Consider the following 144179-nt stretch of genomic DNA (forward strand, 5'->3'; position numbering starts at 1 on the left):
TATGTTCTGGTCATACACAATTTACACAAAATATCAAACAAGATGCTCAGGAAATTCTAATGTATATGCTTACTGTATTGGGAAATGAAGGTGTAGACATAGAGAATATTTTTTGCCTTTGTTATGAATAGGAACATCAATGTGAAAATTGTATGTATACATGTAGCACTAATGTAGATACTGAAAGATTTCTATATTTGACATTACCAGACTGCAAATCAATGTCTTTCAGTAAATTAGTTAAAGCTGCAAATCAAAACATCAGAAATGTTATTAACATTTTTTATACAAAGATATGGAAAATATATAATTTTAATGATGCAACGTTGTACAGCTGATGGAAGAAAATTGGAAACTTTAATAAAACATTTTGTAGCAGGTCAACTATCAATATCAGGAAGGACTTTTGTAGCAGTAGCAATAATTTTCCACGATGGTCCTTCAACAACATCTGGACATTACACTGCCTATCTAAAAAATAAGAAAGGCTGGAGTCTTTGTAATGATGCTGAGTTGGTTTCCAAACAACGTTTGCCTTTCGAATTACCAAATTTCTACCTAATATTTTTAAAACCAAAGTTTTAGGAAGATAACTTAGCCTCTGAGGAAATTAATATTATCATAGGACTATCATTGGACAATTTACATAAAAATGACTGCAAAAACTACAATTTGGCCTCGAGGAAAGGTATTTCTTTGAATTATGGACTTTTTGTTGCACATTGTCTCGGTGTATAATTTTAACTGGCATCCTTTATAGTGTTTATAAATTTAAGTTACAACATTTTCTTAGCAGTAATCATTTTATATATGTATGATTTGTATTATCTAGTATTTTACTATTTACTTGGACTATTGTTTTTTTTAACAATCTAATTATTTATTTATTTTTGCCCGCTGTTATGTGATGAGTATGATTGAAATTACTATTTCTAGTGAAATTCAATATATTCTGAGAACAGCAAAAAATGCAAAGAAATTACTTTGTAAAATGTTAAAAGAATGCTGTGCTATTAAAAATGTATCATCACATGTATTATTACATGTTATAACTATTTTTTCTTTTCCTTTACAGATCTTAATTTTAAGATATGGAATTTACCACAATTTAGATTTTAAAAAACAAGTGAATAAAATGTGTAGCATTTTTTAGGTGTATTACTGTTGAGGTAAGTTTTAGTAAGTCTTAAAATGCACAATGGACTGTGTTTCCACACAGTTGAAGAAAAGGAGGATGGATGAACTAGATTTGTGCCAGAAAAAAATTCCAATGCAGACAGGTATGAAATAGGGGATAGTTTCAGAACATCTGTCTGCAAGATACATGGTATAGTACAGAATAGACTGATATGGTTGTTTTGCAGGTCTTGGTGATTTCAGAATTAAATACATGAAACTCTTTAACTTAAACTACATCACTGAGTGTTTTTGCACATGTCATATTAGACCGCATCCCTTCCCTTCAGTAATATATAAACATGTCCTATCAGTGCCCTAAAACGTAAGTAGTTGTAAATGTATCTTGTTCTCTGTTATCAGTACAGAAAGGTACCCCTATAATAACAATTAGTCTAGCCATTAACTCTCTTTCTTATTTACAAGGTGAGGAAAAGGCATTTTGTATAACTTTTCTTTTCCATGTAAATATAATCTCATCATACACAGCACTTTGCGTTGAAAAGGCATTCTATAGGTTTTGCTGTGCGTGTTTGCACAGAACACTCATAGAACAAGACACATCTCCAGATTTATCAGAAATCATAAATCTGGACATGTTTGTGAATGCTGCACCATCCTCCTATTGGTGTAGCAAAGCACAACAAGGAAAAGAGTTTTCACTTCTCCTCATTTTTTCACTTTCAATATATGCTACAATGCACAGCATATATTGAGATAAATGCCTTTACTGATTATGTTTGTGCAGGAAGTTGTCCCTTCTTGCACAAAAACAATCTTCACATGACACGGATATCCTTGCACCATGGTGAAAGGGTGCCTGTGTCACCACATGGCTGCAGTTTAAGCAGCTGTGCAGAGTGAAGCACAGGCCTGCAACATATTTATATACATATGTTGCATCCCTGTGCTTCGGAAGTATCACAGCATTCTGTAGTTAAACAGTTTACAGTGTCATGTTGCATCACTTCCTTATAATTCTGCACTTATGCATTCACCACACATCACAAATGTATTTTTACAGTCAAATATGCACTACACATACATTCATCTAAACTTTCACACACAAGCATACTAGTTTAGCTCTTTCGTTAACCAGAGTAGTTAGTTCTGAAAAGAACTTTTTTTTCTTTTTGTTGGTTTGTATTTTTTTTAATTTTTTGAACGATTTTGTATTTTTTTTTTATAGAGAGAAAAAAACGTGAACCGGGAAAACAGAATTAAAAACTGAGAGGAGAGGAAAAAAGAAAACTAACAATGGTGGTTATCAATGGCTCAATACACCAGATCCATTGACTGCTCCCCATATGCAATGAGCCGTCCACATTTTATGCTTGTCATTCGGACTTTCCCTAATTGGGGACGGGTGTCTGGAGCCGATGATGAGCTTGATGGTGTTGCTCCACTAGTGCTAGGCACTGCCGATGGATCTGAAGGAGACTCCCTTAGTCTTCTTAATTCTTCCCTGGCAAAGTTCACAGGGTGCTTTGTTTGCAAGTGCTTCTGCATACTTGCAGTACCGCATGAGTATTTTTTTGTGGGGTCTCCCCTTGAAAGCACTGCCTTGCAAATGCGGCAAGTCACTTTGGTCGCATTGACCTTCTTCAACCCTGGAGAAAAAGTGAACAATTTCCAGACAATGCTTGTATATCTTTCCTTAGGGGGAGGTTCTGGAACAAATTCCTGTTCTGATGAATTCTCTGACTCAGAGGAAGGTGGTGGATGTGCAGCCATAGTTCAAGCAGGTCAATTTGTTCTCCAATAATGAAGGAACAGCAGATCTTCTCAGCAGCTCTTTCCCTAAGAAAAGTTCTAAGAAGAGTGATTTAAATTGGCGGGGTCCTTCAATAGTTTCAATAGGAAGTCTACTGAACCAATCAAACCTCTTTTCTTGAGGTCACAAGGGGTGTGCGTAGGATGCGTGCACTCAGCACGCACCCTGCTCGCACCCACCGCAACTTTGCGAAATTACATTAAAAAGTGATGTTCTTTTTAAGAAAGTTAAATAATATTATTTTTATAATAACCTCATATAATGTCTTGTCTTAATATTTATATTAAATATATATATATATATAACTTTTTGAACATTAAAAAAATTCCGCAGGAGTCGCGCACTGATATGCATATGATATGCATATGATGTCACGCGCTACCGCACGTCCGTCAAGTCGCGTAATACGTATATCTCGCGTACGCTCCAGAAGTCATGCACAAGTAGCATAGCAAATGTGTTGGAAAAGTTGTACCTGTCGCACACCCTACGTGGATCCTGGACAGCAACCCTAAAATGGCGGACATGTTTTTATGTGGCGGAAACGAGCAGTGTGCGCTTTGGGTGCACGACTCCAAGAAAAAGGAAAAAAATAATAATAATAATTTAAGTATATTATAAACAATATAAAATTATAAAAAATATATATTTTTATTTTTTTTAAATTATTTAAAAAATGTGTAATGTAATTTCAAAAATAGCATACCTAAACAAATTTACAAAAATGTAGTTAAAAAATATTTAATAAAAAACAATAAATATATTTTAAAAATTATCATTTCATAAACTAAAAAAACCATAGGTTTTGCATATGTTATAGGTAGGGATTAGCATTTAAAAAACCTTTGAAATTCACTGAAAAAACCAAAGGTTTCAGACATGTTATAGTTAGGAATTAACATTTAAAAAACCTTTGAAATTCACTGAAAAAACCATAGGTTTTAGGGGTGTTATAGTTAGCTTGACATTTCACTCGTATAAAACCTATGAAATTCTCCTGTTATAGTTAGTTGTACTAACTATAATTCACGCGCCCGCAATCCACTGCTGATGAAGTCACATATTACATCATTCATGACATGGTCAGTGACATCACCGATGACATCACTGATGACATCTCAAATGAGGTGCAGAAAGCGGCACGAGTGGTGCAGAAACAGACAATAGGAGTGCATAAAGAAGCTACAGATGTGCAGAAAGAGGCAAGAAGTACAGACAAAAGCAACAGAGGTACAGAAAGAGGCAAGAGGGGTGCAGAAAAAAGCAAGAGAAGTGGAGAAAGAAGAAACAGAGGTGCGGAAAGAGGCAGGAAGAGTGCAGAAAGAGGCAAGAGAAGTGCTTAAAGAAACAACATAGTTGCAGAAAGAAGCTAGAGAAGTGCAGAAAGAAGGAACTTAAATGCAGAAAAGGGCAAGAGAAGTGCAGAAAAAAGTAACAGAAATGCTTACAGAGGCAAGAGAAGTGTAGAATAAAGCAACAGGGGTACAGAAAGAGGCAAGAGGGGTGCAGAAATATGCAAGAGAAGTGCAGAAAGAAGCAACAGAGGTGCATAAGGAGGCCAGAGAACTGCAGAGAGAAGCAAGAGGGTTGCATAAACATGCACAAGAGGTGTAGAAAGAGGGAACAGGAGTGCAGGCAGAGGCATGAGAGGTGTAGAAAGAGGGAAACAGGGTGCAGAAAGAGGCAAGAGCAGTGCATAAAGAACCAACAGAGGTACAGAAAGAGGTAAGAGAAGTGGCGAAAGAGGCAAAAGAGTTGCAGAAACAGGCAATAGAAGAGCAGAAAGATGGAACAGGGGTGCAGACAGAGGCAAGAGAGGTGTAGAAAGAGGGAAGAGGGATGCAGAAAGAGACAAGAGGGGTCCAGAAATTTGCAAGAGAGGTACAGAAAGAAGCGAGTGCAGTACAGAGGTAACCAACAGAGGTTTAGAAAGAGGTAAGAGGGGTGCAGAAAGATGCAAGAGAAGTGCATCAAGAACCAACAGAGGTGCAGAAAGAGGTAAGAGATGTGCCGAAAGAGGCAAAAGAGTTGCAGAAACAGGCAATAGAGGCGCAGAAAGGTGGAACAGGGATGCTGACAGAGGCAAGAGAGGTGTAGAAAGAGGGAAGAGGGATGCAGAAAGAGGCAAGAGGGATGCAGAAATTTGCAAGAGAGGTGCAGAAAGAAGCGAGTGCAGTACTGAGATAACCAACAGACGTTTAGAAAGAGGTAAGAGGGGTGCAGAAAGATGCAAGAGAAGTGCATAAAGAAGCAAGGGAGGTGCAGAAAGAAGCAAGAGGGGTACAGAAAAGGTAAGAGAGGTACAGAAAGAGGTAAGAGATGTACACAAAGGGGGAAGAAGGGTGCAGAAAGAGCCAAGAGGGGTGCAGAAAGAAGCAAGAGAGGTATAGAAAATAGCAAGAGAAGTGCAAGAAAAAGCAACAGAGTTGCAGAGAGAGGCAAGAGGGGTGCAGAAAGAGGCAATAGAAGTGCAGTAAGATACAAGATAGGTACAGAAACAGGCAAGAGATAGAGGCAGAAACTGGCAGGAGGGATGCATAAAGAAGCAACGGATGCACAGAAAGAGGCAAGAGGGGGGCAGAAAAAAGCAAGTGAGATACATAAAGATGCAATAGAGGTGCAGAAAGAGGCAAGGGAGGTGCGGAAAGAGGCAAGCGAAATGCTCATAGAAGCAACAGAGGTATAGAAAGACGCAAGAGAAGTGATTAAAGAGACAGAGAGTTGCACAAAGAAACAAGAAAGGTGCAGACAAAAGCAAGAGAAGTTCAGAAAGAGGCAAGTGAGGTACAGTAAGAAGCAAGAGAGTTAAAGAAAGAGGCAAGATAGGTGCAGAAACAAGCAAGTGAGGTACAGAAACCAGCAAGAAAGATGCAGAAAGAAGCAACAGAAATGCAGAAAGAGGCAAGAGAAGTGCAGAAAGAGACAAGTGGGATGCAGAAAGAAGCAACAGATGAGCAGAAAGAGGCTAGAGAGGTGCAGAAAAAGGCTAAAGTAGTGCAGAAAGAGGCTAGAGAAGTGCTGAAAGAAGCAACAGAGGTACATAAAGAAGCAAGAGAAGTGATAAAAGGGACAAGAGAATTGGAGAAACGAAGAAGAGAGGTGCATAAAAAAGCAAGAGAAGTACAGAAAGAGGCAAGTTAGATGCAGCAAAAGGAAAGAGATGAGCAGAAAGAGGTAGGAGAGGTGCAAGGAAAAGCATCAGGTGTGCAGAAAGAGCAAGAGAGATACAGAAATAGGCAAGAGTAGAGCAGAAAGAGGCAAGAGACGTGCTGAAACAAGCAACAGAGGTGCCAAAAGAAGCGAGAGAAGTAATAAAAGAGACAAGAGAGGTGCCGAAAAAAGCAAGAGATGTGCAGAAAGAGTCAGGTGAGGTGCAGAAAGAGGCAAGAAACTTGCAGAAACAGGCAAGAGATGTGCAGAAAAAGGGACCAGGGGTGCAGAAACAGGCAAGAGAGGTACAGAAAGAGGGAAGAGGGGTTCAGAAAGTAGCAATAGGGATGCTGAAAGAAGCAAGAGAGGTCGTACACAAAGAAGGAACAGAGGTGCGGAAGGAGGCAAGAAGGGTGCAGAAAGTAGTAAGAGAAGTGAAGAGAGAAGCAACAGAGGTGTAGAAAGAGTCAAAAGGGGTGCAGAAAGAGGCAAGGGAAGCACAGAAAGAAGTAACAGAGGTGCAGATGGAGGTAAGAGAACTGCAGAAATAGGCAACAAAGTTGCATAAACAGGCACAAGAGGTGAAGAAAGAGAGGTGCAGATAGAGGCAAGAGGGGTGTAGACATTTGGAAGAGAGGTACAGAAAGAAGCAAGAGCAGTGCAGAAAGAGCTAACAGGGGTGCAGAAAGAGGCTAGAGGGGTGCAGAAGGAGGCATGAGAACTGCAGAAAGGGGCAAGAGAGTTGTAGAAACAGGCACAAGAGGTACAGAAAGGGGGAACAGGGGTAGAGACAGAGGCAAGAAAGGTACAGAAAGAGGCAAGAGGAGTATAGAAATTTGCAAGAGAGGTACAGAAAGAAGCAAGAGTAGTGCAGAAAGAACCAACAGAGGTGCAGGAGAGTTGTAGAAACAGGTACAAGAGGTACAGAAAGGGGGAACAGGGGTAGAGACAGAGGCAAGAAAGGTACAGAAAGAGGCAAGAGGAGTATAGAAATGTGCAAGAGAGGTACAGAAAGAAGCAAGAGTAGTGCAGAAAGAACCAACAGAGGTGCAGGAGAGTTGTAGAAACAGGTACAAGAGGTACAGAAAGGGGGAACAGGGGTAGAGACAGAGGCAAGAAAGGTACAGAAAGAGGCAAGAGGAGTATGGAAATTTGCAAGAGAGGTACAGAAAGAAGCAAGAGTAGTGCAGAAAGAACCAATAGAGGCGCTGGAGAGTTGTACAAACAGGCACAAGAGGTGCAGAAAGAGGGAACAGGGGTATAGACAGAGGCAAGAGAGGTACAGAAAGAAGCTAAAGGGGTGCAGAATGAGGCAAGAGAAGTGTAGAAAGAAGCAAATGAGGTACAGAAAGAGGCAAGAGTGTGCAGAAAGAGATAAGAGGAGTGCAGAAGAAGGCAGGAGAGGTGCAGATATAGAGAAGAAGGGTGTAGAAAGAGGCAAAGGAGGTACAGAAAGAGGCAAGAGTATGCAGAAAGAGGCAAGAGGGGTGCAGAAAGAAACGTGAAAGGTGCAGAAAGAAGCAAGAGAGGTGCAGAAAGAGGCATGAGAAGTACAGAAAGAAGTATGAGAGGTGCGGTAACAGGCAAGAGAGGTACAGAAAGAGGGAACAGGGGTGCAGAAAGAGGCAAGAGAAAAGCAGGAAGAAGCAACAGAGGTGTGGAAAGAGGCAAGAGAAGTGCAGAAAGAGGCAGGGGAGGTGTGGAAACAGGCAAGAGAGGTGCAGAAAGAGGAAACAGGGGTGCAGAAAGAGGGAAGAGGGGTTCACCAGAGGCAAGAGGGATGCTGAAAGATGCAAGAGAGGTACAGAAAGAAGCAAGAGAAGTTACAAAGAAGGAACAGAGGTGTAGAAAGAGGCAAAGGGGTGCAGAAAGAGGCAAGGGAAGCACAGAAAGAAGCAACAGAGGTGCAGGAGAGTTGTAGAAACAGGCACAAGAGGTACAGAAAGAGGGAACAGGGGTACAGACAGAGGCAAGAGAGGTACAGAAAGAGGCTAAAGGGGTGCAGAATGAGGCAAGAGAAGTACAGAAAGAAGCAAACGAGGTACAGAAAGAGGCAAGAGTGTGCAGAAAGAGATAAGAGGAGTGCAGAAAAAGGCAGGAGAGGTGCAGATATAGAGAAGAAGGGTGTAGAAAGAGGCAAAGGAGGTAAAGAAAGAGGCAAGAGTATGCAGAAAGAGGCAAGAGGGGTGCAGAAAGAAACGTGAAAGGTGCAGAAAGAAACAAGAGAGGTGCAGAAAGAGGCATGAGAAGTGCAGAAAGAAGTATGAGAGGTGCGGTAACAGGCAAGAGAGGTACAGAAAGAGGGAACAGGGGTGCAGAAAGAGGCAAGAGAAAAGAAGGAAGAAGCAACAGAGGTGTGGAAAGAGGCAAGAGAAGTGCAGAAAGAGGCAGGGGAGGTGTGGAAACAGGCAAAAGAGGTGCAGAAAGAGGAAACCGGGGTGCAGAAAGAGGGAAGAGGGGTTCACCAGAGGCAAGAGGGATGCTGAAAGATGCAAGAGAGGTACAGAAAGAAGCAAGAGAAGTTACAAAGAAGGAACAGAGGTGTAGAAAGAGGCAAAAGGGGTGCAGAAAGAGGCAAGGGAAGCACAGAAAGGAGCAACAGAGGTGCAGATGCAGGCAAGAGAACTGCAGAAATAGGCAAAAAAGTTGCATAAACAGGCACAAGCTGTGCAGAAAGAGGGAAGGGGGTGCAGGAAGAGGCAAGAGGGGTGTGTACATTTTGGAAGAGAGGTACAGAAAGAAGCGAGTGCAGTACTGAGATAACCAACAGAGGTTTAGAAAGAGGTAAGAGGGGTGCAGAAAGATGCAAGAGAAGTGCATAAAGAAGCAAGGGAGGTGCAGAAAGAAGCAAGAGGGGTACAGAAAAGGTAAGAGAGGTACAGAAAGGGGGAAGAAGGGTGCAGAAAGAGCCAAGAGGGGTGCAGAAAGAAGCAAGAGAGGTATAGAACATAGCAAGAGAAGTGCAAGAAGAAGCAACAGAGTTGCAGAGAGAGGCAAGAGGGGTGCAGAAAGAAGCAATAGAGGTATAGAAAATAGCAAGAGAAGTGCAAGAAGAAGCAACAGAGTTGCAGAGAGAGGCAAGAGGGGTGCAGAAAGAGGCAATAGAAGTGCAGTAAGAGATAAGAGGAGCGCAGAAAAAGGCAGGAGAGGTGCAGATATAGAGAAGAAGGGTATAGAAAGAGGCAAAGGAGGTACAGAATGAGGCAAGAGAAGTACAGAAAGAAGCAAAGGAGGTACAGAAAGAGGCAAGAGTGTGCAGAAAGAGATAAGAGGAGTGCAGAAAAAGGCAGGAGAGGTGCAGATATAGAGAAGAAGGGTGTAGAAAGAGGCAAAGGAGGTACAGAAAGAGGCAAGAGTATGCAGAAAGAGGCAAGAGGGGTGCAGAAAGAAACGTGAAAGGTGCAGAAAGAAGCAAGAGAGGTGCAGAAAGAGGCATGAGAAGTGCAGAAAGAAGTATGAGAGGTGCGGTAACAGGCAAGAAAGGTACAGAAAGAGGGAACAGGGGTGCAGAAAGAGGCAAGAGAAAAGCAGGAAGAAGCAACAGAGGTGTGGAAAGAGGCAAGAGAAGTGCAGAAAGAGGCTGGGGAGGTGTGGAAACAGGCCAGAGTGGTACAGAAAGAGGAAACAGGGGTGCAGAAAGAGGGAAGAGGGGTTCACCAGAGGCAAGAGGGATGCTGAAAGATGCAAGAGAGGTACAGAAAGAAGCAAGAGAAGTTACAAAGAAGGAACAGAGGTGTAGAAAGAGAGGTGCATAAAAAAGCAAGAGAAGTACAGAAAGAGGCAAGTTAGATGCAGCAAAAGGAAAGAGATGAGCAGAAAGAGGTAGGAGAGGTGCAAGGAAAAGCATCAGGTGTGCAGAAAGAGCAAGAGAGATACAGAAATAGGCAAGAGTAGAGCAGAAAGAGGCAAGAGACGTGCTGAAACAAGCAACAGAGGTGCCAAAAGAAGCGAGAGAAGTAATAAAAGAGACAAGAGAGGTGCCGAAAAAAGCAAGAGATGTGCAGAAAGAGTCAGGTGAGGTGCAGAAAGAGGCAAGAAACTTGCAGAAACAGGCAAGAGATGTGCAGAAAAAGGGACCAGGGGTGCAGAAACAGGCAAGAGAGGTACAGAAAGAGGGAAGAGGGGTTCAGAAAGTAGCAAGAGGGATGCTGAAAGAAGCAAGAGAGGTCGTACACAAAGAAGGAACAGAGGTGCGGAAGGAGGCAAGAAGGGTGCAGAAAGTAGTAAGAGAAGTGAAGAGAGAAGCAACAGAGGTGTAGAAAGAGTCAAAAGGGGTGCAGAAAGAGGCAAGGGAAGCACAGAAAGAAGTAACAGAGGTGCAGATGGAGGTAAGAGAACTGCAGAAATAGGCAACAAAGTTGCATAAACAGGCACAAGAGGTGAAGAAAGAGAGGTGCAGATAGAGGCAAGAGGGGTGTAGACATTTGGAAGAGAGGTACAGAAAGAAGCAAGAGCAGTGCAGAAAGAGCTAACAGGGGTGCAGAAAGAGGCTAGAGGGGTGCAGAAGGAGGCATGAGAACTGCAGAAAGGGGCAAGAGAGTTGTAGAAACAGGCACAAGAGGTACAGAAAGGGGGAACAGGGGTAGAGACAGAGGCAAGAAAGGTACAGAAAGAGGCAAGAGGAGTATAGAAATTTGCAAGAGAGGTACAGAAAGAAGCAAGAGTAGTGCAGAAAGAACCAACAGAGGTGCAGGAGAGTTGTAGAAACAGGTACAAGAGGTACAGAAAGGGGGAACAGGGGTAGAGACAGAGGCAAGAAAGGTACAGAAAGAGGCAAGAGGAGTATGGAAATTTGCAAGAGAGGTACAGAAAGAAGCAAGAGTAGTGCAGAAAGAACCAATAGAGGCGCTGGAGAGTTGTACAAACAGGCACAAGAGGTGCAGAAAGAGGGAACAGGGGTATAGACAGAGGCAAGAGAGGTACAGAAAGAAGCTAAAGGGGTGCAGAATGAGGCACGAGAAGTGCAGAAAGAAGCAAATGAGGTACAGAAAGAGGCAAGAGTGTGCAGAAAGAGATAAGAGGGGTGCAGAAAGAAACGTGAAAGGTGCAGAAAGAAGCAAGAGAGGTGCAGAAAGAGGCATGAGAAGTGCAGAAAGAAGTATGAGAGGTGCGGTAACAGGCAAGAAAGGTACAGAAAGAGGGAACAGGGGTATAGACAGAGGCAAGAGAGGTACAGAAAGAAGCTAAAGGGGTGCAGAATGAGGCAAGAGAAGTGCAGAAAGAAGCAAATGAGGTACAGAAAGAGGCAAGAGTGTGCAGAAAGAGATAAGAGGAGTGCAGAAGAAGGCAGGAGAGGTGCAGATATAGAGAAGAAGGGTGTAGAAAGAGGCAAAGGAGGTACAGAAAGAGGCAAGAGTATGCAGAAAGAGGCAAGAGGGGTGCAGAAAGAAACGTGAAAGGTGCAGAAAGAAGCAAGAGAGGTGCAGAAAGAGGCATGAGAAGTACAGAAAGAAGTATGAGAGGTGCGGTAACAGGCAAGAGAGGTACAGAAAGAGGGAACAGGGGTGCAGAAAGAGGCAAGAGAAAAGCAGGAAGAAGCAACAGAGGTGTGGAAAGAGGCAAGAGAAGTGCAGAAAGAGGCAGGGGAGGTGTGGAAACAGGCAAGAGAGGTGCAGAAAGAGGAAACAGGGGTGCAGAAAGAGGTAAGAGGGGTTCACCAGAGGCAAGAGGGATGCTGAAAGATGCAAGAGAGGTACAGAAAGAAGCAAGAGAAGTTACAAAGAAGGAACAGAGGTGTAGAAAGAGGCAAAAGGGTGCAGAAAGAGGCAAGGGAAGCACAGAAAGAAGCAACAGAGGTGCAGGAGAGTTGTAGAAACAGGCACAAGAGGTGCAGAAAGAGGGAACAGGGGTACAGACAGAGGCAAGAGAGGTACAGAAAGAGGCTAAAGGGGTGCAGAATGAGGCAAGAGAAGTACAGAAAGAAGCAAACGAGGTACAGAAAGAGGCAAGAGTGTGCAGAAAGAGATAAGAGGAGTGCAGAAAAAGGCAGGAGAGGTGCAGATATAGAGAATAAGGGTGTAGAAAGAGGCAAAGGAGGTAAAGAAAGAGGCAAGAGTATGCAGAAAGAGGCAAGAGGGGTGCAGAAAGAAACGTGAAAGGTGCAGAAAGAAACAAGAGAGGTGCAGAAAGAGGCATGAGAAGTGCAGAAAGAAGTATGAGAGGTGCGGTAACAGGCAAGAGAGGTACAGAAAGAGGGAACAGGGGTGCAGAAAGAGGCAAGAGAAAAGAAGGAAGAAGCAACAGAGGTGTGGAAAGAGGCAAGAGAAGTGCAGAAAGAGGCAGGGGAGGTGTGGAAACAGGCAAAAGAGGTGCAGAAAGAGGAAACCGGGGTGCAGAAAGAGGGAAGAGGGGTTCACCAGAGGCAAGAGGGATGCTGAAAGATGCAAGAGAGGTACAGAAAGAAGCAAGAGAAGTTACAAAGAAGGAACAGAGGTGTAGAAAGAGGCAAAAGGGGTGCAGAAAGAGGCAAGGGAAGAACAGAAAGGAGCAACAGAGGTGCAGATGCAGGCAAGAGAACTGCAGAAATAGGCAAAAAAGTTGCATAAACAGGCACAAGCTGTGCAGAAAGAGGGAAGGGGGTGCAGGAAGAGGCAAGAGGGGTGTGTACATTTTGGAAGAGAGGTACAGAAAGAAGCGAGTGCAGTACTGAGATAACCAACAGAGGTTTAGAAAGAGGTAAGAGGGGTGCAGAAAGATGCAAGAGAAGTGCATAAAGAAGCAAGGGAGGTGCAGAAAGAAGCAAGAGGGGTACAGAAAAGGTAAGAGAGGTACAGAAAGGGGGAAGAAGGGTGCAGAAAGAGCCAAGAGGGGTGCAGAAAGAAGCAAGAGAGGTATAGAACATAGCAAGAGAAGTGCAAGAAGAAGCAACAGAGTTGCAGAGAGAGGCAAGAGGGGTGCAGAAAGAAGCAATAGAGGTATAGAAAATAGCAAGAGAAGTGCAAGAAGAAGCAACAGAGTTGCAGAGAGAGGCAAGAGGGGTGCAGAAAGAGGCAATAGAAGTGCAGTAAGAGATAAGAGGAGCGCAGAAAAAGGCAGGAGAGGTGCAGATATAGAGAAGAAGGGTATAGAAAGAGGCAAAGGAGGTACAGAATGAGGCAAGAGAAGTACAGAAAGAAGCAAAGGAGGTACAGAAAGTGGCAAGAGTGTGCAGAAAGAGATAAGAGGAGTGCAGAAAAAGGCAGGAGAGGTGCAGATATAGAGAAGAAGGGTGTAGAAAGAGGCAAAGGAGGTACAGAAAGAGGCAAGAGTATGCAGAAAGAGGCAAGAGGGGTGCAGAAAGAAACGTGAAAGGTGCAGAAAGAAGCAAGAGAGGTGCAGAAAGAGGCATGAGAAGTGCAGAAAGAAGTATGAGAGGTGCGGTAACAGGCAAGAAAGGTACAGAAAGAGGGAATAGGGGTGCAGAAAGAGGCAAGAGAAAAGCAGGAAGAAGCAACAGAGGTGTGGAAAGAGGCAAGAGAAGTGCAGAAAGAGGCTGGGGAGGTGTGGAAACAGGCCAGAGTGGTACAGAAAGAGGAAACAGGGGTGCAGAAAGAGGGAAGAGGGGTTCACCAGAGGCAAGAGGGATGCTGAAAGATGCAAGAGAGGTACAGAAAGAAGCAAGAGAAGTTACAAAGAAGGAACAGAGGTGTAGAAAGAGAGGTGCATAAAAAAGCAAGAGAAGTACAGAAAGAGGCAAGTTAGATGCAGCAAAAGGAAAGAGATGAGCAGAAAGAGGTAGGAGAGGTGCAAGGAAAAGCATCAGGTGTGCAGAAAGAGCAAGAGAGATACAGAAATAGGCAAGAGTAGTGCAGAAAGAGGCAAGAGACGTGCTGAAACAAGCAACAGAGGTGCCAAAAGAAGCGAGAGAAGTAATAAAAGAGACAAGAGAGGTGCAGAAAAAAGCAAGAGATGTGCAGAAAGAGTCAGGTGTGGTGCAGAAAGAGGCAAGAAACTTGCAGAAACAGGCAAGAGATGTGCAGAAAAAGGGACCAGGGGTGCAGAAACAGGCAATAGAGGTACAGAAAGAGGGAAGAGGGGTTCAGAAAGTAGCAAGAGGGATGCTGAAAGAAGCAAGAGAGGTCGTACACAAAGAAGGAACAGAGGTGCGGAAAGGCAAGAAGGGTGCAGAAAGTAGTAAGAGAAGTGAAGAGAGAAGCAACAGAGGTGTAGAAAGAGTCAAAAGGGGTGCAGAAAGAGGCAAGGGAAGCACAGAAAGAAGTAACAGAGGTGCAGATGGAGGTAAGAGAACTGCAGAAATAGGCAACAAAGTTGCATAAATAGGCACAAGAGGTGAAGAAAGAGGGGTGCAGATAGAGGCAAGAGGGGTGTAGACATTTGGAAGAGGGGTACAGAAAGAAGCAAGAGCAGTGCAGAAAGAGCTAACAGGGGTGCAGAAAAAGGCTAGAGGGGTGCAGAAGGAGGCATGAGAACTGCAGAAAGGGGCAAGAGAGTTGTAGAAACAGGCACAAGAGGTACAGAAAGGGGGAACAGGGATAGAGACAGAGGCAAGAAAGGTACAAAAAGAGGCAAGAGGAGTTTAGAAATTTGCAAGAGAGGTACAGAAAGAAGCAAGAGTAGTGCAGAAAGAACCAACAGAGGTGCAGGAGAGTTGTAGAAACAGGTACAAGAGGTACAGAAAGGGGGAACAGGGGTAGAGACAGAGGCAGGAAAGGTACAGAAAGAGGCAAGAGGAGTATGGAAATTTGCAAGAGAGGTACAGAAAGAAGCAAGAGTAGTGCAGAAAGAACCAACAGAGGCGCAGGAGAGTTGTAGAAACAGGCACAAGAGGTGCAGAAAAAGGGAACAGGGGTACAGACAGAGGCAAGAGAGGTACAGAAAGAGGCTAAAGGGGTGCAGAATGAGGCAAGAGAAGTACAGAAAGAAGCAAACAAGGTACAGAAAGAGGCAAGAGTGTGCAGAAAGAGATAAGAGGAGTGCAGAAAAAGGCAGGAGAGGTGCAGATATAGAGAAGAAGGGTGTAGAAAGAGGCAAAGGAGGTACAGAAAGAGGCAAGAGTATGCAGAAAGAGGCAAGAGGGGTGCAGAAAGAAACGTGAAAGGTGCAGAAAGAAGCAAGAGAGGTGCAGAAAGAGGCATGAGAAGTGCAGAAAGAAGTATGAGAGGTGCGGTAACAGGTAAGAAAGGTACAGAAAGAGGGAACAGGGGTGCAGAAAGAGGCAAGAGAAAAGCAGGAAGAAGCAACAGAGGTGTGGAAAGAGGCAAGAGAAGTGCAGAAAGAGGCAGGGGAGGTGTGGAAACAGGCAAGAGAGGTACAGAAAGAGGAAACAGGGGTGCAGAAATAGGGAAGAGGGGTTCACCAGAGGCAAGAGGGATGCTGAAAGATGCAAGAGAGGTACAGAAAGAAGCAAGAGAAGTTACAAAGAAGGAACAGAGGTGTAGAAAGAGGCAAAAGGGGTGCAGAAAGAGGCAAGGGAAGCACAGAAAGAAGCAACACAGGTGCAGATGGAGGCAAGAGAACTGCAGAAATAGGCAAAAAAGTTGCATAAACAGGCACAAGCTGTGCAGAAAGACGGAAGGGGGTGCAGGAAGAGGCAAGAGGGGTGTGGACATTTGGAAGAGAGGTACAGAAAGAAGCAAGAGCAGTGCTGAAAGAACTAACAGAGATGCAGAAAGAGGCTAGAGGGGTGCAAAAGGAGGCATGAGAACTTCAGTAAGGGGCACGAGAATTGTAGAAACAGGCACAAGAGGTACAGAAAGGGGGAACAGGGGTAGAGACAGAGGCAAGAAAGGTACAGAAAGAGGCAAGGGGAGTATAGAAATTTGCAAGAGAGGTACAGAAAGAAGCAAAAGTAGTGCAGAAAGAACCAATAGAGGCGCTGGAGAGTTGTACAAACAGGCACAAGAGGTGCAAAAAGAGGGAACAGGGGTATAGACAGAGGCAAGAGAGGTACAGAAAAAAGCTAAAGGGGTGCAGAATGAGGAAAGAGAAGTGCAGAAAGAAGCAAATGAGGTACAGAAAGAGGCAAGAGTGTGCAGAAAGAGATAAGAGGGGTGCAGAAAAAGGCAAGAGAGGTGCAGATATAGAGAAGAAGGGTGTAGAAAGAGGCAAAGGAGGTACAGAAAGAGGCAAGAGTATGCATAAAGAGGCAAGAGGGGTGCAGAAAGAAACAAGAAAGGTGCAGAAAGAAGCAAGAGAGGTACAGAAAGAGGCAAGAGAAGTACAGAAAGAAGTATGTGAGGTGCGGTAACAGGCAAGAGAGGTACAGAAAGTGGGAACAGGGGTGCAGAAAGAGGCAAGAGAAAAGCAGAAAGAAGCAACAGAGGTGTGGAAAGAGGCAAGAGAAATGCAGAAAGAGGCAGGGAGGGTGTGGAAACAGGCAAGAGAGGTACAGAAAGAGGAAATAGGGGTGCAGAAAGAGGGAAGAGGGTTCAGCAAGAGGCAAGAGGGATGCTGAAAGACGTAAGAGAGGTGCAGAAAGAAGCAAGAGAAGTTACAAAGAAGGAACAGAGGTGTAGAAAGAGGCAAAGGGGTGCAGAAAGAGGCAAGGGGAGCACAGAAAGAAGCAACAGAGGTGCAGATGGAGGCAAGAGAACTGCAGAAATAGGCAAATAAGTGGCATAAACAGGCACAAGCTGTGCAGAAAGAGGGAAGGGGATGCAGGAAGAGGCAAGAGGGGTGTGGACATTTGGAAGAGAGGTACAGAAAAAAGCAGGAGCAGTGCTGAAAGAACTAACAGAGGTGCAGAAAGAGGCTAGAGGGGTGCAAAAGGAGGCATGAGAACTTCAGTAAGGGGCACGAGAGTTGTAGAAACAAGCACAAGAGGTACAGAAAGGGGGAACAGGGGTAGAGACAGAGGCAAGGAAGGTACAGAAAGAGGCAAGAGGAGTATAGAAATTTGCAAGAGAGGTACAGAAAGAAGCTAGAGTAGTGCAGAAAGAACCAACAGAGGCGCAAGAGAGTTGTAGAAACAGGCACAAGAGGTGTAGAAAGAGGGAACAGGGATACAGACAGAGGCAAGAGAGGTACAGAAAGAGGCTAAAGAGGTGCAGAATGAGGCAAGAGAAGTGCAGAAAGAAGCAAAGCAGGTACAGAAAGAGGCAAGAGTGTGCAGAAAGAGGAAAGAGGGATGCAGAAAGAAACAAGAAAGGTGCAGAAAGAAGCAACAGAGGTGCAGAAAGAGGCAAGAGAAGTGCAGAAAGAAGCAAGAGAGTTGCGGTAACAAAAAGGAGAGGTACAGAAAGAGGGAACAGGGGTGCAGAAAGAGGCAAGAGAAATGCAGAATGAAGCAACAGAGGTGTGGAAAGAGGCAAGAGAAGTGCAGAAAGATGCAGGAGAGGTGTGGAAACAGGCAAGAGAGGTACAGAAAGAGGAAACAGGGGTGCAGAAAGAGGCAAAAAAGATGCAGAAAGAGGGAAGAAGGGTGCAGAAAGAGGCAAGGGGTACAGAAAGAAGCAAGTGAGATGCAGAAAGAGGCAACAAATATACAGAAAGAGGCAAGAGATGTCTTGAAATAGGCAAGAGATGTGCAGAAAGAGGCAAGAGGAGTTCTGAAAGAAGCAACAGAGGTATAGAATGAAGCAAGAGAAGTGATGAAACAAACAAGAGAATTTCAGAAAAAAAGGAGATGTGCAGAAAGATGCAAGAGAGGTACATAAAGAGGCAAGAGAGGTGCAGAAAAAAGCAAGTGAGGTACAGAAAAAGGCAAAAGAAGTACAGAAAGAAGCAACAGAAATGCAGAAATAGGCAAGTGGGTGGAGTAAGAGGCAAGAGAGGTGCAGAAAGAGGCAAGAGCAGTGCAGAAAGAGGCAGGAGAGGTGCAGAAACAGGCCGAGGGAAGAGGGGTGCAGAAAGAAGCAAGAGAGGTGTAGAAAGAAGCAAGAGAAGTGCAGAAAGAAGCAAGCAATGTACAGAAAGAGACAAGTGAAGTGCAGAAGAAAGAAGCAAGAGAGGGACAGAAAGAAGCAACAGGTGCAGAAAGACGAGAGGTGCAGAAAACAGAAGAGATATGGAGAAAGAGGCAATAGAAGTGCATAAAAAAAGAAGAAAGGTGCAGAAAGAAGCAAGAGAAATGCAGAAAGAGGCAAGAGAGGCGCAGAAAGAAGAAAGAATGGTTTGCACACCATGAGTACCAATTTCACACCCACAGTTAGCAATAAATAAGATCTGACCATTCTAGCTTTGCAAAGGGCCATCCACCATGTTTTAACTCTTGTTGCTGCACTTTTGGTACCTTTTGAGCCATTTGATCTAGACACAAGTTTTTTTTATCAAATCTGGAGATTATGCAGCAGATGATGGATTATGTTGCAAATGCAGAAAATGTATAATTGTGCCAAACAGTCGCATAATTCCAGTGGCTTTGCTCGTACCTCTGACTACGTCCAGAACTGCTCTTCAGTGGTTTCTTCTTTTTTGTGTCTCATTGAGTTAATAGTTTAACTTCTATGGAAACGAGGAAGACTAAACCTGAGGTTACCACTCCACAACACAGACTACCATACCACATAATTACTCTCCATAACACATAATCCCTCTTTACATAATTCCTACGCATTAAATACTACATACTTTCTATCCACATAATTTCACTGCACAATATACCACATAATATTACTACACACAATGTACATCCACTCTACTCCCCAATTTTTTTTTTAACTTTTCAATTTACAACGTCAATAGCTCTAACTGTAGCAAATGCGACACCTATTATATTGCAAATGGTTCTTTAACTAGTAGTCACATTTGCAGATTGGTGGAGAAAGGGAGCTCAGCCTTCGACCAGCGCTCAGGAATTCCACTGTGTATGACTTACAAGAGGTACCAGGAGGGCTTCTTGGCCCCCAAAGTCCCTTAGGAGTAAGGTGGACTTCATCCCCCAACCAGTAGTGTGCCAGGAGGTGCATTTGCATAGTGGTGGAGAAAGGGGGCATGGACTCCGAATACCTCTTAGCAATTCCACTGTATGTGACTTACTGGAGGTAACAGGAGGGTTAGTTAGCCCCCAAGAACATCCTTGGAGGCCAACTTCCCCTCCTATTACCTGCAGTAAGTCCCACACAACAGGATGGCTATGTTCTCATAGAAGGCCACACCCCCTTTGCCCACCACTCTGTAAACGCACTACCTGGCCTGCTCTTAGATGGGAATTGAAGTCCCCTTCACGGCTGGGGGTCATTTGGAGCCAACTAGCCTGCCTGTTATCTCCAGTAAGCCCCACACAGTGGGATTGCTGAGAGGTGGAACAGGCCATGCCCCCTTTCTCCCATCACACTGCAAATGCACCTCCTGGCAGCGCGCTTGGTTGGGGGATGAAATCCCCTTGTTTCCTCACGGTCCCTGGGGGCCAACTAGCCCTCCTTTTACCTCTCATGAGCCCTACACAGCTGGATTGCTGAGAGTGGTCAGAGGCCACGATCCCTTTTTACACCACTTTGCAAACATACCTCATGGTGCACTGCCGCTTGGGGGATGAAGTCCACTTTAGTCATGAAGTCCTCAGGATAGAAGGGGTCCTCATCGCCCCATCGCCTAGCGCTAATCCCACTGACCTAAAAAAAATCTTTTTTTTGGCCTTCGGGGTCCCTTTGGGACCCTTGAGCAAGCCTAGGGGGTAAGGGTGTTTCTCCCCCGAAACCTTTTCCTATTTTTTTACTATTGTTCTTGTGACTCGGTTCATCCAAGGCACTAGATGGCTGCCAACACTTCCTGGTTTCAATTGTTGGCAGCCAATCAAAGGCAAGCTCGAGATCGGGAGGGTTTATAGATCCACCACAGTCAACAGATACTAATATTTCTAAATATATGAATTTCTCAGGAACTACTAAATGGATTTACACCCTTTAGCAACAAGAGTGCACTCTGGACCAAGAGCTACCTTTCTGGCAAATTTGGTGTAATTCTATTCAGCAGTTCGGGCGGTAGCTGCGACAAAAGTAACGTGGAGAATATGTTTTTTGGGACCCCCCTTTTTTCTCGGCTCCCACTTGACGAATCACCCCGGAACTTTCAAGACAGAAGCTGACCTGAGCGGAGCATCCGTTTTTAAAATGTCACGAAGATTTGTCAAACGGCGCTAGAGATATAGGCAAAAGAAAAATGCTTTTTGAATAAAACCTAGGTCCCAGCTATAACTAGTAGGTATTATATATATGTGATGTCATTTGAGATGTCCTCAGTGATGTCTTCAGTGATGTAACTGACCATGTCATGAATGATGTAATATGTGATGTCATCAGCAGTGCATTGCGGGGGAGCGAACTATAGTTAGCTCCACTAACTATAACAGCTGAATTCCGCTGACTTTGTACGAGTGAAAGGTCCAACTAACTAGAACGTCCCTGAAACCTGTGCTTTTTTCAGTGAATTTCTAAGGTTTTTTAAATGCTAATTTTCAACTATCACTACCCAGAAACCTATGTTTTTTTCAGTGAATTTCAAAGGTATTTTAAATGCAATTTTTTAAGTATAACTCTGGCTTCTTCTTTCCTGACAGGTAAGTAGGTAGTGAGGCTGTGCACTCCATGGGATGCCACTAAGAGAACTGGGGTAGCTACAGCACTATCATGTTAACATTTGGAACAATAATACATGTTCAGGCTTTACAGAGCATTTAAGCGCACAGCAAATCAAAGAATAATAATGCTATAACCAATCTTATTGGTGCATAGTTTAATGACATCATAAGGATGAAAGGCTTGGCTGGGTAGAACGGAACATTTGCCACTCAGATTACGCAAATCTCCACACATTGTGTATTTAGTCAATTGAGATATTCTGCAGGCTATGATACACATCATTGTTCTGACTCATAAGCGCACACTAACATTTTTTGTTCTGTTATATATATTAATCAAGATTGTGGGCCAGATGTAGGTCACCCAATACCGGTCAGTAACGGCCGAAATTACCGAATTTCGTCCGTTACCGACCGGTATTAGGCTTTTTAGACATAGGTGCCATTTTTTTAGGATTTGGTATTTTACCGAATCGGTAATTTAAGGATTTGGTAAAATACCGAATTCTTAACATACCGATTCGGTAAATTACCGAATCCAGGATGTAGGGAGCACTCAAGTTAGGGCATTCCTCAGTTAAGGATTTGTTATTTACCACCAACTACAAGTTGGTGGTAAATAATGAAAATCTTTGAAAAAGCATTTTCTTTGCTTTTCCAACAGTGTCATGTTGCAGACCTACATGCCCCTAGGGCATGTAGGTCTGCAACATGTGCACCCATACACAATTGAGGGGTACAACAGGGTGTCAAAGTGACACCATGCCACCCTTCAATGTTTTCCCCAGGCCCATAGGAATGAATGGCAATTACGGTATCGGTAAATACCGATTCAGTAAATACCGACTTTTACAGATTCTGTAACATTTACCAAAAAATTACCTACATACTATTTACCTATTCTTAAATACCGAATCGGTATGGTTTGGTATTTAAGAATAGGTAAATAGTATTTACCTACATCTGGCCCTGTGTATCTACATTGTGGTAAATAGTACCTATAGTGTGATACATCTATCATGAAATGGATTATAAGTCTATGTACTTCTATAGGTTATAATATGAAAATGATATGCACTGTTATATTTTATAATGTGAAACGGCAACATAACCATATACCAGAACTCACCTTGAGTCCGCCCTGCAAATGACATTTGATAGCAAGCAGGAGGGTTTGCTTTAGAAGCAGTGCCTGCATGTTGTCGACTACAGGGCCAGAGGCACACTGGTGTCCGGAGCTCAGCCCTGACTTGCATCTGGTGCTGCGGGCAGAAGAGGACCTTCATTAAGCATTGGGTTTCAGTTAGATCCCTCTGTGAGATAAGGTAGTGGACCCCGGTCAGGACTGTCACCCCCATACCCCAGGTGAGGGGTACTCGCGGATCAGCAGTTAGGTGAGATAAGACAGGGTACCCCCAGATCAGCAGTGAGGTGCACCCGGTGTGCTGTGTGTGTGTGGGAGGGTCTCACGCATGAACAGTGAGGCGCGGGTGCAGAAGCTGCTGGACGGAGGGCCCCCTCTTTCCTGTACACTCTCGTCCACAGTTGTAGCATCTCTTCCACAGGAGCACAGCACAGAGAACAGTGATGAATGAGGCAGATCAGACCCCAGCAGCACTCGCCTGGAACCACTGCTACTGAAACGCCTGGCGAGAAACAGGCAGATTTGCGAACATCTCCACGGGCTCTGCTGCAGAGACTGATGGAGCCTGTCTCTCTAAAGGTCCTGCAGTGATGTCTCCTCATCTGTGTACTTCCCGCAGAGGAGAGATGTTGGCACATCCCCCCTGTCTACACAGAGGTCACAAAATACCAACCCATATGAGAGTGAGGGAACATATCTGTGAAATCCCTGGAGAGACCGTCGGATCTATATATAATAAGTGGGCTGTTATTTTTATACTCTACAGGTCCAGACTTAACAATATTTGGAGATTCTGCAGACAGAGGCTAAGAGATCACCATTAAAGGCTCTAATAAAAGAAGATCTGTAGAATCGACAGGAAAGAAGTTCAGAGGTGACTCCTCATGCAAGAGTTTTGTGGGTTCTACAGAGGGGGTATTACGGTGGTTCTAGGTTCACACCAAATTTGGTTCAGAGGTGGCTTTTCATGCAGATTAAGGTCCGGGGAAGGCTGTTCGTGAACATAGAGGTGCAAAGGTCTGGGGTACTACAGATAGTGGTCGGAGGTGACTATAATAGGTTTACGCATACTAAGACTGTTTGTGCACATAGAGGTTCACAGATGTGTGGATTCTGTAGAGAGTTGTAGGAAGTGGCTATAGTTTTTGCAGAATGAGGCTGTTTGTGCACATAGAGGTGCAGAGGTCTGTGGGTTCTACAGTAAGTGGTTCGGAGGTGGCTACAGGTTCCTGCAGACCGAGGCTCTGAGGTGGCAGTTCACGTAGGCTAAGGTTTGGAGGGTGTTCGCAAAGCGGCACGCATTCTGAGGAGGGGTGCGGGAAATGTTGCTGAGGTTGTGATGAGAGTCAAGCTGTCCACGAGTTCTGACAAGAGAAGTTTCTACAAGGAGGCGTCGTTCAGACATTGGTCATTTCAGCAAACAGAGTGGCCACATGATTTGCCTTAATTCTGCAGAGAGAGGTTATGTAATCTATAAATTAGGCAGTGGTCTCGGAAAAATACGAATGAAAAGAGAGGTACGACAGCCTCCGTGAATTCTGAAGAGAGAAGTGCGGACATATTTCAGTTTGGCAGAGTGAGCTCGAAAGATATGTAGACATGCTGATGAGACAGGTCCTGGGGCTTGCTGAGATCTGAGGAGAGAGGTGCAGAGGTAACTCAGCGGAGAGCTGGCCTGTTATTCTAACTGTACTGGGCTGCATTGCTTCAGGCAAGTAGCCCGTGTCCAATGAGCTTCCAAATACACCCTTTCATTCAAGCACTCAGAGATTAAGTTATACCTGGAGCCAGAAGGCAAATTGTCACAAATTCTAAGCCTAACAGGCTGCGCATTCCATCATTATGGAGTCGGTAAATTCAGTGCCATTAAATTGGGGAATGATAACATCTATTTACAGCGCCTAAAAACAGCAGAATTGAGCTATTAAGCATTAAACACAAAAGGTTTTTATGATCAATAAACGTGTCTGTAAGAAGATGTGTTGCTCATTACATACAGACGAAGTGCGACAAACCCCATCACACAAGGAGAGAGACCAACAGACCGCTACGGTCTTTTCTCGCTTTTGTACAACCGTGAGATATTTCACTCATGTTTCACTACACCGAGTACTCTGCGGACTCTCTTCACATTAAACCTACCACATAGGTCACCATATACCAATGCTTGAACTGAACTCCACACAGCATGTCCAACAATGCTCTTTAATATGTAACGATCTATTGATGAAAGGCATAATACCTGCTAACGCATACCATACAGCATAAATAAACTGGGGGCGCAATTAAACAAAGCGCGGGAGCTGGCGCTTAGTTTTCTTTAAATGTTTCGGCAGGATTCGTGCACCCGTTTGTGAATTCTGCTGATTTATGTATTTTTATATGCTTTTTTGGGAGCAGTGGGTGTTTCTACCCTGCCCCCTTTTCTTGGTTTCAATCTTTTTTTAACTGTTTTCTTGTGACTCGTATACTGAATCACAAGATGGCAGCCAATCAGAATGAAGCTTGTGCTCGGAGGATTCACAGCTCCTCCTCGGTGCTCAGATATGTACATTTTTTTCTTTTAATTTCTTAGCAACTACTGAACGGATTGACACCATTTTAAAAAAAGGTCGCTTTTTGCCAAATTTGGTGTAATTCTGTTCATCAGTTCGGGCTGTAGCCTGTTCCAAAAGTTTCTCTGGAAATTAACATGGGGAAAAAGCGTTATGGGACTCCCCTTTTTTCTTGGACCCCCCACGATGAATCACCCCGAAACATTCAAGACAGGAGCTTACCTGAGTGAACCATTCGTTTTGAGAATGTTGCGAAGATTCGTCAAACAGCGCCAATGATATTGGCAAAAGAAGATAAGGTTTTTGAATAGAAACAAGTTACTATAAGTTTTTTATTTTAAAGCACAGCTACTTAACAGAATAACACAGATAAGACATCTGTGATATATACATGTTCACAGTACACTAGAAAAAACGGTAAAGAGAGACATAAATCAAAGGAGCAGAAAAAAAGCAAGCCAAAACAACACTAATAAACAAATAGCATTTACAACAGTGCACATTGATATTAGAAACTGTATCCTCCTTATTCAGATACCCCTTCAGACAGACCAAATATGAGGAGGGAGTGGGGAGCCGGCCTGATTAGCCACTACCTCATTAATTACTACTGAATTTCCTTCCATCTATAGAGGGGTCCTCAAATACGTTTACCAAGCAGCCTCCCCCTGTCCCCCTTTCTTTTATAAATCCCCTTCTCGAGATTGAAGGTAGACAGCAACCTGGCAAGCCATTGTTGGAACGTTGGAGCTGTTTTATCCAACCACGCTGTGGCAATACAGATATGCAGTATGGACATAGCCATAAAGAGAAAACATTGTGATGGGTCTTTGCCTGTCCTCACTATTTATCCCAATTATGATCTATGCCAAGTTTATCTGCCCATTTCTTCTCGCATTTTTCGTGATCATCATTTTTAAGTAGAGAGAGCTCAGCCTAAATACTCCTAATAGTACATTCTTCCCCACCTCTAATAACATCCATAATTCCATTTTCATCAAATGCACAGGGCCCTCCTTTTTCCCACCTAGAAAGCTCTGAATTTGAAGATACTTAAAAAAATGTCTTTTATTGATACCATAACTATTCTGCATATCTATAAACTGCCGAATTCTGTGTGGTACCATTAGATCACCCATTTTCTGAATTCCACACATTTCCCATTACGCCATCGTAGCGTCTGCAAAGATTTCCCCAGGAAGAGTGGGATTCCTGAATAACTGAATGTAACAATCTAGTCTATCCAGCCGAGTTTGTTCACAAAACGCAGTCAAGATCTTATATGCAGCCATTAGGGTTTTGAACCTAGTTCTTTTTAAAATAGCTAGGCTTGGTAAACTTCAAGAGACAGTTCTCCGCATCTCCTTCAACCAAGATTGAGTACATATTAATTAAGCCAGTCTTGAACTGCGGATCAGATGCGTCCCCCCCAATTAGCCCGCTCATATACTGAAAAGCTGTTGCCCAATAATACATTCTAAAATCGGGAACAGCCCATCTTCCCTTTGCCCTTGGCAAAGACATAACACGTAGTGCCCTGCTGGTTTTGCCATGTGCCCAAACAAACCTATTAATGTTGTGCTCCAGTGCTACAAACCATGTTTTCTCAAATTCAAGTGAAATTGCCCTAAAGAGATACAACATTTTTGGTAAAAAAAAATGTCACCACATTGCAACGCCCAACTAATGATAAGTGTAGATTGTGCATTCGATCAAAATCCTTTTTAGCTTTGGACATTATTGGCTCAATGTTTCTGTCTACAGTCTTTGCCAGATCTGCAGATATATTGATCCCTAAATAAACAGCTGAGTCAGTAACACATTTATCATCACACACAGCCTCTAAATCTTAACTATTTGAGTCTTAGACCTATTTAAGGCATACCCTGATATGTAGCCAAATGTTTGAGCTAGGGTGCTTTCTGGGTATGGAGTCACCAGTGCGATGTCGTCTGCATATGCCAGAGCTTTGTTTTCTATTATTAAAGGTGGAGTATATCCTCCATTAACTCAAAGTTGGGCTGTAGGATCTTTATATAAAGCCTGAACTGCTTTAACAAATCCCCCCAATTCCTGCCCACTTCATAGCTGCCCAGGCACAGTCCCAGGAGACCCAGTCAAATGCCTTTTCTGCGTCCATTAGCATGAACGCCATAGGCTCTCCTGAGACTTCAGCAGGATCAAAAAGGGTTACAACCCTACGAACATGCTGCATTGTTCCTCTCCCTGGGATAAAACAATGCTGACTGAAATTAACCATCTTGCCTATAATGTTACAATTATATTTGCTATAGTTTTAGAAACAATCTTTGTGTCACAGTTCATTAACGTTATTGGCCTGTATGACCCTGGTTCTCTCGGTGGTTTCCCTTTTTTCAAAAATATCACTATATCAGCCCCTGCCCAAGAGCCTGGAACGGAGGTACCAAACTGGGCCTGATGTATTATTTCAACTAGGCCGGGTCCGATTACCTCTGCAAACACTTTATAAAATTCTAGAGGAATCTTATCAGGGTCAAGTGCTTTGCCTGACAGAAGGCTACCCAAGGAGGCATAGATCTCTTCACCCGTCTCTGGGGTTTCCAGCGCCTCCCTATCTTCATCAGTAATTGGTTGTGGGAGAATTTCACTAAGATACCTTTGGATTTCAAAGGGGTCTTTCGCCTGTTCTTCATTATATAATTTGCCATAGAATTGTCTAAATATCTCTCGGACCCCTCTGGTTCGTTAACTATATTCCCATTTTCGTTCGATATCTCCTTAATCTACCCGATTGCTGTTTTCTCTCTCAGGCGCACCGCTAGTGTGTGCCCGACTCATTAACTGAGCTCATAACATTGCTCCTTCCTTGCCTGGAAAGTCGCAGCTGCCTTAGTGGCTATAGCCTCCTGGTCTTCAGATTTAACCAACACCAGTTTAAGCACAATATCATCCCGTCATATGCCCGTACGATTGCAGCATTCAACTCCTCCTCTGTGTCAGTTACTACCTGGCATAGCTTTTTTGCTACCAGCGCGTTTCTGTCTACGCAGGCTGTAGCTCAGCGTCTCCCGGCTTTAAATGCTTCCCATGCAACCCCAGAGCTAGTACTTTCCCTATTAATGTCCCAGAAACAGACTATCCATTCTTTCATATGTTGTACATATCCCATATCTTTCACCAGCCCTCCCTCAAACATCCATACCCACTCAGGTCTACCCCCCTAGCCATATCTACTGTTAGTACTATAGAGTTATGGTCAGAGATGATCTGGGATAGCTTCTCAATCCGACACCTCGATACCAATGAAGTAGATGCAAAAAAATAGTCAAGTCTAGCAACAACTCTGTGAGGAGCAGAAAAATATGTGCTACCTGGGTCGTCGGGCTTCAATCGTGCCCACACATCTGCCAACAAGTTGTTCCGAGTTAAATTAGAGATTGCTTGAAAAGTCTTTTTCTTCCGGCCCTCATACCGATCCCCAGCTACAGTCCGGAGCCCTCCCATCCTATTTATATTAAAACCTCCACTCATAATGACTGATATAGGGCAGGAGGCAAATTCCAAATCTAAAAATTCAAAGATCTCAGGGTCGTCCTCAGTCGAACGATACACGGGCAGATAGTAAATGTCTCACCCCTTATCATGCATTCCACCAAACCCATCTACCCCACTGATCTTCCAGCTTCCCTTTGACTGTTATATCACCCTGTCGTGAGAGTATGGTAACCCCTCTAGTTTTGGCCCCCTGTTTAGTATCTGCGATTAGATGAAAACCTAGCCGTGCCAATATACTACCTCTTGTACCCTCTATATGCGTCTCTTGCAGGCATAAGAGATCCAAGTGCATTGTTCTCAAAATTGCTAAAACCCTTGTTTTTTAACCTGATCATTCAATCCACACTGAGGCAGTTCGTATATTCATTAGTGAGCATCAAGCATCTGTCTGTGCTATTTATCCTTTAAATTAATTTTCAATTTTTTATCTTTATTTTTAAGTTTTCTCTTTCTTTATTTTCTTGTGTCCTCCCATGTGTCTCAGATGTCATGCTGTGTTGTACCCTCTGCCTGCCCTCCCTCCCCCCCTCAGGCCCTCCCCCGACCTCCCCTCTTCCCCTTACAGGCAAATAGGTCAGACATGACTTATGTGAGGTGGCTGAAGCCCATAGCTAAGTCACAACCGCCCCTGTGCTCCCCTCACCACCCTTGAAACCACTCCATTCAAGCTATTCATCAGTACTATTCACCCAGCCCTCAAGCAGTTATGTAAAACATTAAATCACAAGTATATATATAAGTGATAGATCAAACTAAAGCAGCAACACACCTGACAGAGATCAAAAATACATTAAGACTATCAAGACTATCAAGCCCCTCCACCTTTCCCCTTCTTCTCTTGCAGTTCAGTTACGTATGCTCGTGCCTTGATCTCTGAAAAGAACATTCGGAGTTGGCCCTTGAAGATTATTTTAAGCCAGGCAGGATACAGTATATAGGCCTCACACCCCAGTCCCTGAAAAGGTGCTATCAGCTGTCTGAGTCTCCACCTTTTTTCAACCGTGGCATAGCAGAACTCTGGGCAGGTAGCAAAAAATGTATTGCCCGCAAATGTTTGCCTAGCATCTGATCTTGCTTTATCGATGATTGTCTGCCTGAAAAGGAAGTTGTCCACATACACTTAGATAGCCCTGGGCCTGTCACCTTGACTCGCCGTGTGCCCTCTCCTTTGAGTCAATGGGAACCAATGCGCCCTCTGTACCTCAGTCTCCCAGTTCCATGAGGCCAAGTCAGGAAATGCCCCCTTCAGTAGGTTTCGTACAAAGTCCATCACATCTTCTCCCTCTATGCCTTTTGCCAGTCCCAAGAGTCTGATGTTGTTCCTTCTCTGCCGATTCTCGAAATCTTTGAGCTTCCACTGAAAGTCCTCTGCCAGCTTCTACTGCGTCTCCTTAAAAGCCTGCCATTTATTGACCTCCTACTCAAGTCTGCCAGATCTATCCTCTACGTGGGTAACCCTGTCTGCCATGTAGTCATATAATTTATTTACCTTCCTTTGTGAGCTCTGAAGTTTCTTGGTTGCTTGTTTTGCCCTTCAGCTCTCCAGCCTGGCCTCCCCCTGCATCTGCTTTAGCGTGGTGTATACTAAATCTATTGAGGGGGTCAGAGCTGTGCTGAACTGGCTGGTGTGCCCTCCATCCTCAAGTATTGTCCCATCATCCTGATAAAGCTGATTGATAGCTGAGTAATCCCACGCAAGCCTTCGCACGTAGCTGTATCAGTTCTGGAAGGGCTCGCTGTAGATTTAGATTTTGACCTTCTTTTATGGAAAGTGGCCCTTGGAGCAGCTGGTGCTCTTTGCACTGAAGAGCACTCTACTGAATCTAAGCCATCGGAAAAATTGCCAACACTAGTAAGTGAAGAGTCTGAGTCATCATTGAGGGGAAAAAAAGCAATCCCCTTCTAGTGAACCAGCAATTGTTTTAGGGTGACTGGGTCCCTGTCTTTGCTCCCCTATGTTCCCTGAGGATGCTTTCTATAAGAGGGACACTGTGAGGGGGATCGGTGCCTGATCGCCACATTTATCTTTGCTCCCCCGAGTCACTTCCATATTGAGGAATACATCGCTCCTTATTCATCAGCTCTTTATTCGTAATGCTGTCTGATTCCTGTTCCCCTAGCAGGTTCTGCTCACTCAGCTCATCCATGCTTTTATTAATCCTCTCCGCTTGTCTGTCTGGTGGCCCAGTATGAGGCGGCAACATTGTATCTTCATCTGGGAGAGTTTCACCGATCTCCAGCTGTTCCCCTAGTCTAGCTCTTGCTGAATCTGCCGGTATCGCTGCCAAGAAAGACTCTATCAAGGTAGGCTGCCGTAGGCTGCATTCCCAAACCTTGGTCCCCCCTTCATTACGAGCCTTCTGACTCAGGCTGTTACTGCCATTGCCACTATTGCCGCCTTTTCCGCAACCGGTTTCTCCCGTCTTCTTCAGTAGCGCTCTGTGGGACTGCACTGGGGCTGGCACAGTCGTGGCCAGAGCTGCTGCCGGATCACTCTGCACGTTCTTGAAGTCTATCTGGTGCTTATTCGTTCTTGGCACCATCCTGTTACTGGCAATCACACACCGATAGAGGAGGTGGACTACGTGGCCAATCTCTTGTGCCACTAACCTCATGGACATAGTCAGTTCCTGGCTCCAGCACTGCAGTGACTTGCGGTTAATCACCTGGCCGGGAGGTAAGGGTGATATATCATTTCATCTTCGCATTTTCAACTTTACCTACATCAGAGGGGGAGATGATTTTGCTGTGACAATTCACTACTGCCGGTCATAATATATTTATAAAATATATATTATCTACTGGCAGTCGCCAGCCTGTAGTTTTAGTTAGGACCTTGTTTCCATAGGAGAAGCATTTTTTTATTTGCTTATAAGTGGCACGGTTTGACAAATCTTCACAAACTTTTACACAAAAAGTGTCTTCCTGATTCTAGTTGTGCATGGAAAATTTTGGGTTGAGCCATCAAGTCTTGGTCAATAATAAGGGGGGGGCTCAAAGTACTTACTTACTTTATTATACAGTTAATAAAAACCGTAATGTACAAACATAACAATGCATGATAGAATAAAATTTTAAAATGTATAAAATCATGATCAGATTCTTGGTGCTAAGCGTTATGCAATGCGGTTAAAATAATATTAACAAACTTCCCAGCTCTTGCTAGGGCCTGGGCTGAATTGTTGCTAAAACACAAAGTCGATGCTTCTCTACAGTGTCTCAGTGATTGTTCCCGGAAGACAGGAATCAGTAAGCGGCATTGGTCGGTAGCAAAGAATGGGCAGCAGCAAAACAGGTGGAGCCAGGACTCGTGTTTGTAATTGCAAAGCCTGCAAATGGGCTGCTCATTCCACCAGGCCCACTGCGGGTTAAAGTCAAAGATTGGTAGAGCTAGCAGCCTCATGTATAGTATTTTGTTGCGAGTCTGGGGATTGAGGGAATAGGTAATATATAGTTGTGGTTTTCCCTGGATATGTGATTCATTCAAAGCGGTGAAAAGTACATTTTTAGATAGCCCGTCAACGTCTGTCCTAAAGGAAACTGAGATGATTTGTTTTTTTATTGTTTTTTCCATATTGACAGGGGGATAGTTGGGTTAGTGAGAGAGGTTGGTTTAATATTTAGTGTGGAAATGGCGAGGTGCAACTGTTTATGCCAAGGGGAGTGTTCGTCCTTGAACGCAGCTTGTAGTTGCTCTTTCAAAGATTGTCCTGGTGCTCGTTGGGTGTGTATGTAGAATTTCATTAGGTCTCCCAGGCAGTAGAGGTTTGCACATGTCAGTCCCAGCTCGAGTCTCATCCTCGACCTTCTTGCGTGTTGCGGGACGGAGAAGATTTTCTTATAAGCTTTTATTTGTAAATTTCCCAGAAATACATCCATTTTCCCGGGAAAGACCAAGTGGCCGTAGGTCACTGCAGGTAGTAGTTTGGCCCATAGCACCCTTAGGATTGGTTCGGCTGAAGGGCTGTGCAAGTGATGGTTCAAGCACCTCAGGCTGTAAATGATCCCCATACCCTTGGACCTTAAATGTCTAAGGTGTACTGCTTGGTTTGCCCGAACGCTAAACCAGACTCGTAGGTAATTGTAGCTGGCGCAGGTCGCTATTTGTGACCCCCCTGCTCTCCAAGTAAGATTTTCCTTTTTTTGTAGTTCCCAAAGATCAAAATTTTGGTTTTGGATTCGTTCATCAGGAGATGGTTCTTTGTATTGAACTTATTGAGAGCGGTGAGCGATCTTTGCAGTCCGATTTTCGTGTGGTCCATGATGATGATATCGTCGGCATATTGCATTGTCTGTAGACGCAGCACGCCCAGTTTTGGGGTGGCCAGGGCTGCGCCTGCCAGTTCCTTTGGTAAGTCAGCGGTGTAGAGATTGAATAGTAACGGGGCAAGTACACAGCCTTGTTTTAGGCCATTTTCAGTTTCAATTTTTAGGGATAATGTTTGTGCACTTGTTTTAATCCTAACCTAAGTTTTATGGTGCAAGGATATCAAGGCTGAGAGAAGAGGAGGTGGTATTCCCCAGGAATTTAATTTGTTCCACAGCGTCCCTCGATTGACTCTGTCGAAGGCTGCGCTGTAGTCCACAAAGCAACAGAATAAAGGTAGCTGGTTAGCCAGGGTAGCTTTCCGCGACAGGTAGGACAGTGCTATTATGTTGTCCATCGTGGAGCAGCCCGCTCTAAAGCCTGACTGGGAATGAGGCAGGATGTTATTTTCGCTGGCCCAATTTTCTAGTTCCGTCAGTAAAACACGGGCGTAGGCTTTGACTTCAATGTCCAACAAGGCTATTAGTCTGTAATTGGCCGGATTTGAGTGATTGCCCTTTTTGTGGATTGGGTGTAGAATTGAGCCCTGCCAGGAAGGTGGAATTTTAGCTGTGAGGAAAGCATGTGCAAAAAGGGGTGTAAGGAGTTCTGCCCAAAACTGCCGAAATTTTTTGAAGACTTCTGCAGGTATTCCATTTGGCCCTGGTGCCCCATCGTTCTTCATGCGGCTGATGATCTTATTTACTGCGTTTTCAGGTAAGGCCAGACCCGCGGTATTTCCGTTGAGTGGAGCTGGAGGCATGGGGGTGGGTGAGAGCTCCCTTACCCCGCCATTATAAAGTTGATTAATATGCTCCACTTATACGTTTTCAGGAACTCCATTTTCTCCAGTGTGGCCGTTGTTACTGAGCTGGTTGATGTACCTCCAGAATTGGGCCGGATTTCTTTCCTTTAAGAGGAAGAATATTTTTTGCCAGGCTTCCTCTATCCGTTTGTTCCGTTGGCCCCATGCACGTTTCTTGCGGGCTGCTCGGTATGGCCCTTTTGTGGTTTGCTGGGCAGCTCTTTCTACTTTTTTCCTTCTGTTTAGGCCAATTTGCCTTTTTCGTCTGTTTTCAGGTGTTTCCTCATTAGAGGGTTGGTTGAGAGCCTTTGACGTCCGTTTTTTTTGATCAGCAGATGAGCCCCCCAAAGCCTGATGCAAATCGCTCAAGAGAATGGGCCAGTGATTTAAGATGGCTTCTGGGCCAATGACGCTTTTTGCTTGAGCGTTTTTCGTTACCCAATCGGCCAGTTTTGAGTCTAAGTTGATGGACCATTTAATCCTGCGTGAAAATTGCTCTTTTTCCTCGCCTGTGGGTTCGCCAGTTGGTGTGAATCTGCAGGATGCAGTGAGGGAAAGACTGAAGGAAGCTCTTAAAGGCCTATGATCGCTCTCTGTTCGATGATCGATGTTAAAATCAGTTAGGTGGAGGGCAAGCGTATTTCCGATGAACAAATAGTCAATAGTGGAGATGTTTCTATAGGTTGGAGGTGGTGCCCAGGTGTAGTTTTTTGCTTTTCTTAAATTGAAAGCAGATGATATAGAGCTGGCTTTAAATAGAGCTTGTAGAAGTGCAACCTCTTTGGCGGGATTATTTTCATTTTCTAATTTATCAAGCGATCTATTGTTGAAGTTCCCAGCTATGAGGGGGTTGTGGTTGGGGTATTTGATAAGAAAGTCTCCAATTGTGGCGGCCAGGTCGTCCAGTGCTTGGTTTCTCGGGTGCAAGGCAGGATTGACGTAGCAGTTGAAAAGTAGAAAACGGAGCGAGTTGTTGTGGTTTTTTAGTCCGTTAATGCATACTACTTGAGTTCCGGATGAATCAGATCCTATCATAGTTGCTTCCAGTCTGCAAGAATGCTTGATCTAAACCAAGAGCCCGCCCATTGGCTGCCCGAAGATGTTCCGTCCCGTAGCTGGGACATGGATTTCATAGTATCCGGGAAAGGCAGTAGTGGTGGTTGCTGGTGTTTCCTGGAGACAGATTAGGTCGCCGCTTTGAAGATACTTTACAGCCGGGGTGTTCTTAATCATTTTCTGGAGCCCGGCCACGTTCCAGGATATGATTGTAAGGCCGTTAATTTGATTGTTCCAAATGTAATCTGTTTTGCCTTTGAGGCAGTCAAAGATGCCGTCGAGCTGACTGTCGACCGTTTTCGACCTGGTGTCCTGGTTGGTAGTTGATGACCTGAGAGCTGGAAAGCACCCTTCTCTGGTTACTGGAGCAAGTAATCCTCAGATGATCTTGCTGATGAGGAATATTGGCCAGATGGTGTCCGGGGCCCGGGTCTTCTCCGCACTTTAGGATGGAATAACTGTTTTGGGACACTTCAGCTAGGACATGAGGGTATCTGTCTTGAGGTTGGGGCCTGATCTCTATGCCCCAATCTGCAAGTTGATTTGCTTCGCGTAGCATTGCTGTCAGGTGTATCTGTTGATTTAGCCCCACCACTGTTGACTCGTCGTGGGAATCGCCTGGCAGACTTAGAAATTTACCCAGGCGATATCTGCAGATCGTATATGATCCAGGGATGGGATGTGGTTAAACAGACGCAAAATGTTACCTCTGTTCAAGACGTCGTGGTTGCCTTTAGCGTGGTATCTTGGAGTAAGTACAGCAGTCGCCTCTTCTGGTTTTGGGCGGCTGCTGGTCCTTGGGGTGCCCGATGTAACTTGGCTGTCAGACACAGGTGTTGGTCTCTCTATTGAGAGGGTACTGATAGCCGTGGGTCCGAGAGGGGATGTTGCCGTCTGTTGGTACTCCATATTTGTATTATATGTAATAGTGGAGGGTGGTTGCACAGTGACCTCCGGATATGGCCTTAGGAGGGTAGTTGATATTGGTGGTCCGGGAACAGGGATTTTCTTTGCTCCTAAAACTACTGCGGGTTCAAGGCCAGTTGGCGTTGAGCAGACCTCACCTTTTGGTTTGTTGTGGGGGCGGATAAGGGAGGCGGTAAGGGGGGGGCGCCTCCCTGGTTGGGTCTTCAGCAGGACTCTTGATCTTTAATGAATTTGGTTGTAAGTTAATTGGTGCCACTTCTTCGTCTTTCTTACTTAATGTTTTTTTCATGAAGATTGGATACAGCTTGGCTGAGCTAGTGGCTGGGTTGGTTATGTGTGTACGGGTGGTAAAAGATGCTACTCGGTTTTTGGATTTTTCCCTCTTTTGTGCTTTCTTTAGCTTTTTCTTTGCTTTCCTAGAAAGTGGTGCTGCCTTTTCGTGCCTTTTGGCACTAAGGCTTCTTCAGGTTCTTCTGTTATTTGACAGCTGGTTGAGGGATGTGATACAGTAGGTGTAGTCTGCAATGAGAGTGTTGTGCTAGGAGCAGCAAGTAGGATCAGCTGCGGATTTTTTGTTGGACTGACGGTGAGGTCTGCTGGTCGGTTGACTAAGTTGTTAGTTAATTCCGTGTGTGAGTTAGTTGAAGCCGATAGCCAGGAAGGTCCAGGGGAGGATCTTAAAGAGCGAACTGAGTCAACTAAGGTGGTCAGAACGGCAGGTAGATTTGCCCATTGGTGCACAATAGCCGTGCATGAGCATGAGCAAGTAGTTTGAGAGTTGGAAATCTGGTTTGCGATGTAGTCCATTTTTCCTTTCAGCTCAGATAGGCGTGTTGCTAATGTCTGTAGCAGGTCCATTTGTAGCTCCATCTTAGAGGATTGCCAGAGTAAGGCTTTAGCCGTTAAATGTTGTGAATTAGTGAATTTTGGTGATTCTGGGGCACCCATGAAACTGGAGTTCTCTGTGTTTTCAGGGGTGTGGTGTTGATAATTTGTCCCACTGGATAGTCTGTACAACTGTGGGGTAGACTCCAAGGTTTGCTCGATTTTGATTTCGAGTTGCTGTAAAAAGGATGCTGAAAGTTCTCCCGGGTCTTGTTTTTTTTAAGCGACGGGAGGACATGTAACTACATTCGATGAAGAGGCTTGCCTAATAGGTGAATGAGGTTGATGTATTAATGCCTCAGTTGTTGTAGTTCTGGTGTCCCCGCTTGAAGCTGGTTTGGAGTTGTCAGTGTCAAGTAGTTGATGGGGGCCTCCTGGGCAGATCCTGTGTTGGTGTTAAAAGCCAAGTCGGGGCCCAACCACGGTGTAGTGGGACTGTTGGTAATAGCCATGTTATGGTGAGAGAGCGATTGGTTATTGCTCTCCATTTGGCAAGGGCCCTGAGTGATTGTTGGAGAAGGAGAATAATCGTCCCAGACACTTTGGCTGTTTCCTAAGTGGTCTGTCCTGTCGTTAACTGATAGGTTGTTTAGAGACCTTGGAAGCAGGTAATTGGTTATGAGGCCTGTGTTGGTGGATTTTTGATTATTCGGTAACTTAGAGGCCCCGGGGAGGTTGCCTGGATTCGGGGCATTTGTGCAATGTGTGCTTGAACCGTTCGTTGTACGTCCTGCTGAAGCTTCACCGCTGTTGGCGTCTGCGGCTGATTTTGACCTGGTGACTGGGATCCGTGTTGACATCTTGGTTTGGTGGTTGATTAAGCCTACGATGGTGAGGGAGGCTTTTAGGTGACCTTGAGTCGTGGGCTCACAAGGAGTAGGGATCCAGTTCGGGTTCGCTTGTTGTGCCCCGGTGCGCTCCTGCTGCTGCTCGCACTCACGCTCCTATTGCTCCTCCGCTCACTCCTCCCGCAGCGCTGGAAGTGAAATTGCGCCTCCTGCCGCGCCGGAATGCACTGGAAGGCAGTTCGTGGCTCCCGCTGCACTGTGGGTCGGCACACAGCTCTCCTCTGTGCTGTGGGTCAGCTCGTGGCTCTCCGCTGCACTCAGGCGTGCCAGGTGTACTGTGGTGCGGGTTTCCGCCGCTCTGAGAGGCAAGTTGCGGCTCTCCACCGCGCAGTAGGGTGAGTCGTAGCTCTCTGTGGCTCTCCGCCGCACTCAGGCGTGCCCGGGGGTTTTGCCGCATTAAAGGAAGTTTGCGGCTCCTTTGAGGGGATTGTGAGGCCCAGCCGCGGGGCACACGGAGCTCACGGGGGAGCGCTCCGCCACCAGCTGCAGCGGCGCTAGCTTCTGGCATTTTGGCATATCAGAGAGGCCGGTAGAGGTGGGTTCATTGGGGGTAGGGGTGAATATACAGGCCGCTGATACTGGCACTCGCGGCTCAGGCTACCGCCTCACCTCTCACCACTCCTGCGGCATAACTGCTCCCTCCTCATGGCTCCTTGCAGGTAGCATCTTGCTCGCTCCGCTGACTCCCCACTGGTCGCGGCTCATCCCGCTGCCCCTGCTGCCACCGCCGCTTGCCGTTTGCAGCTGACAGGCTGAGTCTCACAAGGGAGGGAGGAGAGGGGGAATAATTGCCGGCTGTGACCACCGAGACCCCCGCGCTATGAAGTACCTCGGTGGCGGTGTACACTTCTCACTCCGCTCCTCTCAGCTCTCTCCTCGCTTCAATCTGAGTCGTCTCAACAGCGTCTCAACAGCGCCACCATGCGTCTTGACAGGAACCAGCCAGAAGCCACTGTGTGAGCCTCTGCAATGAAACAGTGACTCAAAGTATTTTGTGCTTCCCATATTAATTCCCATAGGGATTTTAAACACGACTACAGCACAAACTGCTGAATGGAATTAACACACATTTGGCAGAAAGGTAGCTCTTGATCCAGAAAGAGAACCTTTTTCTGATATGGTGCAAATGCATTCTATAGTTTTTAAGATATTAAAGGAAAAAGAAATATGTATATCTGGGCAGAGTCTAAGCACAGATCTCTTGATGAGATCTGAGTGGCTGTCAGCACTTCAACCAGAAAGCGTTGTCAGCCACCTTGGCACCAATATACATAATAGCACCCCATTGAAATGGATGGTAAAGAATCACAGGTTTTAAGGGTCAGAAAAAGGAGAACGCATAAAAGGCGATAATAGCTTTTAGTTACAACATAAATCATTTGTTGATGGTACTATACTAATTTTAGGAATTGTGGTGTGTTCTAAGTAACCATGGGCACAAGCTCCGCTTTGCTGGTGGAGTTTGCGGATGGTTGCATGCTCGTCGTTCTGTGGAGAGCACGAAGTTTCTGCAAAACGTCCGACTACAGAGCGGAGCGGAGTTCAGCCCTGGACCCTCCCGCCTCCACCCCTCTCAATAAATATTTATCAAATAAAAATGACAATTAAGGTAAATAAAAGCACACACACCTTTATCATGGCATCTCCGGGCTGCCCTCCTCCTCCTCGCTGTGGTCCCCTACGTCAGACGTATGTCATGGTAGGACTGTGCACGAGTTGGGCACCTTGGCAGGTAGCAGGAGTTAGCCCTGGGGGATGGCGGTCACCACGGCTATCCATGTATCCAGGAGGGGACATGTGGTTACCCTTCAATGTTTATTTAAGCCTCTAGATGTGGTGGTCCCAGAGGCCTGCGATGGAACACCCTTCATTATATTGTTTTTAGCCCTGGGGAGGTGGTGGTCCCCAGAGTTACGGGGGCCATACAGGCCCCTTGCATTTATTTCATATTGTTTGCCCATAGGAAGTAGTGGGTCCCAGGGCTCTGCCAGGCCCGGCGGGCCCACCTGCATACATATTATACAGTGCCTTGGGGAGGTGGTGGTACTAGAGCTGTGGGGGGAGCGTGCAACCCTCCTCATTTATTTTACTTTGTTTGCTCCAGCGAAATGGCAGTCCCCGGGATAAGGTTGGACGCAGTGGACCAGCCTGTATGCATATTATACAGTACCCTGGGGAGGTATCGGAATTCTGGAGCTCTGTGCTACATGTGGAGAGTGGAGCGCCCACAAAATGCTGCCATCTGGCACATGGCAGAACTTTTTTCCTTTGGCGGCAGGGCTTGTTTAGGAACATGATGGCGAGCGCGACAAAACTTGCTGGCTGCAGCTGAGCATGTGTGAAATGTATTGCCTTTTCAGTAGGGTCATAATTCTTTTTTTTAATTTAATTTTCTTCTTTTGTAAAGGAAAAATGTTGCACCAGTCAGTACATTTTCTCCATGTTTATTGAATTTGGAATATTCATTTATTTTACTAGTTTGCCTAGCATGCCAATTCTCCATCCAGCCATTGGGCCAGTACTAATCATGGTTGCATGAAACTGTTTCAGTTGTATCTGTTGTTTTAAAACCTAATTTATGGCAGGGATGGCATTGGATTAAATTAAAAATGTGTTTTTTGTTGTATTTCACAATTTGTTTATGAAAAAAGTGTATAGTTGGAGCAGTACTTGATGCCTTGGGAGGAAGCGTTTTGTTGAAAATATTTTGTAGCTTTGTTAACTTTCGTCTTTGACATTGCTGGCTTAATGGTAGTGTTTTTTTCAGTTACCAAGCTTCTTTGTCTGGCCAGTGTGTGTGTTTACCATAGCCTTCCATTTGTCTTTTTGTCTTGCCACGTCGCCAGGGGGCATTTTGTGTAGTCAGTGTCCATAGGTCTGCATGCGTTCTTTGTTTTCCATATCTCCTTGCTTGTTGTTTGACCATGTGGCGGGTGACCATTTTGGATAGCCAGCCTGTGAGCATTTACCATAGGCCTGCATGTGTTCTTTGTTGTGGCCAGCCTCTTTGCTTGCTGTTGTTGGTTGACCATGTGGACAGCAGGCAATTTGTGTAGCCATCCAGTGTGCTTTTACCATAAGCTTGAATATGCTCTTTGTTGTGGCCATGCCTCCTTATTTGCTGTTGTTGGTTGACCATGTAGCCGGCAGCCATTTTGTGTAGCTAGCCAATGTGCTGTTGCTAGTGGCCTCTATGTGTTTTTTGTTGTGACCATACCTCCTTGCTTGATGTTGTTGGCTGACCATGTGGACGGCTACACTTTTGTGTAGCCAGCCAGTGAGCTTGTGCCATAGGATGCATGTATTCTATGTTGTGGCCCTGCCTCATTGCTTGCTGTTGTTGGTTGGCCATGTGACCAGCAGCCATAGTGTGTAACCAGCCAGTGTGCTTTTGCCATAGGCCTGCTTGTGTTCTTTGTTGTGCCCATGCCTCCTTGCTTGCTGTTGTTGGTTAACCATGTGGCTAGTGGCCATTTTGTGCAGCCACCCATTTTTCCAGTTTTCAAAGGCATATTCAAGGGAGATTAATAGGAGAGACCTATGCATTTTATCTGATATCAGTTTAATAATATGCTTGAGGATCATTGTAGTTTATGTATATTATAATTATGACATGAACAGCGTTTCATATTATATCCATTCATTTCCACATTTCACTGGCTCTACCTTGCCTCCCTATGGATTTTCATATTGCCCTACTACACCAGCACTTATTTTATTTATATTTTATTTATATATTTTCCTTTTTTATTTAAATTTAAATTTTAAATACATGTCTAATTAAAAACAAATTCTTGTAATTCTCTTAAAAAACTAAAATGTTTTTTTTATTTTTAAGTTAATTTAACATTATCTTCATGTTTTTGTTTAAATGTGCCCATCATCCCCCCCTACCTACTTACCGATAGGCGCACAGCAACGCAACAGCACCATGTTATTAGGTATTATTCCAGCGACCAGCACACACACAAGCATTGCTTTTTAAATGATTATTCCATTTACCTCTGAGTTCCCGCGTGCCATAGGCAGACACACACCAGCATTTTTAAGGCTTCATCTATATCCCCCTAAATCCTTTTGCTTGCCATAGGCGCACACCATCATTTTTAGTTTGTGGCTTATTCCATTTTATCCCTGACCCCTGTGTTTGCCATAGGTGCACACCAGCATTCATTTTTTAAGGACTATTCCATTTCCCCCTACACCCCCTTGCCTGCCATAGTACCTGGATCAGCAACCTTGAAATGGCACAAGAGTCTGATGGAGACACCACAGCAACAGCATACCGTGACTTCCCCAAGATACACAATGAGTCTACCTGTTGGTTCTTTTCTCCGGAAGTCGCCTGCGTCAGTGGTACCAGGAAAAAAAGTCCAGGCTATTATAACTGGCTTGTTCAGGAAGGAGGGGGTGTACAAACGCAACCACCCAATGGCACATTTGTTCAATGGGAAGCTGGCTAAAATGTTTGTGCTGGAACTCCTCCCTTTTTCTTTTGTGGAAAGAGTCTTTTTTTTTCAAATTTGTGGTGACCATCTGCCTGAAACTGAAGGTTCCCAGCCAGACCTATTTTGCCAGTCTTGCTGTTCCAGAGCTCCATCATGATGCAAAAGAATTGGTTGAACAGCAGAGAGCTATTCACACTAGCCACCTGACGACAGACATGTGTACAGTTGTCAAGCCACTGATTACATGTGTATCACTGCACACTGGATCTCTTTTGTGGGGTAAGGTATCATCTATATATAGGTTTCAGCACTGAAGAAACCTTTAAGGGAATTTAGGGGCATGCAACAGTAGTCATGTTCACCATGGAGAAATATCATACATTTGCAATCAATTTTGAAGACTTTAACAACAAGGTGTTTGAACAACTGTGATCCAGAGGTCTCAGAAATGGATTTGTTGCCACAGACAATGGCAGCAATATAGTTAAGGCCATAGAAGAGGGTAAATATTTTATGGTTCTGTATTTAGCGCATTGCATCAACCCCATTGTGCAAGACTTTCTCAAAAAAGAAGCCCTAGTCGGCAACTTACCGATCACCTGCAGAAGAATCTGCACTCATTTCAGCCATTCTTTTAAAGCCCGGAAGCAGTAGAGGATTATTCAGTGTGCTAACAAAGTACCAGTTAAAGCCCTTGTACAGGAGGTGCCAACAAATTGGAACTTGGCTTATTACATGTTGCAAACTCTGTGTGAGCAGTACAGACCGATCAATGAGTATGTCATGCAAAGAGGGGATGCAACTAGGAAAAGCATGATCATTGAGATGGACAAATGGGGCCTAGTCAAATGCCTGACAGAGATGCTGCTTCCTTTTGAGGTTTTTGCACAGGAAATCAGCAATGATGACAGTATGATGGTCCGAGCTATCTCATTGCATCTGTTACAGGGCCAGTTAAAAAAAGTGTCTGAAAGGTTCACACTTACTGGTGTGAACAAAAACGAAGATGCATATGAGTTGCTTGAGGGCTCAATCTTTTGCTTAGCTGACTATATACAAGGCTGCAAAAAGACATCATGTTGTCCGAAGACTACATCTGTACCACAATACTTGATCCACAGTATAAGAAAATTCCTTTTTCAGAAGGTGATGTTTCACAACACAAGGAGTGGATTTTTGAGCGAGCCAGAGACCTGGAAGAAGAATTGCTGGAAATTAGAGTCCCACTCTCGGGCAGAGGTACTAGGGTTCCACCTTCAACTTCCAGAGAGGGCAGTCCTGTTGTCTCACAGCAGGCAATACCAGCAACAAGAACATCAGTGACAAAAACAACAACGACAACAACAGGAATAATAGAATCAGCCCCAATATCTGCATTACCTTGGTTTCAAGTGGCAGGTCTTAAATTCAGTACAGAGGAAAAGGCTAAAGAGGTCAAGCAAGTGGCAGCAGTAATGACCATTCAGAGAATGTTCCAGGACTATCTGGATGACCCAAGAGAGGTCTATGTGGATCAAAACCCATTGGTGTATTGGTGCAGAATCCAGTGTGGCTGCTGGGCTTGTGTCCAGTGAAGCTGGTGCAGTTGTTACAGTGGGAAGGACTAGACTCTCACCGAATCATGGAGAGATTGACCATGATCAAAATGTACCAGCACTTCATACCACAAAATTACACTGTTCCTAAAATATCACAGGGGGAGGATGAGGGTGATTAATCAGGCTCAAGTGTGTTAGCTGACCAACTTCTAGGCAAACCACATGAGTCTGAGGATGAACTCCACTTCTTTGACTGAGAGTAGGTCAGTCTCAATCTACAGATACCAGACCAGTCAGTTTAGTTAACAAACACAAATCTATACACAAAATACTCAAAAAAAACGTATCTTCTTTTTTATCAACAGCAGGTCGATCTCTCTCATCTAGGTCAGGACGGAGTTGGACTGATTCGTTACTTGGAGTCAGGATGATGTAAGGACTCAAAGCAGAACAACCTCACAGTAGAAGAAAGTTATTGTCTTCAGGGAAACCAATATAATAATGACTATGAGGTTTAATTATCTCTTTGGACTGGAGAGAGAAGTGCATTGATTTAGAAAATGCTGCTGCTGAGTGTTTGCGCTGGCTTATATGTTAAACTCCTCTATGTGTGGTTGCCGACGTGGGGAGCACTCTTGTTCTAACTGGAGGCAGATATGTGATGTTCCATCATCACATAAAGCACGGACTCAGCTAAATATTATGATGACAGTTGTAAGACTAAGCAGCCTGGTGCATGCAGCTAGTACTTGTCCATGATTTGTTGTAAAATTGCTCTCACTTTTCAGTAAATGAATTGCTCATGAGACATAACTTGAAAGATTGCAGCAGCCTCTACTCTTTCTCTGCGTCTTAGAGTTCTTGGCACATTCCTCATGAAGCTTACCTTTTGTCCTTCAACTTGACTCTTCTACTCTCCAAGAAGGATGCAAATTAACTGCCCAATTTGGCAAAAAAGTATTGTTTTTCTTTTAGGAATCATGATTTTGAGAAGTGTGTAGTTTCTCTTTACTCCTCCATAATTTGTATTTACTATTTTTCAAATGTAGATGACATAACATTTCGATAGATATAACTCGGGCCACTGGGGCTGAAGGACTGTTTGCAGTGCATTTAACTGAATTGTGTCATGCTCATTTCATTATTTCCTTCCACAACAGATCAAAGATGATGTGCTGCTCATGGCCCTGATGAGTTTTTGTGTAGTGTTTGTCTTTGTCACAACCTTCCCAACTCTTCTTTCCCATCCATTTATCAAACCCTTAACCCTCTTACCCAGGGCTGTGTGAATTATTGAGGTGTGACTTAATTTATGCCATAAATTGATCGCACACTTGGCAGGGTGGATGTGGTTAAAGCAACACTATACCTATTTACAGCTGGATCTTCTATAAGCCGAGCAATAGCCCACAGCAGCTCCACTTACCAACCCATTATAAAAGGAATCCCTATTTTAGATATAAAAGAACATCATTCATCAACCTCATCCTTCGGGCCTTGTATTACGTAAACGCTTAACCATGTCCACTCCTGACTCTGAGTCCACTTCTCCATACTTGAGGATTTCCTATGTTTAGTTTGAATTAAACACTACTTCCCTATTGCTCAGAAGACATTACTATTGCTAGCTTTTTTATAATATCAGGTGTTCTTTATTGTGTCATGGTGGTAGTCTGGCTTCAGTCTTTCAAACGTTATGTCATAAATATAATATAACCCATTAACTCTGTGTTTCTTTCAATCTAGTTGCCTGCAATTGATAATCCTTTGGTTATTCCTATAGTTGGATTACACATAGGTGGGATCAGTACTTTCCTTGTGATGCCTTCCCTGTTAGTGCGCCAGCCTGCTAATACTACCACCACCATTAAGAAGGTACCTTGGGAAAACCTTAAGTAAGGAGATTGTGACAAAGAAGTAGCCATCGCCTCATCGAATCAGGTAAAAGAACTATGGAGTGAAGGTAACACATTTAGTTAGTAACTAACTTCTACTGAAGGTGTTGTTCCTCTAAGTTGTTGTAGGCATAGGTAATATAGGCAATGGCAATCCCTCCAATGGTCCATATAGTTATAGAGGGTAGTAGGAGATAGTATAACTAACCTGTATGGTTCCATGATGAAATATCGATTACTAAAACATCGACCTACAAAAATATCGCCACAAATACATCGTCTACAAAAATATCGTAACCCTATACTTAAATAAAGATTTACACAAATATCGATATTTTTTTATCGACTACTCTAATATCGTTAACAATTATATCGACTACATAAATATCGACTACTACATTATCGACAATATTTAAAATAACATTACCTTCTACACTAATATCGACAACACTAATATCGACTACCTTTCTACTCATATTAATATAAATAAAATATCGTCATTTTCTTTATAACCTTATATACACATTACCTTTCTGTTATTCACTTTTTCATAGTTATTTAAATTCCAAAAAAGCTTTTCTAACATATATGTATATACAATATGTATTATTTATTTATATATAATAAGAAAAAATACATTAGTAATATAAAGTATGTATAACGTTACAACACCTACTTTTACAACGCATACCTTTACAACGAAATTTTTACAACGCAAAAACCATTACAACGCATGTATTTACAACGCATATTTTTACAACACAGGTACCTTTACAACGCATACCATTACAACGTAAGTATTAGTAAATATATAATAATATTTTTAATATAAATTAATTAAAATGAATAGATTTTAATTTAATTTAATTTCATTTAATTTCATTTAATTTCATTTAATTTCATTTAATTTATTTAATTAATATATTAATTTTTTTTTTACCCTGTACCCCTGTACCCCAAAAACACAAAACTGATCCTGAACAATAAAAATACCCCTTTACCCAAAAACTAAAAACTGACCCTGACCCCTTAAAATACCCCTTTACCCAAAAATTAAAACTGACCCTGAACCCTAAAAATACCCCTTTACCCAAAAACTGACCCTGAACCCTAAAAATTCCCCTTTACCCAAAAACTGAAAACGGACCCTGAACCCTAACAATACCCCTTTTCCCAAAAACACAAAACTGACCCTGAACCCTAAAAATACCCCTCTACCCAAAAACTGAAAACTGACCCTGAACCCTAAAAATACCCCTTTACCCAAAAACTGAAAACTGACCCTGAACCCTAAAAATACCCCTTTACCCAAAAACTGAAAACTGACCCTGAACCCTAAAAATACCCCTTTACCCAAAAACTGAAAACTGACCCTGAACTCTAAAAATTCCTTTACCCAAAAACTGAAAACTGACCTTGAACTCTAAAAATACCCCTTTACCCAAAAACTGAAAACTGATCCTGAACCCTAAAAATACCCCTTTACCCAAAAATGTAAAACTCACCCTGAACCCTAAAAATACTCCTTTACCCAAAAACTGAAAACTGACCCTGAACCCTAAAAATACACCTTTACCCAAAAACTGAAAACTGACCCTGAACCCTAAAAATACTCCTTTACCCAAAAACTGAAAACTGACCCTGAACCCTAAAAATACACCTTTACCCAAAAACTGAAAACTGACCCTGAACCCTAAAAATACCCATTTACCCAAAAACTGAAAACTGACCCTGAACCCTAAAAATACCCCTTGACCCAAAAACTGAAAACTGACCCTCAACTCTAAAAATTCCCCTTTACCCAAAAACTGAAAAATGCCCCTGAACCCTAAAAATACCCATTTACCCAAAAACTGAAAACTGATCCTGAACCCTAAAAATACCCCTTTACCCAAAAACGTAAAACTCACCCTGAACCCTAAAAATACCCCTTTACCCTAAAACTGAAAACTAACCCTGAACCCTAAAAATACCCCTTTACCCAAAAACTGAAAACGGACCCTGAACCCTAAAAATACCCCTTTTCCCAAAAACACAAAACTGACCCTGAACCCTAAAAATACCCCTTTACCCTAAAAGCCAAAACTGACCCTGAACCCTAAAAATATCCCTTAAAAAACCCCAAACATATTAAATTTTAAATATAATTATATACTTACCAATACTTACGTTGTAATGATATGCGTTGTAAAGGTACCTACGTTTTAAAAACATGCCTTGTAAATACATGCATTGTAATGGTTTTTGCATTGTAAAAGTTTGGTTGTAATGGTAGTAAGTTGTAAAAGTTGCGTTGTAAAGGTTGTATACCAATATAAACATTACCAAACACTATCATACACTCTTATCCGATTACTTTAAATCACATTTCACTAATTTTAACATTGTAATAAATATTTACCATTAAAATAAAACACATATAATACATTTGGTTATAAAAATCGAAAACTATTATTGATGCTACTAACTCTTTAAAAAATAACGGCTTTCAAATTCAAACTAATGTTGTCAGCCAATGAATTTAAATTATATTTAATTGAACCAATCAAATATAACCATTAATTAACTCACTACTATAAATACAATTACAAACGTATCTTAAATTACCTTTTTTTGGCCAAACTTGGAGGGAAACGGTTACCTTGCTGAAAAGAAGAGAATACACACCTACTACAACGACTACAACACAGCATACTACAACTCAAGTAAGTCAAGTCCCATTTCATTTATCATACAAACCTGTCGAAAAGTAGCTAAACTCCCTAAACTAAAAACATGGTCTTTATATTTGTTTAAATATAACTACAACATCCTATCAACAACCACCACAAGATAATAATTAAATGAAATTATGAACTGCCTTATCCATGTCTACTTAGAAAGCTTTTAAATAATTTTAAAAAGTTGCAAAGTAAAGTTGCAAAAGACTTGATATGTTATTACCTACTAATATATCCTAATACAATAAATAACACAAATTAACTTTCTTTTACAGAATATACAAACTTCATCTACCAATCTACAACTAAACTAACAACATCTTCTACTACATTAAGTAAGTATACCCACTGTGTCTATTAATAATCAGAAAGACAAAATAAACAACTATAAAACTAAATCATTTGTTTGTACTATTCTTTACCACAACTACAGAACATTAAAGAGTGAAAATCTACATATAAGAACAGAAAACATAAAATTAGCAGGAAAACAACATTGTAAGTATGTTTTTGCACTTTTTCCTTTTAACGTACACATCTCAAGAAATGTTTTTCACTTTTACTAAAAAAACATATATATGTCTTCACAGATCTACCTTAGACATGGCAACAGGAGCTACTTTTATTACTTCTCAAAAAGGGAAAATAATGCTGAGCTACATGGGTTACACCTACACCCAAGAAAGAATAAAAGGGAATAAAACTTACTGGAAATGTAGTAAATATTACTCAACTGCATGCTATGGTAGAGCACAGACTGTTGATAACAATGTTGTAAATGTACATGAGCATAACCACCCACCCAATGTAACAGAAGTCGAAGTAAGAGAAGCACTAGAGACATTGAGAGAAGCTAGTACAGGCTCACAAGAAACAAGCACCACTATTTTGAAAAATGTTTTAAGCAAGGTGCCAGAACATGTCACAGGACAGTTACCTTCAATACCCAACTTGAAAAGAATAATTGCTAAAACAAAACGAGATTCTGATCCAACTCCACCAGCACCTGAAACTTTTCAAGACATTAAAATATATCCTGAATATACTATTACACACAATGAAGATACATTCTTAATGTATGATAACCACAGTCAAGATAAAAGAATTTAACTTTTTGCAACAAATAGCAATTTGCAAAAACTAAAATCGTGTGAAACCTGGATGATGGACGGAACTTTTAAAGTATGTCCCAAACCTTTCTATCAACTTTACACCATCCATGGTGAATATCAAGAAACAAATATCCCTTTAATTTATACACTGCTGCCAAATAAAACAAATGCTACCTACGTAGAAATTTTAACAACTATCAAAGATTTTACTGATAATTACTATCCACAAAGAATAATAATAGACTTTGAAATAGCCATGATTCAACCTATACTTAAAATATATCCTCACACATCTATACACGGGTGTTATTATCACTACAACCAAAGTATATGGAGGCACTTACAAAAATCTACTTTAAGCATTGAATATTCAACAAACAGTAACTTTGCTTATCAGATTAAAAAGTTAATAGCATTGGCATTTGTACCAACAACAGAAGTTGCAAACTATTACAATTTACTACTTGACAGCCCTTTCTACCGCACCAATGAGAAAAAATTAACTCCCTTCTTAGACTATTTTGAAGATACCTGGGTGGGAAGATTACATCGTTCTGGCCACCGCAGACAACCTAAATTCCAAATTCCATGGTGGAATGTGTATGCTAGTACTATGGCACAGAAAGCCAAAACTAACAACGCGGTCGAAGGATGGCATAATGCCTTCCAAGCCACAATAGGAATAACACAACCCACACTTCATAAACTAATCCAAAGCATCAAAAAAGAGCAAAGCTACCAAGAACTAAGAATAGAGCAATCTCTATCTAAAATCGGCCCTAAACTAAGTAAACAAACATTAAATATGTACGAATACCTACAGCAAAAAATAAGAATGTACCCAAGTATCGAAGGTCTTGAATACTTAGAACTAATAGCCAAATCTATCCTTTAACAAGCAACACATAAAAACATTTCAAACAATAAATACAATTTTTTTTTTTTATGTAGTTAAATTATGTCATGTAAAAATAAATGTAATCTTTTATTACAAGACATAATAAAACGACATTTAAAAAAATTGCACAATATAGCACAATCCACCCCAAACAAAACTATAATAATAACTTAACTGTTCTGCAGCTGTAGAATGTGTTCCAAGAACATGGTTTCAAGACGATTAGAACCAAAATCAATCCACATGTTTAAAAAAAATCCCCACAAAATGCCAAATATACAACTGTTTTATAAGGGTCCCAGTAGCAATACTCAGGAGAACGGAACCATAAAAAACCCGAAAAATAATCACGATAAAAACTCTCCAAAATCCCGAAAAATCAAGAAATGTAGTGAAACATTTACCTGTATTTTACAAAAAATACGAGATAAAATCCATCTGCTCACCAAAACGAACACCTGTAAATAAATACTAACAAAACCCACCCACAATAAATACGAAAGCCAGAAAGCCTAAACATAACATATAAAACATAGGAAAACACCTGAACTAATTCATTTACACAATACATAAACCTTAATTTCATAAGAAATATCTAAGAAAGTACGTTATCAATAACGACCTTAAATAACACGTATTTTTCACATAAACTGTAAAGTACAACACATAGCAACACGTACACACTACAACTAGCTCTATAATGTATTAAAATGTAGTTAAAATTAATGTAAAATAAACTTACATTCACCAACACGAAGCAGCTCCCAACCGCGAGGTTCCGTTTTCTGAAATGACCCAAACAACGATGTAGATAGACTAAAAAGTGAAGTTCAAAAAACAAAATGGCAGCACAATAAAAATAAAAATAGGACTAAATCCCCATTATAAAAAATAAACAATAGAGATGAATAGCAATTTATTTTCCATGTTTTGTAATAATGTACTTATTGTTTGTAAATAAACATATGATTAATGTAAAATATACAATAATAAATATAATATATTTATATATTAATTAATTATTGTATATTAAAAATATGTATTTGATTGTTAAAAAATATTTTTGATATGTATAAAACTGAGCACTATTTTATGTACATACTTTAGAAAAATACAATTACATGTCAATTAATTAACATATTAAATTTTAAAAAAGAAAAATTAAAATGTAATATACTAATTAATGTAATATAACAATGTATATATGACTAAAACTGCAATGTAAAATGTAAACAAATAATTGAAAAAGGTGTATTAAAATTATGTAAATGTTTGCATCAACAAATGAAAGTATGAATAAAAAAAAGTGTACAAAACTATATTACTATTGTACTTAATAAATGTTGATACTTGTGATATGTATGTAAAAATGTAGAAAATATTCATATTTGTTTATTTATAAAAATAATATTACAACATTATATATAATAATAATTCTAAAAATAAAAAAATAAAATTAATTTTTTTTTTATAAATAAAAAAATATAAAACATAACTCATAGAAAATACTTAACAGTAAGCAACAATAAATAACTATTTTAACTCCAATCATACATAAGTCAGATAAAGTGCTGGACAGTAAACCATAATAAATAACTATTCTAACTCCAATCCTATATAAGTCAGGGAAACTGCTGGACAGTAAACCATAATATTTGTGATATTATAACACATAAACATCACTTTATATATATTAATAACAACTCTTATCTATTATACTACAAAATAGACTATTAAATTACAATCACAAAATATGTTATTTTGAACATAACAATAACAAATTCTTTTAACCAAAATTTAAATTTCAAATTTCGAATTTTTTATAATTTTTTTTATAATTTTCACAATTTTATAATTTTTAACCCAAACTTTGTTTTTTAGTTTTTCGAATCATTCTTAGCATATATTATAAGAAATACACAAACATAAAATATTACACACTTCACTTAATTTAATATAATTTAAAAATTAATGTTCTAATTTCAAATTTAAAATGTCAAAAATAAATATTGAAATTTCAAATTTTTTAAAAAATTTTACATAATTTTCACAATTTTATAATTTTTAACCGAAAGGTTGTTTTTGTTATTTTCGAATCATTCTTAGCATATATTATAACAAATACACAAACATAAAATATTACACACTTGACTTATTTTAATATAATTTAAAAATCTAATTTCTAAATTCAAATTTCAAATTTAAATATTGAAATTTCAAATTTCGTATATTTTATAGCAATTGAATTTTTTATTAAACACTATATAAATAAAACCCACACTTAATTACAAAATTATTATATAATACATTCAATTTCAATTAAATATAATATTATTTCGTATTTCAAATTATAATTTTTTTTAATTAAATTTAAATTTTATGAAACATATTTTAATATACTACCCACCCTTATCCCCTATATCACCAACAACCCGCTACTAAATCTTTTTAAAAACCCATTAAATAAATAATTCTGTTATTAAAATTAAATTTCAAATTTCGCCATTCAAAATAATTCTGTTATTAAAATTAAATTTAAAATTTCGCCATTCAAAATAAAAAATAAATTAAAATTTTCTATTTTTTTACCATTCTATACATATTATTTACACTACTTTTTTAAATTACTACCCACCCTTATCCCCTATAATACCAATAACCCGCTCCTAAAATATTTACAAACATTTTTTTTTTTACATTTTGATACCTATAATAATAAAAATAGACATTTAATTAATATTATTTAAACATAAAACAATTTTTTCTACACTTATATAACACATTCAATTATTTTGTCGATCATATATTCAACGATATTTCTCTAAACGATATTCTATACAACGATATTTTATTTTGACGATATTTTTGTCCCTATACAAAATCGATATTTACAACAACGATATTTACTTCAACGATATTTTTTAAATTCGATATTCTTACCTCGATATTTATGCTAGTCGATATTATCCCGTCGATATTCCTGCTTTATACCAACCTGTATAACCTTTTGTAAGCAGATTTGAATAAACAGGCTGTGCTGAAAGGCAGAAGTGCAAAGTAAAGGACCAAAAAAGATTTGAGGCATAGAGTAAAATAATGATTTCCCTACTCTCCCCACTCACAACAGGCCCATCCCTCTTCCAAACATTGTCCCGTCCCCAACCAATGTCCAAAAGAAAGAATGTGAAATAGTCCATCTTTCCCTTCTCAATTTCTACGCTCTCAACTCACAGCAAAAGTCCCTCCCACCAAAGCAAAAAATAAAAAAGGGCATTAAAGGGCATCAAATTAAAAGCCAAGTCTAGCCACCTCCTGGTAAACTCTGGCTACCTCCTGATGATGTCGCACCAGCTCACGGACCACATGATGTTGGATGCGGTCTGGGTGGGATGGGGAAGCAGTGGTGGATCGGGACAAGGATCTCTTCTGCAGACTGTGCTGTCAATGTTGTGGCCAGGATGGAGGCTCAGGCGGATGGATGGAGGAACTGGGGCCTGGGGCAGTGATGGCAGATGCCTCCTCCTCCACCTCCTGTGCTAAAAGCTGGCCATATTTGGCCTGGATGGCTTCCACCCGCTGCTGCTGCAGCTGGGCTGCTATCTCCTGTCAAGATGGTGGACCAACAGGAGTAGCTATATGATGAACGAAGGAAAAAAGGAATAAAGACAATTTGTAAATAATGACCTGCGTAAACACTTGTTTATATAGTGGCTCATGGCACAGTAGTAGCAGTACGTTTCTGGTCCCTTAAGGCCATTGGAATTTTTGATGTGATTAGTCACAGGACCAAGTTTGCCCCACACATGCCTTACATAAAAGCAGCACTGACTGGCTTCAAGGAATTAAGTCAGAATACTATACCACAAAATTAAGATTGTGTTTTTTTAAGGATTTCCTATTTAAAGAACAAAACAAATTATGCGGAAAAAAACAAAAAGAAAAATAAATAATCTCTCATTAATGATGATTAAGGCATTGTGTACTATGCGGCACAAGTATTATTCTTCTTGTGCTAAATAATAGACGCATGCTAGTGCCATGGGTACTTTGTTACTCTCTGGAGGTGAGAAAGCTGTAACAGACAATTTATTATTTTACTTTATTCCAATAGCCTGATCTTCTCTAACTGCCTTTCAATCCTACCCTGACTCCAAAGAGGCACATGAAAAATAATATTATGACACATGTCAGATATAAAACACGAATATCCTGTCTGCTGTGACTAGACATTGGGAAAAACAATGCACTGCAGTACAGGTAAAGGAACGGGGAAAGCTTTTATTTGGCATGTTCATCACAGAGTTTTTCATCAGCCAAACTTTAAATCAGGCACCTAGTCCCACATAACTCCATGGCCTCTTTCACCACCACAAAATATTTTCAGCAAATACCTTCGCTTGGCAGTAAGGAACCTTACTCTAGTGCTGGGTAAGTAAGAGGGATTAGAGTAGGTAAAGTTTTTGCTATAGAACAGTGGGGTGTCACTGATCTGTCAGTCACCGTAGCTGGCAAATGTCGAAAGGGATAAATATGAACAAGTGCAAATGTAAATCTGTTGTGGAAGTCATGAAATATATATGCATAAATCAGTTGACCAGAAAATTGTGGCACATGCCAAGAATAGATTTTTCAATTTTTTTGGTAGGCTGGAATAGAACCTAGGAAAGAATAAAGGAGAAAAGTACTACTAGGAGGTGACTGAGGGGACACTGGGGAACACACCCTGCTTTTGGTTTGTAATGCATTGAAAAGTAAGCTACGTAAATGCCACATTAACTTTATCAGAGGCTCATTGCACAGCCAACACTGCAGTGCTGACTTGAAGCATGCTGCAGTTAGGTCATGGCCCGGGTATTGAAATGCCATGGGCAGTGAGGTGATGCATGATGATGGGTGGGATATCTGCCTTGTTTAATGAATACAGTGAGTACACTTAATTTGTCAACGACCAAGAAATTATACTTGCCACCACTGGCCCCTGCTACCACTGGTGCTCCCCCTCACACTGCCTCTACTGCATCTGGCACACTAGCTCTGCCGCTGACCCAGGCTCTGTGTCTGTATGGCTAGAAACAAAATTATACATTTAAGACTCCAGCTACATCTTCCCTTATTATTTTTTTAACAAAATACAACCACAATACTTCACTACAGTTTGTTTAGCAGTAACTTCTATGAAAACTATCATTTTGGGCATATTTTTCTATTGGTTGACAATGTTGGAAAAGCCAGGTAGTCACGGCAACCAAAAGAGTTTTGTAATAGAGGGACAGAGCTATGATGACTGAGTAACTGGAGCATAATAAAGGTGTGAAATAATGGTCAATGAAGTATATATGGTCTTTGTTGGCAAATGCAATTTTGGACCTCATACTTTCTTGCCATGCTCCACAGCCATGGAAACTGCTGGAATACAAAAGAATCATAACACAGCATGGGGGGTCCACCATGACCATGGCTACTCTCTTGTTTTAACTGTTAAGTTATGAGCAAGAGAAAGATACCCTACTCAACAAACATGCATGGTGAATAATATACTAGCATACTTGGTCCCGCAAGAGTAATAATAGGGTGGCTGGGGGACCACCACTGTGAGCCTGGCAGTCTGGGGACCACCAGCCTCATAATAAGGCCCGAAGTCCTCCTCCGTAAGATATATGTCGCTGACGTAGGGCAATGCTTCCTGGTAAAGAAACTTGTCACAGTCTTGTTACAAGGGCAGATAACAGGTCTTGTTTGTTCTTGTACCCCTGTGGAAGTTGACAGAACTGTGTTTTTTGCCCCCATTGTGGTAAATGCAGTTAAATTCCTACATTTGGGTGCTATTTTATGGCGGAAAAAGCATTTGTCTAATGTTGTTTTATATTTTTCATGCACAATGGGATTCATAAGTCCTGCCCTGTGTGTATTTTGCATGACATATGGGCAAGTATGACTGTTTAGTTGTCTGTAGTCTAGAACTAAGAGGCATGAATGATGCGATTTCGCTACCGGAAACAAGGGATTATTCATTGGTGAGATAAAAGGCCCAATTATGTCTTGAAATTCAAGTTGTGCTCAAATTTCTCTTACTGGATATTTAGCTTCTTGTTTTATAGGGTATTGTGGTTGCTGGATCTTATAGTTATTGTATGGTAAGGTGAATCTTAATCCCAACGCACATGGCAGCGATTTAATGCCGGCACCTGTGCAAGGGCCCACTCCTTGGCGTACGCATGTTTGACTGCTTCGGGAACAAGGACAGACAAGGATGGTACAATCAAACTTTACCACAGACAGCCCAGAAGGACGTCTGGAGTACCGACGGGCAGAGCGGGGCTCCCTGCTACCTGCGCTGATGCCGGGTGAGGTGAGGCGCTACTCTCCTTAATAATAGGTGTGTTTGTTACTTTTTGTAACTTGGAAATTTCCACAGTCCAGGAGAGCAGAAAGGTGATATTGTTTACACTTTATTTACTTGTAAAATTCCACTACAAGCAGTAGATTGAATAGGTCCTGAAGAAGCAGTAGGTGACCTCTGGGCCCAAGGTAAACACTGCAGAAACATGTCGACCAAAAGAACTGTCAAGGTAGTTATTTGTTGATGCTACCTTTATTCCACTGTTTTTAATATTGGGAAGGGAAGGTCTTTATTAAATTGTTTTCCGTCCTTTACCCTATTTTAATGGCACCACCACCGTTTATATCTAAATTTGTTTAATTTCACAATTTTTGCACTGCTTGTGAGCAACCCCTGTTACCTACTCCTCGACTAAGTCAATCATTGGGGTACAAAAAACACGACTAGAGCACTATTGTGCGTGCTCGCACACTGAGCGACTTCCAGTGAGCCTTAAGATGTTTGTCCCAAATGATGAAGGGCGGTACAGGTCGGTTGCCTGATGGGAACACTATCAGTAGGTCTGAGAGTGCCCAGTGAACGACTCCTGTCAACAATTCTTTCACACCCTGTATTCATTTGTCTTGGAGACATTGACCTAATGCCACTCTGTTGTTGGTAGAAGTTAAGATTGAGGGCTGTAGCATTTTAGGTCGGTAAAATTCCCTCAGACCCCCCTGTTGTATGTATGTATTACTATCAAACTTTACCCTTGTGGGGCTTTTTGTAGAAACTCAAGTGGCCAATCCTTTTCAGCCAAGAGAATGTCATAGCCAAATCTTAGAATCTCCATGAAACGAATTTTAATAGTATGGGGTATATCACCCTAAATTTTGAGTTACAAATCATACAATATGCATGGAGAACTAACTTGTTGATCTGGTGTTTCCACCTGAACAAAATCATTAGTTACTTTTACCTACAGAAACTCTTGAAGATTCTGGCAAACCATTGTGAATTATGCTGCACTGTCCAGCAGAGTCTGAATCTGCTCCTTTTTTAGAAGCAGAGTCCTCAATTGTTGTGGCATATTTGATAAACCTGGGAGTAAATTCCATTCAGCTCGTGGAATTTCCATAATTTGGGTAATTTTGTGTTCCGTAGAGAACGCAGAATTGCCAAAAATTCCGCGATCCACGGCTTTGTGGGATTTTTTGCTTGTTCGTACTTTCAAAATGCATGTTCGCAAGATATTTGTCCCCAAGCACGCAAACAGCATTTGCGAACAGGAAAACAGCATCGCAAACGGGCGGGACAAGCAGTTCCGCATGTTCGCAGAACATTTGCGTGCTCGTGTAGATTTTTTACCATTTCGCGGAGTTTTGCATGGCGCGACTAAGCAAATTCCGCCCACCCCTAATATTTAATCCCAATACTAGCCACCTTTTTCTTTTTAAATTGAGGCTTTTGTTGGGGAAGTTGTCTTCCCTTTTTACTGTGATGTGAGATGAGTATTGTGAGTCCTTCTTTGATTTCCATACCCCTCTGACCTGCGCTCCGAGTATTTTTTAGATGACTCCTGAAAGGAACGAGAAGCAGGCGTATCAGTATACTGATACCTATCAGTTGGTTAGTTGTTTTATGGTCACGCAGATTGTAGCACTTTTCAGAGGATTCCTGTGGAGAAGATCTACTCTGTGGTTTCGATTGTTTCTTATTTTTCTTGTTATCGCACAATTTATTTGAAGACTTTGGTGCCTGTTTTGAGTTATCCTTTTCAGAATTACCTCTAAGTTGTGGTTTATTAGGTCTGGACTCCAAATTATCTCGACCTATGGATAAAAAGGTTTTAGCAATACTTTTAGGTAGTTTGTACTCCTGGTCCACCAGAGCAACCTCTGTGAGGCATTGACGTATGGCCAAAGCTGCTGCCTCCCCTTTCATGTTACTTAAAATAATTGTGGCTAATGTGACATGATTTCCAATGAGTTTCAGCCCCATATCCAGGCAGGGACTACCTCGTATTCTTTTTGAATTCGCATAACTACTTCAGGCACAACAGCCATGAGTGGTGTGCCATGCTCAGTGATATAGACTGCAACAAACACTGAACCCCTATGTGGCACGCTCTTCTAATTTGAGAATTCTATGTTTATTGTGAGGTCCTTTATGGGGAAACACTGCTTCAAGCTGATTTATTTTTTGTGCCATCCAGAACAAATTATCTTCCCGTCTGATGGCAATCTTTCTAATAATTGAATTAATGGTTACTGGACTATTCTCTGGCATAGATAAATGCAGTCGGACTGCTTGAGCAGTCTCACTGGGTTTGTTGTTATTGTCTGCATGATGAACTGAGTCATACATCTGTCTAATCTATCTAGACCTGTGTAAAGTGTGTGCAGCTCAGCTGCAGTGAGTGTTGCTAATTGTGGATATGTTGCTAGCAGGCTATGACTGGCATGTTGCCCTGTTATTGTTGAGGGGGCAAGTCTAATCTTTGCTAGGGGATGTGGTATTTTTTATGTAGGGCGGACTTTACCCGAAGGTGTTATTGTGCTTCACAAAAGGAACAGTAATGATACATGAGGAGAAAATTACAAGTGAACAAAATACAACAGCAAACGTTAAGTTACATGAGGCAGGGTACAAAGGTATATAAGTACAAGTAGAGGTATAATATTGCAATAAATGGTAGACACTCAAACACAAGAACAATTGTTAAGGAGGCGATGGTGGTAAGTGTCTAAATCAAACAAAATGTAAGAGGTAGCAAACAGTGTGTTACAAGAGAAGAGTGAAGTGTGCATGTTACAAAAGAGTACCAAACACAGGTAGAAGGATAATACTGCAATAAATGGCAGACACTCAAACACAAGAACAAACTTTACGTATGCAATGGTGGCACTTGTGCAAGTATCTAAAGCAAACAAAATGTAAGGGGTAGCAAACAGTGGGTTACAAGAGAAAAGTGAACCAGTTTAAGTCTTCCTGAAATTATATTGCAATTTCTAAATCTGTGTAAGCACTATAATTGCTAAGACATGTTACTTGAGTGTTAGTGTGAAGTGTTCCAGTTGTTGCTTTGGCTGCCATGTTACCTATGAATACAGCGCCTCTGTTTTATGCACCTCATGGACCTCTACCACAAATGTAACATCTCCTCCTGTAAGTGCGAGCCCACAGTGATGTAACATCTGTGCTATTACATGTTTCCTGATGTTAGGAGGTATGACCAGTGCTACTGGATTAGCCATTTCAATGTTTGCAATTTAAAGAACTTATACTATGGTGGGTATTCCATTTAAAGGTTCAAACTTGAACAACCTATAATCAGAAATAGGGGTTCCCTATTTTGCTGAGGAAGAGTTTTCCTTAACACCACAGACATCTCCATTAGGATGGTGACTGGGGGATTTGGCAACACGTAAGAAAACTACTTAGGAGACCCATTAATTAAGTGCCTCACCTAGAACGTTGGTGGTGCCAAATTTTATGGTTCCTACTAATTCATTAAAACTGTGCGTTTGACCAACATAAGCATAAAAACTATGGGGACTGAGTCCTTTCTTACCATAAGAATATGTTGACCTAGTTCCTGGCTAGCTCACAGTACACCATCTGGACCAGTACACCTTACAGGGTTCCCATTGGTATCTGCAACCTCAGAACAGGACAACCCTAATTCCCCCAAGAAAATCGTGGAAACAGATCTATCCATTCGTTATTAACTCAGGCATGCATGCCTACCGGGAGATACAAGAAACACACAAATTGGCATATCAAACATTTATTGAAGCAGATGGATGCTTGTGTTAAATATGTGTGCTGCAATTATCAGTAGAAGAAAACAGAGCATAGTAACCATAGCCAACATTATGAGAATGGTGAAGAAGATGAATAATTCAACCATTATAATTGTTGCATTGATTATATGAATACATATAATTGTACTCCTACCTAACACTGCCTATCCTAGAGAGAATACGTTGGTGGCTTTCTGCCAGATACATTAGTGTGGTCTAACTCACCATTTTCCTGTGTGTCTGTTGCATATTTTGCCAATCTTGGTGTAGAGTAAGCCATTGTCCCTCCCAGGATAATGATGAAATTCAGCTTGGCTAGAATTCAGGTACGGGGCAACAGTGACAAGCCATCAAAATGCTCCTTTGCTGAACAGAGGCTTGGTGCAGTTTATATATTAGAATAAGCATGGGCGTAAAATCCGTTCCGCTTGCGGAATTTGCGAATTTTTGACAAATTCACGTTCCGCGAATCGCGCAAATTTGTCAAAAAATTCGCGAGCTTGCAGATTTTTTTGCTTGGTCGCAAGACTTTTTATCCGCGAGCACGCAAAAACGGACGCGAACACGCAATTGCACAACGCGAGCCAATGTACGACCGCAAGGGTTACCTCGTGGTAGCCGCGCTGAAAAAATCCCGCGATCACGCAAAAAGCCCCGCAAACACACAAAAAGCCCCGCGAACACGCAAAAAAAATCAGTAAATTCGCTTTCGCTCGAATTTGCATACCGTGAATTCGCAAATTTCCCCATACTTACTATTAGAACTGGACCCCTTATTTTTGTGCCTGAGCTCTGGTCTGGCTGTCATTGTTGATTCTACCCACCCAGAGCTGTCCCCGAACAGACAACAACAAACAAGGCTAATTTCTGCAGTGTACTTAGTCCATGGACAGAATGTTCCAAGGTATGATAACGTGCCTACGAAAAAATTTATTTGTAAGCAAACCTATGGGCTTCAAGCAAATGTGTGCTAAAAGTCACCATTTAAAAAGTTGGCATCATTAAACATGAACATGCAAAATGGAAGCGTTTGTGCACTGGACCTATTAATCTCACAGCAACAAACCTTAGCAGTACAGAATCTGGAGCAGTGAAACTTTGCATGTAAGTTGAATATGATGTACCTCTAGCGCCACAAACTATCAGTATATACATAAGAGACTCCATCTGATATATACATCCAGGTTATTGTCTTATTTATCCTGTGTCGTGACAAGGGAACAGAGATGCTCAAGAGAACATGGTGGAATATGAAGTGAGCAGAGCCTGAGAGCCCCAATTGTTTTGTGTGCATTTACCTTGTGAATTTGTTTTCCTAGCGCTTCTAAAACAGACTAGTGAGTTCTCCTCCTCCCCCCCTGTCCCTTAAGATCTTCAGTATACACCTTGATACCCGGGCTGGAGACTTAAGGGGTATGATCATATTCTGTTGATTCACGACATTCCATTAGTGAGGACCCCTCACAGAAGCATCATTCTGCATTGTATTGTATTGTATTGTTTTGTTTTGAATTGTATTTTATTGCATTGTATTACAGCATTTATATAATGCTAACTGCTAACTATCCCTAGGTGATGCTCTGATGCTATGCAGTGTAGGGTGTGTGGTTGGAGGGATGCTGTCTTTGTTTTGATCCAGTGTGGGAAGTGTTTCCATGTTTATGAGGTGGACCACAGTGGTGTAATTATTGTGCAATGGAATGAGCACTTAGCAGTGTGGTGGGTGATGAAGTGTGATAGACAGATGCACAGTTTTATTGTTTTCAGTTTGCTGGTAGCTTTGAACAGCTCTGCAGGTCCCTTTGTGGCATTTCTTATGATACATTCTGTGTAGCTGGTTACTGCACTGGATTGTCCAATTTGAGATTTTCTGAATACTCCTTGTCCTGAGCTGGCATGGTTGGAGGGTGAGAGAAGTCGATAGATCTGTTGGGATGGGCATTTTTATTACCATCCCATATCTGACCAGATTCTCCAGATATTTGGACCAGCAGTGGTGGACTCTGAAATGTGAAGAAATATGTGATAGATCTCTTCATTTATTCCATGCCTCTTTTTTAGGTGATAGGTGTTTTTTGGCTGGACGGTACTGGACAACCCTCATAACTAACCCTGGGTGGAAAACTCTGCTCCACTCGTGGAGTTTTAGCAACTAGATTTTTGGGGGTATTTTACTTATTTTTCATGTGAGTTAAATGCCTTTGTTGGATGTGTGTGGTTATAACTTGCAAACCTTTCTCTAGCCCTACGGATCTTTGTTTTGGGCATTGTTGCATTAAAGATGTGTTGTTTAGCATGCCTCCTTTGTTTGGCCAGTGTGTGAGTGTGTTTGTGATAGTGGGCCATCATTTGCCTTGGCTGAGCCTCCCAATGTGGTCAGGATCCATTTTATAATATAGGCTTGCTTGAGTTCATTATTTTCCAGGCCTCCTGCTTTTTGTTGTTGTGTTGTGAGCATGTGGCTGGCGGCCATTTTGTGAAGGCAGCGAGTGTGCTTTTGCCATAGGCCTGCATTGTCTTCTTTTTGTAGGCGTATTATTGCTAGTTTTTGTGGCCTGACCATGTGGCTTGTGGCCATTTTGTGAACGGTCAGCCAGTGTGCTTCTTCCATAGGACTGCATGCTTTCTTTGTGTTTGCCATGTCTTATTGCTGGACGCTGTTTTGCATGCAATATTTTCTTCTTTCATCCAGCAAAAAATGTAGCACTGCTTACTACATTTTCTCCATGTTTTTTTAAAATGAATTTGCAATATTGATTTTAATTGATTCACTATGTGACCTAGTCTGCCAATGGGTTTTCCATCCAATAGGCCAAGCCCAACCATTACATTTGTGCCACAATTCTTGATCCTCTGTACAAACCATTATTGGGCACTTTCATTCCATTTTCAGACAGGGATTTTGCCAACTACAAAACTTGGATTGCTGTGCAAGCCAGTCAGCTAGAAAAATAACGACTGGGAATTAGAGGTCCACTCCTCCAGGGCACAACAAGTACTGCAGGGCAGCCCTCAAGTTCAACTTCAGAGCCTGAGGGCAGTGCAATTGGCTCACAGCCACCAAAACCACCAACAACACCAAACAAACATCAACAAGAACAAGAGCATCAGCCCTAAAATCGATACAGGAATGGTTTTTACAGGCAGGGCTTAAGTCCAGTTCTGATGCAAACACAAAAGAGACCGAGCAAAGTGGAACACCCATGACCATTAAGTGGATGGTTCAGGCCTATCAGGATCACCCAATCAACGCCTACTTTGATCAAAAACCATTGCTGTATTGGTATGGGAAAAGGCGCCAATGGCCAGTGCTCAGCAGACTGGCAATAAACTATCTGGCTTGCCCTATAGCAAGTGTCTCTGCTGAGCGAGTTTTCAGTGTTGCTGGTGCCGTTCTGACAGTAGGAAGGACCAGTCTCTCACCGTATTGTGTTAGGTAACTTACTACAGGGTGAACCACCAGAGTATGAGAACTAGGCCTGGGTGATAAATTTCTCTCCATTAGTAGAAGTTGCAGAGATTTGATAACTACGCATTTCATTAAAAACACACTCCGTAGCGGAGTCAGCTATTAAACTGCATCCAAAAATGCTTTGGTAAAGCAACTTTACATGCTAAGAAGCATGTAACCAATTCACAAAAGTGAACTTTGAAAATGAAAAATATCAGGCAATGAGAGAGGTGATGATTTTGGGGTCTCCCCTAACCTAGGGGGAGGACCAAGCAGATGCCTTGAACACAAAGAGCATATCATCCTGAATGGTAAATTTTTATTTTCACTTTTGTGGATTGACTTTATGCATTTCAGCATGTAAAGACAGAGATACTTGTTACTTTACCAAAAGTGTATGATGTTTCTGTTGTATTTGGGAGTCTAACGGAGCAAAGTTGTCGAATTCACTGAGTTTTTGTTCAACTTCATGGAATTCCGAGTAGTAGTAGTACGTCAAATTTGTCCACCCTTAATGAGAAGGAGATCTACTTCCCTGACAACTAGGCTTTAGTTGTGCTAGTTACTTTCTTTCTTTGATGTCCAAAAACAACCCTAAAAAAACATAGCTAAGGAACATTATTTACTTTATCATTTGTGTCTGTCTGTCTCTGGTTTACAAATCCATTCCCACCGCCTTACTCTTTTGTTGCTGGATTAGGGTTGCAACTCTGTGGACGGTGCAATCAGTGAAGAAGTAAGTCCCAACTCCAGAGTCCAGACTCGCCCAAAAGCTATTTCCCTCAAGCCAGACATTGGATGGAAAATAAAAGCAAACAAATGTGTGCCTGCCTCCAACCCTGGGCCCTGACTTTCTATCTAACCTTACCTAGCCTAGAAGGACTGCCCCAAGAGAGCAGGTAAGTAATGGCATGAATTGCATGCTGAGTTATTGTTCTTTGTTGTGAATGATGTCTACTATTCAAGTCAAGTCAAGTCAAATGATACTTTATTCGACAGCTAAGAGTTATAAAAGCACTGTTCATTGGAAACCATAAGTACATGAAACATTAAAAAACATTAAAGATTGTGTTCTGGATATACTATGCACAAAGCAGATAGCTCATCCTAATTTACAGAGTCCACGAACATCTATGCGTATAGATACTATATGACAATACAAGGTGCAAACATGCAATAAATAAATAATCAGTGGGTATTGGATCTGTCTCATTTAATAGTCATTGAGTTACCAAACACACTGACACTGAAGCCGGCAGCCTTTTCCTACATCTGATGGCCGATATTAAAAAGCCTGCAACCGCCAAGCAAACCATGGGCGAAGATAACATGTGGAGATAAGTCAGAGCCGGCCTCACTTGAGCAAACTGACGATCTTTAAATAGTGGTAAGATGTGAGACCTACGCTGAGAGTCATAAAAACTGCAGAAAAACATAAAATGTAGTGTATCCTGGTCTGAAAAGTTATCACAGGGGCAGAGTTTGAGTGAGTCAGGCTTCGAGTAGCCTAGAAGAAATGCCAATAGCCAAGGGACCAAATTCAAACAAAATGTAATCAGTACAAAGCGGTGATATGGCTTATTTACGTAGGTTAGATAAGGATGCATCTTAGGTCCCATGCTCAATATAACACGACTCCTCACGGATGGTTTTACTACTATGTAGTATTCTGTAGTGTGCCTCTCAGGCACTTGTAGATAGAACTCCGGTTATGGACGTTCTAGGCATTGTTTTAGAATGCGGGCGATTTTGTCAGTTGATGCCTGCTGCTGACTGATGTCGCTGTTATACTCTAGACCTGAATAAACCCATCATTTAATCATCTATCTTGACTACTCTCATGAATAATTACTACAAAATTGCTGGCGACGAGGTCATAAGAAGAAAAAGAACCCCACTTACCGCAATCGAGACACCTCGAAGTTGTGTATTCATATTCAAACTGCGCAAAGAAACGAAGATCGTCATTTGACCACAAGGAAAATCACAAGAGACGATGAGAGATTTAAGATAAGTGATTCCGCTTTGTTTCCAACATGTTTGTTCACGGGCAAGCGTAAAAAGGAAAAAGAAATTTTACATGAGACAACGCTAACCGTGATTGGCAATGAAGACACGTATGGTTGGCAGCGTATTCTCACGTTTGTGCGTAATGTCATTATAACTACCAACGCGTATTGTGTTTGGAAAAAAGAACGCATGTGATTGGCAACGTGACTTCACGCAAGTGACGCTACTGTCGGCCATTTTGTGGACTTTTCTTTGAGTTAACCACACCGTTACCATAACAACGGAAGCAACGCTATTCATTCCTCGCTGCTGTCGGGCTTTTCGAAACCCGTCTTTATACGCGCGTCTCCTTAATTACGCGCTGTATACAAACTTGTAGGCAATGCAAATTACTCCTCGTTTTCATTAACGATCAACAAGTGATTAAACACACAGACTCTACCAGTGGTTACACACAGTTAAAAAAAATAAAAAATTATCGTACTTACTCACTTAGAATTCACCATCCAACTTTAGTAATGTTATTTACATAATTTAAACCACTGAGTATCCATAAGACAAGAAAATATCATTCTTTAAGAACTATCCCAAATTCTTGCTTCAATTTTGTAACAGCGACAAGACAGATTCATAATTTGGGATTAAGTCTTTGTAGTCAAACACTCATTCAGTGCATTATGCGGTCAGTTTCACCTCCTCCTCCTTTTCTGGAAACTCCAGGAAATCCGCCAATAATCTGGAAAAAATGGTTTGACGCCTTTGAAACTTATCTAGGTGCAATAGGCGCGTCAAGATATCGCGCTGAGAGAAAAAAATGCCTATTATTGCACTCATTAGGTTTCGAAGGAAGAGAAATTTATAAACATTTGCCTCCTTTAATAAGAAACAACGCGGAAGAAGATGTTGATGAATATGTGGAGACAAGGATGAAACTGGAGTTGAGATTTGATGTCAAGCCTAGTCTTGTTGTAATTAGACACAAATTCTTCAAGAGAGAACAGCTGCCGGGAGAGGATGTTGAGACCTACGTATCCAGTCTAAGGCAGCTGAGTGCGGAATGCGAGTTTGATGGATTCAGAGAACAGTTGATCAGAGACCAGTATATATGTAAATGCACTGACAAGTCTATCCAGCAAAAATTACTTACCTTAGGTAATCCTACACTTGAGGAGACTATCCGTACAGCCAAAAGCATTGAATTGTCTAAGAAGGAAGTTAAAGAACTTGTGAAGAAGAGTGAAGAGACAGTTTCCATAGTTAGAGCTAAAGAGAACAAAGAGAACAAAGCTGTTCCTAGTCAACAACGTTTCGAGAAGAACAGTTCTCCTAGTTCACAACGTTTTGAAAGGAATTCTTTTTCTAGAAGTGACATTTGTTATAGATGTGGTAATCCTTCACATAATAAGAATAACACATTTTGTCCTGCCAGGAATTCAACTTGTCGCAATTGTGGGAAATATGGTCACTTTACAAAAATCTGTCAAATTTCTAGACAAGGGAATCCGACCTTTATTAATAAATCTCAGGGTCAGAGCAATGTAACTGGGGTAGGAAATGTTTCCGAATTTTATGATAATACAGGAAAAGGTCCAGATCTTATTAGCAGCATTCAAGACGACCTTAGGGAAATGGTTGTAGTGGTACAGGAATATTCAAATCCCATTAACGACATCAAAGATGACCTTAAAGAGATGGTTGTAGCAATACGGGAAGATGGTGTCATCACTGGGGACCCTTCCGATTGTGTTGACCCGAATGAAGATTTTGGTGTGGGAGACAAAGTACTTTCTTTGTTAGTGGACTCAGGCGCAAGAGTAGCAATGATCACTCAAGAATTGTTTGATGAAACTGGGCCTGAGAGGAAACTCAAACCGCCTGATAGAGCCCCTGTTTCCTATGAAGGACGCAGAATAGCCTTACTTGGGTATTTTGAAGATATTCTACAGTTCAGGGGAAGAAAGATTTTTGGGAAAATATATGTTTCTATTAAGGGGTTGAACATTTTGTGGTGGTTCCACCAGGGTTTATTTCAGTTGATTCTAAGACCAGGCACTAAGGAACAGGTTAGTGTAGCAGAATCTAACGACTATGTTGAAAATATGGCTGCAGTAGATTCTGATGACTATATTGGAAAATTAGTTTTCAAGTTTCCTACTGTTTTTGGGAAAGGACTTGGCATGATCAAAGATTTTAACCACGAGATTAGAGTAAAAGATGGAGCCATTCCTGTTAAGCATAAAGTCAGGAGTGTCCCTTTTAGTGTAAGGGATAGTCTAGAAACGGAGTTAATCGAGTTATGCAAGAAAGGGGTCATAGAACCAATAGAGTCATCTTTGTGGTTGTCTCCTCTTGTTGTCACCAGAAAAAGGAATGGGGATTTGCGCGTCTGTGTCGATTTGCGCAGCCTTAAAAAAAACATCTGGATCGATTCACACCCTTTGCCAAAAATTACAGATTTGTTGTCTCTTACTAGGGGCGCAAGATGGTTTACGAAGTTGGATTTAGCCTCTGCATACCATCAGGTGGTGTTGAGTCAATCTTCTAGACATTTGACTGCATTTGTTTCTCCTTTTGGAAGTTTTCAGTACTGCAGGATGCCGTTCGGCCTCGCGTCAGCGGCAGCAGTTTTTCAAAGACTAATGAGTCAAATGTTTAAAGATACCCCTGGAGTAATTGTTTTCCAGGATAATGTTTTAATTTTTGGTGAGAACAAAGAGGATCATGACAATTCATTGAATCAAGTTTTAGAAATTATGCAGAACAAGGGTATTGTACTTAAAAGTGAAAAGTGTGTTTTCATGAAGGAAAAAATGGAATTTCTTGGACATGTTGTCTCGCACAATGGGGTGGAACCACGCCCTGGGTTAGTAAAAGCCATTGTAGATGCTTCTCCTCCTGTTGATAAATCTGGTTAAAGTCATTCATTGGTCTCAGTGAATCTTACTCTAGATTTATCAAAGATTATGCGTCAAAGGTTCAACCATTGACTAACATGTTAAAGAAGAATGTACCATTTATTTGGGACAAGAACTGTCAGGAAATTTTTCAATGGATTAAGTCACAATTAATAAGTGACAGTATTCTTAAGCCTTTTGATCCTAATAAGGAATGTGTCGTGACTGTGGAGGCTAGTGGTTTTGGTCTTGGAGCTGTTCTCACTCAAAAGAGTGGTCAAGTTGACAACACCGTTGCGTATGCTTCATGAGTTTTGCGTGGGGCTGAGATGAACTTTTCTGTCATTGAGAAAGAGCTTTTGGCTTGCTGGTGGGCAGTCAGGAAATTCAACTCTTTTCTCTGGGGTAGTCACTTTGTGATACGTACGGATCATAGTCCTTTGGTCTCTATTTTATCTGGTGAGAAGATTAAGGAGCATACTCCAAGGATTGCTAGGTTGTCAACAAAGTTACTTCAGTACAATTTTGACGTTGTCTATTTACCTGGAATGAAGAATGTCAGGGCAGACTACTTTTCATGTTTTCCTATTACTGGTGATGATTCTGATTTTGAGAAAGAAGATGATCAGGAGAATTGTTTTGTTGCTGCTTTAGATCTTGAGGGAATGTGTGCTGTCAATGAGGTTGAATGGAAAAGGGAGTTGTTGAAAGACAAAGTACTTGTCCAGGTCATCAATTATTTGAAATCTGGTTGGCCAAAAGAGAAGAATGTGTCTGGTCAATTTCAGACTTTTGTTAAAATTTCTGATGAGCTCACAGTTGAGGATGGTATTCTTCTGCGGTGTGGAAGGCTTATACCTCCTGAGAGTTTAAAGAAACGTCTTTTTGATGGTGCACATGAAGGACATTTAGGGAAAACATTCACCAAACGTAGGTTGAGGGATGTGTTTTGGTGGCCACAAATGGATCCTCCATGAGCATCTGCCGCTTGTCAAAAACTGCTTTTTCAGTGCTCTAATAGCAGTTTTGCTCAATACCCCTGGGTTCAAGAACAGATCCGGGCGACCAAGCCAGCCGGCTTGTTCTTTTATGTAGTTCAGCCAGGGGATATGCAAAGCTCCATCCAGACTAGTGCAGTCGCCAATTATGAGCTGGCCTAGATTTGGTGCTGGAGACGCCCAAATTCTGAGCCAGCTCAGCAATGGAGCAACCCCGACTTCGTCTGAGATGTAACCGGCTCACAGTTCTTCATGCACATTAAAAACAGGTGTTGCAGTGGGGACCATAAGTAGTTTCCGCATAAAGTTATTCTCAGAACCCTGGATTCCCCTCACATGCTTATATCCCCAGATGTCGCTCCCGTACGTGGCCATCGGAATGCATTTTGCGTTATAAATCTTTAACAGAGCAGGGAGTGGTTTAGACCCCAATCTTTTTGCAAAATTCAAAGTAGCCCCCGCTGCTCTGGCAAGAGTGTTCCTTATACGTAAAATATGCGGGCCCCAGGCGCCCTTTTCATCAAAAGTAACCCTAGATAAGGGAACGTGGGCACCTTAGTCAATTCTTCCAAGTTACAGTAGAATTTGGCCTTGGCCATCGTTCCTGAGCCTATGGTCATACTGTGCGATTTCTTATAGTTTGTGGTTACATCTAAGGACTCCATAAAACTTATAACAGTTTAAAAGACGTTGCAGCCCTAGTGCAGTTCTCGCCAACAGAACTGCATCATCTGCATACAATAGTGCAGGAATTATTTTAGAACTGGCTCTGGGAATCTCTTCACAACTAGCTATTAGGGCTTTGCCTAGTCTATTAATGTAAAGTGTGAACAGCAGGGGCGCCAGAATGCGCACCTGTCTGACCTCCCTATTTACTTCCCAGGAATTAGTCAAGCTGCCATCTGTTTAATACCTTACTGCTGCTGTGGTGTTTTCATGAGCAGTATGTCTACTATTCTTATTCTACACACAGAAAAGTGACTCCACTCACTCAAGTCCATCTTTCCCTTCTTGTTGTTCAATAACAAAATTGTACTACTACAGGCCGATTCATTGTATTTTGAGTCGGGAAGAGTCTGGACTAACTCAGGACACAGTTGGTATGGAGTTGGAGTCAGGAGGATCAGAATTGATTGATGGAATGACTCAGGGCATAGGCATGAGTGTGACTACTTTGATAAATGCCACCAGAAGAAAAATTCACTGAAACCAACCGATTTGGATGATGATGATGACTTTGAAGTGTCCGAAAGGCAAACGACAACCTAAATGTCTTTGTAGAGGTGTGGTGATGATGAGTGTGGTATGACTGACAGCGGTGCATTGGTTTAATTTTAACTTAACTGCGGTCTGGCTCAAATTTGAAGCTGAGTGGAGGTTGGGGGGGGCTGTTGTCGGAGGTAACTTCTGGAAAGAGATTATTTAGACATGCTGTTTATGAAATTCTTCTTGTTGTTGTACTCCTTATGCCTTTTAACATGTTTTTATTCCTCCTTGACTTTTCAATATCCTTTTGTTTTTCCATCTACAGACCCTTTACCCTGCACCATAGTGGAAAAACAACTCATATTTACCTTACCAAACCGCATCCACAAGGCACCCAGGATTGACGGCCAGACAGTTCAAGAGGAATGCAGAGATGCAACTCCCAATTTGGCAACACATGCAGTATCTTTTTTTTACTCTTCAATCATTACGACTGTGCTGTATTGTTTATGTTTGCTTATTTGACTCCTACAGATATTTTAATTTTATTTGCTATCTTTCAAAGCCTGGTACAACAAAATATAATGTATGTAACTTGGGTCTCTGTGGGGGCAGATAGATAATCGGATAATTAATATACTGCCTTGCCTGTACTCATCATTTCCTTTTCTTCCCATGATAGATTTATGATGGTCAGCTTCCAAGATGAATGGTTGTCCATAGTTTGTCTTTGCCAAAACTTTCCCTAAAGTCCCCCTTCTCATCCATTCATCGAACTCCTAACCCTCTTCCCCCAACCTGTGTGATTTAGTTGATCACACACTTGATGGGGTGGATGTGGTGAAAGCAACATCAATTCAAGGACAGACAAGGCTAGAAGCTTAAGTCCTGCTCTATGCACTGTATAACTAACTATAGCCCACACTGCCATATATTATATTGCCCACGCATGCACAGACAGTATTCGATATTCAAATGTTTTCAGAGGAACATAATCCATTATAATTGCCAGCATCATCATCCTTCCAGCACAAAGGTTATTCTTGTCCACTTCAAAAGTTCATAGCTCGAGCTAGCTTCAGTTTGTAACTTGTATTTGGCTAGCCCACAATTCTGTTTTAGTTTATTTGTTTTATTGCTTATCATGGTTTCCCGTTTGGCAGTCTTCTTCTTGTGTACTGTACTTCAGCTAGTCGTTCTCTAGTCTCCTACAGATCACTTTTTCATTTTCTTTTTTCTCAACTGCTACTGTCTCTACTACTACCATCTATCACCACCATGGCACTTTGGGAAACCAAACCATCACCATGCAGCCATTTCTTCGCCTAATCATCAATCAAAGGTAAGAGAAGTTTTGGGTATGCAATAATGCATATACTATGGAAATTAATTAATTCACACACCCACGCCCTTTACAAGTCTATAGGGGTTTTAGTTTCAGACTGCATAGACTAGGAGGAGAGGAGAAGCACAAGTGACAGTACTACATCCATCTGTTGGTGTGTTACACTATCAGCAGATTTTAAAAACTAGCTGTGGCCCTGCAGCAAAGGAAACAATGTGAAGTAAGAGTAACCCCAAAAAAGATTTATATCATATGTAAAACTATAAATAATATATTCGCCAAACAAATATAAACTAGAAGGAAACTCACAACACCTGACCCACCCCTCTCCCTAACCCCAACCAATGTCCATAAAGCAAGTCCCCATAAATTGTTCATAAAAGCAAATGTCCATAAAAAAAATAACAGAACCCCAACTCCCACATTTGCACCCTCTTCCCAACATGTCGCACCCACCAAAAATATTACTAAAAAAGGGGCAAGGGTGAAGGCTGAGTTGTAGTGGCGGGCTTGCCAGATCTTGCGCTCTAGTGCATGGAAGCACCCCTCCACCCTGGCCACAAGTCATGCCATCCAGAGGAGCATGCAGCGCTGACATTTTTTGCAGTGACAACAGGGGTGGGCAGCAGTGTTTGAAATGCAGAGGGCATCTGCCAGACCATGGCCCCATAGCACCAATGCAATGGGGGGGCCTGGCTGGGACCCAGGGCATTGGTGGCTGCAGCTCTTGCCTCTTCCTCCGCCAGAGCCACCAGCTGCCGATATTCGTCCTGGGTGGCCTCCAACTTCTATTGCCCGGGTCCTGGCTGCTAACTCCTGCCTGTAGGGTTAGGAAGGAGTAGCTATATCAAGAAAACTGTAACACAAAAGTATACACATAAATGTATAGTGGTACAATAGCACTAGCAGTACATAACATTTGTGGTATCCTCACTTCCTCGAGGCCAAAGATTTGGATGTGATTAGAGTTTCAGGCATTAAGCACTATGGAGTAGACAAGTATTCTTCTTCTTCTCTCTCTCTTATTTAGCTAAATTATTCATGTAGGCATGCCAGCTCAGTCAGCTTGCACCCTAGACAGACATACACGTGTGGCAGACTCACGTCACATTACTTTGCTACTGTCTGCAGGTGGGGCAGCTTTAATACACAATTATCGGTTTTCTATTATGGCCATACTCTGTTAAATCAATGCCAAATGCTCAATTTCACTTTCAACCTGACTACTACAACAAGGCAGATGATTTGATTACTAATGTGAATGATGACATACGTCACATGATGATGTGAGGTACTACTATTGTTTGATTGTTGTATCCATGCAGCCGATGGGTCACGCATGGCTGACACAGTCGCAATGACATGGGTAGAGAGAGGTAGTCGGCCTAGGAGTCAGAGGGAGGCAATTGATGATGGATGGGTACATACACAATATATATGTTGTGCTTGCAAACTACTGTGAGTCAAGGGAGTATTCTGAAACACAACATCCCACTTTGAATCTAAAACCTTGAAAAAACAGTCCTGTTTATTCTTCTCCACAGGGAGTTTCCCATTTATCATTGCATTGCTCTTCTAGCATTATTTTTATTCTTCACCCTTGGCTTTGCTACTCTGGCATGGTTTAATTTTCTTTTGCATTCTCTTCATCCAATCTCCACCTACAAGGATTGAATACCAGCCATGCATCCCTCCATCGAAACATGGCTATCATTCTCAATCTCTGAACAGACCTTTCACCAACAACATGCATTTGACATTTAACCGCCACCCATGTGTCCTTGCTTGCCTTTGAGTTTAACCCATCACACCCCCCAGAGGATTCCTTTCACCCAAACAGTTTTACCCAGCCAGGCAGGCATCCTTTCTATCACCTTTCACCATCCTTCAACCACCCATGCATCTTGTCAGCCACATACATATGCATCCTAGGCCCCCTTCCTTCTCCCATGCATTTTTCTCTGCCAGTAATATATTACATGTCACCCGTCCTTTCTCCTTCCATTCTTCTTTCCCTTTTCTATCAACCCATCAAGGTTGTCTGACTCTTAGTCTTCTTCATAAACTTTCTCTGCTGAATTGAAGACAGAAGAGGCCATTAGTTACTGTCTCATGATAATGCTAATGCTAAGTAAAGGGTGTCTTCTTTAACTGTTTACAACAACTTAGTCTCAACAGTACAGTGCACACCCTTGCAGTGAGTGTATTGTCAACAAGTAAGGAATAAGACTTACCACCGCCTGCCACTGCTGCTAGCACATCCCCTGCAGCTGCCACATCAGCAACCTCCTGAAAGGTGTCGCCTTAGCCGCTGGCCCCGGCCCTGGTGGTCGGTACGCCTAGAAAAAACCTTTCACACTTTCTAGATGCCAGATATGCCTCCCTCTATTTTTTTTCTCTAGCAACATGAAAATACAATACATGCACCACACATATCATTACAATTCAGGTGCTAGAGTAGACAGTATGCCCTATCAAAAATAATAAAATATCGGGTTGGGCATTTTCTTGGTGGAAACTGTTTGAAAAGCCTCTCAAGAATAGGACAACCCAAAGGACTGGACTCAATGGTTAGAGCTATTGGTGAAGCTGAGGTTTTTTTTAAAGAAAAAGAGTGGCCAACTAGGCTGACAATCAGACATGAGGTCTCTCTTGGTTGAGAAATATAATGGTGCCACCCCCTCCTCCTCATACTTCCTTCCAGTCATGGTGCACAATAATCAGTTGTTCGCCATGAACTACTGCTAACAAAAATAGTTCTAAGCCTAGACGAGAAAAAGTAGAATACACCACTCTGGGTGGGTCCAATGTGACTATCATTTACTGATTGAGCATAGGAAAGTAACAGAAAGTAAAAGAAAGCCTTCTCATCTCAACAAACATGCGTAGAATACCTTACTTGGGCACGCAATCTGAACAGCAGAGTAGAAGTATTAGTACTAGTAAAAGTAAGGACCAATGGGTTCTCTGAGTCTTACAGTACACAATAATTATGGGGAGAGGGGAAGCTGACAGAAAAACCAGAAGAAAGAAAGCTACAGACAGACTAATACAGAGTCAGAGGCAGTTTGATTTGAAGTGGAAAAAAAATAGACACAAGAAATATAAATAACTAAGTTGTTAGGTAATGCAGGGATTGGCAAAAAATAAAATTAGGAAATAGAAATAATAGTTCTAAAGTAGATGCGGTAAATGTTAGGGAAATATATATTAGTATTAAGAGCAGGAGAACTTACTGGGGCCAGCAGAGCCATCTGCAGAGGACCTCTCCTGCTGGGAGGCACCTTCAGGTCCCGCACCCGCCTCAGCAGACCCTGTCTTCTTCCTGCCCCTGGATGCTGATCATAATAATTAAAGAGAAAACAATTGATTGTTGTTAAATAAATATTAAAAAATTGCTCCAAAAAGACTTTTTGACAGGAAACAGCAGTTGCAATAACATTGACCTATCCTAAATCAGATCGACTAGTAGTAGATTATTATCGCCGTTGCAGACCATCCTATCTTTATTATTCCACAGTTCCATTCCGATCCATTAATACTAAACCTATGAAACCCCTAATTTGGAATGAATTGCAAACAAATTATATATGCTTCTAAGTTCTGATCTCATTTGCAATCACCTCAACCCTCTTTGATGGGCCAATTCACTAAGTTTGCATTTAGTCTTCTTCTTAAATGCATAGATGGACCCATGCATATTGTTGTTATATTCACTCACTATACACACTATTAAAGGTTCTACTAAGGACTAAAGAGTCAAGGACTGAAGTCACGTGAGAGGGCGCTTCACGCAGGCCGCTAAATTACCAACTAACACTAAGTAACTAACTAACTAACTACCACTATCTTAGTGACAGGACAAAGGACAAAGGAAAGGAGTCTCTCCAGCCTGCATTACCTAACTTAAGTTCTCTAACCTTTCTTACATAATCAGCCCAGGTGAGTGCAAAGTTTCAAACAAGTAAGATTAGTAGCGCCAAGCACATGTCTGAAAAAATAACAATCACGTAATATAAGATTTTCAAACGTAGCTTATCTGCATGTAAGCAGCAGCATTCTTGCTATTTGGGGAAAATATAATATTCGCAATAACATAGAACATGCAAAAGTAATAATTAGCTACTCACCAAGCCCCGTGACCTCAACACCCAGCAGGTACAGCAGGTCCTGCACTCGGTCCAGGATGTCGGACCACCGGTGCGCCAGTTGGTTATGGGTGCGCTGGACCCCAGAGCAACAAAACACTGACCGGCGCACCCTCTCCCAATGCAGGTGACACTCCCGGATCCCGTACCTGGACCCAGGCCTGCCGCCTGCTGCTAGAGCTAAGGGTAGGTGGCGCTGCACAAAAAAACACAAGTGCAGCGACCTCCACCTCAGGAAATAAGACCCGAGGCTGCACCCCTTCCAGGTGACACCTTCCGCAAGAAAGGTGGCTCCTCTATCCCAGGGTTGTACTCTGCGGCGTCTTTGCCAAGGTTCTGGGGATGCAGGGGTTGTAAAAGAAAATGCAGAAAGTTAAAAAATTCAGTCAGGAGAAGAAGGGAAGTATAAAAAAATAAAAAGCAAGTAATGAAAAACTGTACAAAAATGCACTAAAAACACACAAAAAGTAGAAAAAAACGTAAAATATACACTTAGGAAGAGAGAAGGATAGATAATAAATAAAACAGATCAGAAAAAAAGGATTCAAAAGATATAGGGAGGATTATAAAACAGGCCTAGAACCATAACAGACAAGAAAAACAAGATGGCTGCACCCATGGGCGACCGCGTGGTGAAGCTTGCGCGATATTACCCCCCGAGGACACAATCTGCATTGCTGAATGTCAGAAATGTCTTGCAAACAGGCAGAGCAAGCAACGCCGTCCACTCGTGGAACTCCGAGTAGCCTTGCATAGTTTTTTTAACGCTTTGCGGAGGTCTGCATAGCATGACTATGCAAACTCCACCCAGGCTTACAAATGACCAATATGTCTCATGTTAACTTAAGAGGTATAAGTTAGAATTTGTTGATGACAACTGCAAATCATGGTCTTAATATTATTGTGGGCCATAGCAGTTACATATGCAAGTACATAACTGCATAATGCCATGGTGAACCATAGTTCAGTGACTCTTAGCTTACCTGCATATTGAAAGCAGGTTGCTGGTTGAGTTGTTTCCAATTCATGGGTTGAAAGCTATGGATTGAGCTTGAGGGTGTGACCATTTTCTGGGAGCTATGCTGGGATGTGGGCGGTGCAGTTGGTGAGTAAAGAGTCATGTTTTCAATTGCCTTAGTAGGTTTATATGTTCCTTGTGTTTATAATGTTGGCTGGTAGAGAGTCTCATAGCTTGAGAGATTGTACTGAGAAAGCACTGATTTCTGTGAATTTCTTAAACTAAAGTGTTATGATGGTAAGTGGTGCAAGCCTGAAGCACAGTCTATGGTATGGTTTGAAATGCTTGTATGTTACTTGTATGTATAGCTGTTCTTTTCCTTGGGAAGCTCTGTGGATAATGCAGAGTGGCTTCAAGACGGCCCTTCTAGCTATAGGTAACCAGTGAAGCGATTACAGGACTGGAGTCTTGCATTTTCTTAGGTGAAGGCAGAGAAAAAGCCTTCCAGTAGCATTTTGGATTAGTTGCATTTTGTGTATGATGAATGCGAGTCAAGCTTGGAGATTAGGAGTGTGAGGATGGCTTGCAACTTATTTTGGTATGCAAGGTTTAGCAAAATGTAACTTAGTGTTGTCATTGGGCAGACGGTACTCTTTGTATTATTGCTAACATGCAGTATCAAGTATAGGTGTGAACCTAGGGTTACTCCTAGGTTTCTAACTTTTCTTGTTGCTGTAGGGTCTTTAAGGATCACATGCATCCACCTAAAAACCCGTCGCAAACAGGCAGATTCGCAGAATCTGCCCCTTTGCGACTGGTATTTTTGCATTTGGGATGCATCATCCCAAATGCAAAAATCGCAATTTAAGGAATCGCGATTGTATTTAAAGAATTGTGCATGCAATTCCCATTCATCCTTATGGATCTATAGGCCCATAGGAATGAATGGGAAGCCATTCCTTAATTGTGACTCACAATTTGCGAGTCAGAATTAAGGAATGAGTAGGAATCTCAATTATTTTTGTGATTCCTACATGCATAGACAATTGCGATTCCTTATTTGCGATTCCTTAATAATTGCAATTAAGGAATCGCAATAGCCTATGCCAATAGCCAAGGGACCAAATTCAAACAAAATTTAATCAGTACAAAGCGGTGATATGGCTTATTTACGTAGGTTAGATAAGGATGCATCTTAGGTCCCATGCTCAATATAACACGACTCCTCACGGATGGTTTTACTACTATGTAGTATTCTGTAGTGTGCCTCTCAGGCACTTGTAGATAGAACTCCGGTTATGGACGTTCTAGGCATTGTTTTAGAATGCGGGCGATTTTGTCAGTTGATGCCTGCTGCTGACTGATGTCGCTGTTATACTCTAGACCTGAATAAACCCATCATTTAATCATCTATCTTGACTACTCTCATGAATAATTACTACAAAATTGCTGGCGATGAGGTCATAAGAAGAAAAAGAACCCCACTTACCGCGATCACCGAGACACCTCGAAGTTGTGTATTCATATTCAAACTGCGCAAAGAAACGAAGATCGTCATTTGACCACAAGGAAAATCACAAGAGACGATGAGAGATTTAAGATATGTGATTCCGCTTTGTTTCCAACATGTGAAAGTCATTATTTGTTCACGGGCAAGCGTAAAAAGGAAAAAGAAATTTTACATGAGACAACGCTAACCGTGATTGGCAATGAAGACACGTATGGTTGGCAGCGTATTCTCACGTTTGTGCGTAATGTCATTATAACTACCAACGCGTATTGTGTTTGGAAAGAAGAACGCATGTGATTGGCAACGTGACTTCACGCAAGTGACGCTACTGTCGGCCATTTTGTGGACTTTTCTTTGAGTTAACCACACCGTTACCATAACAACGGAAGCAACGCTATTCATTCCTCGCTGCTGTCGGGCTTTTCGAAACCCGTCTTTATACGCGCGTCTCCTTAATTACGCGCTGTATACAAACTTGTAACTGCAAACAGTTACCGCTCTAAGTGTACTGGGGATGCTCAGACGTGAGTCCCAGGCACTCCACACCACTGGAATCAAGCTAGCCGGGCTGAAGAGAGGTGTTACCTCGAAACCGGGCCGGTCCTCGGATGCTTGTTTCCGTTATGGGAAGGACATGGCTTTTGTAGTTCGGACTGGACTGTTCCCATGGGGCACAGGGTCAGCGTTGATTTGCATATCGCCATTGTCCAACCCAGGGTGGTGTGGAGTGGAAAAACGATGGATTTGGGCCCAGATCTTTGGACTGGGGTGAATGTGTGACATTGATCCACATTCTGTCCATCATTGTTGTGTTTGCAGTTACCGCTCTAAGTGTACTGGGGATGCTCAGACGTGAGTCCCAGGCACTCCACACCACTGGAATCAAGCTAGCCGGGATGAAGAGAGGTGTTACCTCGAAACCGGGCCGGTCCTCGGATGCTTGTTTCCGTTCTGGGAAGGACATGGCTTTTGTAGTTCGGACTGGACTGTTCCCATGGGGCACAGGGTCAGCGCTGATTTGCATATCGCCATTGTCTAGCCCAGGGTGGTGTGGAGTGGAAAAACGATGGATTTGGGCCCAGATCTTTGGACTGGGGTGAATGTGTGACATTGATCCACATTCTGTCCATCATTGTTGTGTTTGCAGTTACCGCTCTAAGTGTACTGGGGATGCTCAGACGTGAGTCCCAGGCACTCCACACCACTGGAATCAAGCTAGCCGGGCTGAAGAGAGGTGTTACCTCGAAACCGGGCCGGTCCTCGGATGCTTGTTTCCGTTCTGGGAAGGACATGGCTTTTGTAGTTCGGACTGGACTGTTCCCATGGGGCACAGGGTCAGCGCTGATTTGCATATCGCCATTGTCTAACCCAGGGTGGTGTGGAGTGGAAAAACGATGGATTTGGGCCCAGATCTTTGGACTGGGGTGAATGTGTGACATTGATCCACATTCTGTCCATCATTGTTGTGTTTGCAGTTACCGCTCTAAGTGTACTGGGGATGCTCAGACGTGAGTCCCAGGCACTCCACACCACTGGAATCAAGCTAGCCGGGCTGAAGAGAGGTGTTACCTCGAAACCGGGCCGGTCCTCGGATGCTTGTTTCCGTTCTGGGAAGGACATGGCTTTTGTAGTTCGGACTGGACTGTTCCCATGGGGCACAGGGTCAGCGCTGATTTGCATATCGCCATTGTCTAGCCCAGGGTGGTGTGGAGTGGAAAAACGATGGATTTGGGCCCAGATCTTTGGACTGGGGTGAATGTGTGACATTGATCCACATTCTGTCCATCATTGTTGTGTTTGCAGTTACCGCTCTAAGTGTACTGGGGATGCTCAGACGTGAGTCCCAGGCACTCCACACCACTGGAATCAAGCTAGCCGGGCTGAAGAGAGGTGTTACCTCGAAACCGGGCCGGTCCTCGGATGCTTGTTTCCGTTCTGGGAAGGACATGGCTTTTGTAGTTCGGACTGGACTGTTCCCATGGGGCACAGTGTCAGCGCTGATTTGCATATCGCCATTGTCTAACCCAGGGTGGTGTGGAGTGGAAAAACGATGGATTTGGGCCCAGATCTTTGGACTGGGGTGAATGTGTGACATTGATCCACATTCTGTCCATCATTGTTGTGTTTGCAGTTACCGCTCTAAGTGTACTGGGGATGCTCAGATGTGAGTCCCAGGCACTCCACACCACTGGAATCAAGCTAGCCGGGCTGAAGAGAGGTGTTACCTCGAAACCGGGCCGGTCCTCGGATGCTTGTTTCCGTTCTGGGAAGGACATGGCTTTTGTAGTTCAGACTGGACTGTTCCCATGGGGCACAGGGTCAGCGCTGATTTGCATATCGCCATTGTCTAACCCAGGGTGGTGTGGAGTGGAAAAACGATGGATTTGGGCCCAGATCTTTGGACTGGGGTGAATGTGTGACATTGATCCACATTCTGTCCATCATTGTTGTGTTTGCAGTATACAAACTTGTAGGCAATGCAAATTACTCCTCGTTTTCATTAACGATCAACAAGTGATTAAACACACAGACTCTACCAGTGGTTACACACAGTTAAAAAAAAGATTTTTTTTTTTTTTTATCGTACTTACTCACTTAGAATTCACCATCCAACTTTAGTAATATTATTTACATAATTTAAACCACTGAGTATCCATAAGACAAGAAAATATCATTCTTTAAGAACTATCCCAAATTCTTGCTTCAATTTTGTAACAGCGACAAGACAGATTCATAATTTGGGATTAAGTCTTTGTAGTCAAACACTTATTCAGTGCATTATGCGGTCAGTTTCACCTCCTCCTCCTTTTCTGGAAACTCCAGGAAATCCGCCTATAATCTGGAAAAAATGGTTTGACGCCTTTGAAACTTATCTAGGTGCAATAGGCGCTTCAAGATATTGCGCTGAGAGAAAAAAATGCCTATTATTGCACTCATTAGGTTTCGAAGGAAGAGAAATTTATAAACATTTGCCTCCTTTAATAAGAAACAACGCGGAAGAAGATGTTGATGAATATGTGGAGACAAGGATGAAACTGGAGTTGAGATTTGATGTCAAGCCTAGTCTTGTTGTAATTAGACACAATTTATTCAAGAGAGAACAGCTGCCGGGAGAGGATGTTGAGACCTACGTATCCAGTCTAAGGCAGCTGAGTGCGGAATGCGAGTTTGAGGGATTCAGAGAACAATTGATCAGAGACCAGTATATATGTAAATGCACTGACAAGTCTATCCAGCAAAAATTACTTACCTTAGGTAATCCTACACTTGAGGAGACTATCCGTACAGCCAAAAGCATTGAATTGTCTAAGAAGGAAGTTAAAGAACTTGAGAAGAAGAGTGAAGAGACAGTTTCCATAGTTAGAGCTAAAGAGAACAAAGAGAACAAAGCTGTTCCTAGTCAACAACGTTTCGAGAAGAACAGTTCTCCTAGTTCACAAAGTTTTGAAAGGAATTCTTTTTCTAGAAGTGACATTTGTTATAGATGTGGTAATCCTTCACATAATAAGAATAACAAATTTTGTCCTGCCAGGAATTCAACTTGTCGCAATTGTGGGAAATATGGTCACTTTGCAAAAATCTGTCAAATTTCTAGACAAGGGAATCCGACCTTTATTAATAAATCTCAGGGTCAGAGCAATGTAACTGGGGTAGGAAATGTTTCAGAATTTTATGATAATACAGGAAAAGGTCCAGATCTTATTAGCAGCATTCAAGACGACCTTAGGGAAATGGTTGTAGTGGTACAGGAATATTCAAATCCCATTAACGACATCAAAGATGACCTTAAAGAGATGGTTGTAGCAATACGGGAAGATGGTGTCATCACTGGGGACCCTTCCGATTGTGTTGACCCGTATGAAGATTTTGGTGTGGGAGACAAAGTACTTTCTTTGTTAGTGGACTCAGGCGCAAGAGTAGCAATGATCACTCAAGAATTGTTTGATGAAACTGGGCCTGAGAGGAAACTCAAACCGCCTGATAGAGCCCCTGTTTCCTATGAAGGACGCAGAATAGCCTTACTTGGGTATTTTGAAGATATTCTACAGTTCAGGGGAAGAAAGATTTTTGGGAAAATATATGTTTCTATTAAGGGGTTGAACATTTTGTGGTGGTTCCACCAGGGTTTATTTCAGTTGATTCTAAGACCAGGCACTAAGGAACAGGTTAGTGTAGCAGAATCTAACGACTATGTTGAAAATATGGCTGCAGTAGATTCTGATGACTATATTGGAAAATTAGTTTTCAAGTTTCCTACTGTTTTTGGGAAAGGACTTGGCATGATCAAAGATTTTAACCACGAGATTAGAGTAAAAGATGGAGCCATTCCTGTTAAGCATAAAGTCAGGAGTGTCCCTTTTAGTGTAAGGGATAGTCTAGAAACGGAGTTAATCGAGTTATGCAAGAAAGGGGTCATAGAAACAATAGAGTCATCTTTGTGGTTGTCTCCTCTTGTTGTCACCAGAAAAAGGAATGGGGATTTGCGCGTCTGTGTCGATTTGCGCAGCCTTAATAAAAACATCTGGATCGATTCACACCCTTTGCCAAAAATTACAGATTTGTTGTCTCTTACTAGGGGCGCAAGATGGTTTACGAAGTTGGATTTAGCCTCTGCATACCATCAGGTGGTGTTATGTCAATCTTCTCTAGACATTTGACTGCATTTGTTTCTCCTTTTGGAAGTTTTCAGTACTGCAGGATGCCATTCGGCCTCGCGTCAGCGGCAGCAGTTTTTCAAAGACTAATGAGACAAATGTTTAAAGATACCCCTGGAGTAATTGTTTTCCAGGATGATGTTTTAATTTTTGGTGAGAACAAAGAGGATCATGACAATTTATTGAATCAAGTTTTAGAAATTATGCAGAACAAGGGTATTGTACTTAAAAGTGAAAAGTGTGTTTTCATGAAGGAAAAAATGGAATTTCTTGGACATGTTGTCTCGCACAATGGGGTGGAACCACGCCCTGGGTTAGTAAAAGCCATTGTAGATGCTTCTCCTCCTGTTGATAAATCTGGTTTAAAGTCATTCATTGGTCTCAGTGAATTTTACTCTAGATTTATTAAAGATTATACGTCAAAGGTTCAACCATTGACTAACATGTTAAAGAAGAATGTACCATTTATTTGGGACAAGAACTGTCAGGAAATTTTTCAATGGATTAAGTCACAATTAATAAGTGACAGTATTCTTAAGCCTTTTGATCCTAATAAGGAATGTGTTGTGACTGTGGAGGCTAGTGGTTTTTGTCTTGGAGCTGTTCTCACTCAAAAGAGTGGTCAAGTTGACAACACCGTTGCGTATGCTTCAAGAGTTTTGCGTGGGGCTGAGATGAACTTTTCTGTCATTGAGAAAGAGCTTTTGGCTTGCTGGTGGGCAGTCAGGAAATTCAACTCTTTTCTCTGGGGTAGTCACTTTGTGATACGTACGGATCATAGTCCTTTAGTCTCTATTTTATCTGGTGAGAAGATTAAGGAGCATACTCCAAGGATTGCTAGGTTGTCAACAAAGTTACTTCAGTACAATTTTGACGTTGTCTATTTACCTGGAATGAAGAATGTCAGGGCAGACTACTTTTCACGTTTTCCTATTACTGGTGATGATTCTGATTTTGAGAAAGAAGATGATCAGGAGAATTGTTTTGTTGCTGCTTTAGATCTTGAGGGAATGTGTGCTGTCAATGAGGTTGAATGGAAAAGGGAGTTGTTGAAAGACAAAGTACTTGTCCAGGTCATCAATTATTTGAAATCTGGTTGGCCAAAAGAGAAGAATGTGTCTGGTCAATTTCAGACTTTTGTTAAAATTTCTGATGAGCTCACAGTTGAGGATGGTATTCTTCTGCGGTGTGGAAGGCTTATACCTCCTGAGAGTTTAAAGAAACGTCTTTTTGATGGTGCACATGAAGGACATTTAGGGAAAACATTCACCAAACGTAGGTTGAGGGATGTGTTTTGGTGGCCACAAATGGATCCTCCATGAGCATCTGCCGCTTGTCAAAAACTGCTTTTTCAGTGCTCTAATAGCAGTTTTGCTCAATACCCCTGGGTTCAAGAACAGATCCGGGCGACCAAGCCAGCCGGCTTGTTCTTTCATTTAGTTAAGCCAGGGGATATGCAAAGCTCCATCCAGACTAGTGCAGTCGCCAATTATGAGCTGGCCTAGATTTGGTGCTGGAGATGCCCAAATTCTGAGCCAGCTCAGCAATGGAGCAACCCCGACTTCGTCTGAGATGTAACCGGCTCACAGTTCTTCATGCACATTAAAAACAGGTGTTGCAGTGGGGACCATAAGTAGTTTCCGCATAAAGTTATTCTCAGAACCCTGGATTCCCCTCACATGCTTATATCCCCAGATGTCGCTCCCGTACGTGGCCATCGGAATGCATTTTGCGTTATAAATCTTTAACAGAGCAGGGAGTGGTTTAGACCCCAATCTTTTTGCAAAATTCAAAGTCGCCCCCGCTGCTCTGGCCAGAGTGTTCCTTATAAGTAAAATATGCGGGCCCCAGGCGCCCTTTTCATCAAAAGTAACCCTAGATAAGGGAACGTGGGCACCTTAGTCAATTCCTCCCCGTTACAGTAGAATTTGGCCTTGGCCATCGTTCCTGACCTATGGTCATACTGTGGGATTTCTTATAGTTTGTGGTTACATCTAAGGACTCCATAAAACTTATAACAGTTTAAAAGACGTTGCAGCCCTAGTGCAGTTCTCGCCAACAGAACTGCATCATCTGCATACAATAGTGCAGGAATTATTTTAGAACTGGCTCTGGGAATCTCTTCACAACTAGCTATTAGGGCTTTGCCTAGTCTATTAATGTAAAGTGTGAAAAGCAGGGGCGCCAGAATGCGCACCTGTCTGACCTCCCTATTTACTTCCCAGGAATTAGTCAAGCTGCCATCTGTTTAATACCTTACTGCTGCTGTGGTGTTTTCATGAGCAGTATGTCTACTATTCTTATTCTACACACAGAAAAGTGACTCCACTCACTCAAGTCCATCTTTCCCTTCTTTTTGTTCAATAACAAAATTGTACTTCTACAGGCCGATTCATTGTATTTTGAGTCGGGAAGAGTCTGGACTAACTCAGGACACAGTTGGTATGGAGTTGGAGTCAGGAGGATCAGAATTGATTGATGGAATGACTCAGGGCATAGGCATGAGTGTGACTACTTTGATAAATGCCACCAGAAGAAAAATTCACTGAAACCAACCGATTTGGATGATGATGATGACTTTGAAGTGTCCGAAAGGCAAACGACAACCTAAATGTCTTTGTAGAGGTGTGGTGATGATGAGTGTGGTATGACTGACAGCGGTGCATTGGTTTAATTTTAACTTAACTGCGGTCTGGCTCAAATTTGAAGCTAAGTGGAGGTTGGGGGGGCTGTTGTCGGTGGTAACTTCTGGAAAGAGATTATTTAGACATGCTGTTTATGAAATTCTTTTTGTTGTTGTACTCCTTATGCCTTTTAACATGTTTTTATTCCTCCTTGACTTTTCAATATCCTTTTGTTTTTCCATCTACAGACCCTTTACCCTGCACCATAGTGGAAAAACAACTCATATTTACCTTACCAAACCGCATCCACAAGGCACCCAGGATTGACGGCCAGACAGTTCAAGAGGAATGCAGAGATGCAACTCCCAATTTGGCAACACATGCAGTATCTTTTTTTTACTCTTCAATCATTACGACTGTGCTGTATTGTTTATGTTTGCTTATTTGACTCCTACAGATATTTTAATTTTATTTGCTATCTTTCAAAGCCTGGTACAACAAAATATAATGTATGTAACTTGGGTCTCTGTGGGGGCAGATAGATAATCGGATAATTAATATACTGCCTTGCCTGTACTCATCATTTCCTTTTCTTCCCATGATAGATTTATGATGGTCAGCTTCCAAGATGAATGGTTGTCCATAGTTTGTCTTTGCCAAAACTTTCCCTAAAGTCCCCCTTCTCATCCATTCATCGAACTCCTAACCCTCTTCCCCAACCTGTGTGATTTAGTTGATCACACACTTGTTGGGGTGGATGTGGTGAAAGCAACATCAATTCAAGGACAGACAAGGCTAGAAGCTTAAGTCCTGCTCTATGCACTGTATAACTAACTATAGCCCACACTGCCATATATTATATTGCCCACGCATGCACAGACAGTATTCGATATTCAAATGTTTTACGAGGAACATAATCCATTATAATTGCCAGCATCATCATCCTTCCAGCACAAAGGTTATTCTTGTCCACTTCAAAAGTTCATAGCTCGAGCCAGCTTCAGTTTGTAACTTGTATTTGGCTAGCCCACAATTCTGTTTTAGTTTATTTGTTTTATTGCTTATCATGGTTTCCCGTTTGGCAGTCTTCTTCTTGTGTACTGTACTTCTACTAGTCGTTCTCTAGTCTCCCTCAGATCACTTTTTCATTTTCTTTTTTCTCAACTGCTACTGTCTCTACTACTACCATCTATCACCACCATGGCACTTTGGGAAACCAAACCATCACCATGCAGCCATTTCTTCGCCTAATCAGCAATCAAAGGTAAGAGAAGTTTTGGGTATGCAATAATGCATATACTATGGAAATTAATTAATTCACACACCCACGCCCTTTACAAGTCTATAGGGGTTTTAGTTTCAGACTGCATAGACTAGGAGGAGAGGAGAAGCACAAGTGACAGTACTACATCCATCTGTTGGTGTGTTACACTATCAGCAGATTTTAAAAACTAGCTGTGGCCCTGCAGCAAAGGAAACAATGTGAAGTAAGAGTAACCCCAAAAAAGATTTATATCATATGTAAAACTATAAATAATATATTCGCCAAACAAATATAAACTAGAAGGAAACTCACAACACCTGACCCACCCCTCTCCCTAACCCCAACCAATGTCCATAAAGCAAGTCCCCATAAATTGTTCATAAAAGCAAATGTCCATAAAAAAATAACAGAACCCCAACTCCCACATTTGCACCCTCTTCCCAACATGTTGCACCCACCAAAAATATTACTAAAAAAGGGGCAAGGGTGAAGGCTGAGTTGTAGTGGCGGGCTTGCCAGATCTTGCGCTCTAGTGCATGGAAGCACCCCTCCACCCTGGCCACAAGTCATGCCATCCAGAGGAGCATGCAGCGCTGACATTTTTTGCAGTAACAACAGGGGTGGGCAGCAGTGTTTGAAATGCAGAGGGCATCTGCCAGACCATGGCTCCATAGCACCAATGCAATGGGGGGGCCTGGCTGGGACCCAGGGCATTGGTGGCTGCAGCTCTTGCCTCTTCCTCCGCCAGAGCCACCAGCTGCCGATATTCGTCCCGGGTGGCCTCCAACTTCTATTGCCCGGGTCCTGGCTGCTAACTCCTGCCTGTAGGGTTAGGAAGGAGTAGCTATATCAAGAAAACTGTAACACAAAAGTATACACATAAATGTATAGTGGTACAATAGCACTAGCAGTACATAACATTTGTGGTATCCTCACTTCCTCGAGGCCAAAGATTTGGATGTGATTAGAGTTTCAGGCATTAAGCACTATGGAGTAGACAAGTATTCTTCTTCTTCTCTCTCTCTTATTTAGCTAAATTATTCATGTAGGCTTGCCAGCTCAGTCAGCTTGCACCCTAGACAGGTCCGTCCATGGAACACGGCGACCGGGAACACACAGAGGAGGGATGCCAAATCTAAGCGTACCGCTTGAATTTTAAAAAAGCAATTAGACTACTCTAGTTCCCGCCTTTTGGATCCCCTCCCGGTAGAATCTGACACTTACACGTGTCTAGTCTCTTTATGCTTTCACCATTGCGCTTCAGAGAGCGCCCACGTCCTAACCTAATCATATTCCCAACCCGGATCTGAGTCAATCGGGATTACTTACGCTGTGATCTTTTTTTTCGAGTCATACACAGGATTCACCGCTCCACTACATCAACATTTTATATTTACCGATAGATGCCTGGGTCTTTACCAGCCCTGAAGAGTCGTGTTGACTCCACTTTAGAACACGACGAAACACGTGTCGGCTGAATGTGGATCCAAATAAAACGTCTTTGGAAATTTTGAAAATACAAGATCTGCTGTTGTTCTTCACTTCATTGTCAATACTGTGTTTCATGCTATTTTACTGCCTTGTGGTTGCGAGAGCCTTGCTGTTTTCTCATTATTGAAATTCATTTGATTTTCGCTGAACGGTTTGGGTTATCCCGTTCGCTCTTCACGCACCACGCTACATACATTATTTTCTTACCACACTGTAACGTTTACTGTAGGCAGAGCGCCTTCCATCTGTACTGAATATAACCCTCACAGCTGTTTCTTGCACCCTAGACAGACATACACGTGTGGCAGACTCACGTCACATTACTTTGCTACTGTCTGCAGGTGGGGCAGCTTTAATACACAATTATCGGTTTTCTATTATGGCCATACTCTGTTAAATCAATGCCAAATGCTCAATTTCACTTTCAACCTGACTACTACAACAAGGCAGATGATTTGATTACTAATGTGAATGATGACATACGTCACATGATGATGTGAGGTACTACTATTGTTTGATTGTTGTATCCATGCAGCCGATGGGTCACGCATGGCTGACACAGTCGCAATGACATGGGTAGAGAGAGGTAGTCGGCCTAGGAGTCAGAGGGAGGCAATTGATGATGGATGGGTACATACACAATATATATGTTGTGCTTGCAAACTACTGTGAGTCAAGGGAGTATTCTGAAACACAACATCCCACTTTGAATCTAAAACCTTGAAAAAACAGTCCTGTTTATTCTTCTCCCCAGGGAGTTTCCCATTTATCATTGCATTGCTCTTCTAGCATTATTTTTATTCTTCACCCTTGGCTTTGCTACTCTGGCATGGTTTAATTTTCTTTTACATTCTCTTCATCCAATCTCCACCTACAAGGATTGAATACCAGCCATGCATCCCTCCATCGAAACATGGCTATCATTCTCAATCTCTGAACAGACCTTTCACCAACAACATGCATTTGACATTTAACCGCCACCCATGTGTCCTTGCTTGCCTTTGAGTTTAACCCATCACACCCCCCAGAGGATTCCTTTCACCCAAACAGTTTTACCCAGCCAGGCAGGCATCCTTTCTATCACCTTTCACCCATCCTTCAACCACCCATGCATCCTGTCAGCCACATACATATGCATCCTAGGCCCCCTTCCTTCTCCCATGCATTTTTCTCTGCCAGTAATATATTACATGTCACCCGTCCTTTCTCCTTCCATTCTTCTTTCCCTTTTCTATCAACCCATCAAGGTTGTCTGACTCTTAGTCTTCTTCATAAACTTTCTCTGCTGAATTCAAGACAGAAGAGGCCATTAGTTACTGTCTCATGATAATGCTAATGCTAAGTAAAGGGTGTCTTCTTTAACTGTTTACAACAACTTAGTCTCAACAGTACAGTGCACACCCTTGCAGTGAGTGTATTGTCAATAAGTAAGGAATAAGACTTACCACCGCCTGCCACTGCTGCTAGCACATCCCCTGCAGCTGCCACATCAGCAACCTCCTGAAAGGTGTCGCCTTAGCCGCTGGCCCCGGCCCTGGTGGTCGGTACGCCTAGAAAAAACCTTTCACACTTTCTAGATGCCAGATATGCCTCCCTCTATTTTTTTTCTCTAGCAACATGAAAATACAATACATGCACCACACATATCATTACAATTCAGGTGCTAGAGTAGACAGTATGCCCTATCAAAAATAATAAAATATCGGGTTGGGCATTTTCTTGGTGGAAACTGTTTGAAAGGCCTCTCAAGAATAGGACAACCCAAAGGACTGGACTCAATGGTTAGAGCTATTGGTGAATCTGAGGTTTTTTTAAAGAAAAAGAGTGGCCAACTAGGCTGACAATCAGACATGAGGTCTCTCTTGGTTGAGAAATATAATGGTGCCACCCCCTCCTCCTCATACTTCCTTCCAGTCATGGTGCACAATAATCAGTTGTTCACCATGAACTACTGCTAACAAAAATAGTTCTAAGCCTAGACGAGAAAAAGTAGAATACACCACTCTGGGTGGGTCCAATGTGACTATCATTTACTGATTGAGCATAGGAAAGTAACAGAAAGTAAAAGAAAGCCTTCTCATCTCAACAAACATGCGTAGAATACCTTACTTGGGCATGCAATCTGAACAGCAGAGTAGAAGTATTAGTACTAGTAAAAGTAAGGACCAATGGGTTCTCTGAGTCTTACAGTACACAATAATTATGGGGAGAGGGGAAGCTGACAGAAAAACCAGAAGAAAGAAAGCTACAGACAGACTAATACAGAGTCAGAGGCAGTTTGATTTGAAGTGGAAAAAAATAGACGCAAGAAATATAAATAACTAAGTTGTTAGGTAATGCAGGGATTGGCAAAAAATAAAATTAGGAAATAGAAATAATAGTTCTAAAGTAGATGCGGTAAATGTTAGGGAAATATATATTAGTATTAAGAGCAGAAGAACTTACTGGGGCCAGCAGAGCCATCTGCAGAGGACCACTCCTGCTGGGAGGCACCTTCAGGTCCCGCACCCGCCTCAGCAGACCCTGTCTTCTTCCTTCCCCTGGATGCTGATCATATAAGACATAATTAAAGAGAAAACAATTGATTGTTGTTAAATAAATATTAAAAAATTGCTCCAAAAAGACTTTTTGACAGGAAACAGCAGTTGCAATAACATTGACCTATCCTAAATCAGATCGACTAGTAGTAGATTATTATCTCCGTTGCAGACCATCCTATCTTTATTATTCCACAGTTCCATTCCGATCCATTAATACTAAACCTATGAAACCCCTAATTTGGAATGAATTGCAAACAAATTATATATGCTTCTAAGTTCTGATCTCATTTGCAATCACCTCAACCCTCTTTGATGGGCCAATTCACTAAGTTTGCATTTAGTCTTCTTCTTAAATGCATAGATTGACCCATGCATATTATTGTTATATTCACTCACTATACACACTATTAAAGGTTCTACTAAGGACTAAAGAGTCAAGGACTGAAGTCACGTGAGAGGGCGCTTCACGCAGGCCGCTAAATTACCAACTAACACTAAGTAACTAACTAACTAACTACCACTATCTTAGTGACAGGACAAAGGACAAAGGAAAGGAGTCTCTCTAGCCTGCATTACCTAACTTAAGTTCTCTAACCTTTCTTACATAATCAGCCCAGGTGAGTGCAAAGTTGCAAACAAGTAAGATTAGTAGCGCCAAGCACATGTCTGAAAAAATAACAATCACGTAATATAAGATTTTCAAACGTAGCTTATCTGCATGTAAGCAGCAGCATTCTTGCTATTTGGGGAAAATATAATATTCGCAATAACATAGAACATGCAAAAGTAATAATTAGCTACTCACCAAGCCCCGTGACCTCAACACCCAGCAGGTACAGCAGGTCCTGCACTCGGTCCAGGATGTCGGACCACCGGTGCGCCAGTTGGTTATGGGTGCGCTGGACCCCAGAGCAACAAAACACTGACCGGCGCACCCTCTCCCAATGCAGGTGACACTCCCGGATCCCGTACCTGGACCCAGGCCTGCCGCCTGCTGCTAGAGCTAAGGGTAGGTGGCGCTGCACAAAAAAACACAAGTGCAGCGACCTCCACCCGACCCGAGGCTGCACCCCTTCCAGGTGACACCTTCCGCAAGAAAGGTGGCTCTTCTATCCCAGGGTTGTACTCTGCGGCGTCTTTGCCAAGGTTCTGGGGATGCAGGGGTTGTAAAAGAAAATGCAGAAAGTAAAAAAATTCAGTCAGGAGAAGAAGAGAAGTATAAAAAAATAAAAAGCAAGTAATGAAAAACTGTACAAAAATGCACTAAAAACACACAAAAAGTAGAAAAAAACGTAAAATATACACTTAGGAAGAGAGACGGATAGATAATAAATAAAACAGATCAGAAAAAAAGGATTCAAAAGATATAGGGAGGATTAAAAAACAGGCCTAGAACCATAACAGACAAGAAAAACAAGATGGCTGCACCCATGGGCGACCGCGTGGTGAAGCTTGCGCGATATTACCCCCCGAGGACACAATCTGCATTGCTGAATGTCAGAAATGTCTTGCAAACAGGCAGAGCAAGCAACGCCGTCCACTCGTGGAACTCCGAGTAGCCTTGCATAGTTTTTTTACCGCTTTGCGGAGTTCTGCATAGCATGACTATGCGAACTCCACCCAGGCTTACAAATGACCAATATGTCTCATGTTAACTTAAGAGGTATAAGTTAGAATTTGTTGATGACAACTGCAAATCATGGTCTTAATATTATTGTGGGCCATAGCAGTTACATATGCAAGTACATAACTGCATAATGCCATGGTGAACCATAGTTCAGTGACTCTTAGCTTACCTGCATATTGAAAGCAGGTTGCTGGTTGAGTTGTTTCCAATTCATGGGTTGAAAGCTATGGATTGAGCTTGAGGGTGTGACCATTTTCTGGGAGCTATGCTGGGATGTGGGCGGTGCAGTTGGTGAGTAAAGAGTCATGTTTTCAATTGCCTTAGTAGGTTTATATGTTCCTTGTGTTTATAATGTTGGCTGGTAGAGAGTCTCATAGCTTGAGAGATTGTACTGAGAAAGCACTGATTTCTGTGAATTTCTTAAACTAAAGTGTTATGATGGTAAGTGGTGCAAGCCTGAAGCACAGTCTATGGTATGGTTTGAAATGCTTGTATTTTACTTGTATGTATAGCTGTTCTTTTCCTTGGGAAGCTCTGTGGATAATGCAGAGTGGCTTCAAGACGGCCCTTCTAGCTATAGGTAACCAGTGAAGCAATTACAGGACTGGAGTCTTGCATTTTCTTAGGTGAAGGCAGAGAAAAAGCCTTCCAGTAGCATTTTGGATAAGTGCATTTTGTGTATGATGAATGCGAGTCAAGCTTGGAGATTAGGAGTGTGAGGATGGCTTGCAATTTATTTTGGTATGCAAGGTTTAGCAAAATGTAACTTAGTGTTGTCATTGAGCAGACGGTACTCTTTGTATTATTGCTAACATGCAGTATCAAGTATAGGTGTGAACCTAGGGTTACTCCTAGGTTTCTAACTTTTCTTGTTGCTGTAGGGTCTTTAAGGATCACATGCATCCACCTAAAAACCCGTCGCAAACAGGCAGATTCGCAGAATCTGCCCCTTTGCAACTGGTATTTTTGCATTTGGGATGCATCATCCCAAATGCAAAAATCGCAATTTAAGGAATCGCGATTGTATTTAAAGAATTGTGCATGCAATTCCCATTCATCCTTATGGATCTATAGGCCCATAGGAATGAATGGGAAGCCATTCCTTAATTGTGACTCACAATTTGCGAGTCAGAATTAAGGAATGAGTAGGAATCTCAATTATTTTTGTGATTCCTACATGCATAGACAATTGCGATTCCTTATTTGCGATTCCTTAATAATTGCAATTAAGGAATCGCAATTGCCTATGTTGATGCATGTGAACCATAGTTCCTTAGGCCATATGGTGGGAGGCTGGTACTTTTGCCATTTTCTACAGGACGTAATCTCACTCTTTGCGATATTGACCTTCAGATAGTTGGTCATCATCCATGTGTTTATGGAATGGAGGCAGTCATCAAGTTGTGATCTGCCTTTGGGCGCCCTATTTTTAAATGATTTGAGTGTCATCTGCATAGTGGATGGATTACATCTAAAATTGATTTGAGTCATTTTGGCTATAGTAACTTTAGAAGCATAGCTTGTGAATAGAAACGTGCATACTCTTTGGTGGGTGGGTGTTTGGATTTGAATGTCATACCCTAATTTGATTGGATTTAGAGTTTTCTAGAGTGCCCAAATGTCCATGGGTGTCTTAGCGCTAAGCATAATTATATGTTAAAACATGATCAGAAAGAAAGGAGTACTATAAAGAAAATGAGAACAACCAGGTTTTCAACAGCTTCCGAAAAATGGGAAAATTAGCCTAACTTTGAAGGTGTAAATGCATTCTGTTCCACAGGTTACAAGTGGAGTAGATGAAACTACGACCACCCCAAGTTGATCTTTTAACTCTCAGTGTGATCACGAAGCATAAAAAGGCTGGCCGCAAACATCTTTTTGGAGAGTACCATCTAAATTTACTTCTAAGGTACTCTGGTCCTGAATCATGTGATGCTTTATGAGCCAGGTGTCAGGATTTAAAGGCAATCCTTTTTCTGGCCTGAAGCCAGTGCAGCTCAGTCAGTGCATTTGTAGCTGACTTAAATGTAGGTATTTTCGTAAGTATTCAACAGGCTGTGTTTTGCAACATCTGGAGCTTTTTTAATGGTTTCTGTTTAATACCAAGGTAAAGAGAATTGCAATAGTTCAATCTAGTTAGGACTAGGTAGATGGGCACTGATTTTTGCAAGCCTGGTGGGATGAAAGGGAAAACCTTCCTTAATAATCTTATTATATAGAAGCATGATGAAGACAATGTATTAATCTGTTTCATAAAAGATAGATCATCAACAAATAATACACCCAGATGTTTTACTTTAGAAGCTGGTAGGGGAAGAGGGCCAAGGGACTGAGGCCACCACGCTTTATACCAGTACAAAACATCTTTGCCAACCAGGAGGACCTCTGTTTTCTGACAGTTCAACTTTAGACAATTACTACTCATCCAGCTAAAAATAGCTTTGATGCACCTATTAAACCATTCATCAACCTCCTCCATATTGCTAGGGATTGATACAACTATCTGGGTGTCATCTGCATAAGCTACAGTGGCAAAGCCTAATGGGTGAATTAACTTGTCCAGAGGGGCCACATAAATGTTAAATAATGTGGGCCTAAGGGGCAACCTCTGGTTAACCCCGCAAGGCAGGGAGAAAGGTTTAAACTTAAGGATGACCTCTTGCTCATGGTCACCTAAAAATAAACAAAAAAGCTCTAGAGCTAAGCCTGTAATCCCTTCCTCTGCCAATCGTTTCAAAAGGTCCGCATGGCTGACCATGTCGAAAGCCATGGAGAGGTCCAAAAGAACCACTACAGCTTTTCCCCAACTGTTAAATGTAGATCTAACCTCTTCTGAGACTACCAATAAAGTAGTCTTGGTGCAGTGACTAGACCTGAAGCCAAATTGCACTGTATTCAGGTGTGATTTTTCTCTAGAAGTTCTAACAGGATTTTATTTAGGTATTTCTCAATAAATTTGGCTGGAAAATGTAACCGCAATATAGGTTAATGGTTGATCTCGATCGTCACATCAAGGGAAGGGTTTTTCAGGAGAGAAATGAAAAATGAAATGAAAATACTTTATTGTATAGTTAATTAAAACCATTACAAAGATACAAATTTGATAATGTCTTAAAAACACACAGAGAATTTACACTAATGTGAAATGATAAAATTTAAAAATTGGAGGTAAAAGCAAGTGTCTTAATGAGGTAAAAAATAAAAATTCCAAGTTCAAGGTTTTGCCAATGTCATTTGCTTTTTCTCAAAATACTCGATAAATTTGATTGATCTACAAATGAATTGCGGGTCTGCGGTGCATAATGTTTGTATAATCGCAGACCTACAGGTACGTATTTCAAACTGCAAGAACTTGGATTTCAACCAATTCCGACGTTCCTGATTAAGAGCCGGGCAGATGCAAATCAGGTGGATAAAGTCTTGTCTTGCTGCACCGCATAGCCCGCACCCTTCACTTCCTTGGGGCTTCCACTTAGGATGCTCGGCATTGGTTGGCAAACAACCCAACCTTATATTAAGATATTTGCGTTTGATATAAGGCGAGAAGGCCAGGTCCAGGAAGTGCGCCGGCACTTGTTTTTTGTATGATTGGATAGTCATCCAGGCATGTGACCGGAGACTGAAAGCTATTTTGTCGTCCAACAATGAGTGTTTAATGGCTGCCTTCCTGACCACCTGTTTGAATTGAGATACCTGGAGCTTGGATTCCCAAAGTCAAGCCAGGTTTGTTGATTCCATTGACTTTTTAAGGTACTTGGCATAGTTTGAGTTTGGACATTTGATGATGGTTTCCGACATAATACGATAGATCAAGATCTCTTGGTGCATCCAGACATTGTACCAGAATTTTATGGTCTCATACTTCCTCAGTAGCACTTGGGATTTCAGGCCAAGTTCCAGTCTAACCTGGGCCGGGGATGCTTTACTTGGTAGCGCGAAGACACGTTTATAAATTTTCATTTGCACTGTATCCAGAAGTTGTGCACTCTTGCCATGGTGTAATATGCTCCCGTAGGCTATCGTTGCTATGAGTTTAGCTTTCATTATTGTTAACAATGGCGAGACCAAAGGACCTTTGAGTTCGGTAGCTAAGCTCATAAAGGCGTGCATTAGGGCCATGCCCTTCTTTTCCATGCTGTTGAGTTGTGCCTGGAAATTGAGACGCTTATCCAGTAGTATCCCAAGATACTTGTAACTTCCAAATGCTTCCAGTTTGACATTGTCTATGGTAAAAGTTGGTGGTGGTTTATGGCGTCGGGTTATGACCATGGTTTTTGTTTTCGCGCTATTTATTTCTATCATGTTCTGTTTTGTGTAGCGAGTCAGCTCCTGTAGTAGCCGATGCAGGACTATTCGAGTCTGGCTTAACAGGACCACATCATCGGCATAGGATAGGTGTGTTACACAAAGCGTGCCCAGCCGAGGAGGATGAGCATTGATCAGATCAAGCCTTGGTGTTAAATCGGCCATAAATAAATTGAAGAGGTGGGGAGCCAACACACAACCTTGCTTCAGCCCATCAAAGGTGTGTATTTTCCTGGTTAGCCTTTGCCCAATATTGATTTTTACCTGCATCCAGGTGTTGCTATACAGGTCGATGATTGGCGTTAGGATTGACTCCGGCAGACCCTGCTTTTTCAATTTGGCCCATAGCAGATTCCTATTAACACGGTCAAATGCCTCTTTAAAGTCGACAAAACAGGTATATAATTCCCGGTGGTTAAGTAGACTGCTTTCGCCGATCATGCTCAGCGCCATTGCATCAGCCATTGTACCAGTTCCGCGGCGAAACCCTGTCTGATTTAACGGGATCTTGCTGTTCCTGTCCGACCACTGTATCAGATTGGCTAGCACCAGGGATGCATAGTATTTTGCCTCTGCATCAATCAAGGCAATTAAGCGGTAATTTGTTGGATTTTTGCGATCACCGCCTTTATAGATGGGGTTGATAATGGCACCCCTTCAACTTTCCGGGGCCCGACCAGAGTTGCTAATTGACCGGAATAGGAGATTAAATTTGCTTGCCCAGAATTCAGGGTCCTCTTTATAAATCGCCTGCGGGATGCCATTTGACCCCGGTGCACTCTCTTGCTTGCCTTTCTTAATTATAGAACATATTCATTGGATGTCAGCTGACCAGGTGGATTGGTCCAAACCCTCCACGCAGTTGAGCGTGACACTGTGACTGGAAAAGGATTTGCAATCCTTAATCCTGTTTCTTGTAATTTCAGGTGCTGTTGTACTCATCATGGCCTGGAGCTCCACTGGTTTTACCGCGAATGTGTCAATTATGTGTTGGACCCAGACGTTTCCATGTCATGCTTGTGGGTTGTGCTGATCTGTTAATTGCATTGATTTGCACCCAGAACGCCCTGGAGTCTGCTTTTTTAGTATTAAGCATCAGTTTGGCCCAGAAGTCATCGTATTTGTTCCTTTTTTCCATCCATACTAGCTTTTTGTATTCTTTCCTAATCAACCGAACTGCTTGCCAGGTACTTTGCTTTGTTCTTGAACCTTGTACCCGTCTTGTAAGCTTTTGAAGATGTTTCTTCATAGCAAGAGTAGTTGTTGAGAATTTGGTTTTGGTCATGGGAATGCTCTGCCTCCTGGCCTTGGTGCATGATTTTGGCAATCTTTCCAGGAAGTTAACCCAGGTTTCTGAACAAAGATCATTCTCAACCATGACCATTTGTAATAAATTCTTGGCACCCAACGCTATTTGGGATAGTGTTTTGCTTGTCCACTTAAGCCATTTCAGGCTGAAGGTTGATAATTGTCCTGGTATTTTTGGAGCCATTGTATACCATGGGGAGTTTAATTTCATTTCAATATGTTGCATGGAGAGGAATAGGATAGGAATAACTACATATTTTTTCCATTCTTTAGGAAGGCAGCCCTCCTTGATAATATGATTGAGTAGTATTGTGAGGGCTGGAACTATCTTATCAGCTACCTCATGAACCACCCTGAGAGGACTAGGATTGGAGGAGGCTCCTGACTTTGTTTGTCTGATCAACTGAGCCACTTAGTCAACTGTCGGGAGGGGTAAAATTCCAAAGTCCTTCATGAATGGTACTCAACAGTGGGGATTCATTGCATTCTTTGCCTGGGTTAAGAAAAGTACTAGAGGATATAAATTCACTGTAAACTGTCTCTACTTTGTTTTTGAAAATTGTTGCCAGGTGATCACAGAAAGCCTGACTTTAAGGGGAACCATTTACAGAAATAAGGTTCACAGGTGTCTGAACAGTTTTGTAGAGCTCCTATGATGAGCTCATCGGGAGGTTGATTTTCTCAGTGAAGTATTTCTTTTTTTCCTCCATAATAAGTGTTTTATAATCCTGAATTAGACATTTATAACTAGCTTTTTTGCTTTTATCAGAATCAGCTCTCCACATTTTTGCTTTTGACATTTCCATTTCATATCTCTCAATTTAAGGAATACGAAGGGTCCGTAAGATTTTTACTAAATGTTTTCATGTATTACTGGCACCAAGTTAAAAAAATATATATCTTTATTGGCATGTTTGGAATAAACACATTTTGCATGTACAGACATAGTTGCAATATCCACTATCTGATGGCCTTGCCTAACTCCGTAAAGTTACTTAATCGTAGATCCAAATCTACTCATGAGGATGGCATTACAAAATACAATCTATGAATGCCTCACTATTTTATGTACTTTTATCTATGTGTACTTGAGGGAGTTACATACAATCAAAAAGCAAAGATATACATCAAAGAAACATTAGTATAACATTATATCTTGGTCTCTATGAAACCCCAAAATGGTGTGTCAGAGTTGTCGGTCGCGTATGACCGGCGAACTACAAAATTGTCTGTCTCCGGCAAACATGCATTAGTGGGAGCCGGGCGGGGAGCCCAAATGCTCACGGATCCCGAGCAGAGACGCTTTGCGTTTCTGCTTCGGGATAGAGAGTAGTTCTTCCGGGTCTTACCTGCACTTCTGGGTACCTGCTTGAATTGGCATCGGTGTCCATCTCATCGGATCGGCTTTTCCTCTCCTGGCTCTGTACTTTTTGTCCGGTACCCTGCTTGAATTGACGGTGGCGTCCTCATCGGATTGGCATTTCATCTCCTGGCTCTGTACTTCTTCTCTGCAGCCTCTGGTGAAATCCTTACCTGAAATAAAGAGTAAAACAGATGAAAGCTGCATAATTTGTTTATGGTAACCGCGCTTTAGCTTTAGTGCTGAGTATACTAATTGATATTTCTTGCATCTTTTTCTACTTATCGGACATGGGCTCCGAGTTTGTGGAGGTTCGCTTTTTGATTTCATATATAGTTCTATAGAATCCTAAAAGGTCAAGGAAAATTGTTAGATCATGAAGATATGGTGAATGCCACAAGATGCATTATTTTGCGTCAGAGAGAATCTTATATTGGAATATATATTGTCAGCCACTACATATTTTTAGGTGGGCTTCTGTACAGCTTTTCTTCTGCATAATATTTTATTATTTATTTTGTTTTAAAATTTCTAGAGCGCACAAATACCTTACGGTGTCTCGGCGCTAGTGTATGCAGATTACGAGGGTTGCGAAGAGATGTTACTGGTTAAAAAGCCATGTTTTAAGATGTTTTCGAAAGGAAAACAGCGAGGTGAGTTCCTTAATCTGGGGAGGAATCTGGTTCCATAGTTTTGACGCAGCCACTACAAAACGTCTGTCTCCCCATGTTACCTTTTTTGTTGGAGGAATTTGGAGCTGTTGGGCCGTGGATGACCGCAGTGTTCGACTGGGTTTGTATATTTGGAAAGCGCTTTTGAAGAAGTCGGGACCATTATTGTTCAAGGCCTTGTGGGTAATGCACATGGCCTTGAACTTTATCCTGCTTCTTTTGGGTAGCCAGTGTAGCTCTCGAATTGTAGGAGAGATAGAGGCGTGTTTTGGTATCCCCATAAGGATCCTTGCAGCAGCATTTTGAACAAGCTGTAGCTTGCTCACCACTTGTTCCTGTGCATTAAGCAGTAGGCCATTACAATAGTCCACCTTGGATAGTACCAAGGAAGACATTAGAGTTTTACCAGCAGTGGGAGGAAGAAAAGGGAGCAGTTTCTTCACCATTCTCAAAGTGAAAAAGGAGGCTGAAACCACGGCATTGGCGTGACTGAGGAACGTAAGCTTACTGTCAAAAAGCACGCCCAAGTTATTCACTTTGGCTACTGGCAGAGGAGGCATACCCAGTTCTGAAGGCCACCAGACCGGAGACCAAGACGGAGTCAGTTCGCCAAAAACCATTACCTCCGTCTTGTCGGAATTTAGCTTTAAGCAGTTCCGGTTCATCCATGTACTGATAGCCTTCATGCCTGCCTGAAAATTCGCTGCCACAGCTTCTCCGTTTTTGTGTATCTCCAGGACCAGCTGTGTGTCATCGGCATACGATGTTAGCCCTATGCCGAATGACTTGATTACCCTCGCCAAGTCCGACACGTAGATGTTGAAAAGTGTCGGACTTACCGAGGAGCCCTGGGGGACACCACAAGGGAGAGAGAAATCAGGAGAGCTGAAATTTCCCATCTTCACGGACTGTATCCTGTTGGCCAGAAAGGATGCTAGCGTTGCTCTGGCCCTGCCCTGGATGCCGAGGGCGGCGACACGGTCGATCAAGATGGAGTGATCGACCGTGTCGAAGGCCGCGGATAAATCCAGGAGTATTAAGATAGCGGCGCCGCCCCTATCCATGATGATCCTGACCTCCTCTGCCGCTTTTATCAGAGCAGTCTCCGTCCCATGGCCCTTCCTAAACCCGAACTGCGTGTTGTCAAGCAGATCGTTCTGGTCAATAAAGGTCGACAGCTGTTGGTTCATTACCTTTTCGATTATTTTTGAGGGATAGGGGAGAGAGGCAATTGGACGGTAGTTTTTGGGCTCTGAGGGGTTTAATGCGGGTTTTTTCAGAAGGGGTGTTACAGTTGCCTTTTTCCAGATTACGGGAAACACACCTGTCTGAAATATGGCATGACAGATGTTAGTAAGTACTGGGGCTATTAGGTCGGATACTGATTTGATGATACGTGGGGGGCAGGGGTCCAGTGGGGATCCTGACTTAACAGTGTTTATGAGTTCCATCATGGATAAAGGTGGTATGTAAGCCTCTAGGATTGGTTTTGATGACCGAGGAAAAGTCTCAGAGGAGACTGTATCTATGGACGATGTTGTGGTAAATTTATCGAAAATATCGCTAACCTTGGCCTGAAAAAAGTCCGCCACCTTGTTGCAGAATATTTGGGACGGTTCAACGGAGGGTGGGGCAGGAGGATTGGCTAGGTCTTTTACCACCTGGTACAGTTGTTTGTTTGAATTGAGAGCGTTTTCTATTTGTGTGCTGTAAAAGGCACATTTTTCCGCAGTGATCAGCTTTCTGTAGCTAGTCAGTGCGTTCTTATAGGTCTCTCTGTCAAGGTTAGCATAATTCCTGCGCCAGCGCCGCTCCAAATTTCTGCAGCGTTGTCTCTCGAGCCGTAATGACTCCGAGAACCAAGCCGCAGAAGGTTTGACGCGATTTGGCTGCATTTTTTTATTGGGAGCTAAGTGATCTAATGCCTCAAGTAGCCAGCGTTGATAGTTCTGAGAAGCTTCGTGAGGATCGGGTCTATCTTCGGGTATCGAAGACGCCAAGATGTTGTGTAGGGCAGTGACATTGATATTTTTCCAGTCGCGACATAGGATCGAGGGACAGGTGCTAGTGGAGGGGTTCTTGAGGTATTTAACTGAGATTGTAAATTTAACAGCTAGGTGATCTGTCCAGGTAAGAGGGAGCACTGTGGAAATAGTAATGTGAGCATTATTGGTGAATAAGGCATCTAAAGTGTGCCCAGCTTGATGGGTGGCTGTAGTGACCTGCTGTTCTAAGCCGGCGGCCAGAAAGTCAGAGATCAGCGTGTGCGAGTCCTTATCATTATCATTCTCCAAGTGGAAGTTAAAATCTCCCAATATGGTGTAGTCCTGATTGGCAGCTACTGGTTCTAATAAAGGATTAAGTGATTTTAAGAAGAGCGCACGTGAGGTGGGTGGTCGATAGAGGAGGGTTCCTTTAAAAGTTTGTATAGGAGAAAGGGAAATCGTAAAGGCAAGGGCTTCCGCGCAGTTGTAATCAAGCGGTTCGGTTTTTATGGCTAGCTTAGTTCGATGTATAATGGCCAGCCCCCCCCCTCTTTTCCCTGACGATCTGTCTAGTCTTGTAACTTGATAGCCAACTGGAGTGGCGATGTTAAAATCCAGGCCAGATGCAAGGTCTGCCCAGGTCTCGGTGATAAACATGACGTCGATATCTTGGCTGGTTATTAGTTCTGCGACGTCATTCCTGTGTTTTATAAGAGAGCGTGTGTTTATCAAAATGCAGCTTATATATTTAGCACTATCATCTCCTGGAAGTGCGACCGAGGGGTGCTGGGAGATGGATGATGTGGTTGTGAAAGCGCAATTGGAGCAGACGTTGTGTGAGAAGTTATACAATGACCCGAAATCAAAGTGGGTGCATTTCCTGTCATGAAATCAATTTCCTATATTCAGAAGCTGTGACCTGGAATAGTTAATCACCTTAGAGGTTTGTTGGGAAGAGTGGTGGGCAGAGGAAGTGGCACGCAGCGCGGTCCCAGCGCGGACTGGCGCAGACTGGCACCCCTTTGGCGCGGCTTCGGCGCGGAGACGGCGCTCCCGCTGCGCTCTACCGCTGCGCTTCCGGGTGGCCATTTTATATCCTGAGCCCCGCCCCCAGCTGAGACACTAGCTCCGTTATGATTGGAGAGCCAGCGCTGAGGCGCAATGGAGCTGACCCTGCCCTTCAAGCAAACGGCACAGAGCCGCGATGGAACGGGGCTAAGGGTGGGAATAGTACAACACAAAGGGTGAGTTAAACGAGTGGTTTTTTAAAATATACAATTAGTGATTCAATTGCATAGGTGATAGATACGTTTTTAAAAGCACATGCAGTCAAGCGTTTCACAATGGCCGGTAGCATACAGAGGAGGGTCCCCTCGCAATCTGCGCTAACACAACAAACAAAGACAGAGAGCTGCCACCACCCTGCTAGTTAGTCGAGCGGCTCGATGTTGCTTCGACTTATATCCTGAGCCCCGCCCCCAGCTGAGACACTAGCTCCGTTATGATTGGAGAGCCAGCGCTGAGGCGCAATGGAGCTGACCCTGCCCTTCACGCAAACGGCACAGAGCCGCGATGGAACGGGGCTAAGGGTGGGAATAGTACAACACAAAGGGTGAGTTAAACGAGTGGTTTTTTAAAATATACAATTAGTGATTCAATTGCACAGGTGATAGATACGTTTTTAAAAGCACATGCAGTCAAGCGTTTCACAATGGCCGGTAGCATACAGAGGAGGGTCCCCTCGCAATCTGCGCTAACACAACAAACAAAGACAGAGAGCTGCCACCACCCTGCTAGTTAGTAATATTTACTCATTATTCTTCAACTCAACCTTTCTCCTTTCTAGACAGCCAACACCTTTTCTCTTACATCAATTATCAGAATCCTTGGAAGAAGGGAGTAATTCAGAAAGATATAAGCACGCATAAAATAGACTTAAATGTAGGAGTAGAAATACCTTGCATACTTACCTCATTTTTTGTCCTTTCTCTTAACAGAGACTTCTCTCGGCTGACTGGTTCTGTCCCAACAACGTGGGATCTTTAGTTTTTTCCTCTCCTTGTTTCCTTCCTTCTTCCCTGGGTTACCATTGGTACTTAGACTTAGTTTGGTACAATAGGTGACCTGGGGAGGTTGAGGAACTTTCATAATTTGCATGGCGTTCCTGTGGAAACATGAGTAAACTTGACAGTGTCTCCTAGCAGCTCTGCCGCCCAGCGTCATGCCTATATCTGTTTCCATGAGGGAAAAATCTGTTCAGCTCAAAATATCGGATCCGTGTGAGCCCCCTAGCGAGTGGGGGGGAGTAAAAAAGGCAGGCAGGGACTCCCCCTACTTACTTCTCATCTTAATGCTACTTATGGTTTCCCGGACTCAGAGTTGTTGTCAACTATTGCCCCTGAAGTCTCTATATCGCTTCCTGAGCCTGCTTCATGTCTGGCTTCCCAGGCTCTCAACACTTCAATCCATAGATCCAACAGGGGACCCTGGGGAATCCCTCATGCATATTCCCTCTGGAGCGCCCTCTGCTCCGCCCTGAGCCAGGTATCTCCATTATTTTCCCTTGCTGTTATTGCGGGACCTGTAGGTGTCTTCCATTGGAGTGCTATATGTTGCCTCGCTAAAACTAATGCTAAATCTGCAAATCTGTTACCCACTTTCTTAGCTTTTGGTCTGGGGAACAGTCCCAGCAGGCACATCTCTGCTGTGTTAGGAAGGGTGCAAGCCAGGGTCTTGTTAACCGTGTTCAGAACTGTCTCCCAGAATTCCCAAGGCGTGCACACTCCCAGGTCATGTGGAGAAACCCTGCGTCACTCTATCCACATCTGGGGCAACCAAGGACCTCCCCTCAGTGCATAACATTCAGTCTATGACGGGTTAATAATACCATATGGATATAATTGAACTGAATGACCATGAAATTGGAGTTTCTGGACCACCGTTTCAGGCTCCCCAGGACCAGGTTCCATTCCTTGTCAGCAAATCCCTTCCTATTATTTCCCCCCACTTTTCTGGCATCCAAACTAGGGGTTCTATCACCATGTCCAACAGCACTCTGTACAGCAACTTTATTAAGTGTTTGGCTGCCCCTAGAGTTGTCAATGCCTGTAGGACACCATGTGTTTGTGGTTTCTGCTGGCCATTCTGCCATAGTCCCTAAACGTCCTTGTAGTTTAATGGTATGTCAGACATTGCCGGCAGGGTAGATCGTATTGCGATAAGAAATCATCTAGAGGCATCAACATCCCCATTTAGAAACAGTCTCCCACTGTTGTGATCCCAGCTGCCGTCCATTCTGACATCCAAGCCCTCATGTACGAGGCCAGTGGGATACCGGGTCGGAGCCCAATCAAGGGTAGGTCCGGTGCATAAGGATGGATTCCATTTGTATGCTGGAGGCACCTACTCCAGCAGAATAATGCAGTTTGCAATAGCACGTCTGGCTTTGAGATAATTACCACCAGGTGTAAGAGCTTAGCCCACAACCACCCCTGTTTATGACTCCCCCCGCCCCAGTAGCTCAAGATTCCTTCCATCTAACCACTGGGCCAGTCATTGAAGATGGGTGGCCAGAGAGGACAGCTCAAACTCGAGAGCACCCAATCCCCCCTCCTCTGGTGCTCTCTGTAGCATCTCCTATGAGACTCTATTCTGCTCCCCATTCCATATCAGTTCCGGGAGTAAGTGGTTTAAACCCGAAAACCATGGGGGCACTACTACCACAGATAGGTTTACAAAATAATATTGGAGCCCAGGAAGCATAACCATTTTTACAGCGTTATGTGGGCAGTCACATTGAGCGCCAAAACTGGATAGATGTTTTTAAAGATCTCATCGCCAGGTTCAGAACGCAGTCTTTCAAGTCCTGTAATCCATGGAATACCTGTATATCTAAGTACTTGGAGGAGTGGGGGGACCAAGTCAGTCCCTCAAGAAGATCTGCTGGGTGGGAGCCGTCACTCACCAATGGGAAGACGTGAGTCTTGGCCTTATTGAGTCTATGCCCTGCCAGTCCAGCATGCTTATTCCTCATAGCCAGTGCCTGTTCCACCCCTCTACCACCGTCTCCCAGATATAACAGTAGATTATCGTCGTAGAGGGAGAATACATGCATCCTCCATCCTAGGCACATGCCATGGAGGTGTCCCCACTGTCTGAAGACTGCCCCTTGTGGCTTTATTTCCAAAGCAAACAACAGTGGGGACAGTGGACATCTCTGCCTGGTACCTCTATATATAGTGTACAAATGCGATATCACCCCATTCATCCTAACGCGTGCAGTTGGGCGCATGTATAATAGTTTTACCCACCTGATCCATCCCTCTCCTAGGCCCATGCGTTCCATTGTGGTATAGGGGAAGTCCCATCTCACCGAGTCAAATGTCTTTTATAGGTCTATTAACACGATAAGAGCCTCTGGGTAGCGGCTCCGGTTGGTTTTGTGCATGACATGAAAGAGTCGCTGAAGATTACCAGAAGTGGACGTGGTCGATATAAATCCATTCTTGTTCTCGTGTATAAGATGCATCATGTGAAGCAAGAGTTGTGAGACCAAAACCTTGCTAAGACCTTTGAAGTCAACATTGAGCATTGAGAGGGGATGGAAATCCAATGCTCATACCTCCAATTCTTTTGTCTTCAGAAGGAGTATAACCAGGGTATTTCTGGTAGAGGGCGGCAGCTTTCCCTTATTCCATGGCTCCACGTACAGTGCTTCCAACTTTGGAGCCAGGGCCTGCACATATGTGGAGTCAAATTCCACTGGCAGACCATCCGGTCCCGGAGTCTTCCCCCGGCCATCTCTTTGAGTGTAGCACAGATTTCCATTGTAGTCACCGGCCCTCCCAGATACTCCCATAGAGTAGGTTCCAATGTCTCTAGGGGTAGAGGCAGTAAACAAAAATATCAACTAAGCTCTCACACAGCTGTGGACTCGGCTCACCATACAACCCTGTGTAGTTGTCACTAATTGTTTCATTTACTGCATTGGAGGTGTACAGTTCCGCACCCTCCACTGACCTGATCCGAATAATGGGGGCACCCCTTGTTTTAGGGTGCACAAGCCATGCAAGCAGTCTACCCCCTCTGCCCACCTCGTGTCTGGTACGTACACAAGTCCAAGCATCATAGCCATTCCAACACCTCATCTTGTTCTCTCCTCGAGTCTTCCAGTCTTTTATGCGTATCTGCATTAGCAGCCAGTTGGGCCCACCGTCATGGAGTTTAGCCTCTAGTGTGTGAAGCTAATTCAAGATTTCTTTCCTCATCCACACTTTTCGGCCCAAGCAGTGTCCTCTCACCACCACCATAAAGGCTTTCCATTCCACAGTCCTAGAGCTGGTTGTATCCTGGTTAAACTAGAAATACTCAGAAACCGATGTCTGTAAAGCGGTTCGGAAGCATGTATTTTCTAGGAAAGCAGGGTCAAGCCGACAAGTGGGAGTCAAGATGGGTTCTGCCAAGGGGCGAACATGAATTAATAATGGATTGCGATCTGACAATGTACGCCCCAGATATTCTGTGTGGGTTACAGTGAGTCCCAGATGGGCCCGAGAAGGTATGCATGTCTAATCTAGTATGTAAGCTGTAGAGGTGTGACTAGTGTACCATTTAACGAGGAGGTCGATCTGTTTAGGTGAATATCGGCCATGCAGTTAAAGTCTTCCCCTATCAGGATGTCTGTTGTATCTAGTACGGAGAGGGGTGCTGACAATTGCCCTAAATATTTCACCTGGTCCTAATTCGGGGCATAGATGCTTCCCAGAGTGATCACTTTGCCCAGTAACCTGCCCTAGACCAGGAAATTGTGGCCCTCTGGCTCTGTAACGGAGTGGACCACCTCAAAAGGGCTTCCAGCCCTGATCCACACCAGCGTCCCCCTCGAGAACGCAGAATAGGTAGTGGGGTATAGTTGACTATGCCATTTACGTCATAGTCGTGTCCCCTTTTTGAGTGTGAGGTGTGTCTCCTGTAGCAGCACTATATGTGCCCCACTCCATATGAGGTACCTATGTATTTTGTGGAGCTTAGATGCTGACCCCACTTCCCTTCCCTGACACCTCTGCTACCAAGTTATCTTTACAACTGTATATGTCCCCATTAGAGGCTGGAGTTGGGAACGCAGGGCCCTCATTTTACCATCGGTTGAGCATCAATCACCTTGAACGCTGCTAAATCATGTCCTTCGCTGTTTGCGGGGTCACCACTGGGAGCACCATCTCACTCTAGGCCAAGTCCCAGGTGTCCAATTCCTCAGATTTGTGGTCTGACTTTCCAGAGCCACTACCCCACCCGTGGCACCAAAACCTCTGCAACTGCCTGTAGTGCCGCCAATCTTTCCTGCGCTGGATGAGGAAGGTTTCTGCAGCAGGGTCCCTCTGGCCAATCGACATATCCGCTTCTCTTTCGGCCTACTCGCCACTTCAGGCTTTGGCGCTGGTGCACCTGTCCGATATGTCTCAAGCCAGGACCATAGGTAGTCTGGAGATTCATAGAAATGTGTTGCCCTATCCAGAATTACCTGTAGTTTCGCTGAGAACAAAAAGGAATACTGAATTCCCTCTTCTTGCAGTGCATTCTTGGCCTCTAGGACAGGACGTCCTCTGGGCTTGAACTTTTGCCATGAAGTCTGAGAAAATGGACACTTTACTATTACCAATTACATAAGGCCCATATTACAAGCGCTATAGATTAAGATGTCACGCTCCTTGTAGTGCAACAGGCTTGCCCCCACTGGGTGAAGGGGTGCCCCTGCACCAGGGGGCATGAGGGCACTCTGTGTGTCCTTTCCAGTGCAAAGAACTGAGTGAGCAGGCCTGAAGCCACCATATTCCATAGCCACTTTTCAAGAAGCAACACCATGTCTGTGCCCTCAGGAATTCCCATCATGTGGGTTTTGTCCTTCAGTGTCCTCTGCTCACCTTTCAAGGATCGACACCCTTGTAGTTAGGTCCTTCAATTTGTGGGATGATGCAGGGTCCAGCTGCAGGACCTCAATTGCTTGTTTCACTTCCTTCATTCTGTCCACCAACTTATGGTGCTCTGCCTGTAACAGGCCCAGGAAGACAGAAACAGCTCCTTTATCCTGCTGAAGTGTGCTATCGTGCCGGCTATGGCAGCAAGCTCCTTAACCAGGTGCACATGTATTGACTGATCAGCAGCCGCTTGCTTCTTCGCCCAAGATTCATCGGATGTGTGGGGAGGCTCCCTCCCTCTGGAGACACACTCCCCCGTTTCAACCTCAGCTTGCCCATGATCATGGGCTCCCACTCTTCTCCAGGCCACACAATAGAGAGGGCACAGGTCAGCAACAGACCACCAGGCTCCGAGGTGGTTGGTTTTTCAATGCTACTTCCAGCTAGCGAGGGAGCAGGTGGAAGATAGTGGCCGGCTGTATATCTCAGCCCACTAGGTTTCCGCAGTGCTTTCGGTCTCCACCTCTCAGGCAGTGTCCTGGGAGGTTAGGCGCCGGCGCATTTGTGGTAATTCAGGACCTCCATTGCTGAGGCCCGTCTCAGTGGTCTCTCTCCTCTACCCAGCATTGCCACTTCCTGCTCTGCTGTAATCTCACACAGTTATATGCCGGGCCCGATATGGGTCTCGAGTACCGATCTCATTGTATGTCCCATCTCTCTATTGCCGATCGGCGTTCCCCCTACTACAGGCAAAGACCCCAGTGCTGCTCTCCCAATCACTTATGCCTTCTAAGCCCTCACTTTTGTACCAGGGGGACTTTTGTCTGCAGGCTCTGCCATGTTCTTCCTCCTGGTCAGCCTCCAGAGTCTTATGTGCACCCTTCCTGATCAGGGCATTCACTGTTTACATAACCAACCTCATATCAGGGACCAGTGCCAGCCATTTGTCTCCATGCTCCTTATTCTGCTGTCTGCTTTTTCCAGGGCACACGACATCCTGACCCTGCAAGGCCTCAACATGCCACCAAAGAGCATGCCCGCAGTGAGTCTCTGGTGGTCACTGCACCCAGACAGGCGATACCCTGTGATCGCAGCAGCCTGGTTCGGGGATGGGGTTTCCCACCTCAATCCAGCTCACCTCAGTGACATTCTTCTATTTGGTGCACCCTACATTAGTCCTCCACTGTCTAGCTGACTGCCCCTTCCACTTCTGTGCAGCGGGCTCATGGGGCTCCACCCTGGTGACTTCTCGTGTCGGGTGCGGGAGCCGTCTGCTTACTGCCAGGCTCTCGGATTGAAATGTCCGTCCCTTTGAGGAGCAAGTTGCCGGTCATGGGTGGTAGTCTCCCTATGGCCACCACCATTCCCCACAGCAGCAGGAAACTCATGCAAGGGCACAGGCCAGCATCCGTGCCAAAGGCCAGGACCGTAGGGCCCTGCTGTCATCTGAGGCGCCTCCGTCTTGGAAATATTGCCAATATTGGCAACACTCCGCATCCCTTCCACAGCAATATCCTGGAGAAATAATCAGGTAAGACAAATTCTTTGTGGAGAAAATTGCTGCAGGTTTATTTGCATAACAAATATGCCAACATGGTGGGTTATCTTACGGGCGATCCCAGGGCGGGCATCCTCTCGTCGTCTGCCCACCTGATGAGCCGAATGACACTGTGGCCCTAGCAAACCTGTGTTTACCAGATTGGTGGGAGGGGATAGCCCCCCTCCCTCCGGTGGACCGCCATTTCACCCCCTTACTCACACCCCCCAGAAAGAGGGCAGAGCGTTGCTGGCAACCCCCGGTGGCTCAGGTCCACAACTACCCGAAGGACTAACGGGGCACCGTCGCTCATCCAGGGTCCAACACAAGGAACTCCTTGGGGATATTTGGCCTTTGCACTCTTGTGGTGCTCGTGCAGAGGGTAAACTTCTGTACCCTACAGCCTCTGGATCACCCTGTAACTCTGCCTGCAACACAAAATAATAAGTTTGATAAACACCCCCCGCCTGTACGCAGGGTAAGCTGTGAGGAGGGAAACGGCGTCAGGGCAGCAGACAAAGAGGGCGACCAGTGGCAGGAGAGGTATAAGTATCTCACCCCCAGCCCCCTCCTGCCTGGAAGTGATGAGGGCATGGGGACCCTTGAGGGTCTCAAAACACTGGGCGGCTGACTTGTGTGCCATCCTGTGGCACGAAGGGGGGCCCCCTCTTAGGAGGTCCCCCTTCGTGGGCCTGGGGCAGTTCTGCATGGTGCCAATATCAGCAACTCTCCCCATCCCTCCCACAGCAATATCCTAGAGAAATAATCAGACAAGATACATTTTTTGTGGCGAAAATTGTTGCAGGTTTATTTGCATAACAAATATGCCAATATGGTGGGTTATCTTACAGGCGATCCCAGGGCAGGCAGCCCCTCGCCACCTGCCCACCTGATGAGCCGAATGACGCTGTGGCCCTAGCCAACCGGTGTTTGCCAGATTTGGGGGAGGGGAGAACCCCTCCCTCCAGTGGACCACCAGTCCATCCCCTTACTCACACCCCCAGAAAGGGGGCAGAGCGTTACAGGCAACCCCCAGTTGCTCAGGTCCACAACCGCCCATAAGACTAACGGGGCACCGTCTCTCCAACGCGAGGACCTCCCTGGGGATATTTGGCCTTTGCACTCTTGTGGTGCTCATGCAGAGGGTACTTCTCTGTACCTTACAGCCTCTGGATCACCCTGTAACTCCGCCACAGCACTGGGTGTGACCCCCATCACCCCAGTACCCCCACCACGATATGCCTAGTTACCTACACTCTGCTGATTCCAAGGCCTCCCCCAGATCAAGCAAGAACAGGTCCATTCCCCCTGGCCGGGCCCCTCCCATACTATCTCTGACCATCAAACTCACAACCACCAATGGGTGCATAACTTACAACAGGAGGAATTCAATTCTGACAGCAGTACCCTCCTACCCTGGAAAGTCACATCATTGCCTCCCAGGTGTCAGACCACAGAGGTGAGAGGGGAAACACACCACCCCGCGAGTGCTGATGCTTCTACAGAAGCTGTTCCAGTGCCTGCACAATAACCTACCCTTCCCCAAGTTTGGCTTACGGCCAGCTGTACCCTTTAACGCCTTGGGATTCCCATTGCCCCACCCGCAAGCATGTCCTTCCCAGTATGAAACTCGAAGGCGAACCCAGTATCCAGGGCACTCACCTTGCCCAGCCATTCAGTGCTGCCCTGAAAAGGAGAGACATAGTGGGATCGACCTAGCCCCCCCCATTGCAACTGCCAACTGGTGCTGTGTTGCCACACTAGTGTCCCTACCTCAGTGAGTGTATATGCACCCAGGATGGCCTAAAACCATTAGTTTGGTGTTGGCTAGATGTTAACATTGCCTGGCTGAAGAACAATACCTTTGACAAGCAACTCCTGATAAGATGTGCCAATGTGGGTAGAAGGCAGAATTATCAAGCCCGCCATACTTCCTCTCACCCAGTTATCTGTGTATAGCGCTTGTTGGAGCATGTGCATCGAATTAAGCCAGTCACCTCCCTAGGTAACGCCTTTGCATATCAAACTTCTGCTAGTATACCAGGGAGCAGGCATGACAGTGTGACCAGGAGGGTAACCATATGTATAAATACCTGCCCTTTTTTGAATACTGGGAATGCCAAATGTTCTTTAATACTTTGTAGCCCATTTGTGCTTCAACAAAGAGTTTCCACAATCTTTGGACCGTAGCACACTTGTTGGATGACAACTTCCACAACCTGCATGGCTGCGAGTTAAGGCTATAGGGCGGGAGAACTTACACATGTTTATTGTTACTCAACTCAATGGTACTCGTTTTATCGACCTCAGAAGGATGAAATGCTAAGTGGACCTACCAGGATCTGAACCTGTGACCAAGAGGTTAAACACAAGCTCTATCAGTTCTGCCGCTCTACAGGCCTGTGACCTTGTATCCCAGGGCCGACTTCTGGCCTCTTAACCCTTACTTGGACATGCCTGAGCTATAAACCCACATCTAAAAGGCCTGCCAACCGGCTGACCACCAGAATGCAGTCCCAATGTTAACTGACAACTCCCAAGGAAAATTTGCTTAACTGAAGCAACTGGTAACATGCCTTCCCTTTTGATCAGGGGACATGGAGTAAACCTATGAGTAATGTACCTGCACCCTCTTAACTATGATTGCAAAATGTGCTCTGGTAATTGTCCGTATTAGTGCTCCATCCCCTCCATTTCAGCACTATCAAGGCAAACCACACCCTCTTGGGAATGGCACACTCCCGCCCCAGCTGACAGAAAGTGCCTATTTGTGTGTAGCCCATAACCTTCCATTTTTCACTGACGGTGTACCAGGATTCTATAGAAACTTAGCTTGCTTTACTGCCGAGTGCACGTTGCGCAATCACAGATATCCCTTGCCTTTTCCATTTCTGGCCGCAAAGTTCGATGACATTGCCAGCCCCAATCCCTGGTGAAATAAAAGAAAGCTTTACTGCTACCCATGTGACAGCTCAATCAATCAATCAATCAATCAATCAAAGCATTTGTATAGCGCACTACTCACCCGGGGGGTCTCAAGGCGCATGGGGAGGGGGGGTCCGCTACTGCTCGAATAGCCAGGTCTTGAGCTGCTTCCTGAAGGCGAGGTGGTCCTGGGTCAGGCGGATGTGGGTCGGGAGGGAGTTCCAGGTCTTGGCAGCGAGGTAGGAGAAGGACCTTCCCCCTGTGGTGGCTCTTCGGATGCGTGGGACAGCGGCGAGGGCGTGGCTGGTCGATCGAAGCTGGCGTTTGGGAGCGTAGAAGTTGAGGCGGCTGTTGAGGTATCCTGGGCATTGGTTGTGTAGGGCTTTGTGTGCGTGGGTGAGGAGACGGAAGGTCATTCGCTTGTTGACCGGGAGCCAGTGCTGGTCTCTCAGGTGTCCGGAGATGTGGCTATGGCGGGGGATGTCCAGGATGAGTCGTGCTGAGGCGTTCTGGATCCGCTGGAGTCTCTTCTGGAGTTTGGCGGTGGTTCCGGCGTAGAGGGAGTTGCCGCAGTCCAGTCGGCTGGTGACGAGTGCCTGGGTGACCGTCTTCCTGGTCTCGGTGGGGATCCATCGGAAGATCTTGCGTAGCATGCGTAGGGTATTGAAGCACGATGAGGAGACGGCGTTGATTTGTCTGGTCATGGAGAGGGAGGAGTCCAGGATGAAGCCCAGGTTGCGTGCGTGGTCCGTTGGTTTGGGTGCGCTGCCTAGGGCGGGGGGCCACCAGGAGTCGTCCCAGGCGGAGGGTGAGGATCCCAAGATGAGGACTTCCGTCTTATCAGAGTTCAGTTTCAGGCGGCTGTTCTTCATCCATTCGGCTACCTCTTTCATCCCTTCGTGTAGGTTAGCTCTGGCGGTGGCGGGGTCGTTGGTGAGGGAGAGGATCAGCTGGGTGTCTTCGGCGTAGGAGATGATGTTGAGGTTGTGCTGGCGTGCGATGGCTGCGAGGGGACTCATGTAGACGTTGAAGAGGGTTGGGCTGAGGGAGGAGCCTTGAGGAACGCCGCAGATGACTTCGGTGGCTCCTGATCTGAACGGGGGAGGCGGACTCTCTGTGTCCTACCGGCGAGGAAGGAGATGATCCACTCCAGTGCCTTCTCCTGGATTCCGACGTTGCTGAGGCGCTGTATTAGGGTGCGGTGGCAGACTGTGTCGAAGGCCGCGGAGAGGTCTAGGAGGATGAGGGCCGCCGTTTCTCCGTTGTCGAGCAGGGCTCGAATGTCATCGGTTGCTGCGATCAGGGCGGTCTCGGTGCTGTGGTTGGCTCGGAAGCCAGACTGCGAGAGGTCGAGGGATCCGTTCGTCTCGAGGAAGGCGGCCAGCTGCTTGTTGACGGTCTTCACGATGACTTTTGCGGGAAACGGGAGCAGCGAGATGGGTCGGTAGTTCTTGAGGTCGGTGGGGTCGGCTGATGGCTTCTTCAATAGGGCGCTGAGTTCTGCGTGCTTCCAGCTCTCCGGGAAGGTAGCGGTGTTGAAGGAGGTGTTGATGATGTCCCGTAGGTGGGGTGCGATGATAACGTCAGCTTTGTTGAAGACGTGGTGGGGGCAGGGGTCGGTCGGAGATCCGGAGTGGATGGAGTTCATCGTGCGGATGGTGTCTTCGGTGCTGATCGTGTTCCAGGCGCGGAGGGTGGTGGTGGGGGGCGGCGGTTCGGTTGTGGCGTGCGTCGGTTGCGTGCTGAAGCTGTTGTGTATGTCCGCGATCTTGTTGTGGAAGTAGGAGGCGAGGGAGTTGCAGAGGTCTTGCGAAGGGGTGATGTCGTTGTTTCCGGCGTTGGGGTTGGAGAGCTCCTTAACGATGATGAAGAGTTCCTTGCTGTTGTGTGCGTTGTTGTCCAGTCGTTTCTTGAATGCCGTCTTCTTGGTGGTGCGAATCAGTTGGTGGTGTTTTCGTGTGGCGAGTTTGAGGGCACTCATGTTGGCCGGGGTGGGGTCTCTGTGCCAGGTGTTCTCAAGGGCTCTGCAGTTCTTCTTGGAGCACTTGAGTTCGTCGGTGAACCAAGGGGCTTTCTTGCTGCCGGGTCTGCTAGGCGGGGTCCTCAGAGGGGCGAGGTCGTCTGCGCAGTCGCTGATCCACTTCGTGAGGTTGGTGGCCGCTTGGCTGGGGTTTGTTGCGTTGGTGGGTGGGCTCTTGTTCAGGGAAGTTGCGAGCTGTTCGGCTGTGATCTTGTTCCAGCTTCTGCGGGCCACCTGTTGCTGGTGGTGGTGGATCGTGGTCCTTCCGAAGCTGAAGTGGATGCAGCTGTGGTCCGTCCAGTGGAGTCCGGTGGCGTGGCTGAAGGCGATGTCCTTGCTGGATGAGAAGACGGGGTCGAGTGTGTGAGAAGACGGGGTCGAGTGTGTGGTGCTAATGAATGACCAATATAGTACTGGTAAACTAGATGCTGTACTATAGCGTTAGTGGGCTTTTGCTGCACTTTATTAAAGCTCATGGCTAACCTACTCACAGTATGGCAAAACAAGAGAGGCTGTAAATTTAAAGCCAATTGGGATCATCTTTAGATAGACCCATCAGGAAGTGATCCTGTGAAATGAGGTAGGGACCACCACCACCACACCCCGCATGTGAATCAGCCCAGGTTTACTTTGCCATGACCCCTCCTAAGCCCATAGAGATCACTATAAGCAACCTGCAGTGGCCAGGTGGCAGTCACCCCGCAGGACCTGGCAGTCCTATTTTCTCACCAACTCCCTGCTGGCTGGCAGCACTCCCTACTGCAGGTGTCTTGTCGCAACCCCTACTCGCCCCTCTTGACCCGAAATCAATGACATCGCTGAAGGTGCGTGGTTACCTCTCATCGGGGTCGGTAGAACGTATAACATGTGTCCTGAATGTACAATATATGTGATGTTGTGCAGGAGTGGAGGAATCAGAACCTAATAGTAACTGTGCATAGGAGGTGTGCTAGTATTCAAAACTGTGACATATAGATTATGCACATGTGCTAGTATTCAAAACTGTTACCTATAGATTATGCACAGTGCTTTGTAGTGCAACTTGGCACATCTCATCAACTTTACAAACCCAGGAAGCAAACCTTTGCTGGTTACCCCCAGACCCTTGCCGTGCACGCCTTAACCCATGAAGCTCTCTTACTACCGGAGCATTTTTCCAAACAGAACTGGCACATCTGTATTCCCCTTCTGGATGACCCTCTATGTGCTTCATGTTTGCCGGTTTACTGCTAAGTGTCCCAGATCATGCACTGCTATATCAAACCAGCTTATCTACTTTCTCTGACCGCAAGTGAAAGGATAATGTAATCACCAAACCCAATGTAAACCAAATTGAAAGCCGAAATTGTCAGGAGACATTCAACCTCTGTCCTGTAAGCACAGCAAATGTGGTACTAGAAATTACAGAGCTGACACGCCTCTATTTAACTTGAACTCGAAGTGTCACAAATGAGGCAATCCAAGACCCCCAAGGCTAAAAGGGTGGCTTTGGCAGAAGGCAATAGTCAACAATGATCTTTACTTACTCAGTGCCTGTTGTAGTAGTCCTCTCTAAAAGCCAGACAGCGTCACCTAGTGGCAGACTGTCAGAGGTGCCGGTGGTGACAATTAAGAGATGGTGCCGTGCACCAGAAAAAAACACCCAGTCAGATTTAAGGTGAACTTGCTGCTGAAAATAGCAGCAGTGCGCCAATGCCGCACTTTCGGAAGTCCAGACTCGACTTTCTCACCTTGTGGGCTTAAACAAGGTACAAATTTGACAAGTGTGTACCCTGTGACTAACTAGAAGGGGAGAAAATGTCAGGCCCCCCTACCATGTGCAAAACCAATTGTGAGTCACATATTCTGATCTGCCATTACCTTCAGGAAAAAGTCCTCCATGCAACCCACAATGAGGACCAGACAAGTCTTCTACCATTCTACCCATGTGGTTACTCATCCTGTCACCTAGGAGCTGTGGCCAGCCAGGACTATTGCCTTTGTCTCTGTTTGGTAGTTGCAAAAGGTAATTAAGCAACAACTGTGGCTATCGTGTAAGAATATCAAAATTCCACTATTCTGAACTAATCAGACTGAGCCAAGGAAGTAGTACCTTCATGGGATTTTCAAATACGCTACAATTATCGTGCATCTACAATTCCTTCGGTGGATGGGGCCTCATTCATTCATAAATGCAATTGAAATTGGAGAGGACAAACAGCACAGTCCAAACAGTACATATTCCACACTGATCCTGCCCCGGTCCAAGAGTCATGAATGCATTGTGCCCAATATTGTGTAGTAGTTAGGCCCCTTTTAATCTGAATGACATTGATATAAGTGGTATTTTGCAGCCTCTGACAATATGTGCCCCCAGTCAGTCAAAAAGTAGGTGGTATTGAGAAAATTGTCCCAAACCATGGCGATACATCCCCTGCACGTGCCCCAGGCTCAGAGCAGCACAGTTGCACATGTAAATCCAGTTGCACCCCCGCTTCTATTTGCCTCATGTTGCGTGGACAGCAAGGACTACTGGCGCACCCAATGGGAATGCTCCCCTATCCTACGCCTTGTATCTACGCTTGTGACCACCAGTTGCGTGACCCAGGGACACACCCCTTACCTATCACCCTGCTCGAAAACTCTTCTTTACTAGTGATAACCACATGCATTCGAGCTGGGTCCCACAGCATTTAATCGCCTGTTCTGCTACCCAGCTGGAAACAACGTTTAAGTCTCCTCAGGTGAACTCCTGTTCCCTTTTCTGGCTGTAGTTCAGTGGATAGTAGTGCCCACCGCATGTAGGAGTTACTAGAGGAATGACTAGTTTGGAGAAATGTTAAACAGGATGCAACATGTCCGCTTGCACATTTACCATCTAACACAAGCAGGTGCATGACACCCCACCACAGAGTGTTCAAGAAGGCCAATAACACCAAAGTGCATACAAATATCCACTCCTTCCAGCAGCAGCTGAACACATGTTCCTCTCCCCTGCTGTTCATTCATTTTGTTACAGGGGTGTTGTGGTGGGCGTGTGAGCTCGCATTCTCAGTTTGTCAGGGTAGGATGCATAGCTAACATCCAGGTGGCTTGATTTACTGTCCGCATGGCTGACCGAGCAATGCATCCCCTCACTGCACGCATCCCCCCTCTGCCAACAATGGATTGCTTGAAAACCTGCGACTCCGTCAGCCTGCCCACACACACACACTGCCCAGGGCTCTACTTGCCTCAAAAGGCAAGCCACAGAAGCCACGTTCAGATAGCCAAAATTCTACTGCATAGCAAGTGGCCATGACCCGTTCTGTGCTCTGCCTACAACTCATATTAAATGCCACTCAGAGGCGGTGGAGCCAAACCCCAGTCGCCCAAACTAATATGGCTTGTGTGTAGAGGCCGGTCCGAGCTCGGGTCTCAGCCATCCAGCTGTGTAACCATCCTCGGGTGGAAAACAACAGTGCAAGGACCCATGACTAATCATTACAGAATGGATCACTGTACAAACATATTACTAGTAGGTTGTGCTGTGTAAGAATACTAGCAGCACATTCCACCAAATATCCTTACCATGCTCGCTACGTGCATGCGACCGTAACGGTACCCACTGCATAACTCTTACCAAAAGAGAGGGGATAAGGCTCCCTATGAGGTATCAGCCAAACCAGTCAGAGCAAGAAACAGCTTCAGGAAAAACCTATTCGCCAGAGACGGGAGTGTTGCACCTACTTGCAGTAAGTGGTCGCCTGAAGTAATGGAGGGATACCTCCTGAGCCGATTAGCATACTCGCTCCGACACGGGACAGAGACACCGCACAACAGCACCCTGGATGTGCTGCTGACTGTCTCCAGGCCTCAAAGTATGCGCCCAGTCCACCTTCTTGTGAATATGGCACTAGGCCCCAGGAGCCCCCGACTGACCATGAGCAAGGATGCCACTGGTATCACCGGACCCAGGAAGGCAACGAAACACGATAGTCGGTGTGACCAGAAAGCACAACTTGTAGTGTAGTCCCTATATTCCCAATAGGCTCTGCAAATTGGAATAATATTTCCTGTACTTTAGACGTAGGACTGAGGTCAACTAGGTCTCTACCGAGTATATTAAACTTAATTGTGAGTGCCAGCTAGCTCAGAGGTGACTAGAAACTTTCTCGAATTCACATGAAGGGATTCGTTTCTGACAACCGCATAAATATGACAACTTTGTTTCCCCAGGATAAGAAACGTATCTCTAGAGTCACGGAAACAATAGATAACTATTTTACTCAGTCAATCGTGCATGCTTCGTTTCACCAGAGGTGCTGAGAAAATAGAGAGACGGGCGTTTTCAATAAAAGTATTTATTGAACAGTCTTCTTTCTCGAGCATAAGAAATGTGCTGCTACAATTGTAATACTGGTTATAAAGAACAAGGCATATAATACGATAAGTATTATAAAGTAGTACTGCAAAAGCATGATATGGTATCTAAGCCATAAAATACATAAAATACATAAAATACATACAGTGATAAAATAATGACTAAAAGTACTCAACTGGTGCTTCTAAAATACGCCTACCCTGGTGTACCTAACCTAAGTCTAGTGCAAGGGAAGAAGTAAGTGAGGTGTAGCTTAAGTTTAGTATTTTTTGCCAAGAATCTATTCCAAGAATTCTCTTAAGGGTCTAATCAGCTCCGTACCTTGGTTTTAGAATGAATGAGGTCTTGTATCTCTCTCTCAGATAATAATTAATAATGGGCTAAGACAAGGATGTGTTTTGGCCCCACTATTGTTTTCTATTTCTGATTTACCGAAACTATTAATAACTGAAAGAGCAGCAAGCCCTAAGGTAGATGGAAAGCATCTGTCTTGCCTGCTATATGCAGATAACTTAGTTATTCTAGACCAAACGGAAATAGGGTTGCAAAGAAAGCTAAATGTTTTTGAGAATTATTGCGTATCCAAAAACTTAATAGTAAATATGGATAAAACTAAAATATTATGCTTTGGAAAGAAAAATAAAGATTACAATTGGGCTCTGGGCCATACAAAATTAGAAGTTGTAAATGAATAGTAATATTTAGGTGTATGGTTTGACAGAGCGTTAAACTGGAATATGCACCTTCAGGCCCAAAAAACAAAAGGTTTAGCAGGTATTTGTGGGTTGAAAAAGTTCAATGGTATCTATGGAGACATATCTCATAGACCAGTGCTGAAAGCATTTAAGGCTATGATTCCCCCGCAAATGCAGTATGGGGCGGAAATCCTGTGCTTGGGGGGAAATGTGCCTGGGAGAAGGAGGAAGGAAAATGCTTAAAATCTCTTCTCTCCTTGCCTAGCTCCTCAATGATAAATGCTATTAGGCTAGAACTGGACAGGCGAGCATGGAATATACAAGCTCAGATAAATCTGTGCAGATTTTGGAAAAGGTTGGGAGCTGGAGAAGAGGAGAAAGTGTCGAATTGGTGTAGGAGGGAGATCCAACAAAGTGAATTGAAGTGGGGAATAGCTACCAGAAATAAATTGTACTCTATTTGTGAAAACTTGAAAGTAAAAATTGACCCAGAATCATTGTGTATTGACGAAGGGAAGAGTGTCCTAAAAAACATGAAAAATCCAGACAGTTCGATATGGAGTATTTGAAGCAAAAAAAAGTCTGTGCAATTTATGATATAAACCTGGGGCCCTATTCACAGAATGAACTTAAGACTCAATCCTAAACTTACTACTATTTTGGTATTCACAGAATGCACTTACTACTTTTGGTATTCACAGAAGTTAGGATTTTGTCTTAAATCTGTCTTAAGTCTGTTTTAAGACAAACTTAAGACAAAATCCTAACTTCTGTGAATACCAAAAGTAGTAAGTTCATTCTGTGAATACCAAAATAGTAGTAAGTTTAGGATTGAGTCTTAAGTTCATTCTGTGAATCGGGCCCCTGGAGTAATGAAAATTCATACCCATATTTAGATACTGTACCAGACCGTAGGATGAGATTGGAATTATTAAAAGTGAAAACAGGTATTAATCCCGCCCGTACAAATGAGAAAGTAAAAAATATGTTATTGGATGATTATGGTAAATGTACATGTGGGCTAAATTTAAAATGTACTAGCGTTCATTTTGTAATGGATTGCCCAAAATTGATATTTGTATGGCGGATGATTTTAAGGCCACTCTTTTTAAATTATGGTACAAGCACAAGATTGCAAGCAATTGAGCTACTTATGGATATGCAGAGCTTAGAGGGTGCAATCGCCTTGGCGAAATTTATACAATTAGCCAAAAGATTTCTTTTTTTTTTTTTTTTTTTTTTTATTGAGCAAATTCAAAATGTACAAAATTAATCATATGTTATAGTATATATGTTATAATACAAAGAGAAAGAAAACATTTTTTCATTATGTAGGAACACATGTAGGTTGAAGATAAAAAAATTGAATACGAATGCTGGTACAAATTTCCTTTTAGAATGTGACAAATATGATGATAACCAAAAAAAAAAAAAGGAAATAGCTACAAAACGAACAGTCATTACATAGTATAACCTCATTTTTCCACTTCACACTTATGTATAATAGTGACATCTATTTCAAGCTAATTAAATAATTTTATACTCAGACCCTTTGCTGTTCATACCAATTAGCCACTGAAGACCAAACCAAATCCCCTTTAGCTCTAGATTTTTTCCCTCTAGTTTTATATATAGCTGTTTCTTGTTTATATGTTGCTAAAAGTCTATTAATCCATCCCTGAAATGTAGGGGCATCTGTATCCTTCCAGCGGGCTGCTAAAATAATTCTGTATATGGCGGTACATATATAAATTGTGTAGATTTCTGAGTTGTTGAGTTCTAGGGAGCTATCAAAGCCTAGTAAAAACAATGTTGATGAAGTTTGGATCTCGCGGCCAAAGATCTCGGTCCAGTATTTAACTATGCTTTCCTTTAGTTGTTCCAGTTTGGGGCAGTCGTAGAACATGTGTATTACCCCATGAGAATAGTTTGAAAGGTGTATAATATAGATTACACACCGTTTTATAGATTTGGGCTTTTAAATTACTTGCTAGTAAGACTTTAGCAGATAGTTGTAACACCATATCTATATCAACATTAGAATTGTTTAATTTGTTAGCCCAACTTTTTTCTATTTTTTTCTAGATCATCCGGGTGATTGTTTAAGAAGATCCCGTATATATCACTAATTCTGATTGATAATTTTTGCATCAGGTCTAGAAGTGGTATCGACTGTAGCTTGATATCTGTAATATATTGTCTTAGTGTTGTGGAAATTTGGATGAATTTTAGATAATCTGCGGAGTGGATCTGATATTTGAGGCTTAGCTCATCGAAGGTTATTCTGCCATCTGATTTTAGAAAATCGCCGATGGTGATAATGCCTAAGTTTTCCCATCGTTTAGTGATATTATCATTAAGATATTGGGGGATTATCGAACTATGCCATAGGGGTGTATATTTTGTGTATTTTGGTATTGATAGTATTTTAGTGACCCTAGTCCAAATTTTAAAAGCATCTACAACTATTTTAAATTTAATCTTTTTGTAGTATGAAGGCTCAATTTGTCCTAACAATAATCCTCGAGCTGTATTTCCTAATGTCAGTTCGTAGATAGAAGGAATACTATGTAGGGATCTATTTTGATCTGGGCCTTTAGGTGTAATTAAAAAGGACATTTGTTGTAGAATAGCAGCCCACATATAGTAGGTTAGATTTGGCACTGCTAGTCCCCCTCGGGCTATCGGTAACGCTAACTTAGTTATGGCCCTTCTAGTCTTCCCATAGCTCCAAATAAATGATGTTATTGCTTGGTCTATCTTCTTCATATAAGTATTGTCAATTAGAATAGGAATTGCACGAAATAAGTATAATAGTTTTGGAAATATTGTAATTTTTATGTAATTGGTTCTGCCAATTATAGATAGTTGAAGGTTATTAACTCTGAGAAGATCTTTTTTTATTTTTGTAATTAAGGGGTCATAATTTAGCGTGATGATGTCATTAGTATTAGGTGAGATGTTAATTCCTAAATATTTCGCATTTTCCACTCTATATTGGCTTGTATATGATGTGTTGTCGGTACATACTACCATCGTTTTGTCTTGATTTAGTGAATAGCCTGAATAACGACCAAATATTTTAGTGACTACTTCTATTTCATCTAAGGCCTCAGTAGGATTGGTTGTTAGGATCGCTACGTCATCGGCGTAGGCAAGGATTTTAGTATTGTATTTGCTAGTTTTTATTGGTATTATCGCTGGTGATGTTAAAAATTTGATGATTAAGGGGTTAATATATAGTGCAAATAAGAGTGGTGAACACGGACATCCTTGTCGTGTGCCTCTCTGAATATTTATACTTTCGGACTCGCTACCCCCTGTCAAGATTTTGGCTTTAGGTTCTACATACAAGGCTTTTACTGACTTTATAAACCCCGGGCCGATGTTATTAAGGGCTAGTAGCTCCCAGAGAAACTGCCAGGAGACCCGGTCAAAAGCCTTTTCGGCATCTAATAAAATCAGGGACATTTGCCCTTTCTCTATTTTCGTTATATCAAAGAGCGTTATTACTCGACGAATATGGTCAGTGGTGCTTTTGCCTGGTATAAACCCGTGTTGCCAGGGAGACACTAGTTGTTCTATATGCTTGCCAAGCCGGTTAGCGAAAATTTTTGCATAGGTTTTAGAGTCTGCATTAATCAGCGAGATCGGTCTGTATGATGTTGTTAATTCAGGGGGTTTGTTCTTTTTCTTAAAAACTGCTATGTTTGTTTGTTTCCATGACTCTGGAGGTTTCCCATGCCATTGGATACCTAAGAATAGATCATGGAGGAATGGAATTATTATCTTAGCTAATATTTTATATAAGTCTAGTGGTATCCTATCGGGTCCTGCTGCTTTCCCTGCGGCTAGTTCTGCTATTGCCAGCTCAACCTCTGTTCTAGTAATTTCTTTCTCCAGTTCTTTCCTTGTATCGTTGTCAACAGTTTGTAGCATGTTAGTCTCACTAAGCCAGCTAACTAAGAACTCCTTAGTTTCGTCAGATGTTTGTTCATCTTCGTTCTGATACAAATTTTGGTAATATTCCTTGAAGCAGTTAGCAATTTCTTCCTGGGTGGTATATTTGTGTCCGCCATAGTCAATACTTTGTATAGTGTTAAAGGATTGGGTCTGTCGTGTTTTTAAGGCAAGATGTCTCCCAACATTTTCCCCTATCTCGTATGACTTATTTCGGTAAGCTTGGACAGTTTCGGCGGCTTTAACAGCTAACTCGTTATTTATCTATGCCTTAAGTACAAGGATCTTTCTTAAGGTATCCTCAGCCGGTTCACCATGATGTATTTGATTGGCATGTTTGTATTCTAAATGTACTAATTTGTTTATCAACTGATTATGAGTTTTCATTCGTTCTTTCTTGCGAGTGGCGACAAATGCAGCTGTTTCCCCCCTTAACGCAGCCTTAAAACTGTCCCATACGCTGAAGCGTGATGCACTATATTGATTTACATCAAAAAAGTCTTTGGTCCATTGGGCTATGTATGTTATATATTCCTGACTGACTAACAATTTCCTGTCGAATGTCCATTGTGTGTGGACCCGATTGTATCCAGGTACTTCCAATGTAGTGTGTATAGAATTGTGATCAGAGATTGTCTTTGGGTCTTTGAAGGTCAGGGTATTCAGAGCGATATCTGGGGTTGCAAAGATGTAATCTATACGAACATATTTCCTATGCGGGTAGGAAAAATAAGTGTATCCTGGATCTTTACTATTTTTTAACAACCATATATCTTGAAGATTATGGGTCTGAATTAGATTTAGAACAGCTCTGAACTCTCTGGGCTTCCGCCCGGAGTATGTATATTGATTCTGGAGGGGCTGGGTTTGATTAAATGTTAGATTAAAATCGCCACAGAGAATCAGAGTACTTGGCCATGATGCTAATTCCGATTCCAAATCAATATATAGTGTGGGGTCGTCAAGATTAGGGCCATAGATGGAACATATAGTAACACCCAGATCTAATTGAACAATGGCCCATCGTCCATGGTAGTCAGCTTTTTTGCGTACCGGACTACCTAATCTTGTTCTTGCTAAGATTGTGACTCCCCTAGTTCTTGTAGTTTGAGTTGTTGTGATTAATATATGGTATCCTGGTACTTTTAAATGGTTAATCTCTCCTAGCCAAAATATTTCTTATGGAACAATGATATAAAATAGGGTGGTCTAAGGGGTGATAAATTGATAGAAATAGAATGTCTGTAATCATTTTATATATTGTAATTTTTAGGTATTTCACCGGGATTTATAATGTGTTTTACAAAATATGTTTTATGAGAATATAATGAAATTGTTTTTTAGGCTTTTATGAATTTTTAATAATTGTATTTTTATTCTGTGATAAGATGACTATGTAGTTTAAAGGCCAAACGGTCAACAAATTTTGAACTGAATCTCTCTCTCAGGACTCGATTTCCCAGCAACCCGAATGGGTAGCCTGGAAACACTGGAGCTGGATTTCTCGGCAAGAGAAAAGACAGCGTCTCTCAGTGCGTCAGCTAGAGGGTCGGCTTCCTTTGGCACTTGCTGCTGCAGTGCGTCGGGCAAGTAGTTAGTCGATCTGCTCCAAACCACCGTTTGTTTGTCTGGGCAAATGTAGGCATATTTATACCTTGAAGGTGCTGGGGTTGACGTATGATTGGACATACTAACGTCACTCAAAGACTCAGTTCTTTAAAAACTCCATGATTTCCTAGAGAAATTAGTATTCAGGCGAGGGGAAGTCCCTAGCTGCTGAAGGCGGGTTTTTCTAAGAAATCGTTGTTGATTCTCTGGAACTTAGTGGAAGTAGCCATGCCGTATTTGGGCTGCTTAGGCTCAGTCTAAATATGGTAATGATTTCTATGTCTATATAAGGATCAGGTAATTTATACCTATATATGGGCATGAATCAGGAAAATTACACTAGGGTCCTAGATTCCTATACAACAAACTGGCTACATCCTAATTTATAGCTGCCTGGCCACTTGCACCAAATCAATCAAAGGCATGATGGCAAAGGCAAGGGAGTCTCAGCAGCTCTACCCCTGGAGCTCAAATCACCCCGCTGCCATGAACTGATACCCACGCCTTCATGCGCGCAGGCATGAAACTGCCGCCTGAATCCCCATGCGCTCACAGGACCCCCTTGGAGACCCCAGAGGCCTGAACCTGCAACCCGGTGTACTGCGACAAGCCACGAGAGCTCTCATCAGCCTGTTCCTGCCTGCCCCAAAAAGAGGGAGAGGCCAGTAACCCGGACCCGAGATGGCCGCCCCTTTCCCCAACTACAAATTACTGCCACCTAAGCTCCCACCGTCAGTGGCCAGGGTTGAAGCTGCAGCCCCTCCATAATGAAAGGGTGGCAGTTTGTGACGCCACAGGATGGTTGCTTTACTGAGGATTAGGGTTTCATCTATTGTTTACCTCCAGTATTTGCAACAAAGAAATATTCCAAACATCATCCATATTACTCAGTTTGGTCCATATATCCTGAGATCAGTATTACGTCCAATTGAAGTAACTAGCAAAATTGTCAGATCACTTGGTAACATCATCGTAGTCAAAGATTATAATTTACAAAATGAGCACATAAGGATAGTGCTTAATGTCCATAAATAAATGGTATAAAAGGTTCTATAATGTTGCAATCTCAAACTCTAAAAGATTAAAGTCTTGGAGACGCTATATCTAGTTAGGTCAGGCAAGGAATTTTCCTCATTAAAGTGCATCCAGGAGCAATAGCAACCTGCAAGAAAAGATATTCCCAAGTCTCACTTGCATATAATTTTTAAGAAGGGCTAAAATGTATGTTCCCACTGGTTTGCAAACCAGCACAATTCTCAGGAGTCTAGAGTGATCCTTGCAATGCTGCTGTGAACCACTTTTCAACCAATAAATAGTGTAGGTCTCAAGGACTTGCCATAAAAGTTAGGACAAGTGAAACACATGCATTCTCAGCTTATGAGCATAGTATTGATTTTCAAAGGGAATTAGTGATGTCAACCCCTGACCCTTCTTACTCATCTAATGAACAAAATTGTGCACTGGTGCACCTCTGCACGAACTGGTCTCTAACCGCCTGACTAACTCAAACCCAAATATTAGTCTCAGACCACGACATCCCCTGGCATCACAAATGTTTCGCATGCAGTAACCCTAGCGCTCCCCTGGAGAAATTTCGAATATCAAGGACGACTGCACAGAGCTCTGCGCAGCCCCCTTCTGAGTCTGGTGCTGCCCACATGATCCAGCTCATGTGAACATCTCAGCACTATTTTCGCATAGCAGCATGGTCCACAAGGGACCCGGAGACACCATGCCACAGCACCCACCACCAAAAAATACCCGACCCACGCTGCAAAAAGTCCGGAGGCAAAAACCCTTTGTCTCAAGTAAAGGGGGGGAGCCGAAGGAAACTAGATAAATTGCCCCAACAGGCCCCGGACACGCATCTTAAACCACCGACGCTGCCAGCACCACCGAAGTGTGGCGCGGTGCCAAGGTAAGACCCGCCCAGCAGGCCCCCCCCTCGCTGACCACTCAGCGGCTGCCGAGCGAGCCCAACCAGCCGCAGAGTGAAAGGCGAGTCAGCCAGGACTCCCGTCTGCCACACCTCTCCCCAGAACCCACGCTGCCCCCCCAAGTGGACGAGGTGGGGGGCACGGAGCGCTTGCAACTGCAACTACACTTCGCCGGTGTAGGGTGGGGGCGCACGGGGGACAACAGGAGATAGGCAGAGGTGTGGTGACTCACCGCAACGAGGCCACGTGGTCGGCCACTGCTCACTGTACAGGGGAAGAAACCTGCATGACTCAAGACAAATAGCGTCAGGGCAGCAGACAAAGAGGGCGACCAGTGGGCGGGAGAGGTATAAGTACCTCGCCCCGCCCCCCTTCTGCCCGGAAGTGACGCAGGCATGGGGACCCTCGAGGGTCCCAAAACACTGGGCGGCTGACTTGTGTGCCATCCTGTAGCACAAAGGGGAGGTCGCCCTCTAAGGAGGGCCTTCTTTGTGGGCCCGGAGCAGCCCTGTAGAGCTCATCTGGCTCTTTGCAACGTCCCCGGAGCCTCCTACCTGCGGACAGAGATCATAAAGCAACCAGATCCCCGCCAACACGCCAGTGTCGCAGGATTAATGGTATGCCAATGCGGAGCTTCTCGCTCACCTGACCATTATCTTCGGAGTCCTAGCCATGCACCCCTTACTGGCAACAAGTTAGAGACGGCTTTCTGCAACCACTTGTTATAAGCTGACACTACTTCCTTTGAGTCTCCTGGAAATAGTGGCGTTGAGGCTTCGAGACTATCTTCCAATTCTTTGTTATTTAGTTTGCTCCAAGCACATATCATTTTAACTTTTCCCCTAACCCCCTTTTTACCTCTCCCTAAGCGCTTCCCTTTTAGTAAAAGGTTTTCTTCATTTTCCAGCTACTCCCTTGGGTTCCCACCCACATTTACTACTGAAAGTTACACTTATGCATGCAGAGATGTACACAAACGTGGCAGAGACCTCCACATAGAAAAGATAGATGAGGCAGAAGTCTCCGCACGTAGGTTTGTGAACAGCATTTTGTAGCATGTAAGTAGTACAATTGTAGTACTTCTAAACGTACTACAAAGTGCAGTTTTTGAATAGACCCCACTGTACAAAGAGGCACCACAGGGGTTCAAGGAGAAACAGTGTGATTAAATAGTTTGGTGGAAAGTAAAGTTCGAAATTACCTAGGGTGGAAAGGGAAGCATGTTCCCAAAAATACATTATTGTAACAGAAACAGCATAGCGTACATAGACAATGAGATGCTCTATTCCTTCCTCACCCAGCCTTGCTGAAGCGATAGCCACTATGAAAAGAGATAAATCCAATGGTTGGAATCATACAGTTATGTAAAACCAATGGTTTGAATTGTAAGATTTAAAAAACATTAGTTTGCAAGAAACAAATACAAAACAAAAATTCACAAATCCAATAGATTTTCTTTTTTAAAAAGTTGTTGGTGGTGGTTCTTTGTTGTGATGGTGGTATGCTGTAAAATCAACATCAGTAGCAGTGTTTATGAATGGCCATCTTTTAAAACATGAAATAAATGCAATTTGATTGTGCAGTTTTGTAAACTAAGTAGAGTCGTTGTCCTTTGATACATTTGCTTTTTAATTTCACCAAATTTTGCAACGAAGAACTCTAATTATGATCATCGTCATTTGATGGATAGATACCTTAATGGAATATGTTGGTGCTGACATGTAGCATCTGAGGAGTTTGGCCGAGGACCAAAGGCCTCTCTACATACATCAGCAAATTGCTGATCTGATGAAGTAGCTTCCGAGAATGGGTGTTGCCTTAGCAGAATTACAGCTCTTCATCTATTGATCTAGTGTCTTTGCAAAACATTGTTTAAAAAATACTTCCACTGTAGGTAGTAACCTATTACTATGGGGTAGATTTACAAGCCGCCTGCCCCACCAGCACGTCACTTTTTGTGACGTACTGGTAGCACATGTTACTGCTCCATATTAACAAGGGCAGGCAAAGCCAGCCTGCGTGGATTTTTCTGTGCTTGTAAATATGGCCCCTTTCCATGCAGCACTTTGCAGGAAAGGGGCACACGTCACCCCTGAAACAAGACACATTTCCAGATTCACGAGGGATTGTAAATCTGGAAATGCGACTGAAGGCTATGCCTCCCCATAGGGAGGTGCAACGAGGGGAAATGTTTTCATTTCTCCTCGTTTTTCTCTCCTTCAATGCGTGCTGCATTCTACAGCATGCATTGAAAGAGGAAAATGTCTGTAGTGATTGTGTTTGTGCAGGAAGGTGCCCTTTCCTGCACAAAAACAATGTCCCCATGACTCAAGCATCCTTGCACCATGGTGTAAGGGTGTCTGCGCCAATGCAGGTGCATGGCAGCAGTTTGTGCACCAGCGTGGGGAAGAGCACACAAGTGCGACATATTATTGTAAATATGTTGCATTCCTTTGCTTTGGAAGCTCCGCAGCGTGGCGCAGCCAAAGAGCTTGCGTTGCTGCACTGCTGCACTTCCCTGTAAATCTGCACCAATGTGACTAACCTTTGTAGCCATGCCGGTAAGACGATTTACTTCAGTCTGACTCCGGCCTCGCAGGGAAGACATTTCTCAGTTACCAACCTATTGTGTATAAGACTTTGCTTAACGACCACCACTCTGGACTTTTCTTGTAGGACAACTACCTTTTTGCTCGGACAAAATATTTTCAGAACTTGTGAATAGGACACATTGTTGTAGGAAACCCCTTACCCACATGTACAGTTCACATTGCTCAAGAAAACCTGCAATGTTGTGCTCTATCTACCGGCCACACTTTCTGCTAGACTGACAATTCCCCATTCACCACACCAAGCTAATCCTGAGCAGCATCCCATGTCCCCACCTCACTGGCTTCTCATCACTGAATAAGAATTGGGGGTAAGGAGGTCAACAAGAATATCAAAAGAAACGAGTAGAATAATTTTCACAAACAAATCAAATCAGACAGAACACGCTGAATCAGAGAATGAGAAGTTTGAAAAACAAAGAGGGAACGCAGGTACAGGGAAATACGGTACTGGCAAACACTGGAACTGTGGACATGAGACCCGGCAGAATACTGTTCAAAACCCGGATGGGATCTCAGTATTAAACCGAGGTGGATAACACACCTAGGGGTATATTCACAATTGACACTCAGTGACATTGTGGTGGCGATAGGGGCCTCGTCTTATTCACAAAGCAGTGTTAAGCCACTTAATGTGGCTTAACGCTGCCTTGTGAATAGGCCCCCTTTCACACCGTGTTTAGCGTTAAAGGGGCGTGCAGTGGGTGTTGTGGTGGGCTTTCCACCGCAACACCCATTTATATTTACGCTGCCTCCTATTCAAAAGTGCAGCGTAAATACGAGCTAACACCAAACTTAAGACCAGGAAAACCCTGGTCTTAAATTGGCGATACGAGGAGAAATGCTTTATTTCTCCTCATTTTTGCATTTTCCATGTGTGCTGCCTTGTGCAGCACACATGGAAAATGCAAAATGCCATGGTTTGTTCATGTACAGGAAGGTATCCCTTCCTGTACATAAACAAACCTTTTTAGAAAAATGCTGTGTTGTAACTTACGTGTGCTGCAAGAAGCAGCACACATGCTTAAGTTACAAATTGGCATATTAGGTTTGTTTATATGCAGGAAGGGACACCTTCCTGAACATAAACAAACCTCCCTGCTTGCAGACACCCTTGCACTCTGGTGCAAGGGTGCCTGCGTTGGCGCTAAGTTGTGAAACTTAGCGCCATCGCAGGGGGAAACGTAAGGATGCACCATATCCTTGTGAACATGGTGCAGCCTTGCTTTTCCGAAGTGGCAGAGAGAGGCGTTAATCCAAGAAGGCTAATGCCTCTCTCCGCCACTTCCTTGTGAGTATCCCTCTTAATCTGTATATAAAGGAAAGATGAGGACACTCAAGAAAAGCCCCACATCTAGGCTGAACTGAACAACTGCATAAAAAGGCTTTTTGCAGCTGACATCGCCGCTCCATCACCAATGCAAACAAACACTAGGTAATAGGAAAGGTAGCATGGGGTCTAGTGAGGCTCTAAGTGGAGGCTGTACTTCCACATCTGGATTCGGTGCTAGAAGGTTTACCACAAAGCGTCAAGAGGCCAAGTCATTTGTGAATCTGAGCTTTGAAGAACCCACATTACAGTGCTTCGCATTGCATGTCATTGGTGGATACATGATAGGAGACACTATACCACAGGAGAGGCTTACACCACAGTGTCATTCTTCCTGTCACGGCAAGCGCTAGTGAGGGTCACCCACCAAGAACTTCTTCAGGTTTTCCTTTACCGTGGTAAGGTTCAGCTCCATGTCTACTTGCCACCAGCCCCTCTGCTTGCACTGCTCCTTTAGCGCTGCCATCCGTTCCTCCAACGGCTTGAGATCCCAATATTTTTGCTATACCTTCTGGTTCGCCTGGTCCTGCATTGGTAATGAGAAATATTATATCACCTAGAACACAAAGAAAACAACACTAGAGTAGCTGGGCTTACGGGGCGCATGAGGATTGAAGGGACACTCATATTGAAGGCCTAGGCGCTCAATTTTTCAATTCAATTCAATTCAATGAATCTTTATTCGGTATTTAAAAAATACCATAAAAGTGCATAAAACAGTTCATGCATTAAGAATACAATTCATAAACCCCATGATTATACAAATTATACAAATATCAATACTGTCCCCTCGAGATCCTCAACCTTACAGCAATCCTAATAAAATTCATTATGCAAAACAGAGTGTGGGAATTATTGGCCCTTTGCAGAAACATCAATGCCAGCTTAGCACGTTTAAACTTTGACTCTTTTAAAATACCCACTAAAAACTTATGCCTAGGTACAGAATAAAATGAATATAACAATACAAAATGAAGGGTATCCTGCAGAGACCTATTGTCGCAGCTGCAGGTACCCTTCTGCTCAACCGTATGTGTAAAACCTGCTGGATTAGCCTAGATGTGATGTAAAAGGTTGAGCCTAAAACGAGTCATATAAAATCTTTCTTGGGCATTATAAAATAGTGCTAAATAGGGTTCCATCCCCACTTCTGTTTTTAGTGCTCCGTAGGCATAGACTGTAACTTTCGATTCTTCTCTAACCGCCCTGTGTGCAACAGCCTGCTCCCTAAATATATTTTTCACTCTCACTTTGTCAAAGGTAGTAATTTTTTCTGGGTTGACAAAGAGGTTCAGACAGCCCATGCCCTCCAGTGTGGTCTTTACATATCTAAGCCAGGGGATGTTCATTCCCTTATCCCTTTTCAGGCAGTCTAAAGTAACTTGCCTGCTAAGAGCTGCCTCCCCATTGATCCAAATCTTCACCCAGGCTAAAAGCGTCTAATCTTTATTAAGTCTTCAATGAACTCAGCACCTAATTCTTCGTGTATGATGTGGGCGGATGTGCTTTGCGGGGTTTTTAATACCTTTCTGAGGTATTTGTTTTCTTCCAATTGTATCTTTTCAGTGTTTACAAACCCCCAGACTTCTGCCCCATAAGTCACTTTAGAGCAGCAGATTGAGCTATAGAGATGTTCGGGCGACCACCGTCCCAGCCTCCGCCCATAATTCATTATCGCCCCTGTTGCAGCCACCAGTTTGGAGCAGTGTTTTTCAACTAATAGATTGAAGTTTAATAGCCCGTCAAACAATAAGCCCAGATAAGTAAAAGACTGAACCCGGCCTATTTTATGAGTACCTATTCTATACGTAAAATTCGTGCAGGCTTTAGCCCCTGCTAACATTACATAGGCTTTATCCAGGTTTGCATATAAATCAAGTGAGGACATGAAACTGACGAACCCATCAATCAGCTTCTGCAGGGCCTTCGGGGTGCGGGCTAGCAGCACCGCATCGTCCGCGTACAGCCGAACGGGAACAGGGCGAGAACCTATCTGGGGGGAGTCCGCTCTTAATTTGCCTAATTCCATGTCCAGATTGTTAATATATTAGGAAAACAAGAAGGGGGCTAAGATACAACCTTGCCTGACCCCGCTGTTACACGGGAAAGGCGATGTACAACCTCCTTCTGCACTAAACCGCACTTTGGCTGATGTATTCCAGTGCAAGGCTTTTAATATATTCCCCAGATCAGGTTCGACCCCTAGCTTTGTCATCAGGACCCACAATTTTTCTCTGTTGACATGATCAAAGGCGGCGGATAAATCCATGAACCCCAGGTACACTGCCTCATTACTTGCTATTGTGTACTTGGCAACCAAAAGGTAAAGATTCAGGCATTGATCTGTCGTGGACCTTCCCTCCCTGAACCCATATTGTGTTTCAGTGATAATATTATGTGTGTCAGCCCAGACCTTAAGGCGATTCAGCACCACGCGCCCTAGTACCTTCGCCGTTACATCAATCAAGGATATCGGGCGATAACATTGAGGGTCGTCCCTATTCCCTTTTTTAAATATGGGGAGTATTACTGCTGTTGACCACAAGCATGGGAGGCCCGTCTCTACTGCTGCATTCAAAACCCTTGTTAGTATGGGGCCCCACAGTTCCATCTTACTTAGGTATAGGTCAGGTGGTATTCCATCTGGACCTGGGGCCTTGTTTTTGTTAGGCCCCGTATTGCCCCGGGCAATTTCTTCCAGTGTAAAATCCGGCCTGGCAACCCACTGGGTACCTGGCTCAGTGACCTCATTAAGTGCTCCTATGTGGTTATACAAGTTTTTAAAATGAGTATGCCATTGTTCCGGGAGTATTGTATTACATATCTCGCGGGCGTTTGTATCCTGAAAACAGGGTGCCTCATTTATGAGAAATGATGCATCGCTGCGTGAAAGCAGCGATGCGTCACTTCTCAGTGCGCACTCCTTGAGAGATTCCTGATGCGTCATATTTAATGTATGACGCATCATGTCGCAAGGATTTCTGACGTATCTGTAAGCGCAAAAGTGACGCATTGTTGGAGTGTGTCACAAAAGTGACGCAACTCCAGCAATGCGTCCTTTCACATGGGGCAAGCCCCATGTGAAAGGGCCTGCGTCAGTCTTACGCCTGCTGTGAGGCAGGCGCAAGATTTTGACGCATCGGCGTCCTAAAAGTGACGCAGTGAAATCACATAGATTTCGCGGCGTCACTTCTACGACCCTTCCTTGCGTCCATACACCCCCATTGCATAAATTATACCTGGCGCAGGTATAATGTGGCGCAGGGGTTTACAAAGTGACGCATCTACCTAGATGCGTCACTTTGTAAATATGGCGCAACAAGGCACATTTTTTACGCCACTGGTGCGTCACAAAAAGTGACGCACCGGCGGTGTAAAAGTGACGCAAGGCCTCATAAATGAGGCCCATGGTTTATTAAAATTTTCCAGAATGCTGTGAGGTCTCTATTCTCCGCCGCCTCCCTTAAATCCTCCCAGACTTGCGATTGGAGCGAATGTTTCCTAGTATATAATACTTTCTTATAAGTGCTTCTACATTGGGCGATGTGTAGCTTATCCCTCAGGAGTGCTTTCAGGCTGTCTTTCAGGTTCTTGTGGGCCTGTGAGCATGCTTTGTCAAACCATCTTGGGGCGCTAACTGGACTTGCCTTTTTGGTGTTTGTTAAAAAACCCTCAACCAGGTGCGCTATTTCCTCAAATGCGTTTACCACGGCTGCAACTTCTAGGGAAAGGCCAAGACACACTTTAAAGGTGTCTCCCCCTTTATCCATTAGCAATTTATAGAACCTTGCCCCGTCTATTTTAGCCCACCTCAGGCGCCGCCCCTGGTCCGTAGCTCTTTCAATATTTTCCATAGCCCGGGGGACCCTTTTGGTGGGGGGTATATTAGCTCCAGCACTAGGGGATTGTGATCGCTATGTATATTCCACTCAATGTCCGCTCCCTTCACCCAGGATCTAAACTGTCTAGAAACCACAATAAAACGATAAAGGAACGGCAGCCTCTACCCTTAAAGGTGGGTGCAATCTCCTCTGCTTCTTCAGCTTTCACTAGGTCAATAGAGTGTATCAGGTTTTGGCCTTTCATCAACCTGTCCATTTCAGTCCCATCTGTTGTGTGCAGAAAGTGTGGCCCATTCTCCAACGTGCAACGGGACCAATCTCTAGTAATAGGTCTAAGAGATGGACAAATGTGACAATTAAAGTCACCCGCAGTTATCCGGAATGGAGCCACTGCCCTTTTCCCATGAACGGGCTCGGTGTTAAGGAAGTTATCAAGTTCTTTAATTATAGTTCCCTTCCCATTACTCCCCACTGCATTATAAAGATTAATTATAGTGAGGTTTAACCCTTTCATGTGTAGCCCCAGGGCCTGCAAGTTATGTGATGGCCAATTGAGGTCCGTCCACACCCATTCAATCTACAAATCCACGTAAGTAATCAGGCCACCCATGGCTGTTCCTGATGGTGACTTTTGGGCAGGGATAGTGAAACACTTATAACCCGGTAGAAAAAAAGGGTTATAATCAGTCACCCAGGTTTCTTGCAGGCATATTATCTGAAACCTCATAATGTAATACCTCCAGCCCTTGTTATTAAATTTCACAGCCAGTTCCGCTATATTCCATGACAGGAGCTTTAGCCCCGTCTTGGTAGAGGACGTACTCACCGATTGTGTCCGGTTACTATTTTCTACCATGTTCCCTTCTGGGGCTCCCTTACCCACTGATGTCGGATACTGGGAAGATATACCATTGCTACCCTGTATTTTTATTTGGGGGTCTGCCGGAAGCCCTTCTTGTAACACCTCTCTAGGTTCGCCCACCCGGTCACAGGGGGAGTCTAATAAAACATTTAATGAGCTATACTGGGGACTCTCTTGGACCAAACTGTTCTTCCCTAGTCAATCTAGTTCTTCTAGGGACATCAATGGGTCAAATCTATTCATCAGATATACAGCTCCTTGATTCCTGACCGGGGCATATGGTGCAGATCGTCGTAGTCCCACCCTTTTCCACTCACTCCTACTTTGCACTTCCGAGTCATAATCTGAGACAAGCGTACCCCTTGGATAGAAAAAATGTAAGGGCATTGCTCTAATGTTGGTGTATTGCGTGGGTGACTCCCAATGTACAATTTTGTCAACAATACAGGGGTTCCTAAAGTTCACCACCGCAGAATCCCCAATGATGTCTCTATGCCTATTCCCCACCCAGTTCAACATGCGTACCAACAGAATTTCCCTCTGCTCGTTCTCTTCAAGGGGTCTAAACTTATTTAGCCAAAACATGACTTTGTTTTTAAGCTCTTCGTAGGTCTCAGTCTGTTCTGGCCTAAGCTCGGGCACCCCGTAAGGATAATTACATATGGGGCAGCTTGCGGGGGCATATTTAGACAAGGTAATATGTTCTTGGTTGCCCTAGTCGGGGATCTTTCTGCCTGGTGCCGTAACGGGGCGTCTAAGACGGTCTGCCTATGGACTACAGCCTGATGCATGATCTTAGGCCCCACCCGATATTCCTCCCTCGCGATGGCAGTATTCTCCTTCAAGACCTGGGTTATGAGTGGCCCCTGTGGACCAACCGGCTTGGGCGGGGATGTAGTAAAGGTAACTTGTCCTAATGCAGGTTTACTATCTGTCACCTTTGTCAAATTTGTGGGGATAATCTCCCCTCCTGAAATAATATTTGGAGTAGGGTGGGTGCTCCCAGCACCCAGCCCCTTTGCTTTTACCATGGACACCACCTTATCCAACCTGCTAATAATTAATTTCATTTGAGTATTAATGACACTTTCAAAGTGGGCCTGAAGGTCTGAAATAATTTGAGCAGCCCACCTGGGGGGGACTTGAGTGTGTGGTTGCCCCTCGCTCCTTGGTGTACTCACTCTACAAGGGTTATTACTCCCTGTTATAACTGAGGTACCCTTCCTCTGCTTTTTCGTGAGACTTAACCTCTTCTTTTTTTTGCCCCTTTTTGCCAGTGCCTCCCCTTTTGGATCCACCTCCTGGCCACAGGGTATGTCCGTTAAGTCAGGCTCTGGGAAAGTATGTGTATTAATTAGGGGCTCTTCCAATTCGCAATCTACTTGTGAGGCTGTTAAATCAATTTGTGGAGTTAATGAAAAACGCCTCTCTGTTCGCTCTATTTCCTCTGATACTACCACAATCGCTTTACGCAACATTTTATCTATTGCTGTGGGTTTATCAGGTACCATAGAGTGCGCTCCCTTTGATTTGCCAAGCGAGCGGAGGTCAGGAGAAGTACGTAGGCTCTGCCCAGCAGACCTGGTTTGCACTGTACTGGCCATTGTTATAATTTAATTTTTCCCAGTTTAATTGAGAGACAGTGACTACCAGATAGACTAGATAGGTTAGCTACCACAAACCCCCTCTCCGCTTATTCCTTTACGCGTTATCAGCTTCTGCCCCAGACCCTCACCCCTTCTTTGGTTGCCCTTTATTTCAAGTCCACGGAGCTGTCCCAGTCCCATTTTCCTGGAAGAGGTCAACAGTACCTTGGTTGATTTAGGGTAAATTGTTAGAGGGGTGGCCCGGCCGGCCTCTTCTGGCCACAGATGGCCCCGCCCTTCTCCCGGGCATCTCCCGGCGCGTCCCGCTCGCGATCCCGCGACGGGGGGGGGGTTGGGCTCCGATTTAAAGCGCCTCTGGGCGCGGAAGTGACGTTGGCGGCTTCCGTCGCAAGGCAAGCTGTGAAATGTAGTCCCTGTGGCCGCGCGGTGTCAGGCAGCGGCAGGGTTGACCCAGGTGAGGGAGACCAGTGATCTGCGGGCAAGGATCAGTTCACTCCCCCCAATGCCCCCTCCACGAGCAAACAAACAGACAGCCCCGCTCCACCGGGGCTGGGCTCAGATTTAAAGCGCCTCCGGGCGCGGAAGTGACGTTGTCGGCTTCTGCCGCAATATAACCAAAGGACCAAAAGCAGCAGACAAGGTCAAGCACAACGGATCTTAAAGTTCTCAAAGGTTAGAGTGGTGCAATCTCTCCCAACACCCGCTGCTATAGGATGTATTATCTACCATAATGCAAAGAAACAGAATGGAAGGTGCACTCAAATGAAGTCAGTAACAAAAGTGATTTATAAATATCTTCTTCTTCATTCAAAGGTTATTCGTGTAGCAAAGGCACAGCCAACGCGTTTCGTTCCCATTTGCCTTAAGGAACTTCGTCAGGGCTGTAAAAATTACAAACATATATATATACACATGAAAATACAGAAAGTATATTACATGTAAGCAAAAGTGCTCACCACACTAAACTGAATTAGACTAACCCAACAAACAACACATCACAAAAAATATAATACAACAGTCAGTATGGCCCATTTAAAAAGAAATATCCAATTACATGTCTTCACTGATGCTATAGTGATGATCCTAATGGTTTAGGAGAATGGATTAAATAATTATATTTACAAATGCTTGTAGCCTGGGGAGGACTGTTCCAGGCTGTTCTATTTACAACATAAAAAGAGGACTGACCAATGTCTGTATCCAAGTATATTTAACACTAATCACAAAGCAATAAGTAAAGGATAAATTGAGACAAAAAACATATAACTAGAAACAGATTTCTCAAGAAAATTATTAAAAAACACCAAATGAGAAAAAAGGGAGGAAAAATGAAATGAGTTAATATAAATCACAGGAAACTTTGTAAGTGCGATTAAGAAAAGATAATCCAGACCTCAGAGTACAAGAAAAGAGAGAAAAAAACAAAAAAACAAAATTGTAGGAAGAAAAACCCTACAAAAGAAGCGGTGTCAGGCAGCGGCAGGGTTGACCCAGGTGAGGGAGACTAGCGATACTGCGGGCAAGGAGCAGTTCACTCCCCCCAATGCCCCCTCCACGAGCAAACAAACAGACAGCCCCGCTGCACCGGGGCTGGGCTCCGATTTAAAGCGCCTCCGGGCGCGGAAGTGACGTTGTCGGCTTCTGCCGCAAGGCAAGCTGTGAAACGTAGTCCCTGTGGCCGCGCGGTGTCAGGCTGCGGCAGCGTTGACCCAGGTGAGGGAGACCAGTGATACTGCGGGCAAGGATCAGTTCACTCGCCCCAATGCCCCCTCCATGAGCAAACAAACAGACAGCCCCGCTCCACCGGGGCTGGGCTCCGATTTAAAGCGCCTCCGGGAGCGGAAGTGACATTGGCGGCTTCCGCCGCAAGGCAAGCTGTGAAAGATAGTCCCTGTGGCCGCGCGGTGTCAGGCAGCAGCAGCGTTGACCCAGGTGAGGGAGACCAGCAATACTGCGGGCAAAAAGCAGTTCACTCGTCCCAATGCCCCCTCCACGAGCAAACAAACAGACAGCCCCCTAGGCGCTCATTTGAGGCGCATCAGTGATGCTCCTCTGGTGCACAACACAATTTAGCTGGTGCACATCCCCACGTGCTCATCGCATGTGCATCACGCTATACCTTCCCCAGATACAAGTCACCCTCAGCCACAGATGCAAATCATCCTGTACATTGCTGTTGTACAACACCCTCTACCACACTCTGCACAGGATTATGAACAGCTGTTGAACTATGCAAATGCCTGTGTGTTTGTTAGCCTCTGCACTTGGATGTCTGTATTTCTGTTGATATAGTGGGTGAAAAGCGTGCCTCACACAACATTTTGAGTTAGCTAGCAATCTAGAAGTAAAGCCTTCTTAAAAAAACAGGTTCATGCTTCTCCCTGCACATCAAATAACTAATAACTGCAACATATTACACATTTACACTTCTCAATAGTGTTCGTGGTTACAGTGCATGTTTCATGTTAAGTAGATTTCTGTATTTTTCTTCTGAATAACTTTTGCTGGCGCTTCAAAAAGATGAAAGGTCATGTGTACTTCTCGTCTGCCTATCTGCAGGTAAAATCACTTAATGATCCATTGAAAATCGCACGGAGCAATTACCTCTCTCTTTCATGTTTATATGGACAAACCTTGTCATTCTCAGTATCGGTTGTGAGGAAACTCGTTGGAACATTTAAAACATTGAGCAAAGAACATTCAGAGAGCAGTTAGTCCTATAAAGAAGGCAATAACACTGATAAAGGCAATATAAAAAGGTGACTGAGTTGACTCAAATCCTATAAAATTTCCAGGAGATTGATGTAGAAGGGAAAGGCAATGCATCTGCTCAGCAAATATAAATTCTATCTGAGGGATTCTTTACAAGTGCCCTGGAATAATCTCTGTTATTTCTCCACCCTGAAATTAACTTTATCGGGAATCTTGGTACTTATGGGGCGCGGAAATAATGGGACTACAAGTTTTTGGGGAAAACATGCAGAATTGCTGTTTTTGCATGGATTCCTATCTCTTTCCCAGTTTTCTGACATGGATATTTCAGTCACTTTCATCTGCTGAACTGTCGGACTCAAACAACTTGTTAACACCCCCACACACTATGCAGGACACACACTCGACCCTATCTTCACTTCCAGCAAGCATATCTCCTTCACTCATACCACACCCCTCCACTGGACGGACCACAGCTGTATCCACTTTATCTACAATAAGACCTCGACCCACAACCACCCTCAACCAACTCTGCGAAGAAATTGGAACAAAATCACCATCGACCAGATCTCCACATCGCTTCTTCAAAAACCCCCTGCCTATTCAACGAACCCTAACCAAGCCGCCATCAACCTCACACAATGGTTAACCCAAACCGCCGACAAATTAGCACCCTTGAAAAAACATCAAACCAAGCAAGGTAGCAAGAACGCCCCCTGGTTCAACGACGAACTTAAGAAATCCAAGAAGCTCTGTCGTTCCCTTGAGAAAACTTGGAAAACAGACCCAAACACTATCACCCAAGCCGCCTTCAAAAACGCCACCCGCAAACACCACCAACTAATACGGACAGCCAAGAAATCCGCACTCAAAGACCGACTAGACAACAACGCTCACAACAGCAAGGAACTTTTCAACATCATCAAAGAATTCACCAACCCCACCGCCAGCTCTAACGACATCACCCCCTCTCAAGCCCTCTGCGACTCCCTTGCCTCATTCTTTCATAACAAAATCGCCGACATCCATAACAGCTTTGATAACACACCTGTAAACCAATCCACCCCACTCACCTCCGAACCGTCACCCCCTCCGAATATCCTTCTCGAATGGAACCCAATCACCACAGAAGAGACCATTCGCCTGATTAATTCCATCCACTCAGGATCCCCTACAGACCCATGTCCCCATCACATCTTCAACAAAGCAGACTCCATTATCGCGCCCCATCTCCGAGATGTCATCAACTACTCCCTAAACTCCACCACATTCCCAGATAGCTGGAAACACGCCAAACTCAGCGCCCTTCTGAAGAAACCCACAGCTGACCCCAACGAACTCAAAAACTACCGCCCCATCTCGCTCCTCCCATTCCCTGCCAAAGTCATTGAGAAAGCCATTAACAATCAGCTCGCCACCTTCCTCGAAAATAACAAATCACTCGACTCCTCACAGTCTGGCTTCCGAGCCAAGCACAGCACCGAGACCGCCCTCATCGCAGCAACAGACGACATTCGAACACTACTGGACAATGGAGACACAGTCGTCCTTATCCTCCTTGACCTCTCCGCGGCCTTCGACACAGTCTGCCATAGCACCCTTATACAACGCCTCAGAAACATCGGAATTCAAAGAAAAGCATTGGACTGGATCATTTCATTCCTCGCTGGAAGAACTCAGAGAGTCCGCCTCCCCCCTTTTAAGTCAGAGGCCACCGAAGTCATCTGCGGCGTCCCGCAAGGATCATCACTCAGCCCCACCCTCTTCAACGTCTACATGAGCCCCCTCGCAACCATCGCACGTCAACACAACCTCAACATCATCTCCTACGCTGATGACACTCAGCTGATCCTTTCACTCACCAAAGACCCAACCATCGCCAAAAACAACCTACACGAAGGGATGAAAGAAGTAGCCGAGTGGATGAAACACAGCCGTCTAAAACTGAACTCGGACAAAACGGAAGTCCTCATCCTAGGCTCATCCCCTTCCGCCTGGGACGACTCTTGGTGGCCAACGGCCCTAGGAAAAGCCCCCATACCGACGGACCACGCACGGAACTTAGGCATCATCCTGGACTCCTCACTCTCGATGACCAGACAAGTCAACGCCGTCTCTTCTTCATGCTTCAACATTCTACGCATGCTCAAAAAAACATTTTGCTGAATCCCCACCGAAACAAGAAAAACGGTCACCCACGCACTGGTTACAAGCCGTCTGGACTACGGAAACACCCTTTACGCCGGTTCCACCGCGAAACTACAGAAAAAACTCCAACTCATCCAAAATGCTTCAGCCAGACTCATACTAGACATCCCCCGCACAGACCACATTTCTGCTCACCTGAAAGACCTTCACTGGCTCCCCGTCAACAAGAGAATAACATTCCGTCTCCTCACCCACGCACACAAAGCCCTATACGAACTTGGACCTGATTGTCTCAACACGCGCCTTTCCTTTTACACTCCCACCCGCCAGCTGCGTTCGTCCAACCTAGCCCTCGCCGCTGTTCCGCGCATCCGCAAAACCACCATGGGAGGAAGATCCTTCTCCTACTTAGCGGCCAAGACCTGGAATTCCCTTCCCATCCACCTCCGTCTTACTCAAAACCACCTAGCCTTCAGAAAACAACTTAAAACATGGATATTCGATAAGTAAACCTCCCCCCTCCCCCTTCCTCAAGCGCCTTGAGACCCTACGGGTATGTAGTGCGCTATATAAATTCTGACTTGACTTGACTTGACTCAGTGTTACGTACAACAACCTTTAATCCAAAGGCCACCACTAAATCCCATTTTCATATGTATATTAACTAAACTGCATTTCTGTGTAGCACGCCATCTTGACTAAGATGGAAGTCATCTCTGTCACTCACCCTGTGCTCTCCCAGACACATTTCTCCTCACAAGCTCTGCAGCACAGTCAAGCTGATTAAATAGGCTTTTTCTATTGTTATACTTTTTCTGTTCACGGTGAATTTCCCTAGTTCATATGTAACTCGCAATATTCTGCCATGTCTTGTGTTACTTCACTGTGACCTATTAATTCACATAACGTGACACTGCAGTGTATCTTGTTCTGTTTGAACATCTCTGGATGATATTAACACAGAGGGTGCAGAATAATTATTCATATAGTGGGTTAGTGCATAGACATATATTTTTAATTTGCTGTGATTTGCTGAAGAAATTAGTCATTCTCTAACACCATGGTGATTCTGCAAAGGTTCTCATTTCCCATGCACGAAGGGTATGTAAAAATCCTTGATTTTGGGGGAGAGCCAGTACAATTTTCTAATCTACTAGGGCATCGTCCTGATTGTTTTCAGATTTTGCTGCCCGTAGAGACTAAGGGCTCCATTAGGATGACGGGCGGACATTGTCCGCCCGCCACCCTATCGTAGAACGGGACCGCCCGCCATAAGGGCGGGGGTCCCGTGGGGGGAATTAGGATGTGCCCGCCACAGTGGCGGGCACATCCTGTAGTTTTAGCATTGTGGCGGGCAGTGCACTCTGCACTGCCCGCCACAATGTTAAAAATGCTTTTTTGCATTTGCATATGCAAATGTGGGGGGG

This window comes from Lissotriton helveticus, chromosome 1_2 (assembly GCF_964261635.1).
Source record: "Lissotriton helveticus chromosome 1_2, aLisHel1.1, whole genome shotgun sequence".
In the NCBI taxonomy this organism is placed as follows: Eukaryota; Metazoa; Chordata; class Amphibia; order Caudata; family Salamandridae; genus Lissotriton; species Lissotriton helveticus.